General features: G+C 40.6%; 1 protein-coding gene across 3 annotated transcripts; it reads left to right on the top strand.

The window, feature by feature from the left end:
• Nucleotides 1-54,857: 54,857 nt before the first annotated feature.
• On the top strand, nucleotides 54,858-125,022 carry TMEM200A (transmembrane protein 200A). Of its 3 annotated transcripts, none has more exons than XM_032407881.1 (2): nucleotides 54,858-55,027; nucleotides 121,994-125,022. In XM_032407881.1, exon 2 carries the CDS (start codon nucleotides 122,010-122,012, stop codon nucleotides 123,483-123,485), a length of 1,476 nt encoding a protein of 491 aa, XP_032263772.1. In that variant the 5' UTR covers nucleotides 54,858-55,027; nucleotides 121,994-122,009; the 3' UTR covers nucleotides 123,486-125,022. The 3 variants fall into 3 exon arrangements, with proteins under 3 accessions (XP_032263772.1, XP_032263771.1, XP_032263773.1); XM_032407880.1 differs by lacking the exon at nucleotides 54,858-55,027 and adding an exon at nucleotides 103,936-104,632; XM_032407882.1 differs by lacking the exon at nucleotides 54,858-55,027 and adding an exon at nucleotides 107,138-107,994.
• The last annotated feature ends 19,157 nt before the right edge of the window (nucleotides 125,023-144,179 follow it).

Genomic DNA, 144,179 nt, shown 5'->3' with positions numbered 1-144,179 from the left:
GATGAAATGTGAACAAAAGTAACCCAGCGCTTTTGGGCCGAGGCAGTGAAAAGCATGATTGTCTTATTTCACCCTTCTGCCATTGCACCACTTATGGAGGAAGATCTTGAATTGAGGTGGCAAGGCCAAAAGACACTCATTCACTGTATGGAGGGCAACAACTTTGAAGAGTTGGCCAGGAGCAGCAGTGGACTTTGTGTGGAAAAAAATATTCTTGGGCGCCTGGGTGGCTCAGTCGTTAAGCGTCTGCCTTCAGCTCAGGTAATGATCCCAGGGTCCTGGGATCAAGTCCCGCATCAGGCTCCCTGCTTCCATGGGAGGCCTGCTTCTCCCTCTCCCACTCCCCCTGTTTGTGTTCCCTCTCTCGCTTTGTCTCTCTCTGTCAAATAAATAAATAAAATCTTTAAAAAAAATATTCTTGTATTGTGTTAACCTGCTAATATTTAGGGATTGCTTGTTACCATGTTACAAACCAAACTTATGCCACAGCAGAACTGAGGAGGAACATCCAGTCTATACCTGGGACATTCATTAAAAGGTTCTTGAAAGGGATAAAAACTAAGTTATTCCTAAAGATGAACAGAGGTTACATAGGCAACAAGTAGAAAAAATAGAACAGTAATGCCCACTACACACACTGAGCTTGGCATCACTGATTAAAGAGAAGGTGGGAAAATACAGATATAATCACATTTTTTGCAATTCTATTGAATATTCTGCCTTGTTAGGATCAACCTAGCATAGAAGTTGGAAAATGAGTCTAGGAGTCCAGTTAGATCTGATTTCATTCCTAGCCCCACGACTTAACTTGCTGTATGACCATGGTAAGTTACCTTATCATTCTGAGTCTCAGTCTTATATCATAAAATGAGCTTAACAACACCTCTCTAAAAGTATTGTTGTAAAGATTACATTACTTAATGTATATAAAGTTTCTAGCATTCTACTTGGCATATAGTAAGCAGTAAATAAAAAATATCCTTTATTATTATGTGAGTCTTTGACCTACTATCCCTCAGGAACCCTATTTTATTCTCCCTTTCCTTCTCAAATTTAAATCTCTTTTGCCTTTTTTGACTCATCTTTAATTGGGAATCAAAATTATCTCCCCTAAGTTAAAAATAAAACCAAACCAATCGAAACAAACTAGAACATCTGACCCTCAAGCCAATTGGCCCTTTAAGCTATTTTTGCATTTCTTTTTTATTATTATTATGTTATGTTAATCACCATATATTACATCATTAGTTTCTGATGTGGTGTTACATGATTCATTGTTTGCGTATAACACCCAGTGCTCCATTCAGTACGTGCCCTCTTTAATACCCATCACCAGGCTAACCCATCCCCCCCCCCCAGAACCCTCAGTTTGTTTCTCAGAGTCCATAGTCTCTCATGGTTCATCTCCCCCTCCAATTTCCCCCCCTTCATTTTTCCCTTCCTGCTATCTTTTTTTTTTTTTTAACATAAGCTATTTTTGCATTTTTCTTTCTTTTTTTTTTTTTAAAGATTTTATTTATTTATTTGACAGAGAGAGAGATAGCTAGAGCAGGAACACAAGCAGGGGGAGTGGGAGAGGGAGAGGCAGGCTTCCCGCGGAGCAGGGAGCCCGATGTGGGACTCGATCCCAGGACCCCGGGATCGTGACCTGAGCCGAAGGCAGACGCTTAACGACTGAGCCACCCAGGCGCCCGCATTTTTCTCTTTCTTATCACCAGACTCCTCAAATGTTCTGTTTTGTGAGGTAGTGTTTTCCTTCAGTGACTTCTACTTTCCAATTTCCCATTTACTACTCAATCCGCCATCATCTTCCTTTTCTCTTCCTATTTCCTGAAGCCATTCTCTTGCAGATGATAACCAGCCTCATCATGACCAAGTTATGAAACTTCACAAGCATTTTGCATTGCAGGTCTTCCCTCTGGCTTGACATTCTCATTTCCTTTGCCTTTGATGACAGTACACGATCTCACACCTCTTTCCCTTCTCACCATTCCCAAACCTCCCTTCCTGACTGGCTCCTCTTTCTGTCGCTTCTAGGAGCATCTTCCAGAAGGTTCACATCTTGGTTCTCTCCTGCTCTTTCACATGCTTCTCCTTGGCACCCATATTTAATCCCAAAGCTTCAAAATATCACTTCTAGATGGGCAACTTCCAAATCTAACCTTGAACACCAACCTCTCATCTGAGCTCTGTTCCAGCTTCTCAGTTGCCTAATGACATTTTCACATGATTTTTTTTTTCCTGCACCTCAAATTTACGGTGTCATAACTTGGATTCTGTACCCATTTGGCAATTGTTCATGCTCCTATTTTGACATGTATCACACGGCGTTCTGTATTGTAGTTATTTGGAACATTGTATTGCAGATTGCAAACTCCTTGGGACAGTAATTGTAATCTTAAAGTCTTTATCTTCTTGCCTCATCCTTGACTTCTTTCCTTATTATTCTATAAAGATTCAGTAATCATCCATCTCCATGACCATCAAGCATCTATTTGATAATTATAATATGTGTGAGAATATACATGGCTATAATTGTTTGCGCTAAAAATGCGGTATAACATAATTGAGCACAGTAGGAATCCCCACAGTTCTAACTGATGGAAAAAGGGAAAGTCTCTACCTTGTTGATTTTACAGTATAAAATTCTGATTTCTCCTTTATTTATATTTCAGGGCTATCCGGCGTGTACCACTGTGGATATTTGATTAGGGTTAGAGATGCACTGCTGCCAAGATGGGGAAGGCACAGCTTGCATTTCCCAAAAGAACCCAAAAGCTAGATAAAAGCAGTTGCTTCCCTGGAGCAACACTAGTTAGAGCTCATCATCTGGGATAAAGTGGGTTTTGTTTTAAATTTGGAATATCACATCGTCATGTTGTTTCTCTCCTGTTGGAGGAAGAATAGAGTGATAAACACCTGCCAGGCATCTAGAGCTTTGCCAGATTCCTCTGACAGAGAAAATGGGAAATCAAGACAGCCCAGATTGTTTCTTCTGGCAGGAATACTACCATCTCGCCCCATATGATATTTCTATGCCTGTACCCATAGAAATATAGCTATACCTACATTAAAGAGTTATTTCTCCCTAGTCAAAGCAGTGTAATGCATTATTGACATACCATTATGTTTTGTCATGCTTTTTATTGTGGATTATATTTAAGAATGAATATTTAGTGATGCTGATGAATCAGAGACTCCATAAGAAAGATAGTAACATTAAGTAAGAAGCATGTCTGCCTGTTCTATGAACCAGTGAAAAAGGACATCTCTGAAAGCTTCACCATTACTAACCACAACATCCCATAACTAACCGCATCAAATTTGCATCCTCGTTCTCACCATTTCTCTAATTTGGTCTGCATCTTTCTGGCCTAGATTTCTTTGCACATTAACCAAACCTGGATACTGGCCTCTAATCCAGTTTCAGCCACCCTCATGAATCCCCTTCTGACTCTCTTGAATTTCAGACCCTCTTCCCAGACCCCCCAATCATTCCTTTAGCTTTTGCGTCATGGTATCAGGTATCTCTGCCTGGCATCCTTTCTCGGCATTTCCCTGTTCTCCCAACGCCCTGACATCCCCTGGCCCCAGATGACCCTCTGTAGCACAGAGAATCAGACATATGGATTCATGCAAGGATCTGCTCTCTCCCTGCATCATTCTTCATATTGACATTCTTTTTTTTTTTAAGATTTTATTTATTCATTTGTCAGAGAGAGAGAAAGCAAGAGAGTGGCAGGCAGAGGGAGAAGCAGGCTCCCTGTTGAACAGAGAGCCTGACGTGGGGCTTGATCCCAGGACTCTGGGATCATGATCTGAGCCGAAGGCAGCCGTTTAACTGACTGAGCCACCCAGGCGTCCCCCTTCATATTGACATTCTATACAGGAAATCGAATCATGTCACTCTTCTGCCTGAAACCTTCAAAGGCTTTCAGTTGTCTTTAGGATGAAATCTAAGCCTCTTGGCATGGAATTAAAGTGGACTTCTCTCATCCAATCCTACACATTGACCATATGCCTGTGTTCTGTTTATGCTCCTGTTGAACGGACCTTCTTAAAGATTTCCAAATAATCTATGTTCCCTTATGCCTGGAACAGGCTTACCATGCCTCGCTAGCAAACTCCCCTTCTTCCTTCAAGACACAGTTCCTCAGCAAAGTCTTCCCTGACTGAGGCCATTTTTACACACTTAACACATTCACACAAGCCACACTTGTATACACACACACACACACTCAGGCATGACCTTGCTTTTTGCCTTTATGGTGGCTTCTATAACTAGGGAAATGGCCTTGATTTCTAGCCTTACAGAGATTATAGCAATCTTAAAGAGCTATAACAAATGGAGAACAAAGAGAAGGAGAAATTCTCCTACTACCAACACTTAGTAAATATTGGATATATGTTATTTAAAAAAACCTTTATAAATGCACAGTTGAGCATATAAAGAAGAGCAGACTGCTCTGGTGGCAGAAGGACACACGTGAGACCATGAGCTACTGTGGCTGCCCTGCAGTATTCTTGGGCTCTGTAATCCAGAGGCTCGGAGTTTGCCATTCTCATAGGGACAGAAATTGAAGCTTTGTATTCAAAAGAAAAGGGGGATTGAAACTGAGAACTTTGAATAAATACGGGACCCTGAAAGCTCTAAATCTCAGGGAAACTTTCAGAGAAAGTATTCTTAAGACAAAAATCCACCCATTGGTCTAGAAAGAAGACAAGGAAGGTAAATCAAAAGAGCATTTTCTGAGAATCCAACTCCGAATATGTGTTTCACGAAGGGTTAGGGTTCAAAATAATACTTTTTGCAAAGCCTAGAAATTTTGAAAGGAAGAAGTTTGCATAAAGATTGGACCCAGCAGGGTGGTACCTTTGGGGCAAGGGCAAGAAGCAAATGCAAATGCTCTAGAGAGATAACCCTCAACCTAAGCTACAGAGAACAATTCACAGGGAGCAGTAGTTACCAGATTCAACAATGAGGAGGAGTGCAGCCCTAAGAATTTCAGCTCCTGGAACACTCTGGTAGAATCTATAAAATGTTTGTCCAACATGAATAAAACATAAAATGTGAATAAATCCTAAGAAAACAATAGGGCACTATGAAAAAACCATACATTTATAAAAGAATACATAAAATTTCTAGAAATAAAAAGCCAATGGGTACACTAAGTATAAAGTAAGTGTTAATCTAGAATAAATTAGCAAACTGCCATTTGGAAAGGAAGGTTAAACAACACACTTTTAGACAGAATTCAGAGGATTTACCACTCTCAGATAAATGGTGAATAGAAACATTTTAAAAGATGTAAGTAAGGAAAAAGCCAGAAAGAAATACAGATTTCAAGTAACAATGGTAAGCAAAAAATTAGTAAAAATATGGGTCGATAAAACATGCATTTCTTATGTGGAATAATAACAAAGCTGTGTCTCAATGGTTGTTAATTTAAGCAATAAAAAAACCCAAGATATAATAAAACTCCAAATACCTACAACATTAAATAAGGAAAGTGGGTAATTATTGTTTAGGAGAAGGTTAGAATATATGTTAGCAATTTCAACATAATCACTTCAACAACAGAAATCGATTGTATAATATTTAATTAACTAGAGGATAAAAGAGATAAAGATACCTTGGCCAATCTTACGGAAGTCAGACAAAGATAAAGGCATTTTGAATAGAAAGCAAAAAGAGAACAAGAGAAAAGAGAGATAAATCTAAAAATTTTAGTAATTACAAGAAATGTCAAGGGACAAAATTCTACAGTTGAAGAATAGAGGCTATAAATTGTGTTTTAAACATCCAACAAAATTATCTTTATATAGGAACATAAACATAATGACACAAAATAATTCACTGTAAAGGGATGAGAAAAATAGCCCAGGTAAATAAAAATCATAAGTAAGCTAGTGTAGCTCTATTAATATGAAAAATACACTTGGAGGGAAAAGCATTATTAGAGTTATAGATGGTTACTACATGCTGATCTAAGGTTCAAGTCACAATAAGTAATACCATTTCAAATGTCTATGCCTCCAACAACATACAGAGAGAGCATTTTACACAATTAGAAGGAGTAATGAACAAATCAACAATTATATTGGGAAGTAAATGTTCCTTATTCCATAACCATAGATCAAGCAGACATGTAAAAATTCTTTATTTGCAGCTCTGTTTGCAAGAGCAGAAAGTAGAAACTGTCCCAGGTTAAGGAAATAGAGAGCTAAACTGGTTTATTTGCACATTAGGTTAGTCCCCAACAGTTAAAAATGGACTCACTCTCATGGATAACATGGATCATCCTCAAAAACAAGATGCAGAATGACAAAAGGAAATGGAAAAATATTACATATGGTAGGATGGCAAGTGGAGATATGAATCGAATATATGAACATGGTGCTCGGAGGTGAGATTTGGACTGAAATGTAAAGTTGGCAATTGTCTGCATATATCTTTTCAAAGCATGAGAATGTTATAAAGTCACCAAGGAGAGTAAGTAGGAAAGAAAGCCATTAGAGCTCTGGGGATTTTCAACATTTAATAAAGCAAATTGAGAGGAAGAGAATCAAGCAAATGAAATCTAGAAAAGCCGCCTTACTGATAAGGTAGAGAGGACACAAATAAGGAAAGCTTTCTTGTTCCTTGGCATCAATACTTCCTGCTTCAAAAGTGGTCTCGTGAGGACCTATGATACTCAATGTTACAACAGCCACTTTGGAACCATGAGGGAGCAAGCCTGAGGATGAAAAGCCAACACACTGAGGCTGGTGGATTAGAAAGAGAGAAAGAATTTGACCTCATACAGTCGCTTGACAATCTGGAAACTCACTACCTCTAGAATTTTGTTATAGGAGATAAACATCTATTTTGTGAAGTCACTGCTACTTACGTGTTCTGCTACTTGAATCCAAAAGCATCTTACTCTATCCTAGTGCCATCTAACAAGTCCATCTATTTTCCAGATAAAGGAAGGTCTTGTTGAATAAATGAATTAAGCTATTCATCAGGGTTGCAAAGATGACTAAGACAGGTTCTTGGCCCAGGAGATCAGCGTAGGAGAAAGAAATTTGCATTTAAATGTTAAGGAAGAGCAGGCCCTTGAAAGCTTTTGGTCACAGATGTAAAATAATAAAGGCAACATTTTGGGAACATTAGTTTGGTATAATAAAAGTGATTGAGCACCTTGAACACATATAGCTGTCTATATAACAGATTTTATTTCATTCGAACCTTATATCAAAACGATAAAGAAGGTATTGTCTATGTTTTATGGATTAAGAAATTGAGGCCCATGGAATTTAAATAATTTGCTCAAAATCAGACAGCAGTCAGGTTAAAACCAGGTTTGTTCAATTCCAGGCTCTCACGTGTTTTCTTTCATGCTACACTGTCCCTCCTGGGCCGCCCGCTATCTTCTCCTCTTTCATTATTCATAGTGGAGGGCTTGCAGGGAGGGGAAATGGGAGCCAAGGGGACCAATGAAGGTAAGAGAGAGGCAAGCATAGGAAGGGAAAAAGAAATCAAGATGGGAGGCATCTGTAAGAGGAATAGTGAGCCTTGGTGACAGACGGACATGGGAGGGGGAGTAGTGAAGTATCATGGGGATGCCAGACATCCTGCTTAGGTCCCTACTCCTTGAAAGAAGACTTAGTATTCATTGCTTCCAACCCTTCCCCTATTCATTAACGCATGATAATCCGACTTCTGCTCCAACTCTTTTCTTTGAAACTGTTCTCTATATATTGACTGTTGGCCTACCAACTGAAAATATATACACATATATTTCTTCTTTTTTTTTTCTATTCTCCTTGACACCTCTTTGCTTTCTTTAAATTTTCTCCTTCATCAGCCTCTCCACAAAATTAGATTTATGCCCAGAAAAGCTCATTCTCTTTATTTTTTTATTTAAAATCAATTAATTAACATATAGTATATTACTCTTTTCAGGGGTAGAGTTTAGTGATTCATCAGTTGCATATAACACCCAGTTCTCATTACATCATATGCCCTCCTTAATGCCCATCACCCAGCTAACCCGTCTCCCCCACCCACTTCCCCTCATTCTCTCTCTTTAAAAATCTCCCTCTCCCCCACCTTTTGCCTACTTCCAGAATTATTTGTGGTTGCCTCACTTCATATCTATCTTCATAGTTGGCTCTAATTTTTTCCTTCTGTAAGCTAAATGAGCTCTGGGGCTATGTCCTTTACTACAATGATCTTGATCTAAGTTTTACCTCCTCCTAGAAATCTTCTGAAAAATCCCTACACTTTAATGCTTTGTCTCCACACCTCCTTGCTTATAACTATCACGTGGCTATATTATATTATATTATATTATATTATATTATATTATATTATGCCTTGTTTAAGGAATAGTTTTTATATTTTATATTTTTTATAGTCTCCAAGTGCCCAGAATTTTTGTATCCAGAAGACTCTCCATTCATCTACTTCTTCATTCATTGAACAAATATATGAATGACAAGCACAAAAAGGAGAAAAACAGAATAAACAACTATCAAAAGTGTGAAGCAGAAAAGAGAATAAGGTGGTAATTTGAGGATGCTGTGGAAATTCATGTTCTATTTTTTTGGCCTGATAGGTTGGGCTTATTTGAGAGTCAAGAAAATATAGAATGTATAAGGGAGAGAAGTAGAAGATACATTGTAGAAGATAATCTGTTTTTAGTCAAAGTCTACTGATTTAAATGCTAATCACTTCTAAATAAATCACATTCACAGCAGCATAAAGACTGGTATTTGACCCCAAACTGGGTCCCATAGACTAGTGAAGCTGACCTATAAAATTCACCATCACAGGATGGAAGCCAAAGAACCAGGTAAAGGTTTGTTTCTAGAAGAAAGAAGAGAAGGCTCCTCCATTTTAAATGGGAAATGATGATGGGTACCCGTGTGGGTGGTCAGGGAATTCCTATCAGATGGTTTCTATTTCTCTCTGAAGTAGAATGAGATCTTCTGGGATGGAAGGAAAGGATTGAAGTTTGGAAGAGAGTAGATAGGTTTGCAAAATTCACTGAAGTGAGTGGGAGGGTGAGTTGCCAAGTGAAATAGAATCAAATTACTGGGGTACCTGCGTGGCTCAGTGGGTTAAGCTTCTGCTTTTGGTTCAGGTCATGATCTCAGGGTCCTGGGATCGAGCCCCACGTGGGGATCCCTGCTCAGCGGGGAGTCTGGTTCTCCCTTTCCCTCTATCCCTCCCCCCATTCATCTCTCTCGCACTCTCTCTCAAATAAATAAATAAAATCTTTTTTTAAAACAAAGAATCAAATTGCTGAGCAGAGCTAATCACAATCTTATGAGTAGTACAATCTCTTCAATAAACATTCATTGCATAGTCATTTCACTTTGTTTCAGATGACATCTTTATAAGTGTTTACACAGTACTGCTCTTTACTTTCTGCTGGAAAACACCACTCTTCAGTTAAGCACTGTGTACTCTACGTATTCCATCTATTAGATCCAACTAGTGTCAACTGTGATCTGCTTGTTTGACAATCTTACTCTTGTTTGCCTTTAACATTATGCATATAATAAATATTAAAATTTAGAGTGGTGCACAGGTGACATGGTATATCAGCTTAAAGAGGAGGATACAACTGTTGGGACAAATTTAAATGTTAGAAACACTTCTTGGCTTTTAGCATAGACCCCCTGCTCTGTGATTCAATATTAACACACTCCTTTTGCCATCTTCCAAAGGATAAGCTTAAATACTGGGCAATAGTCACTCTGTATGTATTCGAGTAAGTGAATGAAGATGTTGATTTTCTTGATTCTATTTTCTACATTTTTGCCTATTTTGCATACCATGCCCCAGAAAGTGGCTAAGAGCAGAATTTATCTAAAGCTTTTGATTTAGTGTTCTCATCTTCCTTTTTGTTTGAATTATCTGATAAATGTACTTGTGTATTTGAGAGGTGGTGTGAGGTGGAGGAAATATTTTTAGACCATGGAGGCAGGAGACCTAGGTAGGTGGTGGCAAACTCAAATCCCTACAGAAATATAACACATCTGCTAGAGCCAAACATAACACATCTGCTGGCAGATCTTGTCATCTTCAACTTACGTTTTAGTTCAGATTTTATTCCTTACTAGTGCTATGATTTATATAAATAATCTGCTCTCTATTGGCTTATTTTCTTTATCTCTAACATGTGAATAATAACTTGTTTTACCTAAGGCATAAGGTTGTAGTGAAAATTAAATTAAAAAGTGTTATATAAGACAACCTTTGGATTATACCAATACACATGAATTAATCTAGATTCTCCATAGAAACAGAGAATTTCTAGAAGAGAGATTGAGAGAAAGAGAGATTTATTTTAAGGAATGGGTTCATGCAAGTATGAAGGCTGTCACGTCTGAAGTCTGTAGAGTAGGCCAACAGTCTGGAGATTCAAGGAAGGGTTGATGCTGCAGTCTTGAGTCCATACCTGCAGGCTGGAGACTCATGTAGAGTTTTTATGTTGCAGTCTTGAGGTAGACTTCCTTTTTCTTGGGGAAACCTCAGTCTTTGCTCTTGAGGCCTTCAGTGGATTTGATAAGGCCCACCCACATTATGGGGGAGAGTTTGCTTTACTTAAAGTCTACTGGTTTAAATGTTAGGTCACATGTAAAAATTACCTTCAGAGCAACATCTACACTGGTGTTTTAACTAATAACTGGGCACAACAGCCTAGCCAAATTGACACATGAAATTAACCATCACAATACAACATTGTGATTAAACGTGACTCTTGAGTTAGGTTGCCTAGATTTAATTCTAGCTCTGCCCTTTGGGATCTCCCTTGAGCCTCTCTGTAGCCTATATATCCATCCTGTGATTGAATCTCCTCATCTAATAAACCACCTTACAGAGTTGTTCTGAGATTGGATGATACATGTAATGTGTTCAGAATAGAGAGGCACACAGTAAATGTGCAGAAAATTATGACAATTATTATTAAATGTACATTATTATTATCACTGTTCTAAAATCTGGAAATATAACAATATACAAGTTTTAAATGGAAAATAAATTTTTATGTTTATTAGTCCCGTTGTCTTCCTTCCCCTCAGGGTTCAGGCAGTAACCAATCATCCTGGATTTACTACGACAGTCACAATTTCAACATTCTGCCCTAACATCTCCTTTAGCACACTCTATTTTTCAGATCTTTCATTCTGATGATTGATTTACACAATATTCACGCCATTAATATTGAAAACAATTGACCTTTTTAAGATGGTTATTAAGCCTTACTACTCAGGCTCATGGTTTTTTCCATAGTTTAATAGAGAACCAGCAAATTAGTTAACTATCTGTCAGCTAAGAAGTCTCACAGCTTTGTAGGCAGTGTGTTGGTGACAGATCCTTAATCTCAGGCAAAGTTATTCATTAATTTTTTGCCATAATCTCAGAGGGCTATGTTTACTTCCCTGCATCTGTACATACCAGCATTATCTAAAACAATTTGTTGATATGTGATTTTATCTGTTAATACTCATGTGATTTCCCATTCCCAACCCTTATTGGCTTTTCAGAATCATTTAATTAACTGTGGGCTTTCCTTTAGTCACATAAGTGTATATTTAATGAGTTCTCCATCCCATTAAAATAAATATATGTGCACAGATCTACGGGTTCTTAATGTGTTTCTACAACAGTTCTGTTTAGATGAAAAGTAAGTTAGCTTAGGAAAAGAAAATAGAAATTAAGAAAGGAATTACATTTTTAGAAGGTCATTAGGTGACCTTTATTATTAAAGATTTATTATTAAAACAAGTAAGTTTTTAAGACAAAACTTTAAAATGAATTTATTAAATTATAAATAGGATGTTATTTTTTTGCTGCATTTACAGAGATGAGATGAAGGACTGGCCACCAAGGGGGGCTCTCACAGGTTGGTGGTGAGTTGGCAGGGCTACTCTGAACCAGGGCCTAGATCTTGGCCTTTACTTCTTAAAACCTCATTTTCAGGATGTCTGGGTGGCTCAGTTGGTTAAATGTCTGCCTTCGGCTCAGGTCATGATCCCAGGGTCCTGGAATCCAGTCCCGCATCGGGCTCCCTGCTCAGCGGGGAGCCTGCTTCTCCCTCTGCTCCTCCCCCTGCTTGTGCTCTCTCACTCTCTCTCTCTCTCTCTGACAAATAAAATCTTTTAAAAAATAAATAAAACCTCATTTTCATCAGGTCCTGATTCAGCTCCATTCTCAGAAATGACTCTTAAGAATCAAACTCATAAATGATTGTTGTGTAATTCAGAATGTCTGTTTGTTCATTTACACTGCAGGCTGTTTCCATCCAAGGATTAATCTAGAGTACTGTCCTCTCCTGGTATTAAATTCTCGGAAAACCTGAGTTAGTATTTAAAATTATGCTTAGAGTCCACAGTTAGGTCAAAAGGCACCGGACTGTTGTCTCGATGCTAGAGGAACAGTTTCGTTTTATATTATGTCCCCACTTTATTTGCCTGAGGTGCAGGGTTGATGAGTATTTTGAGACAACATTTGAGGCCAGTGCGAAGGAATGTTCTGTGATTGAATACAGCATCTTACATCTGCCCGAGATTTCTGCTGTGAGCTGGGCATCCCGTTTCTGTCATCTTTGATCAAAGCTATTGAGAAAAAGCTCACAAATATCCTTGGCCCAGAATACATTGCATCACTCTAGTCATTAGGACACAGATGTCTCTCAGACACATTGCCCATCTGACAAAGACTGAAAAAAGCTTATTATCCAAACAATTACTCTTTTGCACAGACAACCATAAGACCATGTTTTTCTGGCAAGTAACGATATTCCTAAGTAGGATATGGTTTTCTTAGTCATGTTATGGTCCTAAGAACAACATCAGAATTGTGGTGTTTTCATAAACATTTTTAGAAAGGTCATTCTCTAAAGATAAAGGATTAATATGTGATATTGACATATTATTAATTCAGTGCGGACTATTTTATTGTCAGAAGTGAGTATGCTGTATCTTCAAGTTTAGGAACACTCTATGTCACTTTATAATGAAAATTTGTTTTCAGTGATCCATGCTACAAAAGACTTCAGAATTTGTCTCTTAAGTCTCTAAACTTTTCCAGGTAAGGACTAACTTTGATTTTCATAAGTCTTAGGCTAGATGGGCAAGGAGAGAAACTCACAGCCTGGGCTCTGCATGAAAATTTATAGCAGTGGGAGCCAAGCCTGGTTTAACTTCACGATTGACCAGAAGAGGGCAGACAACCTTTCAGGTTACCTTAATTTAAGTGATCCTTCATGTTCTGTAAGGAATACAGATTTTACTCCCAAGACATTTCTTTTTTCTTTTTTGTTTTTTTAAGATTTATTTATTTGAGAAGGAGGCAGAGAGAGAGAAGGGAAGAGAGAGAGAGAGAACACGGTGTGGGGAAGGGCAGAGGGAGAGAGAAAATCTCAAGTGGACTCTCTGCCCAGCGTGAAGCTGGAAGCAGGGCTGGATCTCTCCATCTCTCCATCTCACGACCCTGAGATCATGACCTGAGTTGAAATCAAGTCTGACTCTCAACCGTCTGAGCCACCCAGGCGCCCGTTCCCAAGACATTTCTTTGGGAGTGTCAGTAGACATTGATGGATATGGATGTGCAGAGCTGGTAAGCAAGAGTAAACTATTCATTTTTAAATTGTAGTTCTATATATATTTTTAAGGAAACTGATTACTTAAGAGAAAAAAATATATATGTAGGATTAGCCTAAGGATGTCATATGATATACAAACTAGACTCCAAAAAGCTTTAAGCATTCTACACGACTCTGAAAATCACTTCAGAAAGTTTTGAATAAGCTTTTCTTCAGGGTATTTCAGACTAATCTAAGAAAATCTTTGCCTGAACAGTTACTGTGTGTACTTTTTAAGAAAGAATTCTACTCAGTCTCCAGCTATTAATGTTTATCTTATTTGTGAAGCTCTTTAAGCACTTCAGAAAGAAGGATTAATGATTAAGTACCAGGGTAAAATGTTATTACTCCTTTTTTTTCTTCCATTGCATTCAACTGAAGAACATATTAATCATTATTATTACATATTTATTAAGACTTCTAATTCCAAGCATTTATTTTAACTTTTCCAATGATTTATTTTTCAATATGACTGTTAGGATGGTCTCAAAATTATATAACTCCCTGACTTTTGGTCCTGCAGAAATCTGTACATTATTGAGTACCCTGAATGTCCCAAACATGCCCAAGTCCTTTATCTAGCATCAGTTTTCTCTTCAATATCCAACGACTACAGTCCAATCATTCATCTTAAATTTCTGCCAGTAGTTCATCTCATTCTTGAATTTCTTTCCTTTAATATTTTTGAGCTCCAGGAGTGTTTAATTTTCCCATAAATCCTCCTGATGATTGTGTACCAACATTTGTATCAGTTAAAATGTTTTCAGCTTCAACTAGCATGAAATCTGACCCAAAAAGAGCTTTAAAAATAAGGAATGTAATTGGCTTGCATCAGAGTAGCTCCAGGGGTAGGGTATGGTTCAGAGTTGGTTGTTGATGAGAAGGACTTGGTTCTTTCCCTCTTTTCCCACTACATCCACTGGATCAGCTTTATCCCACATTTCCCTTGTGGCCACAAGATGGTGGTTCCATAGCAACTGGAACTACAGAGTTCCATTTTCAAGTCAAGGGAGAAGGAGGTTGACTTGTTATAGCTTTCTCTTAAGAGTCAAGACTCCAGCCAAACTCTCGTCACTTCTCATTGGCGTAAACTGGCTTAGGTATGTACACCAACAAGCAAGGGAGATGGGACTAATGTAATTGGCTCATAGTAACCAGTGATTCTTGCCCCCTCCCCCCAACCCCTGCCTCAGCGTAGAAAAGGGATATTGGCTAGTCAGTCATTCCATAGTAAGCTGCTATGAAATGATGTTCTGTGCTCTTCTACGGGTTACCCCTTATTGCATTATACCTAGCTCTCCAGGCTGCAGCTAATTTGTTCCCTTACTTGGTCCTCACTGTGAACATAAGAGCAAGCTTAACTTCTGCCCCCCCATCCCAGGCAAGTGAGTGAAGACATTAGAAGAAAATAACTTAATACTAATTATCATATATTACTGTTCCGCATCTGGAACAGCATGTCTCCTCCAAGTAGGGGTCCTCTTTGTCTATATTCCCCAAAGGCAAAGGTCACAACCTTCTCTGTTTCAGGTGACAGTACCCTCCTACCGTATATGGCCAATGACCTCCAAATTCATCTTTTAAGCTTGATATCTCTATTGAATTCTGAGCTGAAGCAGCCAATGTCTATTTTAATGGAGCCAATATTTCCATGTAGATATCTAATAGGCAACTCAAACTTAACATGGCCCAAAGGGAACTCTTGATTTCTCCTCAACGCTAAACTTTTCCTCCCTCAGGCATCTCCATTAATAGAAATAGATGTATTTATTAATAGAACCCCATGGATCCAGTTGATTGAGATAAAAAATAAATTAGAATTAAATTTGGAATCAAATTAGAATTTTTTTCTTTTTCTTTGAAACACACAATTTGTCAGCAAGTTCTATTGCCCATACATGCAAAAATCCATCCTGAATCGGTCTATATCTCTTTTTCTCCACTGCTACTACCCCAGTCCAAATTTCCATTATCCACAACTAACTGGGCTCTTAAGTGCTCCCCCACATTTCACTTTCGTACCTATACAGTTTATTGAACAATGGCCTGGTGAGCTTTTAAAACCATAAATAAAATCATGTCACTTGTCTCCTGAATACATTCTAGATTTTAATTCTTATTATTTATATGTGCTGCAAGTATAGTCTCCCAGTCTGGTTTTTCATCTTTTAAAAAATGTTTTGATTAACATAAGGCTTTAAATCTAAAGCAGTTGACTTTACCAATCTTCTCCTTTAGAGTGTGTCATCTGTTTTCCCTTAATAAAATCTAACGAGTGTCTAAATGCATTTCCCCAGAACAGTTTAATGTTTTTTCTTTAAAAGTCAATTTTTTAAAACTCCTGGGATTGATTTTTGTGTATCATGTGAGGTACATATCCATTTTCTTTTATTCCCATGTGGTAAAAACAATTGTTCTGTCAACATTCTTGAATACTCCCTCATTTCCCCTCTTATCTGAAATGCCAAATTTGTTTATAAATCAAGTTTCTGAAAAATGTGTGGGTTAGTTTGTGGGGGCTCTATCTTTAGTGTCTTGACCAAATTCTCTAAACTTGTATCTTAATTAGTAGAGCTTTATAACTGTTTACTAAGGTTAAGACAAATCTCCCCAATTTATTATTTTGCTTCAAAAGAAGTTTGGCCCTTCTCAGGACCCTTTGATCTTTGGTATATAAAATCACTTTGCCAAGTTCCACACAAAAAATCACGATGAACTTCTAATTAGAATTCTATCGAAACTTTAAGCTAATGAGATTAAAATTGATATATATTTTTGATTATATTGAATCTTTCCAAGAATATTGTATATGGGTCTATTTACCTAGATATTTAAAAATACCTTTCAATAATATTTTATAAATTTATCTACAAAGTACTTGCACTATGAAAAAGAGTTTATGATATTTTTTGGTTGCTACTATAAATAGTAAAACTGCATTTTCTGTTTGTTGCTGTTGTAAAGAAATGAAATTGATTTATTTACATTGATTTTGTTTCCAGCAACTCTGCTAACCTCTTATTAATCCTAATAAATTTTTTATAGATTCTTTGGGTTTTCTTTCTAGACAATCAACTGTATCATCTATGTCATCTAAGCAATTACAGTATTAATTTTTAATTTTCAACACTCTGTCTTCTTCCTTTTTTTTTTTTTTTGGCCTTATTTCCCTGGATATAATCTCCAAAAAAATGTTAAATTGATATTGTGATAGTGGAATCATTGTGTTTTTTCTTGATTCTAAAGAGAATGTTTATAGCATTTTGGCATTAAGAAAAGTGATAGCTTGAAGTCATTATAGATTTTCTTTTTCAGGTTATAGGATCCCCTTCTATTCCTAGTTATGTAAGAATTTTAATCATAAATGGATACTAAATTCTGTCAAATGTTTTTCCTGAGTCTATGAAGAAGATCATATGGTTTTTCACCTGTCAAATATTATTGGTGGGAAATGTGTTGATTGATCTGCCAAGATTCAAATAACCTTGAAATCTTGGAATAAACACAACTTGGCAATCACATAGTATCTTTTTACATACATCGCTAAATTAATACTTTGTTCAGGATTTTGCACTTACACAAATATATTCAATTCTTTCTCAAAGTATTCTCAGATGGTTTAAGTACTGCATAAGTCAGTATCCAAGAAGGAGAAAAATAAGACCATTCTAGATATTGCAAGAAGAGGACACTTAATATAGAGAATGAAATTAGTTACAAAGTTATTGGATGAGTTAGAGGGGCACAAAAGGAATAGTTACCCAGTGAAGGTAATAAGGGTTAGAGAAACAAAAAGTCACCTAGTACTAATGACTGCCATGATTCTGAGGCTCCTTGCAGTTGGAAGGGAGCTGAAATGAGAAACAAATCATTTCACCATTAGTCTCATTTTCCAGACCCTTGTGCTTCACATTAGCAGAAACTAACAGGAAGCCAGATGGCAAGAAGACTCCGAGATACAGTGTGCAGGCTTCTAACCCCAGAGGTACAGGAAAAAGTACAGAGGACAAATGCGGAGTAGAGGGAATACGTTATCCATCACAGGTATGGAGATTTTGCTAACCTCATAAAATGAGCCAGGGAATGTTCTTTCTTTTTCTATTCTCTGGAAGATTTCATGAACATGAAACTGTTTGCTCAACTGAATATTTGGTAGACACAGCTGATAAACTATCTGGGCCTGGTGTTTTCTAATAAAGATTCTGAACTACCAATTAAAGTTTTAACTGTTGATTCACTACAGAGGTTCCATTTCTATAGTGTGACAAAGGATATGGATGATCGAGTTATGATTCTGACTTACTGTCTATTTCATTCTCTCTCCTAACTTTTTTGAATTATTTTAATCCTTTTTTCCCTTGTGTTTTCTGCATTTCTTAACATACTTTCATGGATCTAAAATATTCTGTAATATTTATTAATTCAGAAAGCTCAACCTTTATGTACAGTGGAAACTTGTGCATACCGTGGGAAAGGAAGTATTTGCTCGATGCGAGAGACCGTATGAAGCTGGATGCAGCTGCGGGCAGGGCTGCCTTTATGCCCATGAGACTATACCGTTAACTAGCTGCTCGGGGCTTCACACCAAGAAGGACTCCATCTTGTTTTACTGCTCTGCTGTCACTGTCTAGAAATTCTCCTTTTTTTTTTTTTTTTTAAGTTTTTTTTTTTTTTTTTGACGGAGAGAGACACAGCTAGAGGGGGAACACAAGCAGGGGGAGTGGGAGAGGGAGAAGCAGGCTTCCCGCGGAGCAGGGAGCCCGATGCGGGGCTGGATCCCAGGACCCTGGGATCATGACCTGAGCCGAAGGCAGACGTTTAACGACTGAGCCACCCAGGCGCCCCATAGAAATTCTTCATAGTTTTTGAAAAGGGGACCCCACATTTTCTTTTTTGCACTGGGCCCTGCAAATTATGTAGCTAGCTGGCTCTGTTGTGAGTATTGGATTGGCTTGGAGTTAAGCTTTCTTTTTCTTTTCTTTTCTTTTTTTTTCGTTAATTGCTAAAAAGTATTCATTAACTGTGAAAATAAGTATTTTTCTAAGGCCTTATTAAAACTATAATTCAAATATTCTTTAAGAGAGGAATTACAGCATTGATTTAGGAAACCCAGGATTACAAGGTAACAAAGGAGAAATGGGTTTAATATTGAGTTGGGTTGTTCCACAAACTGTGGGAGAAACAGAGAATTTGCTATTGAAAATTGAGTAACTGTGATCCTCAGGGCACTTTTATGGGATCTTATTAAGGAATTAACTTGGGTCAATTGGCTGTTAGCGATTATGTCCAAAGTTAGAGTAAGTTTTTAAATAGCTTTGCTTACAAAGAATAGCATGCCAATCACTAGTTTATTTAATTTGATCATTCTAATCATTTCTTTATACGAGTAGATAGATGTTAGCCTGAAAAAGCTTAGCGTCTGTCAAATATGAGATAGTTGTTTTAAAACTAAACATTTATGCAAAGTCAGCTTCTACATTGCCAGTTAAGACCTGTACTTTTATAATGTCTTTTGACATTGATATAAGTGGCTGAGCATGAAGCAGACGAAGAGGTCTATCTCAGATGTAGCCCAGGGGCATCCTATCCAGTATTTAAATTTAAGTTTTTAGAGAACATACACAATTTGATGGGATTATATATGATACATTCCTGGGAGTCTTTTCTCATATTCTGTTCTCTGTTTGGCCTCTCCGATCAAACAAGCTTTTGTTTTGTTTTTACTTTATTTGTTTGGGTATGCTTGGTTTAGCTTGATGCTAATCTTGATCAAACCTGGAACTGGAGTACATGGCCAGAAAATTCCTGAAGGACTCTCTCAGAATGTTAAAATAAAGTCCCAGGAGATTTTTAGATGTTTATAAATCCTGGAGAGGTCAAGAGGCCCTTGTTCCAGCTCAACCTCCTTGATTTGGCAAGTTCAAATATCCATGCTATCTTATTTTCTTTGTTTGTAGGAAAGGTCCAGGAGAGAAACCTCAAACCAACCCCAGGGACTTTGACCAACCTGGAGAGAGTCCCAAACCCTAATTTTGATGGCGTCTCATCAGACCTTGTGAAAGGTGTCAGTGGAATAAATTCTGGGGCTGGTGGGTAGGTTCTAGATTACAAGATTAAGCCTCTGGAACAAGGGAATGCTAAAATCTACCTCAAATCAAGGCAAAAATTCCTTTTCTGAGAAATGAAGTTACTCTGATATAGAAGCAAATCAAGGTGCTAAAAATGCATCCTAGATGCTGATTCACAATTGCCTTTTGACCTAGCTCCAAGTAAAGATGTCCCAAGATTCTCAGGAGGAGATTTATGAGGCCACCTTTCAGGTGAAAAATAACCAATATTAATATTAGGATAGCCAACATTTACTGAGAGAATAATATGAGTACACACTGTTCTTTATATAATTCTTAATTCTCTTGGTAACTCATGAAACACAATTATCTTTATTTTAGTGATAAAGAACGCTAGGCTCAGAGAATTCAAATAACCTTACAAAGTTAGCGAGTAGCAGAATCAAGATTCATACTCTAATCTCTGGCATTAACACGTGGCTTCCTCAGCAGTCTTATGTAATTTTGACCTCTGTGGGAAGAGACCCTTGTCCAAGGTCACTGAAGGAGAGCCAGGGTATTTCAAGCATTGTGTTCCAAATGGGAAAATGCATGTAGCATACTTGATTTCATGTTACAAACTATCAGAAAATATTATTTATGATGCTGGAAACTCGACGGTAAAGGACAAAAGTCTAGGTGTTAGATTCTAAGTTCTGGTTTGTAACCGAGCGCTAGCTTGTTGTGTGATTGTCAGAAAGTTTCCTTTTCCCTGCTTGAAAAATGGGGATACTATTCTTCCTCACTTTGCAGAGTAGTTGTGGTAATCAGACAAGATGATACTGTACTTAGCACTCTACTTGGCACTCAGAAAGTGCTTAAGAAATGGTAGCGATTGTTTTTGAACGTTTTGAATTCCTATTGTGGTCTTTGTTGCTTGTCGTGTGGAGCCCCAGAGTCGATGCTGGTGCTTTGAAAATCCTTGACGTCAGAAGCCACCGCGTTAAATCAATCAGACGGAGAGGGACGGGTGTGGTCCTCGGGCCTAGCAGAGCCTGAGTTCGCACAGCCACCAAGCAGTGGAAATGAAAAAGAGCAGCAAGAAGCGGAAAAGTCACCGAGAAGTGTGAGCCTCCTGGCATCCTGCCGGAAGAAGGAAGGAGACCCGAGAGACCGGGCACCGTTATTGCGCTGAGTGTGGGGCATCAGAATCCAGATCATTTCACTGGCATCAGCTGGGTTAACCAGACTCCTTGACTGTCCTCCTCCAAGCTCCTGTGCCACTGGGAAGTCAAAGCTCTACCCCTTACTCCCCTTAATTGTATTCTTCAGCCTTCCCAGTGTTCTCCTTTCGGCTCAGAAAGCAATCACCTAATAATATCATTCAAAGGGAAAAAAATCTTTCTCCAATTTACAAAATTGCAGGTAAATCTGTTATTCAATTAAAATAATACCCTTTCCTGAGCATAACCTCCTGTCCTAAATTGAAACCCTAAATGCGTTGCAGACACTTAAAAAAAATGACCGAAGAATAGAATACCCATGGTTTCTCTATTCTTATATTAAAGAATGATATTCTCCCAGAATTTTCTGGCATGCTTATCCATTTGAGTCACAGAATCTGTTTCAGTGTGTTTCAATTGCTTCAAAGAATGTAAAACATCATTACCATAATTGCCTCCATATCTTTATAAATATTACAATATTGGTAGAGTAAATGTAATCTTAGCAAAACCTAGATTGTCTTTTGAGAAAATTTCATTTCATATCTAGAGCCTTAAGAGCCTTCGTGGGTAGAATTTGTATTAATAGAAATACTTCATATATTTTATTTCTTCATTGACCAAAGAAATGAGTTGTTTTCCAAGGTTAATTGTCTTCTAAAAATACAGTTTTTGTGGGGCGCCTGGGTGGCTCAGTCGGTTAAGTGTCTGACTCTTGATTTTGGCTCAGGTCAAGATCTCAGGGTCCTGGGATCAAGCCCCACATCAGGTTCCCTGCTCACTGGGGAGTCTGCTTGTCTCTCTCTCCCTCTGCCCCTCCCCCTGTGCTCTCTGTCTCTCCCTCAAATAAATAAATAAATAAATCTTTTAAAGAAATAAAAATATTTTTGGTTAATAAAAATAACTTTAAAAAGCAAGGCACAACATACCACGTTCTAACAAAATTTCAATACACTGTGCATATATACAGTTCTGATTATGAGCTAGGGAACACAGTTTCCTTGAATGTTATAGTTTTTCTATTCTATTTTAGTGCTATAATTTTTCCTGGCAATAAATAATGTACTTCTATTGAATTTAAAATTACAGTAAATGTGCTCCGTGCAGATAATTTAACACCTGTAAATTCCCAAGCCCTAGGATTATAGATTGCATATCTTAGAGAATTAAGGATCTGAATTATATTGCAAAAATAATGAGTTGAAGACTGATTGCAAATGTGTATCTATTAACATAGCCATGAATTTTTTCTATTGCATTGAATAGACAGATCAGAGTGTGAGTCATTCAATAACCATAGCAATATGTTAGATTTAGCAGGTTTAGATCTTTAAAAAATTAACTACAATCATAGCTAATATTCTTCTCCTGGGGATTGAGAAGGGCAAGTCCATTGGTGGTAAACCCAATGCTGCATTTTAGCAAAGTGTACCTTGGATAGATGACCCCACACTGGGTTGCTCTGGAGGAGTGAATATGACTGAAATCGATCCAGGGAGCCCTGAGAAAGAGCCACAGTGCTGTGCACCATCTCACTTCCCCCACCAAATCATGGAGCTACAGAGAGGAGGAACTATATTTAAAAAGGAAAACTGATAAAGTGAGCAAACAGCATCAACCTCCTACCCACTCTTGCATTTTCCATACTTTCAGAAGTGATGTTAGAATTATTTGAATTGAACCTTTTATTATTATTGAGTTTTTTTTTCTACTGTGAATATCAATTTTATTCACCCATCTACCAAAATAGTGTTTTATTTATGTGGCCAGAATTACAACATGGTAGGGCTGGAAGGTTATTTAGAAATCAGTGAAATTCTATTAAAGATGCGTTTTATGAGAGGTGAGGGCACTGGGGCCTGGAGAAGCTATGTGCCCAGCCGAAGGCTGAGGCAAGAGCAGGCTCGCCGGCCCACTTTCCTGCCCTGGATATTGCTGCAGCCACTTGCCTGGGATTATATGCCCATAGAGCAGTATCTAAGCCTTCCTAAAAAAACCCCAAAAACTGAGGGGAGAGTCTTCCAGGGACTGTGCTACACTTTTTTAAATTGGCTGAGATTTGGAAAAAGGGGGGCACCTGAAGTATTAAAAATAAAATTTGTAAAGATGTCCATGGGTCTACTGCTTTCTCTTAGTCTCTTTTTTCTGATTCATCTCTTAGGTTCTGGCCGGGAAACATCCCATTGAAAGGGATCAAATCTTCATCAAAGGAAATGCTTTGCTGAATACAACTTTCTTATCCTAAATTCTGGGTTTGGTCACGGATTGGCTGGGCTAACTCAGCTTTATGGGGCATCCAACCTTAGGTCCTTGTCCCCCCCTAATCATGACTGAGTTTTTATAAGAGTAAACTACTCAGTCTTTAGCCAAGGAAAATGGGGGGAGTTGGAGGTGGGGATTATTTCATTTATTTGGGGAGAGGCTGGTTTACCATATACATCCTTGCTTGAGCTTCCCACTTTCCTCCATCTGTATCATGGCACAAGTAGGATTTATCCTGCATTCGTTTTCAACTGAGGCATCAATACAATAGATGTCAGACATCAAAATGACTGAGGCAAATCCTTATGTGTAGAACTAGCCAAGGAAGTGCTTGAGAACCGATTCCACATTTTTAAACTTCTTCGCCAACTTCAAATGTAAAAGAGTTGAGAGCAGGAAGAAAGATGGGCATCTATGAGAAGTTTTTAAAGAGAGAGAGCTGTTATACTGTGAATCCCCCATCCCTACCCAAACACACAGGGACGAGGGGGAGCTGACCTCCAGTCCCACACTTAGGGAGCCAGGAGACTGCTCAGAGAGCTTGGTTTGGTGCCTGAGTCAACCTGAGAAAGTTTAAGAGGTCTGTGAGCAGAATGGAGCTGAATGCTTTGAGACAGTCCAGTGCACCCGAGTTTATCAGGACAAAGGATCTGTAAGGGTTTTTTGTGTCCAGACGGCAGCCATGTTGGAGAGGGACAGGGTAGAAGAGCCAAAGGGAGCCAGAGAAGTTTAAAGTCCTGTCCTAGAGGAACTTCCAAAGGATAGGACCTCTCTTTGGATAACTGGAAAACCAGGAACCAAGAGTAGTATGGTAATGGCAGAAACAGATTCTATCAGCATTAGGAGAGGGGCCTCTGATGGACACGGGAAAGTACCCATGGAGGAAGGAACCCGCTTAAAACCTCCATCCAGCCCAGGGAGTGTTCCTTCCCCTCCTTCCTCCTCACTTCCCAGACCTGAAGGGCTAAAACCACAGTTAGCAAGGGTGGCAGAAGCAGAGCCAGAAAGAGAAAAGTCATAGCTCGCCAACACCTCTTCCTAATGAGTGGCTGGGGCCGATCCAGTCCTTAGAAGACAATGAAATAATTTTACATTGTAAGCTCTGGGTTCTAGTGTCAAGTTATTCTTGATGCAATTTGGGTCCTAATTTTGAGCCCTTTGTTTTGATTCTGTGCCTTATTTTTAAAACCCACCGTATTTCGTCAGAGATATTAATTATAGGACGTCATTATGAGAATAGGACTTCATATGTATCATTTTTTTATCCCTAATTTTCTTAATAATCTGGTGGTTTATCTAGCTGTTGGTTTTCTTTTTTTAAAGATTTACTTGTTTATTATAGAGAGAGAGAGCGCGCTTGCAGAGCAAGCAAGTGGGGGGGGCGGGGCGGGAGGTGCAAGGGAGAGGGAGAGAGAGTCTTAAGCAGACTCCGTGCTGAGTGCAGAGCTCAACGCGGGACTCGATCCCATGACCCTGAGACCACAACCTAAGCGGAAAGCGAAAGTCAGACGCCCAACCTACGGTGCCACCCAGGGGCCCCGATTGGTTCTTTTTTAAGAGTAAGACACTAACAAGCTGATTGTAATCCCACGGGGCGGGAGCTGGGTTTGCACGTGATGAGAACTTTGAGGCTGTGACAAACTTTTCGCCTTGGAGGATCACCAGCACTCAGCATCTCTAGGACTTTCCCCTCGGGTTGCAGTTTTCTTAGAATGGTTCAGCAGTAGTTCTCACATTATAGCCGCATTAGAATCATCTGGAAGGCCTGTTCAAACAGAGGGCTGAGCCTCATCTCCCCCAGTTTGTGATTCAGTAGGTCTGGAGAGAGACTCAGGAGAATTTGCGTTTTTATCAAGTTCTCAGGTGATGCGGATGCTGTTGCTCTGGGGACCACACCGGAAATCACTGCCAGAAGTGCAGAGTTTCTCAGCCCTGGCAGTCTTGACATTTTGTGCGGGGTAATCCTCTGTGGTGCAGGGCTGCTCTGTATTTGTAGGATCCCTGGCTTCTCCCCGCTAGATGCCAGCACCAAACATGTCTCAAAACATTGCCAAACCACTGATGACCCTAAAGAGTCCTTGTGTCTCCTGCCTGGAAAATCAAAGCCCTGATGTAAGCAATCTGGGAGGCAACGGGGCCCTCGAGAGACCGACCATTCAGTTGGGAGAGTCTATTTAACGCCCTTATTTTTGGCATTGCCTCTCACCAGTCTGACCCAACTCTACATTTGCACCTGTACCTCTCTCTAAAGATAAGTCTCTTCAACAGGGGAGAAGCGAGCCACGGTCCTGGGGAGGGAACCTGGGGGTCTGACCGACCCTCGCATGAACTTTCGACCTACCCTCCAGTGGCAGCTTTGCTCTGAAGTTCTGCTTTCAGAAATGTCTGCTGTCGCTGGGATTGGAGCCTTTCTGAGGTTTGGCCGAGCTAAGCAGCTTCCTCTCCTGCAAGCCCACAGGTCCGTTTTCCCGGATCTGCTGAATCGGTTACCGTTCACCCCGCTGCTTTCCCGAGTCCAGGGTTTTGTTGACATCTTTCATCTGCTGTCATCTCTCCTCCCATTCTCTTTGTTCTTGTGGCTCTGTGCCCTTTTATGCATTTACTTTCAATCTGGAGTATTGCAAAGGAGCAACAATAGCATGTGTGTTTAATCTGCTGTGTATAACCAGAATTCCCAGCTGCTTTTTGGAAATTAGGTTTCGGTAAGAGGGAGAATACAAGGGGCATAAAGGTATGTGAGTTGGGGAGGTGTTATTAATGATTTTGGCTAAAAATGCAGGAAAGAAATTTGAAGGTATAAGATACATTCTATTCATATTTCAATTTATTTTTTTGCCTAAAGCCCTGATTGTTACACTTTGTTATCATCTATTCAATAAAAACAACATTTGCCATGGAAAATATAGCCCTTAAGAGACTCTGAAACATCGAGCAAGACAGTATTTATTAAAACCTTTTATAAGTGTCAAATATATACCTATGTTAGGTTATGATTCCTCACTTAAAAATATAAAGATTATCGGCCTTCATTTTACCCATAAAATCAAAGCAATATATTCTTACAGTAGACTTGCTCTCCACTTTGAAATTAACACTGGCACTAAACCAAATAGCTTAGAAGTGAGAATTAAACCCCTTGAAGCATTTAGAGGTGGGTGGGTTTTTTTGTTTATTGTTGTTATTAATATTCTAGTCAGTGGAACCACTTGGCTGCTTCCCCAAATACTAACAATCTGAAATCGGAACGCAATCCGAAAGTGTGATTTAGGTCTTAAGTCAGACTTGCTCATGTGTAACTTTTCTTATTTTTGAGAGAGGGCCTAGCTCGTGACTTTTGGGGATCAGGTGGGATTTAGCCATAAGTAACCAAAGGGGATATTGAATTTAAATTCAATAATTAACAAAATGACAAGTGAAAATTCTTCACAAATAAATATCTGGCTCTGGGAAAATTACCAGATCCCTCAGGAGTAAATCTCTCTCAGGAGAGGAATTGTAAAAATATCACAGCTGAAATGGACTACCTGTCCTATGAATCAAACTTTGACTTGGCATTTGACTTCTTTTTGAGCTTTCTACGGGTATAGTCATATGTGACAAAATGCCCTCCAGCTACTTCTAGAAATGATCAGTGCTTTTTTTAGACTAGCACTTTGAAAAATTTTGGTTAACACATGTTCATTAAATATTAATTCATATTTCCATTGCATTATGACTTACTTGAATCCCAATATATAGACAGGCCACAAGATTTCTGCTAAAATTGTGTAGTATCTGGTGCTTTCAAGCTAACAAGCTCTAAGAAATAATATGGAGTTCTTGCCCTTGATTTTCACACCTGTTGACTTACAATGGCGTATGGTGCAACCTGAATGTGCTAAGATGCAAAGTCAATGGAAAATGTGGGAGGAGGAAGAAGAGGTCATAGACATACTATAGTATGTCCAAAGTATAGATCCAGATCCAGATCTAGATATATTAGACTATAGGATCTATATTCTCTACAAATATATGATACAATATATGTAAGAATAATACATATTTATCAAAAAGAAGTCAAATGCAAATATGATTTAGAGTGTCTATGAGAACTTGGAAATGAAGAAGGTATACATGAGAATAATTTGTCATAAGAGCCAGTGAAGTATGGGGGCATAATCACTAGATTAGACATTTGGAGAGCCAGTTATGTGACCTCAAATAGAAATCATCTGGCTTCTCTAAAATTACATTTTTTTCATTTGTAAAATGAAGATAATATCTGTCTTAGCTCTCAAGAGTCTATGAAGATTTATTGAGATAATATATGTGAAATCACTTTATAAGTTACATGTATTATAAGAATGTAAATTGTTAACAAAAACAGAATCATAGGAAAATAGAACTAGTGATGTCCACAGGAGGTTGGTTCATTTACCTACCTAAGCCACTCAGGAGAGTAACTTACCTGTATTTGCCTTTGACATATTTTATAGTACTTCAATTTTCTCCAAACATTTAAAATTTATATTTATTAAAATAAGGCATAACCTTTTTTTTAGCATGAAATAGTTTTGAAAATAATTTTAAATTAAGTAAAATGGGATTCTTCTGACACAGATGATAATTACTTAATTCCATAGAGATGAACTCCCCGAAGTAGGGTCCCTTGTTAGACTTTGGGGGGACTTTGTGGCTTCATTGAAAGTACACATGAAAGTGTGTGTGTGTGTGCTAAGGGGAGATTTTCTAGGAAGAATATACATCCCTAGGAAGAATGTGCTATAGGTGGTCTGTGCCCCTCCAGAAGGATGGAGAAAATGTCTTTTTCTGGGAGGGGGGAATGAAGTTCACATTTGGACGTTGTAACTTACATTCACGGAGGGCTCAGTACAGGCATGTGATAACAGCTTCCGTTCGTTGACTACGCCCATGACAACCTCATGAGAGAGGAAAAGATCCACAGTACCTTTTAGGAAGTGCTTGAGTCCAAGTATATGTCATATTAAGGTGCATACGTTGGGGCCAGAATTTTTACGTTTTTAGAAAGGTGAGTTGATGCCTTGACCATACATTAAACAATACATCCAAGTGGTTCTGAGAGATCGCCTCATAATCGTAGAGGCATAAATAAAAGTTTTAAAAAGATTCCCATTAGTTTATTCTGTACAAGTCAGATTTTGATGCCCAAAAAAGCTATGAAAAAGCATTTTCTTTTCCTAGCTTTTAGGATTCTGGAATTGCAGATGAGGGATCGTAAACCTGTATCATTATCATCCCATTTAACCAATGAGAAAATGGCTCCAGGAAGTTGCCCTGGTTTGCACAGACAGCAGGTGACCAAGCTGACTTAAATTCTGGTCTTCTGAGTCCAGGTCTATGATATTTTAAGAATTCAATGCAGATGGATGATGAGAAGTCCTAAGAGACACAATTTGGTCTTAGTTCACAGCTACTACCAACCATCCACGTTATTTTTCTTACTGTTTCTATGGGTTGTCATTTTCCCTAGCAACCATAAGCAGCTAGGTGACAAGTGAGTGGGAAAAGGAAGACAGTGGCAGAGTCCAACCCATTCCTAGAATCCTGAAATGCTGATGGGAAAGCTGACTGCCCAGACTTAGATGAGTTGGCAGCCAGTCCATGAGATCTTCCCAAGAAGAATTAGAAGGAGTCATGGAACATTCGTAAAAGTATTTCCTGAAGATCTACTATGTGTTAGGTACTATTCCAAGCACTGGCGATGCAATGAAGTGTATGAAAATCTCTACTGTGGTAATATACAAGTAACCACATACCTAGGGTACACTTGACACCTTCACATAGAATTTGGAAAAAAAGTCCAGACCGCAAGATGGGTTTTCCTTAGCTAATAATTGTCTCATAGGTCTATGCGGAACTCAATTTAAGGAGAGGGACTTTCACAGGAAACCAGAAGAATGAGAGAATTCCTTAAGCAGCTATGTTCCATTTTTCCTATAATCAGGCAACGGTATTAATTCATCATGCTCTCAAAATATTTGGATAGGAGAAATAAGTAGGGAAGAATACTTCTTTGGTCAAGAGGATCCACGAGGGCAGGATGAGGATCACTGACAGGAGCACATCAGCGAGGATTCCACTGAGTCATCAGCAAGGCAAAGCCAGAGAGAGGGTCCAAGTGGGCCAGGTGAGGGTAGAAGTGGCAGAGATACACAATTGGGGGCAGGGGACAGGGGCCAGGCCCTTCTGAAGCTTAAGTCACAGCATCAGCAATCAAGAGCAGACTGAGAGAAAGAGAGTGACCCCCAGTGGGGTTCTTTTTCTGCCCAAGGCCAGACTGAAGGTTGAGACAGCATGGCTGGAGTGGAAGGCTGGGAACCAGGCATTGGTTCATGGACTCTCAGAACAGTAAAAGCACAAAGAACATATAACATGGTACAAGAAGATTCCATGAAACTGTGAGGACAGATGGGTCAGCTGAACTGGAAAGTGTTCAGAGTACATTATGGGATGAATGATTGTGTGAACAAGCTGGAAACTTAACAACTACTCATAATATCATTTCTATCTTAAAATGAGTTGTGTATTCCAAGCCATCAATGTCAAAACAGAAATTTTAAAGAATTCTGGCCCGGAGATACTTGAATTACGATTTCGGCCAGTCGCGGAGGCGGTGGCCAAGACCCACTAGGTGGCAGTGTGGTAGTGATTTGCCGGTAAACACAGCCCAGAACTGAGCGGAATCTCAAGCTATTAGTTTTTTCTGACATTTAGAAGTTCACAGTAGAAAATGTGCGTGGAATAATGGATGGAAAGTCAAACAATGACTACCATGTGAGCAGCCATTGACCTATAAAATAAAACTGTTTTACAAGTAGTTAACAATGGAGCATTTTATAAAAAGTCAAAACAGCAGTGTCGTCTGCTATGTTCTTAAATGATTCTTCTGATAGGTGGATGTTAGACGTACCTAAAATATAGATAGGTGATAGAAGAAGACAATGGATACCTCTCTCCCGGCGCTTACAAAAGCCGGGCTCCCTAGCTGGACCTAGCGAGCTTCAAGGGTTTTCTGTCTCAGGCTTCACTTCCTCCTTACCAATCCACGGTCCCTGTTGCCTTTGGAGATGCCATTGGGGACCAATCCCTGACAAGTCACCTCATATGACCATCTTACTTTGTACTTTTCATTCGTATTTCCCCAAAATTATGTACAAAGCACACTAATGTTTTGCATTGTAAAATTTCCCTGTTCTTTCTTGTTTCTTGGATCATCACTTAATAGCTGTGTGATGTATGACATATTATATAACCCTTCTGTGCTTCATTTTTTTTTTTTAATCTGTAAAGGGGAATGATGATAGTATTAACCTCTTAAAGTTATTGCAGGACTGACATGAGTTAATATAAGAAGTGCTTAGACTGATGGGTTACACGGTAAACACCATGTAATAATTTGCTCCCAACCGGAAAGTAAGGTAAAAAGGAAGAAACTGCATTCTGGTTCCCTTTTTATTAGTGCCTTTTAAGTGCTGAATATATAGCATAAATGCTCAATAAATATTTAAATCGATGAATGAACAAATGAATGGTTAAAATATGATGGCGCACTGAGATACACAGGGACGACTTAATAAATACAATCCAGCCCTTAACATTTGGAACATCTTTTTTTCTTAAAGATTTTATTTTTAAGTAATCTCTACATCCAACCCGGGGCTCGAACTCACAACCCTGAGATCGAGAGTCGTCGCATGCTCCACCGACTGAGCCAGCCAGACACCCCTGGCACATTTAAAGAACATATTCTTGCATGATTAAAGATAGAACACTTCATAAAGAAGCCTTTAAAATATTTCTCTACATTTTAGATTGACCAAATGTTATTAAATATCAGGATAATAGTTAAGAAAGATTAGCTGAATCCCAAAATATTGATTTTTTAAAAAGATTTTATGTATTTGAGAGAGAGAGAGAGAGCACAAGCAGGGGGAGCGGCAGAGGGAGAGAGAAGCAGACTCCCTACTGAGCAGGGAGCCTGATGCGGGACTCGATCCCAGGACCCTGGGATCATGACCTGAGCCGAAGGCAGCCGCTCAACCGACTGAGCCACCCAGACCCCCCCCCAACCAAAGTATTGATTTAAAATAGTAGACATTTTCAGTTAGAAGTTACCTTTGAGAAAAATAGGCTAACCCTCTTATTTTTGGACTAGAAACCAGGCCTTTAAATTCAGTGTGCTTTTTTTTTTTTTAATATTTTCTTCCCCAGTTTGGCAAAAGCCATTAGTATGAGTATATTAAGTGTGGTTAGATTTTGCTGTTAAAAACGTAGGTGAGGAATACTCTTGACATTCTATATTTTTATATGGTTGTATCCATTTATATAATATTGAAGCATAATTTTTGGAACTGGCTTCTTTACCATCAAAATATAAAAATGTATTCTTAAATCTGTACTTAGCCTTTTTCAAATGATGAAGCACTTTTAGCTGTTTGCACCAATTTACTGTGTGCTTTCTTCCCCTTTGCCACTGCTTCTCTTTCCTTGAAGGAACTAGGTTAAAACTCTACTTATCAGAAAAATTAGGCTCAGAGTAGACAAGTGATCTTTTAAATGTATCGAGTAAAATTTTAAACTCAAAAGATCTGAGCATTATTCTTGAAAACAGCTGCAACTAGAATAACATATATTATATTTTGGAGAAAATTCTTTGGAACAGGAAAATGTTAATTCATGCACAAAACTTGCCCAGACACAATCACCTAGTGTGGTTTAGGAGCAGTCTGCTCACAAAAACGAATCCTTTCCTTTTGCCACACTGGGACCTTCCCATGCAAGTTTGCCAAGGAATCAGGGGGTCTTGTTGGTTTGTTCTTGTTTTAAAGGATAATCTTGCCGATTTTAAATTAAAAATACTCTTATTGCCATAAATACCAGTGTAACCTTAAGTGAAATCGCAGGTACCATTGGGCCACGGAGAACTGTATGCATTCACAAACAAGAGTTGTGCAAGGCTTTTAGTTTGGCAGAAATCTCATTGCTGTTCAAGTTAGGATCTATGTATTTCTTTGCACTTTTGGCGCAGTCCTGCACTGAGATTATTCTTTAAATATCACGGTTTGAGTGGGTTTGACAACATGAGGGACATTTGTGATGTTGGCATGAGTAAATTGAGTGGAGGTTTGGAGCCAAGTGTGCTGCAAAGAAACTGGGGGATAAGAAAATGTAGGCTGGGAGGGTGGACAGGTTTTTATAAAGAAGTTTTGCTGGGAAGGGGGAGGAGCATTAGCCGAGGGGGACCTGAGGTCGTGGAGGGCTGTCCGTGGTTGTTGTAAGTGGAGAGAGGTACTACAGCAAGGCTGTAAACTGATACAAGGGAAACATCTTGGTGTGCTTGAGGGGACTGGCTTCAGACCCAGAGGGACTGCTACAATTTTCCCACTGTAGCAAAAGAGAGGGAAGAAAGTCAAGGTCAGATACAAGCAGCTGGTGGATTTAGTGATTGGAATATAATCATCGTGTTTATTTCCTCAATAAAGTCCAAGACAGCCGCAGTTGATGTACTAGGTTTATAACGTGGATCTTGCTACAGGTTTTCAGCATTTAAACATATTTTAATGCATCTTTGATACATGCAAAAGCGTGTTTGTCACGCATGTGTAAGTTATGAAGTATACATAATAAAAGGAAGTCCTGGGCTCCTCCCACCCACTTAAGAGCTACACTTTAGAACTTGACCACAACCACTCACATGCCTGGGTACTCCTTCCTGATCCTGTTGCTCTGTCTCCTCCCCAAAAGCAACCAAGATTTTGAAATGTGTGTTGTAACATAAGTATAAGCTAGTGATCTAGTGCATCCTAATGCCTTCCTGCATGATTGTCTCATGAGTGACAACTAGCAGTTATATTGTTAAATAGACTTGGATCAATTAGCAATTCCAATGGATGCTGCATGATTTAATACAGAATTTTGAGTAGCTCATATTTAATTCCTTTAAAATTACACCATGAAAAAGGGATCTTATGAGAGATGACAAACAAAAGGAAGATGAGTTTGAATAAAGCTTCCATACGCACTTGACTCTTGTTTGAGTCACATCCAGTGCTGTAGAGCAGGTGTGATTCAGTCTATAAACTCTGCTGGCAGGAAATATCACATTTATTTATTATTTTAAATCCATATAAAATCTGCTCTAAGCTCCTATGCTGTCAGACAGGTGAGAAATTCAGTCTTAGTCATTAAGGCTGCAGAAGAATCGAGAAAGTGTATGTGGTGCTGACAAATTGGGGGAAGACTGTTTCACCTCTAGTTCATCATGGTCATCTTATCCCCATGCTTTATGCCCATGCCCTCTGCAGCCATACCACATGGAGGCTGGGCAGCCTATGCTTGAGACCCAGCCTCGGTGGGGCTAGACGACAGCCAGACCCCTCTGCAGAACTGCTATTTCTCTGGGGCTCTGCTCTGGAGCCATGCTCAGAATCCTGCACATAGAACTCCATTCTTTTCCTTCTCTGTTGGAATCTTTCCACCTCCCTCTGTTGATCTCAAAGTCACTACCTCCTCTCACCTCTACCCCTGCTGCACTTATCCGAATAGTATCAAAGAGGTTAGGCTTTCACAAAAACCAGGAAAATTCTGTTATTTCAAGTGGCTTCTGCTTTTCATTCTGCCATGATTATCCTCTGAGTTGAAGGAGCACAGCTCTGAGCCCTGCTTGAAATTAGCAGTGGGAAGAGAGGGGAGGAGGGAAACACAGTTAAACAATTACTATCTCAGTGAATAATCCTGGAACATTTCTATATAATGCATGGGCTTGTTATTAAAGAATTTTTTTTTAAGAAAGAAAAAAAGGAAAAACTGTGGTCTGCATGGTATTGGATTTTGACCTTGTGTGACTATTGAGAAAATGGGGATGCCCTCCACCTAGGTCATCTCTCTCTTTTTATGGCTAAGGTGACTGAGTTCCAGAGACAACACGGCATAGTAGAGACAGCAAAGGTTTTGCAGTTAGCAGAATGAAGTTAGCTCCCCGGTTCTGTGCCTTATGAGTTCAGTGATCTTGGGCAAGTTATATAGTCTCTCTGAGATTCAATGTCTTCATCTGTGAAGGGGGATCATGACACCTACCTTGCAGGGTTGTCAGGAGATTTAAAGCACTGACATGCATACATAGAACTGGTCCAGAGAAGGCATCCAACAATGCTAGTCTCGTCGCCCTGGCTCACAGCCATACATGCAGGATGTGGCAGGTCCAGAATGAAATCCCCGGTTCTCCTACTTCCCGTGCACTTCCTTTCATAGTGCACCATCACTGTGGTCCTCTGAGAAAGGCAGTGAAACGTGGAGGAGCAGGCCCTATTGACAGGAGACAAACTTGTTACCAGCAGACAGGTGGTATGCACGCTTAGTGGGAAAAGGACATGGCATTTATCAATCAACACTTTTCATTTAAAAGATTCATAATATTTGCAAAAACACTTGGCAGCACCAATCGCCTTTGTTTCTGAGCTGCAGGGGATGGGCCTAAGCCTGACAGTGGCAAAGGGTGAGGCTCCTAGCTGCTATTTTTCTCAAGCTGGCTTTCCCATTCCTAAAGACGAGCCAAGTGGTCAGCAGGCAGTTGATTAGCAGCATTTGTCATGCTTCAGGGTGAATGGAAATGAGGCCAAGTTGTGAATTCTCTTCCCTTAAGGGTGGGTGCACTCCAGAAAGGGAAAACAATGTGTCAAGACTGATGAGTCCAGCCCTGATCCTGACCAAGCAACTCTCCGACATGGATAACCTGTCACCAGGGCAAGGACATCAGAGGAGGTGACGGTTCAGCTCAAGCCAGTCACCATGGAGGAGATAACCCCGTAAGTGAATCTTCCTGACAGAGGACCACCTGTATCCTGCTAAGTGAAGAACAATGTACTTACGCTTACTATGTGTTTTAGACTTAAGCAAATTGGATCCATAATTATTAATTCATTTATTCACTCAACCAACATTATCAAACCGGAGGTTTTCTTTTTTCTTTTCTAAGATTTTATTTATTTATTTTAGAGAAAGAGAGAGAGTGCGAGTGGGGGGAAGGGTAGAGGGAGAGAATCTCAAACAGACTCCACGCTGACCACGGAGTCTGATGCAGGACTTGATCCCATGACCCTGAGATCGAAACCAAGAGTTGGACTCCTAAACGACTGAGCCGCTCAGGTGCCCCAGACCTGAGGTTTTCTAAATCAACATTATCAAACACATACTCTGTGTCAGTGGATTTCCATGCATTAGCTATTAAAATGAAAGCCAACATTTATCAAAACAATGCACTAAGCACTTTACATGAGTTACCTCTTTAATGGTCAAAAAACACCTATGAGATATTTTCTGGTATCCTGCTTTACAGATGAGGAAAAGGAGGTTCAGATTGCTAGGCACATACAATGGTAGACCTGGGATTTGAATCCTGATTTGCCTGTGTTCAGTCAATGTATGATACTGCATTCTAGGGTCCAACCTAGTGCATGCCACCATCTCTGGGAAATCTCCATTCTAGAAAAGGAAGAAGGAATACTAATGACAATTATAGAGGATAGACCTGGTAAGTGGAAGTAACATTTCTGATAACTGATCCTGTTTGTGTATTTACCACAGGTAAAATAGGCATCTCAGAGTGATTTCTATTCAGAAACATTCAGTGGAAAAATTCACCATATTTTCACACTTAAGTAGTAGTCTTAAGTGAGCACTTACTGTAATATAGTCATTTCCTGCGTGAAAATGAAGAAATCAATCATGCTATAGTAGGTAGTGTTCTGTAAGTGCTCTAAAACGCGAGTGGATGGACTCCTAAGCTGGGAAACTCATTATCTAAAATGCTGGTCATTGCCCCTAAAAATTCAGCTATTCACATTAATATCGGGGGAGCACCTGATCACTCTTCTTCACATCTATATATGGTGCCCAAACACCTAACAAAGTCTTTGATGAGTCTTTGGTTCTCTGTGCCAAAAGGAAAAGTTAATTGCTATAAACTGTGACGCTTTGAGGGGGAGATAGCACTTCCTTGTACTTGTCAGAATCTGGACACGTAATATACCCTTTTCCGAATCTCAACCCCTCCAAGCAAGATGCGGTATTTGCACCTTGCTACACAATCCTGTGATGAACTGTGTACAGGACTGGTTTCCAGCCACTTCGCAAGTGCACCTTAGGCAGTGTTTGTACTCACGAGGGTTTATGTGAAGCGTTATGACTCAGTTATAAAGTACTGAATGTAAGTTACAACCAAACCTTCACTAGACCATCAGATGCTTACCACCACCAGCAGACGGTAAGAGCAGCCAGGAGCAAACCGCAAGTTGGGGAGTGTTCGTTTTCAGTGCTACCAGCATTCACCATCTGCCGCTTGCACTCAGTACACTTGGGCTCTTAAATCCACAACCATACTTTCTCCCTTCCAAACTCTTCTTTCAGAAAATAGGACTTCTAAGAATTAATTTCCACTGTTACCTTCTGTAACAAGTGCTTGGATGTAGAAGAAAGACCATCAGTAGTCCAGACATGACTTCTGAGTCAACATAAGATGCTGGTCTTTCCAATTCAAATATCCTATATAAATTTCTAAGTCGATTTCTCTGTTTATATGATCAAGTTTATCCTCCTAATGTAGGCCCTCAAAAGCCAGAGGATTCTTAAGATTGTGAAAATTTTCCCATAGGATTCACTATGATATGCAGAGGAGATATTTTGTACATATAATCTTACCCTCTGCTAAACTTATTAGGGACCGTGACTTCTACTTCAATATGTACCCAATCTATAATGCAGAGGTGGTTACATGATATGTGTTCAGTAATACTGTATTTGTCTTCTATTGCTGTTATATTGGTGGTTTGAACAATACAAAGTTATTCTTAGAATTCTGGAGGTTAGGGGGCACTTGGGTGGCTCAGTCAGTTGAGTGTCTGACTCTTGATTTCAGCTCAGGTCTTGATCTCGGGGTTGTGAGTTTGAGCCCTGCATTGGGCTCCGTGCTGAGCTGAGTGTGAAGCCCACTTAAAAAAAAAAAAAAAAAAAAGGAGGTCAGAAGTCCACAGTGAGTCTCCCTAGGCTGAAGTCAAGGTGTTGTCAGGGCTGCTTTCTTCTGGAGGCTCGAGAGGAAAATCACTTTCCTTTCCTTTTCCAATATATCTTGGCTTTGTCACCCCTTTCCTCCATCTTTTTTTTTTTTATTATGTTATGTTAATCACCATACACTGCATCATTAGCTTTTGATGTCGTGTTCCATGATTCATTGTTTGCGTAGAACACCCAGTGCTCCATGCAGCATAGCATCTTCAAATTCCTCCCTGACTCGACTCTCCTGCCTTTATCTTGCACTTATAAGGACTCTGGTAATCATATTATGCCCACCTGGATAATCCAGGATAATCTCCCCATGTCAAGGTCAGCTGATTAGCAAGCAACCTTAATTCCATCTACAACTTAATTTCTCATTGTTAAGTAACATAATATATTCACCTTCTCTGGATGTTTGGGGCATGGACATCTTTGGGGAGCTGTTACTCTGCCTTCCACAAACACTGATCAGGTAAGTAAACACAAAAAGGGTTAAAGTAAAATCAGAACGGATTCTCAAAAATCTTGTCTTTTAATTCCACAAGAATTTTCTGGAAATTCTAAAGGAAGAAAACACTAGATCTGATCCAATTTAATATTTGGATCATATTTATATTTATGTCATTTTGAGACTTTTTTTCTTTTTTTACAAACACCTTAGTGTAAGGTTTTCTGCTATCGTAGTCAGCCGTCTGGCATTCTTTATGATAAAGTTCAAAGTTACACTGCTTCAAATTGTGTCTCTTCCTGAAACTTTTTTTTTTTTCCTGATGATGTTTAATTTCCCTGATAGAGTCAGACTGCCAGACAAGGTGTGTCATCTTTTTTTTTTTTTTAAAGATTTTATTTATTTATTTGAGAGAGAGAGAATGAGAGAGAGCACATGAGAGGGGTTAGGGTCAGAGGGAGAAGCAGACTCCCCGCTGAGCAGGGAGCCCGATGCGGGACTCGATCCAGGGACTCCAGGATCATGACCTGAGCCGAAGGCAGTCGCTTAACCAACTGAGCCACCCAGGTGCCCAGGTGTGTCATCTTTGAGTGAAATCTGTCTGGAAGCAAAATATGATGTCAGAAGCATTAAAATGTTTCCAATACATTTGGGCCATATAAGGTTTTTAGGTGCCTCTAATAATTGAGCCTTATTGACATTAGATTCCACAAACTCTCAGCACTAATGTTTGTTTATTGTTTGACAATTTGCTGTCAAACAGGCAAGCAGGGAAGCTACATGATAATAACCAATATGGTCTATCACTTTATCTTGCTTTAACACAACACATGACATCAGAATTCTTCAGCTAATTGACAAGTGAGACTATTCTATGGACAATGCAAAATGGTCAAACATTAATGAATTTTAAGTAAGTAAAGATAAGTAGGAAGACCTAGTTTTACTTTTTTTTTTAAGAGAGAGTGGGGGGAGGAACAGAGGGAGAGGGAAAGAATCTCAAGCAGACTCCCCACTGAGCACGGAGCCTGACACAGGCCTCGATCACCAACCCTGAGATCATCACCTGAGCCAAAACCAAGAGTTGGACGCTCAACTGACTGAGCCACCCAGGCAACCCTGCTTTTTGTTTTTAATTCAGGTTTCAGTGGTTGGTGTGTTCGTTGTTTTCTCTCACTTGAGAACCTACAGAGATTTGTTGAATGAGAAATGGAATAGAATCAGGCTTAACTTGCCTCCAAACTAAATGAAGCCCATTCTAGTTGGTTGAACCAACTCTGACTAAACATTCCAATAACATTTCAGTTATATACAGGTGGATGAAGATATTTCAGGGCAGCACATTCCATGGCACACGTGACAGAGGTGTATTATAGTGACAACCCGGTGTCCATGCAGACTGACTTCCATCTGTTGGTGAGCAAGGCCCTGGAGGGCGTCTCGGGATTGGCACACTTCAAGTGGTGTCCACGGCAGCCCTTGCGAGTGAGACATTTGTCATGGTAGCAGGTTGTTAGATGCATCGAAACATGCTCTTTGAAAGCCTTCCAGAAACTAAGTGACCAAAGGATGACATTTCTTTCTCTACTTTCTCTAACCCTAATAACTGGATGAAATACTAAAATGTGTAATTATGATGTGCTTTCCACACCCAAACACACTTGCAAATTCAGTTCAATAAATTTCAGATATTCATGAACTATTCCTGTTATCCTATCAATAGACTAAACTGGGCAGAAAAATAGAGAGTTCCTACAAACCCAAACCACAGACATGTCTCTTGACTTAATATGAAATATTGACCTGGTCTTGGGACAGAAATTCTTAACCTCAGGCTTATGAGTAATTGGATGGTCCAAAAGGATATTGGGCCAACAGTGAATTCTCTACAAGCACAGGGAAATATTATGGATACGAGGGCATTAGGCTTTTCCTGGGATGAGGAGCCATAACTTTCACCAGCTTCTCAAATGACCTTGTATCTAAAATATAATAACAAAGAAAATAAAATGGCTCAGGACCAGAAATTTAGAATCTTTTTTTCCCCCACCAAGATGTTGCTTATAAACCTCAGAAAAGAAATGTTTCAGGTTTATGATGAGATGTTTTTTGGCTACCATGAATAAACTGAGCAGCAGCTTTGGAAAATTAATGTGAAAACATAAAAAATGTAATTGCTAAGCAACCTGTGCATTAAGCACCATTTTCAATTAATTTTGGCTAAGAATTGGGCTATTAATTTTAATATCTTATAATCACATTTATAATTAAAGTTAATCACTTTAAAACTCACTTTAGAGGCTCTCCAAACCATAGCATGTTTTTGTTTATTCAAGGATTTCTCTCCTTTTAAAATTATGAAACATCATATTGTCTTGACAGACTTCCAGAATACCAGAAATGTACACATTCTTTTCTTTAATGAGAGCTCAAAAAGTGAGACTCTATTGTTAAAAGAAAGAAAAAAAGGAAAATTATTTAACCCAATATTCAATATATAGTAAGTTTCATATGAAACACAGTATTTTAATTCATTTTAACTATTTTGGATCTATGGTAAGAAGCTAAATCACTTCCTTGAAAGGTAGCTGTAACAAATATTCTTAAAATTTTACAAAATTATCAAAGGCTTTATCTGTAGTGTATAAAAGAAAATGTTGACCATGTTTTGGTAAGTAAGCACATGGCTGGTGAACCTAGAAAATTCAGACCATCCTGGGGGGCCTTGATTCAAAACTATTAGGAACAAAACTTGACTTTTCTAGAATGGAGTTAAGTCAGTAATTTTAGGAAACTTCTGGAAAAAAAACTTAACTTTTTGGAGATGATGATGGAATTTGATTACTTCTGTGATTATTATTATTGATTTTTTAAATGTACTTTTGGGTTTTTTGGGTAATTTTATTTTATTTTATTCATTTTTTTAAGATTTTATTTATTTGTCAGAGAGAGAGAGAGTGAGAGAGTGGCAAGCAGAGGGAGAGGGAGAAGCAGGCCCCCCACTGAGCAGGGAGCCTGATGCTGGACTCGATCCCAGGACACTGGTATCATGACCTGAGCTGAAGGCAGTCACTTAACCGACTGAGCCACCCAGGCATCCCTTTGGGTAATTTTATATTGAATCAGGTATAGAATGCAATTTCAGGGATGCATTATCAATAGCTCTCAGAATCTTTTTCAAATAGCCTTTTTAACTTAGAAAAGATTTCATTTCACTGAAAGCTCAGGCCTTCTCCCTGAGGTCCCTTAGGTCAGCCCGAAATCTCCACAACTCAAGATCTGAAATGAACTACTGATATTGTAAGTCATCACCCAGAGAATGGAAAGGATGTTTTGTAGTCACATAGGACTTTGTCTGAAACTTCTGGTCAGCACAAAAATAACTTGCCGATGCATGGGGGAAGAAATGACTAAGTAATAAAAGGCATATCTCTGGGGTAGTGTGGCAAAGCTAAAGGTATCCTAAAGCCCCAGTTCTTACATTGCTCACATTTTCCTCTCCTGGGGTCAGACAACGAGTACTTAGTCCCAAGGGCAAAGGAGAGGGGGTGCAGTGTGAGCTGGGCAGATTAGAGACTAGGTGTCCTGAGAAGTGGCTATGAACTGGAAATGACAGGAGAGAAAGTGCTGGTGGAGGATAAATCACCAACACAGAAATAGGGGCACTTCTTCTACCCAAATGGATGCCCTGAGAGAGGGGCCCACTGGACCCTCGAAGGCAGCAGATAACCCTCAGTGAGGAAAATGTTTCTGGGTTTGTTTTCTTCCTCTTATGGATAATTTATTTTTCTTATTGTAGAGTACCCAACATTCATTGTAGAAAATTTGGTAGTACTTAAAAAAGAAAATTCACCCCTAACCACCCCAATCAGTAAGGACAACTGCTGACATTTGGTTATTTTCTTCCTAGTATTTTTCCTACATGTACATCTCTAGCCACCTGTTTGTTTGCACACCGTCAAAATCCTGGAATCTAATTTGTAATCCAACCTTATTCTCTTAATGTTTTATACACTAACGTTTTTTTCCAGAGACACCGGCTTCTCACGTTCCTGGGCCTTGATGGGCAATCCCTCCCTACTGATGCCAACCCCTCCCCATTATACATATTCTCCAAAGACAGAAAGAGGGAAGGAAGAAGGAGGAAAAGAAAGACTTACTTTGGCTTAGGACCTTTTCCTCTGCTATTTCAGGATACTGATCCCCACTACACCTAACTAACCCCCTCCATCTCCCCTATCAAAATTTCTGCACTATTTGTTTATACCCAGAACACAGAATAGTATACAAATGGAGGAAGAAAAGATGCTTCATTGATCTAAACCTGGGCTACGAATAATTTTCCATCAAATTAATCACTCAGTTTGCTCTAAAATTCCTTAAGGGGGGCGATGATCAAGTGGCCCAATAGTTAATAAGGACTTAATAAATAAGTGCCTAATTGAGTTGAATTTTATGGGGTTTTTTTGTTGTTGTTGGGCGGAAGAGGAAAGAAGCCTGAAGAGAACAGGAAGGCATCGGATGCCTGCATGGAGGTGGAGGTAGTGGGCCAGGGATCCACGCTCAAGGGAGAGAAGTGTTAGGACAAAGGGCTTAGGCATGAAGAAGGCAAATCTCAAAAACTCGCAATCTCTTTTTTCTTCAAGCAGACACTTCCATCCAGTGAGACATTTCCTGTGAAACAGTTGTGGAAGCAACTCCTCAGCTTCTCCTGCCCGGGAAGGTGTTCCTCATGCTGAAAGGAATGGGTTGGATTAAACAGATAAAGCTGGGTTAGTCTAGATAGAACCGTATTTGTGTATTTGTGTGGACGAATAAGAATTCCCTGGGCTATGATATGAGGAATTCTTAATCTCAGGAAACAAACTGAGGGTTGCTGGAGTGGTGGGGGGTGGGAGGGATGGGGTGGCTGGGTGATAGACATTGGGGAGGGTTTGTGCTATGGTGAGCACTGTGAACTGTGTAAGACTGATGAATCACAGACCTGTACCTCTGAAACAAATCATACATTATATGTTTAAAAAAAAAAAAAGGAAGAAGATAGTAGGAAAGGAAAATGAAGGGGAGGGAATTGGAGGGGGAGACAAATCATGAGAGACTATGGACTCTGAGAAACAAACTGAGGGTTCTAGAGGGGAGGGGGGTGGGGGAATGGGTTAGCCTGGTGATGGGTATTAAAGAGGGCACGTATTGAATGGAGCACTGGGTGTTATATGCAAACAATGAATCATGGAACACTACATCAAAAACTAATGATGTAATGTATGGTGATTAACATAACATAATAAAATAAAATTAAAAAAAAAATTCCCTAGGCTAGGACAGCCGTAGACAAAACTATGAATGAAATTGGTTTGGGGGAGCTGGGGATAGGGAGAGCATCCACGTGTCCTGAAACCCCCTCAGAGACAGGGGCATTCGGGATGCCATGAGTCCTCCATGCCTGGCCCATGGCAGGCACGGGACACTGTTCACTGAGTGAGTAAACAGAAACTGACCTTCTAAGCCCCTCTTCACAGTAAGGAAGTAAGAATTTGCCAGTTGTCCTCAGGTGGTACAAAAGAAGGCAGGCTGCCTCATTTCACATAAGCACACAGGGAGCACAAGGAGGAAAGACAGAGAACAGATTCAACTAAGGGGAACTTGAAAATTCTCAGTATCTTGTCATGAGTCATGGATTTTGTCCTATTCCCAAGTTGAATGTTAGGACATTCAGATAAAGCAGTTCTATTAGTGCCATGAGAGGGGTTACAGATAAGTCTAGAGGGGTCAAAAACAAATTAGGTTGTTAGGACAAGCTGAATATTTTGCATTTATCTTGTTGCGATAAGCAGTCATTGAAGTTTCTAGGCAAGAAAATGACTTCATTAAAAATTCATATGGTGGTTTTATGAAAGAAAGGGGGGTCAATTCCTGTCTAGGAGCTATTTTTTTAGGGAGCTATATTAATGAATAAAGATATTAAGGCTTTATGAGGAAAAGTCCATTAAAATTATTTTGGCAGATGGTTTTACTTATATCTTAAAACTCAAGTGCGACTCACAGCTTAAGGGGTTTTGAATTGAAACCTCTTCACTTTATGACTTTTCTTACTATATATAAAACTTCACCTTTGCCACTAGTAACAACCAAGTCTCATATTTAGGATTGCAAATTATCTCCAATCAAAAGGACCCTAAATACCCATTCTATCAACACCAATGCTAATACCTAAATACCCATTCTATCAACACCAATGCTAATACCTAAATACCCATTCTATCAACACCAATGCCAATGCCGAGTGAATAGGACAATCTAGCTACACCTGAGTGAAGGTCCTTGAAGACTATGAAATTTTATCTTTCTCAAAACTTATCATTCCAGTGGGGTCTTCATGCTCACTGAGCTAGAAATTAAACATTTTGAGGAGTCAATCCTTATTTTGAATGGAATTCCCGGTTTCTGTAAGCAGCAAAGAAAGCATATGCTACCTGAGGGAGATTTACCTGTAACAAACAAGTCTTCATTCTGAGAGTTTTAGAGCTTTTTTATTAAGGAGCCTCAGCAAAAAGGATTAGTATGATATAGCTTACCTGTTTTTGGTTTATAATTCTTTAAAAACTATAAAGTGGGAAGAAGTTGAAACATTTTTCATTTTCTTGTGTTTCTTTTTTGTTTGCTTTTATCAAAGTGTAACTGACATAGAACATGGTATCAGTTTCAGATGGACAACATAATGATTTGATATTTGTATATATCACAGAATGATCACAGTAAGTCTTGTCAACACCCACCACCACACATAGTTACAATTTTTTTTCTTTTGATGAGAACTTTTAAGATCTACTCTTTTAGTAGCTTTCAAATATGTGATACAGTATTACAAACTTCTATCACCATGCTGTACATTACATCCCAGGCCTTATTTACTCTATAACTGGAAGTTTGTACCTTTTGACCCCCTGTACCCATTTCTTCCAACCGCCATCCCCCACCTCTGCTACCACCAGTCTGTTCTCTGTATCCATGCACTTGTTTCTTTGTTTTTCCTAGCTTCTACATATAAGTGAGATCATGTGTACTCCCATTTCCTACTGTTTCTGTGGGCAAAGAGCAAACAGGAGAGTGTTGGAGTACATACTTCTTGCTTCTCTCCTGACTCCCTTTGGGATCTCTGTGTTAAAGGTTCCTCTGGTCCACATCCCTTTACCTTTGAAATTTTCGACTCCTCAGTTAAAAAGGCCAATGCTGTGCTCTAGCTTAACAGCCTGATACAGAGGGCCCAGTGATGACGAGAGCAGGAGTAGAATGATTTGGACAGTAGCAGTGTTTCCAATTCAGCTTAAATTTGACAGCTCTTCATTTTGGAGTTTGCTTAATGTATCTGCATAGCCTTTGTAAAGCTGCTACTCTGCTCCCTTCCTGGCTACCAGGTTTTTCTGTGTAGGTACAATTGCTCAAACCCAGAGTGGAGGACAAGAGCCTTCTAGAACCTAAGCACCTACACATATGTTTTTGTTTTATTTATTCAGGTTATGAATTTTGACATTTTAATAGTTTGAAATGGGCATCCAGAAATAAAATCTCAATTTCTTTTTTTTTTAATTTTTCTTTTCTTTTTTTTTACTTATTTTTTTAGTAGGCTCCACACCCAGTGTGAGGCTTGAACTCACGACCCTGAGATCAAGAATCACTTGCTCCACCGACTGATCCAGCTAAGTGTCCCTAAAAATTTCAAATTCTATCACTCCACTTGTTATAGGAAATAAGGGTACAACTTCAAATGATGTGATTTGCAACCGAAGCTTGAGTCCTACAAGGCCCTGGATGCTCGGCCCCAGACTCTTCCTCTTTCTCATCTCTCACCACTCACCCTCTTCCTGATCTGCCTGGCCATCCTGGCCTTCGGGTTGGTCCCCAAACATGCCCAGGACATTCCACCTCAGAGGTTTTTTTTGTTGTTTGTTTGTTTGTTTTGCATTTGCTGTTCCCTCAACCTGGTCTGTCCCTGCTGCAGATATTTTTGAAGCTGTATCTTATCCCATTTAGATATTCCCCTCAGACATCCGCCTCCAGAGAAGACTTCGCTGATGCCTCTACGTAAAACTACACTCCTGCTCCGATCACTCTCTAGACTCTTCCCTTGCTTTATGTCTTCAGAGCACTTATCACTTCCTTTTGCTATACTTTGTATGTAATGATTTTCTGCCCCTCTAAGATCCAAGTCATTAATGGTAGAGACAGTCGGGCCAGAACAGGACCTGGTACAAAGTAGTAGGTGCTCATGAGAACTATGTTGAATAAAAGAACAATTGTTATCACAAGATTATACTTTCTGACCTTCCCATAGATGGTAAGAGGCCCTAACAGCCTTCTTGGTTTTCTTTTCTTTTCTTTTTTTCTTTTCCTGAGGGTGAAGTTCATCAAAATGTGCTCTGCTGTCAATCCTTCACCTAGTAGGTTCACTTACCTGTGGAACTGTAGGGAAAAAATAAGAGGACAATCAAATACTTACAGGTTTGCAGTAATTAATTCATATTTCATAAGCTCTCAAACCTGAGTGACTCGTCTCAATGCTGCTTAGCTTCTAATTTTGCAAGGGATTGACAGACAATTTCATCCAAATGTTCTTTTTGCTGAGGAAAGTGGATTTTTACCTTTATATCTGCTGTGCCATGAACTAGGAGCATATGTCAAATCATTAGATGGGAATTCAGAACGTCTTTGCTATATTGTGTTTTGTCTTTCAAGTCCCTGTAATTTAAAAAATTTTCTCATAGGTCATCTTTACATTTCAACAAAAATTCTTTCCTCCATCATCCAGCAAAATCGTGGATCCAGTAAGCTGGCCCTCATTAATCTCTTGATTTGCAAAGGCCTCTGGAAAATCACCTGTATTCTCACTATAACCATTTACCAGAAGACAGTATTTTTGCGTAGGAGGGTATTGAGCAACAAGACAGGAGACCTGTATCCTTGTCCTAGCCCTAATATTTGTTAGTTGTCAGATTCTGAGCAAGTTAAACTCTTTGAGCTCCAGCATTCTAATGTGTACATTTTCTTTCAAGGTTAAAAAAGTAACTTCAAATCCTCTATTGGGTAATTGATCAATCTGGGAAGGAAAATCTACTGGTACACTATACACTTCATAAGACATTGTAAGAGAGAATTGTTCTTGAGTATATTTGGGTAAACATTGTAAAAGCATTATTCTCAGATTTTTTGGTTGGCACACATTAACTTTTGTTTAAATAATTAATGAGGAAGCTGACAGGAAAATAAAAGAGCTGAGTTAACATGCATTTGAGGAATGAGGATTTATTTTGTCACTAGGAAAAGGAAGGCTATGTGAGGCATCAGGCTAGTTAATAGGGTTAGTTTCTCTCATAGCAATAACATGTCACTTTCTGTTTTTTAAATCATTTAAAAGTTGCTAATCAAATACAGTATGGCAAAAAGTTGCGTTCTCATAAAGGCAGAAGAGTATAATTAGATAATGTTCTTGCTAGTAAGATGTCAAAAAATCAAGCAACCATTACCTTGCCTTTTGAAGTAAATTATTCTTTCATACATTGAAAAGATGGAAATAAAATGAAGCTGCAGATTGATTGCATTTGCCAGAAGATCCCCTAGAACTTTCTTTCAGGAAGTTTTTAATTCAGATTGCACATCTCCAGTAAGGATTCCAAAAATTTTGGATTTTATTTGATGAATTAAGGTGAAATCTGGTATTTAAATTTGTTGTTGTGTGTGTATATGCTAGGTTTGAAGAAAAGTCTGAAAATATGAACACAAACTTCCTACATCTGTCATTTATCAGTAAGATCCTTCTGTTGCTAGGTCCACAGTTACAGAGAAGAGAAAAGTCTTAATGATTGTTACTGTTACTTTAAAAATATTATTATAAAATTAATACAAAGTCATTATAAAAAATTAAAGGAACAAAATGGTATAAAATAAAAATTAGAATGAATTTAGTTTGATTCCCCATTGATAGTCTCTGTTAATATTCTGGTGCGTATCCTTCCACGCCTTACACTTTTATACACACACACACACACACACACACACACACACACACTTTAACAAAGATGGGATCCCACTATCCAAGGTGTTCTATGACTTCTTTTCTTAGTTCACAGTATCTCTTTGACATCTACCCATGTCAGTGGATATGGATCTTTTCTGTTTAGGGCTACATGGTATTCCATTGTGTCAACATATCATAACTTGACTAGTCTCCGACTGATGAGCACAGAGGTGCTTTCCCGTTTTCACTGAAAGACAGCTAACAGTCCTTGAGAACCCCAACTCTGGCATCAGCCTGCATGGCTCATAAGCCCAGTTCCTCTACTTACTAACTTGTGTAAGTCACTTAACCTCTGTAGTTCTCAGTTATTTCAGCTGTAAAATGGGGGGAAAATTAGTATTTACTCTAGAAGATTTTCATGAAGAGCTAATGGATATAAAATGCTTAGAATTGTGCCTACCTCATAGTAAGTACTATATGAAGGTTTGCTATGATATTTTGGTTACTATGGACAATACTGCAATCCATTGCTTTTATATATATCTGAATTTTAACTCTTGAATAAATCAGATGTTTTTGAAGACATGGAATTTAGACCATGGTGAAAACAGCCAATGAACTCTTAGTCTTCGTTTCTTATTTAGCAGAAGAGTGAAGAGAAAAGGCAGTGCATGGCATGAATACCAGTGCTAGACACTGTAAATAAAAATATGTGTTTTTTTTAATTTCTCCAACTCATCATTATTCCCAATGTCCTGGTTCAGTCCATAACCTTCCCTTACCTGGGCTATTATAAAAATCTCTAACATTTTTGCCTGCCTGCTTCTGAGTTTCTCACCCCTTCCACAAAACCTCTACCACTTCTGTCAAAAGGACATTCCAATGTTCCCTAATGTCTCCAGGTTAAAATCTAAACTCTTTAACCTGGAGTGCAAAGCCCTCTGTGACCTGGTCCTTGTTTAACTCCCCAGATTCCTTTTTATAGCTCTGGCTTCCTTCCACACTTCCGCCATCCTGGCTTTACCTACACCCTTCTGAAAGGACCACACTGTTTTCTTCTCTGGAAATTGCACACACAGTTCTGTCTCTTTGAATTCTGCACCGCCCCCCACCCCCGCCCCGGCCATCCTCTGAAGCCTCTTCGTCTTTTAAGACCAATATCTTGTATCCCCATGTCTTTGAAATCTCCTTTGAACTATAGCTCCCCAAAGGATTTCTGAGAACACCTACTTTATATCATCATTTTGTACTCCTATTAGGGCACTGTTCATATTGCGATTGTATGCTTATAAAAGGGCCCAAACACACCAAACCACAATAAATATGAGGAAACGGATTCCTGCTCACTCATTTTTATATGGCCCTAACTGAATATAACGTCCAATACATTATGGGAATGCTTTCTGAATTAATGAGTGAACAATCTAAAACTGAATTTCTACTCATGTTTTATTATAAGCCTGTTCCCTTAGGTGGGGAGGTGTGGTAAGGCTGGGGAAATGCATCTACTTCTGGGGATAGGCTAAAATCTCTCAAATAATCACCTGGGGATTTTAAAGCAGCCTAACATGGATCATGTGAGTGAATGTTGAATAAGCCCTGAACGAGGACTAAAAAGACCCAGGTTGTAGTCATGCCCTTACCATTCTCTAGTTATATGATCCTGAGATAGGCACTTAACTTGTCTTCATAAACTAAAAAATGGGGGGTCCGAAAGAAATGATATTTAAAATATTTCAAAGGTTATTTTTCCAATAATTAAAAAAAATGAATGTAGTGCCTAAAAGAAGATGTGGCCTGCTCAAGTTCATTCTAACTCATTCCTTTATGGAAACAGGTGTTTCCAGATCAGCAGTGGCACAGTGAGCAATGATCCCAAGTGTCAAAACTCATTAAATGACTATTGTAATAGAACAGATGATCAGGTTTGACATTTCTGTTGAAAAATGAATGTGTCAACATTTCCTCATGTTTCCAAATAAGTGTGTGAAGAGTATTCCCAGGGCTCCTAAATGGCGCAATTTAAACTGCACTCTATTTTACCAACATTGTGGCTTCATTAGAGACTATACCTAAGTGTAAATGGTACTATTTACAAAGTCAGCTGTACATGTGTATAGTATTTTGTTGGTAGTAGAATTAAGGCATCTAGATATTTATAAACATTTTAGAATTCAAAATACCAAGTCATCTTGCTCTAATTTAATAAAAACAGATCTCATATAATTGTCAAGAAAGAACTTATCCTTCTTTACTCTGGATCATAATTACAGGTGGAGAAACAGAATACTGAAAGAAGGTTTGGTGGGCATTAAAATCTTATTTTATTAACTAATGTAATGTGCATGTACCGTGATTTGATTAAGCAGAAATTATTATTATTTATTTATTTATTAGAAAGAGAGAGAGGGAAGGGGCAGAGGGAGAGAGAGAGAGAATCTTAAGCAGACTCCATGCCCAGTGTGGAGCTCGATGCGGGGCTTGATCTCATGACACTGAGATCATGACCTGAGCTGAAATCAAGAGTTAGATGTTTAACCAACTGAGCTACCCAGGCACCCCAATTGAGCAAAAATTAAAGACTAAATTGTTTTACAATAAATTCTCACCATGCCCAAGAGTGTGATGCCGAGAGGGTACCCCTCTTTGGTAAAGGATGTAGCACTCACAAGGTGATTGAGACACTTGTTGAACATCTGCTATATGCCAGACTAAGTGCTTTACAAATACTACTTTATTATCATTGAATCCTTAAAATGGCATTATAAGGACATACTATAATTACTGACACTTTATGGATGAGGACAACGGAGCTCAGAGTGGTCAGTACAAGTTGAGATTTTAACCCAGTTGTTTGATTCAAAAGCTATGCTCTCTGTATAACACCACACTTCCGTCACCAAATAAAACATAGCTAAAAATGCAGCATTTGGAAGGGATTGAAATGAGGGGTGATAAAAGCAAAGCCCTAGGATAATCACAAGGTAATGTAAACTGCGTCCTAGTGCAGCACTGCTGAAATTTTAACAAGCTGATGAATCATTTGAGGATGTTGTTAACTGTGGAGTATAATCCAGTAGGTTTGGGCTGAAGCCTGAGATCCTGCTATTCTAACAATTTTCAGTGATGCCAGTGTTTCTGATCCTCAGACCACACTTTGAGTAGCTAGGCATTGATGTACGACCAGTTCAGTACCACGGACAGTGGAACAGGTGGGTTGCCATTCCCATCTTCACTATTTCAGCCAAATCTAGTATCTTCTGTGGGTGGATTCTTGTAACGAAATACACAGTCAGAAACTTTCTGAGAAAGTACTTCCTGGATTGCCAGCAGCCATGAAGTGACCCTTCCTCACATATAGGTACAAATCTGTTCACAGGAAAGAATTGGGGCTTTCGGAGAATGACAGTGTGCCCCCCACTTTGTATTTTTAAAGGCATACTGCTAGTGCTCCTCAGGTAAAAATAACCTAATCAGGTTTATCATCAAATAGGGGGGTTAATACAAAATTTATAAAATATTTAAGTAATAGTATCAGCTACAATGTTATAAAACCTCTATTTGAGAGGGGTTAGTACTCTTACTTGTGTGTTTAATGAAGAGAAATTAGCAACATCTTTCTGCTGCTAAATATACTGAACTATTGATCAATTATACAAAATGAGAAAAGAAAAATTAAAAATGTGGCAGAGTGCTATTCAAATTCACAGTGAAATAAAATGACCTCTAAAATTTCTTTGTAAATATATTTCTATTACCTTTTTCTTTCCCCTGTATTTCTTCTACCTCATTCCAAATTTTAAAGATAAAATCAGATGGATCATTTTCTTTAATTGACTTTGTCCTTTTTTACCCTTTATTTTGAAACAGCAACTATGGCTTCCAGCAGAGATACCTTGGGGGCCTTAAGACTATCAATCTATTTCACAGTTGGAGTAAAAAAATTCAGATAAGAATCTAGCAAACAATTGCATTTGTTTTCCATTGAAAATATTTTTTATTTTTTGGTTGAGGACCTCTTCGCAGGTCTGGAGATGCTATGGGCTACATTTATGGCAAAAGAAAATGGGTATAATCACACAAACTTTCTGACAGGCCTTCCCTTAGCCTTGTTACATGATCTCTTTATGATATTCTTTTTATTCCTATGTGTATTTTCAAAATGAATTTACTAAAAATGTGTTGCCATCCATTGGGCTTACATTTATAGTATACCAGGAGTGAAAATTTAAATCTTCATATTTCAAAATTTTTCTCAAGTTAATTCTTGATTCCAAAGAAGAGTCTTCTTTTTAACATTAAAACAAGTTTGGGGTACATGTGTGTATGTGCATGTGTTTCAATATGTATTGACAATCTATGTCACAGGTGAGAAGAGTCTTATATATGTTGTGTCATTCAATTTGCACAGAAACAGTTTGAAATAGGTACTTTGTTCCTACTTAAGGAATGGGAGAAATGAGGTTCAAAGTCCCTCTGTCAGTAGTGTTTGTAGGTAGCTGAGCTTGAATTACAAAGATGAGTGCTCTCTTTCCACTGTGCACTCTTATAAGATGGGCTTGTTCTAGTGGAAATTTACAAATCTCATAAGGACAGGGCAAAAATATGTGTGAAGTGCAGTGCAGCCTGATGGTGAGAGGTCCCATCCATTATTTCAAGAGCAGATATGGAGCTAAATTCAAAATCCATTACCAGTGGTGTTATCCTCACTGGGCTTTTTTCAGATGGACAGACACTGGCCATTAGCAAAGATTAAATAATTTACCTGGGCTTGCCTTGAGCACTCAAAATGCCAGGAAAGAATTTGTAACTTATATCTTGGGAGTTGCTTGGTCTACTGAATTGTAGATAATCACCTATTTATAAAACACCTTACTTCAGTCTTTTCTGAGACAAATAGTAATTATTTTTAAAAGAAATGTAAATAATTCCCTTTTGGTGGTCTCACGTAGTCCATCTCTGCTGCTTCTTCTTTTTGGGTTGAATCACTGAAATCTAACTTCAGAAATGACGGGTCATCAACATCTGTGGCCATAAGAATGGGATTTTTTTTTTCTTTCGTAGTCCTTATCACTTCCTCTTTGAGGAAGGCTCAGTTATTCAATGTGTAGGATGGTTAGATGGGCATTTTAAATGTTTCACCACTTGTATTAGATGCAATGTCATGTTTGATGATCTCTATGGATGCTATGAACCTGTTATTCATTCCCTGGGAACCTAGTGAACATGACCAGGCGATGTTTACTCTCAGGAGCTTTATATAAAAATGTGGCTTTATAAACATATAGGAAAGGCCCAGTGGAATCACACTCCTTTAGTGTGGGTGCCTTGACAAATGTGTAAGAAAACCAAGAGAATTAAGCAAGTGGCTGTGGGCTAAAGAGTACTAGATGCAGGTGGGGTAAAAATAAACCTACAGATGGTTTATTGGTGTGAATTATTTCTTCACCTCCCTCCCTACTCTTTTAGTTTTTTTTTAAACATTTTGATTGTAAAATTTTTACTAAAAATGCCAAATCTCCAAATTCTTGCAGTCAAGACAGGAAGACTGGACCACAAGGAACCCATTTCCACATTCTCTCCTCATTGCCATGTCTGAATTCCAAAATGTGGGGTTCTGCATGGAATCCCTCCCCTCCGCCCCCCGAAACCCTTCTTCCCTGTCTTAAATACACAAATACACTTCACCAGAATGCCATACTTGCTTTCTAGTCCATCACCTAAAATATATTCAGGAGACACACAGGGGCACCCCACTCTAAGTGCTGGCACTGATGTGCTCCGCACAAGCCAGTGTCATGGCTGGAATAGTAATCCAGAATTTTACACGAAACCTTATTTACTGAATTGACCTGCATATAATAAAATCACCACTCTCTCTCTGCCAAATTGGAGGTAATTATCATATCGTTTTACTCTATGAATAGGGCAGTCTCCACTCACTGGATGTTTGGGAGCAAGGAGGAGTAACCTGTACCCCTCATTGACTTTGATGTTTCGAGTTCAACGTCAGCACCGTTTATCGAAGCTCTCAACGGTCCGGTTCGCCCTTATCCCTCCCGCCCATAACCCTCACCCCCAAGCCGTTTCTCCCAGCTCTCTCCCGGCCGACCCGCGACTAATCGGCTGGGCGTTCTATGGCGCTGTAGACAGAGGGGGCGTTCGCAGTGTCGGCTCGGAGCCGGATTTGGCTCCGCTCGCGCAGCGCTCGCGCAGCCCGCCAGGGGGACCCCGACCCGCCCAGGCGGCGTCTGATAAAGAGTCTGAGGGGCGTGGGGCCCAGGCGCCTGCTCCAGGAAAACCGGGAAGCCGCAAGGGCTCCCCTATTGCTCCAGAGGACTGGCGAGGCCCGGACCTCGGCTCTGGGACCTGGGGTTCCACCGCAGAGAGAGGCGCGCCCCACGGGTGGGTGTGTCCGTTTCCACCCGCTGGCCTTCCAGCCCGGAGAAGAGCTCCTGAAAGCGGGTATTTTGTCCCCAAAGATAGGTTTTGTCTGCGGTAATCCCGGATCTAGAAGTGCAACTTTGCGGCCGGGTCACGCGTTAGGGGGCCTTTGGGGGGCCTGGGAAGGGCAGGAGCGGACCTGGTCGGCATCCTCGAGGAGGAGGCGGGCTGCGAGAGCTGGGGCAGCAGGGCCGGGGGAGTTCCCACGGGTGGTGGGCGGCGGCGAGATTGGCTCGGACCCGGGTCCCGACCGTGCGGTGACGCTCTTGGAATCCCGCCCCGCCCCCCGTCCCCTGCCCCCCGCCCGCCTCTTCCGTGCTTAGGGCGTGAGGTTTGGTTGGGATCCGTCTGGAGCAGAGCAGAAAACTTTTCCCCTCCCGGCCCCCGGGTCCCTTTTGTCTTTCTGGGAGGCGGCGACCGCTCCTGAGCGGAGAGTCCCTGTCTCCAGGCCGGCGCGCCGCGCCCGCTGACCGCCGAGGGCAGGAGCGCTCGGGCTCCGTGCGCTCGATGGCGGCGGCCGGCGGCCCCGCGACCCGCGGCGGGCACAGGCGGCAGCACGTCCCCCGCCCCGAGGCCGCCGCCGCACCCCCGGCGCGGGGATAGGGGCGCCCCCCACTCTCCTCCGCCGGTCCTCCGCCCTCGCCGCCCGCCCCCTCGCTTGACTCATCCGCCCGCGGTGGCCGCGCCGCGTCCGCCGCCCGAGCCCCGCCGGGATGGGGAGTGAGCCCGCGGCTGCCCGCGGCTGCCGAGATTCCCGCTGACGCCCCCGAGCCCGCCGCCTTCTTCGTTCGTCTGCCGAGGCGCCTGACGTCCCAACTGCGCCTGCAGTGAGAGTCCGGAGAGGCCACTGGACCCCTGAGGCCCCGCACTCAGGACAGGTGAGGGGGGAGGGAAGGGTGCTGCCGGGGTCGGGGAGGGCGCTTCTTCACCCCCACTCCTCCCTGCTTTAGGCACCAGAGTTAGGGTAAACACTGTCTTCTGAAGTTTGGGAAATAAACCAAGTCCGCCATCAGTTTCGGACTCCCCAGTCCTCGGAGCGCAAGAGAAGCTTTGCGGGGCAGCCTCTGGGAGCCCGGAGCCTTGGAGCGCCTGGCTAGGCTTCTTTGAGCTACACCCTCCTTTGTCTCGGTTCCAAAGAGTCAGCATTTTCTGTGAAGACGTGCACAGCGTCAATTTATAGTAGTGCTTGGCAGGAGCAAAGTGTAGTCAGGGTTTCCTAAAGGCAGTATCTGGTAGTATCTACATGGGCAAAATGGACAGGCGAAGCAATTATTTGCCAAATTCAGCACTACTTTTCTTCCTATATAGTCATATAGTCTGTCCTTCAGAAAAAAAGCTGAAGCTTTGCAAGATTTGCTTCATTAATCATTCTTTTGCTATAATTAATTGTCCACGCAAGCATTTCACACTGTGTAGGTGTAAGCTCTCTGTGTCTATTTACTGCCCTTAGGTTTAGAGGGAGAAGTGTATGTGTGTGATAGATGTAATAAATATAATTCATTATTCAGTACCAGGCATTGGTAATGGCAGAAAGTCAGATGCTTCACATATATGTAATTTACTAATTGGAGTCAATCCCAGTACACCTGAGTCTGGTGTATTTCAGAACTGCATTATGTTGCATTAAAGTGTCTCTTAACCTTGTTTTTTTTCTTCTGAAGACCTTCAGAAGTAGCTGTGGGCAACTGTATGCGTAGAAAACATTTAAGGAATCGTCAACTGTTCTTATTTGTCAGTAAGGATGTTGAACTCTTTTGGTTTTGCAGTCAAACCAAGTTCTGAGCTACACTTTCTGAAGTGCTTTGTGCATAAATATTACCAGCTCCTGTAAAAGCTATTTACTTTGATGGTTTGTCCCGTGTTGCATTATAGAAATACTTATTATCAAATGACCTTCAGTTTGTTATTTGGCTGCTGATACGGGAATATATTACCATTTTGTGAAAAGTTGGCTAAATTTTGAAACTTTTTAAACCCTTGCTTTTCCGCTACTGTTTATCCGGAGAGAAGCATCTGCTTATAGTTTCATGCTTTTCAAACAGCTTAAGTGAAGAATAGGAGTCCCTCTAAACAGAAAATAATGTTTTCATTAAGTGGAAATTATAGTTAAATGTAAATATAGTTAAATATAAATTTAATGTTATGAGACTTTTCTTTACTCTTAAAAATATATACAGAGGTGTTAGGAATGATTTTTGCTAACCAAGTCCTGCTAGAGAGCTCATAATTAATTATGGGATGATTTAGCTGTAATTTGTAACCCTGGTTATAATTAGCTTTGTATCCTAGGCTGGGAAAGCCTTCAGTGAAAGAGGGAGTTCTTGTGTGGGAAGGCTCTGTGTGTGATTTCCAGGTGGTTGGCACAGAAAGGCTTTACCTGTTGCTTCTGAGTCGGGTCCAGGTAAATGCCATGTGGTATCCCAAACGCACCCATAATCAGAAGGGATTCTTCAGGAAGGATCATCGTAAGGAAGGATGGCTGCACTTGTTATTTTAACTTGGAAGAATTTTTAGTGAAGTTTTGGAATGCTCCAACAGCTAGATTACTATAGTCGGACTTGTGTGGTTTCAGAATTTTGACAACAGCTCACTGGGCAGAGGAAGATAACCACTGACACATGGGGGAGCGAATCTGAACTGATTGCTTAACTTCGTTCATCCCCTGAAGATTCTCAGCATAAAGGAAAAGAAATTCATATTTAGCTCAGGAAAATAGATAAGAATAAGGATAAAAGCAGATGTCACCTTTTACATTTCTTAAGCAAAATTAGTTGAAGATAAATAAGTCCTCATAATAATGCCCTTATTAAACAGAATATAGTGTCTAAAGGGAAGGCAGTTTTAAAATAAATTTCATTTACTATTACTCTCCCTAAATAGGAGACATCATGGGAAGTCTTCCTCAAGCAAAATGCATCTGGAAAAACAAAAAAAAGCTTGTGTAGAGACCAAAAAACAAATCGCAGTGAGATGGACCCTTCATTTTATTAAGGGATAGATGATTTGCAGTTTTGGTAAATGTATCTGTTTCAGGACTTAAGATAGGTTTTGTCTGTTCATGTCTGATATGTGCCCAAGCACTCAGAGAACACGGATGAACACATGTTGGGGTGCCCTGCTAGCCGATGGACTGCAAGGTAGCCTCTCCTATGGGAACTTAAAGTTTGGTGGGGAGAAGTCTGGAAAGTGGGCCACAGATCACTGAGCACATGGGATGGTCCTTGAGCATCAGGAGACTGGTGCACACGGGGGAGCTGAGGACTCTGGATGGGGGCTTGGAAAACCTAAGTTGTTGTCCTGACCAAGCCACTGAATGAGTGGCCCTGGATATGTTCCTTGGCCTTAATGGGCTTCTGCGCCCTTCTCCCATCATCCCCTCATTGACAGATTGAGGGCTTTGGACCCATGATCTTTCTGTTCTCTTTTTAAAGTGCTGTATGATGAGTTCTGGTGGAATTGAGAGGGAGAAGTCAGAGTGTAGTGTGGGAAGGGTGCAGTTAATAGAGTTTGGGTCAAGGGAAGATAGGCAGGAGGCCATGCTGGACACAGAGAAAGGGTAATAATGATGCTAATACGAGGTAAAGGAGATCTGACCCATCATTGATTATCTGAGCTTGAAATACACAATAAAATAATAAATACCAACTTTTGCTTAGTACTGGATGGTTTTTGATGAATTTTCACAAATAATGGCAATTGATTTTTCACAACATTCCTAAAAGGTAATGAGAGCAGAAAGGTGACAAAACTGGAACTAATACTATAAAGCACGCATGCACCAGTACGCCCCGTTGCCTTTCTGCAGATTTGTAGAGATAGGAGAAGCTAGAACGTGCTTTGGAAACCCTGTGTTCATGGGACAGAGAGATAAGGTGGGTATCTGATTTTAGTGTAGGTTTAAATTTCTGAGTAAAAATTTAGGTTACATTCTGGAAGATAAGTCTCCAATTATGAGATCAAGACCTCCTGAAATGTCTCGGTTCCTGTTGTTGATGTTTAGTGTGATTATTTCTGTGTGCTTCCTCCCCACCTCACCTCCCTCCCCTTCCGCAGCAGGAATTCTGGGGATTTAACTATTTACAGAGTCATTGATAAGACTCTTCTAAGAGCTTTGAGTGCAGCTGGGAAAAGGAAACTCATATAAAGATGAGGATTTGGGGACCATTTTACTACTAATGGGATATGTTCTAAGAGCAAGTTGCGATTTGGAAACTTTTGTCCCTGGGGGTGAAATTACACAGGAGTCATAGGAACTGAACAAGATGTGAAGATGTGGATCTCTACATTCCCTCCTGCGGTGCCCTCATCTGCCCAAGCATTAAGTGCATCAAGGGTGGACAGGTGACACCCCCCCCCCCACCCTGTGTCCCTGGCCAAGGGAATTGGTCAGGATTCACCTGGTTATATGTGTAAGGAACCTCTATTTAACTATGTTATGAAAAAAAGGACTTACTGGCTCATATGACCGGAAAATCCAAAGATGTACCTTGCTTCAGTCATGGCAAGAACCCAGAGACTCACGTGAGCTTTGTCAGGGCGCTTTCTCTCTCTCTCTCTCTCTCTCTCCCTGTTTCTTAGTTCCTTTTTCTCTGGGTCAGCTTCATTCTGAGGCCCCTTTCTATGTGCTGAGAAAGCTGACTATCAAGTAGTTCCTGGCCTGCATTCTGGGGCTTTTGAGCCATAGAAAAGAGAAGTCTTGTCTCTTCCAAGTTCCATTCGTAGAGATTTCCTTCAAGGGCTCTGACTGGCCCTATATCAGTCCACATCCATCAGAGAGTGCAGTATGATGAGTGCGGTCTTGAACTAGATCGTGTGCCCCACGCTGTGTACAAGGTGCTGGTGGTGGGGTGAGGAGGTAGAGGCTGGTAGGGACACCATGATGGACAGTTGTGTCAAGATCACAGAGAGGTGTGTGTCTCTGAAGCTACGTTTGCTGCCATGCCAATCAAAAACAACATGTCTGTTATCAAGGAGACTTGTCCCCTCCTTTTCTGGGACAGACCCCCTAAACAGTGATGTGGAGTTTGCCCATGGAGGCAGCTCAGGTGCCCAAGACCACTGCAAATTCCAAAAGTGGGACCCTCCTCCCAGCCAAGGCAAAGCCGAGTGATGAAGTAACGCCCTTCGTGTCTAGACTTTGCTGAAAGAGGTGTGGTTGCCAGCATATTTCTGACTGAGGAGCCCACCATTTATCTATATCCACATAAATATACCTGTGCTTTATTTCCAGCCTAGCGATTTCATTATCAGAAGCCCTGGTCATCTAGGAATGCCTGGGTGGCTCACTGGGCTCAGATCATGATCCCAGGATCCTGGGATTGAGTCCCACGTCGGGCTCCCTGCTCAGCGGGGAGCCTGCTTCTCCCTCTGTCCCACCGCCCCCCCCACTCGTGTTCTCTCTCCCTCTCAAATAAATAAATAAAATCTTAAAAAAAAAAAAAAAAGAAGCCCTGGTCATCTAAAGATCATTAAATTGGAGACCCCCTACCTTAGGCACTACCGATCTAGTGAACGTTTGAACAGGAAAGTGAAGTGATGAACACAGCACTATTGTTCATGGAGGTCCCGAGTTTGTGGGGGATGGGCAAAGGGGAGGCAGCAGACATAGATTAGAGTTACCACTTAGGACATAAGTCCTAAGATTATAGGTACCAAAGTAGAATATTGGCACGTGTAAGTGACATCATGAGTCTGGTAAGGGTGTATGTCAGGATAAAGGAGCATCTGCGTTGCCATGGGAGAGAGGAAATGGATCAGGAGGGACCACATAGGAAGATCAGCAGGGCCAGTAGGTGACACGGCTGTGTGCTGTGGGTAAGTACATAGCAGCTGACTGTGTAGAAAGGAGGCCAGTGGTCACTGTGAGTCCAAGGGTACAACCTTTATGCATGTAGCACTGACATTTATTGGGGACCTACCTCGTGTGCCAGGTCCTGTGTTACATGCTTTAAATTCACCATATTATTTAAATCTCATAAAAGCCCTCTGTGGTGAGAACACTGGAAGTTAGGGAGGTAATAACTTGCTCAAGGTTATGTGGTCATGAAACGGCAGCACTGGGATTCAAACCCTGGCCATCCAAAACAAATACCCCTTCTTTAATACACCGTGCAATACTACCTCTCAAGGCCACGGTCAGAATCCCGTAGATGAGGTGAAACTGAAGGTCGGGCCTTCTAATAGGCAACCAAAGTGACGGAAGTTCCAGAGGGGACGGAATAGAGGTTATCGGGGCAAAGGTGCAGAGCACCCATGCTCTGGGGCCAAACGGACAGGATTGCCAAAGCCAGAGGGGGACAGACCTAGATTCTTGGTTTGGGGTTTGGGGTGTAGCAAGGGAAGTGGACGGGAGTGGTATCAGGAAGTTGAACAGGTAGGCAGATCATTACAACAACTGGGGCTTGATTGTTGATCTGAGAACAGGAGCCCTGCCATCTGCTCTGCTTTAAATACCCTTCCTGGTGTAAGGCAGGAAGAACATATACCGGGCAGCTCCTCAGCGGGAAACGGGATTGTATTAGTTGTCAGGCACCGCTAGGAAAAAAAGAGCTAACATTTGTAGAGCATCTGCCGTGTGCCTTAGATACATAATCTCCACCAAATCTTTATTACAGTCCTGGGAGGGTAAATATTATGGCTGGCTTTCTTTTTCTTTTACTTTCTTTCTTTTTTTTTTTTTCTTTTGAGCCAGGAGCTAGAGGCTTAGAAAGGTTAATAAATGATCTGCCTGAGCTCCTGGAGCCAGATTGGAGATGAAGGTGCTGTCATGGAAACCCAGTTCTGTGTGAATCTAGACGTGATTCTGGATCTTCAGGGAGTCATCCCGGCCCTGGCAGGCAAGATCAATGTCAAGTCTGGGGAATAGAAATGGGGAAGTCAGCAGGGCATATGGTTGTGCAGGGAGACTGGGAGCTAACTTATAGTCCTAAGCATGTGAGAGGGGAGCAGGTCATCTGGAGGGGATTGTCCAGCAGGATTATATCCGGCTTTGGCAGAGAACCTAATAATCCAGTAGGTTTTTCCCCTCTGTGCAGGATCTCTGTCATTATGCAGGACAGATACGTTAGCAAGTCAGATGTTTGGAAGGTTTAATTCTAGTCACTGATTTCTGTTGAAGAGAAGGGACCTCTGCCAGCTGCTGTGGCCTGAATGTCCCTTTATATGGACAGGTACTTTGCCCTGAAATATGATAAATAGATACATAGAGGGAGAGGGAGAGGGAGGGCGTCAGGAAGGGAGAGCACTAGCAGATACTGATGTAGTCGGTATGGGGAACACACTCCAGTGATAAAGGTCTATACTTGGAGATACTCTGGATGAAACTGCTTACTAATTGAATAGGAGTGACATCATGTCATTCCCTAACAAATGCAAGATCAAACTTTTATCTGGTCAGGCGTGTGACTGTGGATTTCATTATGTGCCCTGGGCTGTGTGTATGTGTGTGTGTGTGTGTGTGTACACGATAAGTGGAAATGGAATGTGAAGGTATATAAAAATATACATTTTAGGCATATTTGTGGGAACTCAGAGCCTATTTGGGGAGGTAAATATTAACCATGCATGAAACTTTAAAGCAACACAATAAAACAATATGATTTTAGAGTTAGAAGGATTTTTCAGAGTGCAATCAAGATCACAGTGCCTGCTAGCTAGTATTATGAAATACAAACTTAATAGTAGCAGTTGAACTAAATGTTATGGAGACTAAAAAGAATGGAACCATCTAAAACCTAGAAGGCCAATCCAGGGAGGCTTCCAGGAGGAAGTGAGTTCTGATGACTATGTATGAGCAGAGAGATGAGAGGAAGAGCATTGCAGGTAGGATTAAGAATTTATTAATGCTCTCCGGCCAGAGAGCACCGGGAATTACCCATGGTGGAACAGGTTGGGGTTGCTGCTTGTTTCAGCACGGGTGAATGTACACCATAGGGAAACATGGAGTGTCTCAGTAAGAGGGTGTTAGAAACTAGTTATTATAAGATTTTAAGATTTGAGCTTGTGTTATACGATTTGGGGAAGGTTTAAAGAAGCAGGGCTTTGCTCTGTATTGAAGCAGGAATAATCCTGTGATTTTCTATCTTAATAAGTCTTATCTGAAGGAGACAAGACTAGAGAGGCTAACACTGTAATTGACAAAGAAGCAGCAGTTCCGTATGAACCCGATTGGGGAGGATATTGCTCATTGTAGGGCTTGGACAATGTCTGCGTTTCTGTTTGTGTTCAGGTGTGATTATAGAGTGGTCTTATTTCTGTCCTGAGCCATCATGGCCACAGAGTGGCCTTGTCTGGTGTTGACGTTCGTGAAGTCGTTTCCATCTGACAGGAGGCACTCAGGGCCTGGTTGTGAGTGCCAGGCCCGCTCCTGGATATCAGGGATGGCTCTGCTCCTTCCTAACCTGGAAGTGATATCTCAACGTGTTTCTGATTCCAGACACCAACTAAGATTTCCATCGCATGAGGGTCCTATTCGTGAATGTTTCTCTTGGGGGTTATTGAGGTGACTTTCTTCCTAGATCAGAAAAATTTATTTAACAATATTTATTAAATGCCACTGTTTACTAGGTACTCAGCTAGATTCTGCGGATGTCGGGATGACAAGGATCTCAAGAATTTCATAAGCTAAAGGGAGAGCGAGAGGTAAACCAATGATTGCAGTACACTGACATCAGGCTGGTAGAGATATTAGAATAGGTAAAGCATATTAGAGGCTCCTTGGATAAAAGGAATAAGGACAAGGAGCCAGCTTTTTGGCAAATAGGGAGCCAATCACAGAGGTGCTGATAGGTAGACAGCTGCTGAGGAATATTTTCCTTACTGAGAATCAGCATCTTGGGGCTGACGTGCAGGGCGAATCCAGGGAATCTCAGTATTCTTTCTGTGTTGATTTAGGCGTAGGAGAGGCACAAATTTGGGCTCACTTGGCAAACCACGTATCAGATCAGCTCCGTGAACATCCCTGTGTGAATATCTGTAATACAGGAGAGTTACTTAGCATTTCTGAAGAGATGTTCTTCTCATCGTAAAAGCAATACATGCTCCCAATTAAAACTTTGGAAAATAACATTAAGTATAACAAATCAGGGAGAGAATTTGCCTATAATCCCCTGACCCCAAAGCACCCATCAGATTTTGACATTTTCTTCCTTGTTTTTAATGATTTTTTTCCCCATAGTTAATAACATGTTACAACCTTCTGTTTGCTTAACCTTATGTCCTAAATATTTTCCGACTCCTAGGCAAGCTTTATTAATGTCTGTATAATATTTGATTGTGTGGATGCACCACAATTTATTAACTGGTGGTTTCCAGATATCTGTCATTATAAGTGGCATTTTGATGAAATCTTTTTTCAAATTTCAGATTATTTCTCTAAGCAAGATCCGTGGAAGAGGCTAATTCCTGGGTCAAAGGGTATGGATGTCTTAAGACTCTTGATACTTAATGCAAAACTGATTTTCAGAATAGGTGAATTTGTGATTGACAGTGCATGGAAATACCCCTTCATCATGCCTATACTAGGGTTTTATGTATTTATTTTTAAATAAGAAAAGCTACCATTTCAAGATGAGTAACAGTTTTTGTTAACCACGTACTTTGTTTCCTTGTTATAAAAAAACTCTCTTTTAGAATATAGACTGTTGAAACATTGTGATAAACCATTCAAGTTTTAAATATGTATTTACACACATTCCTGATTATGCATCTAGATAGAGGCACAAGACAGAGAGCAGATTAGCTTGTGAGTAATTTTTTTAAATCATAAAATGCGTATCTTGTCATGGTGCTCTTCAGACCAAGTTGTGGAGAACCTTCTGAGCCAGAGCTCCACTTTGCAGAACAAACCCTGGCCTCCTCTGCATCCGTAGCTCGGTGGGGTATTGTAACTCTTGTGCTCATGGTCCTTACACTGTTCAGAGGGGCTGTAAGCCAAGTGACGGCAAGCCTATGCCTGTTTTGTCTCTGGCTGTGTTCTCAGCAGGGGACCCTGGACCAGGTTGAGCCAGGAGGCAGGATATGAGGTCCCAGATAGAATGCGAAAATGCTTGAGGTTTTCCCCCTCTGCTCTCTTAAACCACCGGTTCCCCTCAAGTAAGCCGAAGACCCTGAATTTTGAGCCTTCTGATTTTGCTCTCTTTTCCAGAAAAAAAGCAGTCACATCATAGTATCTAGCTTTCATAGTGAGGAACTTTGACTCATTCCATAAGAAGGCGGAACTTGCATTTTAGTTAAACCTCCGTGGGTTTTTTTCTTGTCCAAAAACATTGCCTGCAACTACAAAGGAACTATTAAACTCCCATAGCAGTCCATTTGACATGAGTTTTGAGTGCCATTTTCAATCTTTTCACAACTGCTATTTTTCTACAAAAATAATACACAACTAAAATAAAAATACTTTTGGTTTTCTTCTAAAAGTTGAGGGAGAATTATAACTCCATTTTCTTTTATGGATCTCCATCAGTAACTTTGAACAGAATTATTTTCATTCATTTATTCACCAAATCATGATTTAGTGAGCTTCATTCAGAAGTTGCTGCTAAATTATACTTATGACCTATCTGGTCAAATGTGAGGCGCATCCCATACAGTGATGATGTAGAAGACCATGTTGGAAAGCAGGACCCATATATTTATGATTCGCTTACTGATAACATGCATAGGAGAGTCAACTCAAGCTCTGTAGGAAGTTCATTAATTAATAATTGATTCAATACATATGTGTTGGCAGCTGGGGATAGGGTAGGGCTCAAAACCAAGGTTGTGAGGGCACATTCTAGATGGGGGGAGACAAACAAGGTGGGTTCAGACATGGAAAGGGCTTGAGGAAGTAAAGGAATCTGATGTAACAGAGTGCCTGGGCTTTTGGAGATCAGATGGTCAGGACAGACTTCTCTGTGTTTGAGGCATCTGGGCTTAGACCAGCAAGATAATAAAGTGGAAGACTTCATTTTTAGTGTGCTTGGAAGCTATGAGAAGGTTTTTCTTTTGGAGCATGATGTTTGAGGCCATTTATTAAAAGTAGGGATGGGAGCAAAAGCGCCATTCACGTTAGAAACTCAAGATGTGCCATACATCATTACGTGGCTGAAGACATTCCATATATAGTATATCCACCTTCAAAGAGTTTCATATAAATAAAACATTAAATACTAATATAAATATAGTCTTCTCAGTAGAGTATAAACAGCTCAGTCAGTCCACTGCACATTTTTCTTGTTATGTGAAGCTTATATTTTCTAGCTATGCCCAGTATAGTGACTTTTATATTGTATCCATTCAGTAAATGTTTGCTGAATTAATTATATTTGATCCTCTATGATGTCAGGGGAAGAAAGTCTCCGTAAGATATAAAACACAGACTTTTTAGGGACTGGAGGAGATTATCCTAAGTGAAATAAGTCAAGCAGAGAAAGTCAATTATCATATGGTTTCACTTATTTGTAGAACATAAGGAATAGCATGGAGGACATTAGGAGAAGGAAGGGAAAAATGGGGGGGGGAATTGGAGGGAGAGATGAACCATGAGAGACTATGGACTCTGAGAAACAAACAGGGTTTTAGAGGGGAGGGGGAAGGGGGGATTGGTTAGCCCAGTGATGGGTATTAAGGAGGGCACGTACTGCGTGGAGCACTGGGTGTTATATGAAAACAATGGATCGTGGATCACCACATCAAAAACCAATGATGTATTGTATGGTGACTAACATAACATAATAAAATTAAAAAAAAAAAAAACACAGACTTTTTAGTAAGGGACTAAATCATTTCTCTGAAAATATTTAAAGTGTTAACATTATTCTGAATGTTAATAATATATATTTTTAAGGATTTATTTATTTGGGGGGGAGGGACAGAGGGAGAAGGAGAGAGAATCTCAAGCCAACTCAGGGCTCGATCCCGTGACCCTGAGATCATGACCTGAGCCAAAATCAAGAGTCAGATGCTTAACTGACTGAGCCAGGATATTAATAATATTTAAAAATGATATTCAAAGTGTTAAAAAATGAAATATTGAAAATAAAAATATAATTCACAGATATAATTACCTTCTTTACATACTCCCCCCCCACCCACCTGTGCCATATGGGCAGAAATCTCTGGGAAGTCCACATGGTGGTCTTATCACACCTTACTGGACACATGTGGAAATCCCTTATTTATTTTGTGAGTCTTCCAATCCTTGAACTAATCTCTATCCAAAACTAACTCTATCCAACACCTGCATAATTGAACAGAAGACAATAATAGCATGTAATTAGTGATGTTTGTTAGTGAATATTTAGCTTGGTGTCTTTGGGGAGATCTCGTTCAAAATATACTTATTGAGTCATCTGGTGTTTATCAAGAGCATGCTCAGTGCCGGCCACTGTGGTCAGTGCTGGGAGCACAGCGGCTTCTCCTGGAGGAACTCACAGTCTAGAGGGCTGTAGTAAGGCTCAGTACTTTAAGCGAGGATAACAGCTTTGAAAGATGATACAGGGGTCTCCCTGAGTCTAAGCTTGGGGAAAGGGGGTGGTAGTGAGTGAAACTGTGGACTAATTCACAGAAGCCTTAAATTCAGAATTTGGTTAAGTGATTTTTAAAAGACAAGTTATAAAAAGAAGACAAAGATGAAAAGATGGCACACTCCATCCATCTCCAGGTAACAAGGCCACCTGCATCCTGATTCTCATTCCTACTGATATTCCCTGGGGAGTTTCTGTTCTCCCGCCCCAACTGTCAGAAGCTCATTGCTCATTTGGCAGGACACCTGCTGACTGGCAGGCCCCTGTGACTCAACCCCACCTGCCAGCCCATGAACCGAGCCCTCTCTGCTTCAGCTGCCTTCGTGGTGGCAGTGGGGGGCAGGGTAGGGAGGGTGGGTGTGCAAATGGGGGGGAGTGTCTCTTGGCTCTCCTGTCTTGGGGTCCAGCAACCTGAGCTCTTCCTTCTAACCCTCGTCAGCACCACTCCTCCCTGACCTTCTCAGACTCCTGTAGCTTTAGATTGGAAGATCCTCAGCCCTGCTGCCTTCTTGATTTCTAGTGGAGCGTCACTCATTCATTCTTTGTTCATTCATTTGATACATATTTTCTGAGCGCCTACCATGTACTGTTTTAGTCCCTGGATATCTAACAGGAAACAGAGCTCCCCTCCTAATGATTCCTACGTTCCAGTTGGAGGAGACAGATGATAACCTATAGTCTATTGTGACAGGTAATAAGAACAATAAAGCAGGACCCACGGACAGAGAGCAGTTGGGAGGGGGAGTAGTGTAGCATAGTTAGGAGAAAGGCCTCTGGCATTTGAGCAGGGGCCTGAATGAAGGGAGGGAAGGAATCCTTAGACTGCCTGCGGGCGGAGAGTGCCTGGCCAGGGGACAGGAGGCTCAAGGGTGATGGAGAGGCGGCCTCTGAGAAGTGGGAGTTGGCTTGGAGTATTTGCACAGCAGAGAGGCCAGTGTGAGTGGAACAAAGCAGGAGGCTCCTGCAGGGTCTTGGGGCCACGAAGGAACTTTGGACTTTCATCTGAGTAACATGGGAAGCATCTGCCCATCCAAACCTGCGGGGCGGCTTTGCTGGGCCCAGTCCTCACCATCGTTACTCGTCTCCGAAGGAAATAGGCAGTAAGCAGAGGCCTAGGTGTCTGCATTCACCATCTGTAGGCTCTGCCTGATGGGTCTGAACTGTGATTCAAGGTTCTCATAAATCATGGGATCAAAAGAAAGTGACATTGATAAAGACCTTGAAGCAAGAATAACCCAGAGAATTCTAAAGCCAATAGGAGATGTTTTATTTTGGGCTTGTACAGAATTTTGTTGTGGATTGAAAACAAATTCACAGATTCAGAGTATGAGAGCCGCGAGGAGTCTTTTTCATACAACAGCGAGAAATGTGAGGTCTGGAAAAGCAGTTCACTTTTTTTAAAGCCTGCTTCCTAAGTACAGGTGCAGATATGGGATTAAAATCTTGGCCCCTGGGTGATACACACATGTTAAAGAAAAGAAAAGCTATGAAATTTGGACTGAAGTTAGCCACCTAATATGAACTAGGGCTATCATGGTCAAAGACTTGGGGCATACCCCAAAAAACCTTCTCTTAAATATTAGCATTGTTTGGTCAACAGATACTCACAGAGCACTACTCTGTTCTAGGCACAGACCGTGCCTCATGCTGGAGAAAATCTGAGTGGGTTGGACAAGGAGCTTATCATCTGGTAGTGGGGCACAAAAAATTACATCATCAGTAATGATGTGATGATAAGTGTGATTAATGCCACAAAAACATAGATGTTGCTAGGAGAGAGGGTCATGAGTCAAAGGATTGGTGGAATGTTTCCCAGGAGCTGTCTTGTAAGATGGGGCCAGAGACAAGAGGAACTTGTCTGGAGAGGCTATGCCAGAGAGAAACACCATGCAGGCAGGTTGAGGAAAGAAAGGGTTCGGTGTTTTTGAGAACAGAGAGAAAGCCATGTCACTGGATCATAGCAGGGGAGAGAAGGTGGAAGGAAAGGTTATATGCTGGGCGAAGGCCATCGTGAAATGCCCTGAGGGAGATGATAAGGGTTGGATACTTGTTCCAAAGAGCAAGTTTTGAAAGAGGAAATACATGAACCGATTTACCCCCACTGGGCAGTTTCGTGGTAAAGGGGTCAGAGGAGGCAAGAATACACGAAGGAAGAAACAGCAGAGCTTAGACGGGATGGCGGAAGTGACGTTGGAGATTTGTGGACAGAGCGAAGACAGGTTTCGAAGGCAGCACCAGCCAACATTGGTAACAGATAGCACGTAGGAGATTAGGGTCCAGGATATGCCTAGATTTTAGCATGACCGAATAGAATGGATGGTGGTATCATTTGAAAGGATGAGGAAGACTTAGTTCCTAAGTTTGGTTTCTGAGTTCAGTTTTGGACTCATTACAGTTGAGATGCCTATGAGGCATCCCAGGAGAAAGCGCAGGGGGACATTTGGACAGATGGGTTTGGAGCTCAGATGTGAAATTTGGAATGGAGACATAAATTTGAGAGTTATGAGCATATAATTGGTAGTAAGTCATGGAGAGAAGAGAGACTGGGCAAAGAAGGTGACTTAGGACCATGCTTTGGGGATTTCCATGTTTAGGGGTGGTTAGAGAACATACCAAGAAGTAGCAGCCCTGAAGGTAGAAGAAAAGCTAGGGGTGTGATGTCAGCGACGAAAGGTACGTGATATTAGCAGTAAAGAGTTGTTGGCACCTGTCACTTACTGAACACTTTCTGAAGATCTGGGTTCAGTTTCTTTCTCCACTTTTTTATTTTTTTATTTTTTTATTTTTTAAAGATTTTATTTATTTATTTGAGAGAGAGAGACTGAGAGAGAGAGCACATGAGAGGGGGAGGGTCAGAGGGAGAAGCAGACTCCCTGCCGAGCAGGGAGCCCGATGCGGGACTCGATCCAGGGACTCCAGGATCATGACCTGAGCCGAAGGCAGTCGCTTAACCAACTGAGCCACCCAGGCGCCCCTCTTTCTCCACTTTAATCTCTCAGGACAACACGTCTGTAGTATTGCCTTCAAACTTTTGAGCGAAATGGGCTTAGAAATTACTGAAGTCTTTTCTTGAATTTCATGTCGTAGTTGTTGATACCAAATTAGAACAGAATAGATGCACGAGTTATTTCTTCACAATAAAATATTGATAGAGTTGCACATCTGAAGGTCAGTTTCATTATCATGCTGATTACCAGGCTATTCTCTTATCAACTCCACTGCTGCCTTCTATTTGACTTGGTCTTTATACTTTTAAATCATTTGCATATACTTCTTAAAGTATTACTAGGTCATGTATTACCTTTGCAATAGAAGTTTTTAAACCCTCAAATAGAGGCTTAAGCTATTTTATGTTCCAGGACATTATAAGAAAAGCATATAATTTAAGAGAGTTGCTTGAACATCTTGCAGAAAACTCAGAGGATTCCGCTGGCTCTTATTACTAATGCATTTTTAGCTCATTAAAATGGAAGAGAAAAGACACCTGTTATTAGAGGTTACTTCTAGCCTCTCGGTTTGGGAGCTTAGCTTACCCCATTCAGTCTGCGGTGGTGGACCCTGAGGGAGCATCACATCCTGTTCCTATTTTCCTGCAGGGAAAAACACAGTGGAGAGTCACTGGTAGTACATGAAATGAATGCGCAAAAATCGAAAATCATCTTTGTCAAACTAGAAGTGATGAACGACATCTGCTTTACTGTTTCTCAAGTCTTCTAATACAGTCTTTCCATTTTTTAAATATTTTTCTTTTTTTTAAAAGATTTTATTTTTATTTATTTTTGTGAGAGAGAGCACAAGGTGGGGGGTGGGTGCAGAGGGAGAAGCAGACTCCACACTGAGCAGGGAGCCCAGTGTGGGACTTGATCCCAGGACCCTGGGATCATGACCTCAGCCGAAGGCAGATACTTAACTGACTGAGCCACCCAGGCGCTCCCCCATTTTTTTTTATATTTTTCATCATATTCAAATATTATTTAAGATTCAGGAGTAAACCTTATTTATAAAATGAAGTTATCAGAGCACTCAGTAATGCTTATTGTGTCCATAGTACTCTCTCAAGTTACGATTGAAAAGTCTACAACAAAACCTCTCCTGGCCTTGGAGTTCTTTGGAAGTTAGCCCCATGCTGCTCCACGTCTCCCGGGACAGCGAGAGCTTCCAGTTCCTGCGTTAGTACCTTTCTTTTCTTATTTGAATGCTTAGAAGGCGAATTTGGCTATGGTTTTATCTGTCCTGGCCCACGTGTCCATCAGTTATGTAAGACCTTCATTAACAGTGTGTCCTAAGGGGCAGCTCCGGATACTGCTTGCTGGATTCGATGATCTCCTTTTCTTGCTTGCCCCCAACCAAAAAAAAAAAAAAAAAAAGAATTGAAAAAAATTGTTGTGCCTTTTGGTGAACCATCTCTGAAGCTAAGCCTTGAGGAAAGGAGCTGGGCTGTCTTCCATTTTCAGAGTGGACTTTTTTATAAGTATCTGTGGAGGTCGGCCTGACCTTGGATCGGTATGGCTGGTTCCTGAGGTGGCCTGCAGAACAGCTAGGTGCCCTGGGTTACCCACCGCGAGGGGGACTCCATGACCTTTTCTCCAAGTACAGTGCTCTCAGGATGTCAGCTGTCTTCCCATGGCAGGTGCAGCTCAGTGAGTGGCCGTCACCCAGCCGCCAGACGGGCATCATCGTGTGATGTTCTACCTAGATAATGGGAGGCGGGCTTTTCTTTCTGTTGAGGTGCACATGTAAAAGGCAGCTCGTGGAAAGAGTCAGGGTGTCATTTTAAAATGTAAGTGTCAGGGGCCACGAAAGTTTATTTGGATTTTATCCTTTAGTTCTCTAGAGTTGATCTAACAGGATTTGGGGAATTGCTAACCAAAGGTTAATGTTTGAAAGGCTGGCTGAGCGACCTGCCTGGAGCTCCTCTGAATGGGATCCCACCTCTGATCTGTGCTCTCTCTTACTTTCATTCTGGAGACCACTGCCATCTGGCTGCCTGGCCCCAGTGAATCTCCTTCAGAGGTACTTTTAAAGTATAGAGTCAACTTTTGATTCTCTGAGCTCTTTATCGTTTAAGTGAGGTTTTGTTTGGAAAAAGAGTCCCATTGCCAGGGATTACTTGGAAATCACTGGAGAGTTTCAGCTTCACCCCTGTAGAGCTAGGTGACCTTGGTCAAATTACGTAACCTTGCTGGACCCCAGGTTGCTGATCTGTAGCATGGGACGTGACCTCCTTGGAAGGGTTACTCGGGTTGTAAAAGGTCGTGTAAATACACGATCCAGCAGAGTGTGACACCAAGTGACACTGCCTAGTGTGGTCCTTTCTCTCCTTTCACTGCCACCTGGATGACCTTGCTTTGCACACATGCTCCGATGAGGCAGCTGTTAGCTCTGCCTGATGTGAAATCCTTGCGGGGGGTGGGGGGGAGGTGGGCAAGGACTCTTCTGTGGACCCTCCCCCTGCCTCTCTTGGGAGAGTTGGATGCATCTTCCAGCACTTTCAGGGTGCCTTGCTCATGCAACAGTCCAGCCTGATGCACGGAGAATGGCTAGTCCCCCTTCTGTCTCCCAAACCGAGGGGTGTCAGTAGTAAAAATGGACCTAATGTCTCTCTCAGGACAACAGAAAGAATCGAGTGGAGAATGGAAAGGGAATGTGCTTTTCTGTTAGTGGTGATACCACTAGCAGTGCCACCAAAATATAGCGCCCACTTCAGCTCTCTTGATGGGGAGCTGCGCACTCGCCTTTTGGAGACTAGTGGATGGAAGGAAGGCTGCAGCCCCACGGGAAGTACCCCCTCCACTTGCTTGGGGCAGACGCCAGGAAGATGCACTAAGAAGCAGGAATGTTTCTGCTCCTCAGTCCGCTGAGTTCGTGCTATTCCGTTTCTTCTGTGAAGTTGGCCACGCTCCTCAAGGCACCTGCTCTGGCCCCCTCGTGACCTCAGACAGGAGGCAAACCCTCTCACCCGATGAACTGTGTGAGCCCCTTAAGGCCGGGTGTGATGCCCTGTTGTGTTTAGGGTTCTTCCCAGAGGTCATGGAACTGTCGACCTAAGTTGAATGAGGACAGCACCTCTGAGGGGCTCATTAGCTGCCCGGAGCATCATGAGGGAGAGTTTCACTTTGATGGAGGGGCGGGTCTTATCAAGCCAGAGGTATTAGCTGATTCAGAGGAGGAGCCACTCTCTACTTAGACATTTTCTTCGTCATGATGCCTAAGAATCCGCAGTGCCATGCCGAAGAGAGTGAGACACTAGGCAGCAAGTTCGGGCAGGCTGGCATGCTAACACACAGCCAGATGGGAGTATTGCCTGACAATAGATAATCCAGCCTTTTCTTGGCCTTATTCATCTTGATGTTTGGAAACATCCATGAAGCCATCTTAATAAAATTGGAAGTTGAACACTTGACCGCCTGACGGTGGCAAAGCGTCTGGCCCCGAAGCCGTGAAGACGCGGCCGTCAGAACTCATCGCAACTGGACGGTGCTTTCTGGTTTCTCTGAGGACCCTAATCAATAAATCATGAGCTGTCGTGCTCGAAACCCAGTAAGTGTCCTCAGTTCTTTCGGTGATTTAGTAAAGCGCATTTGATTGGCATAGAGAGGTCAAAATGAACATCAAAAAGTGGTGAATACTGTCTTTATTACGAGTACAAATGATTCTTTTTCCCTTTTTAAAATTTTCTGAATAATTCTGATAAATAGTAAAACTTTGAGGGCCAATGGACCCAAAGTACTATAGAGGAATAATTTATTCACATAATCTGACAAAAGAAGAAATCACTTCTTAAGTACTTTCTGAACATTATTAGTTGTTTTTATCCATGTTTTATTAAAATAAACTTACCCTTTCAGAATGTATTTCTTTTTTTTATTTTTTTAAAGATTTTATTTATTTATTCATGAGAGACACAGAGAGAGGGAGGCAGAGGGAGAAGCAGGCTCCCTGCTGAGCAGGGAGCCCGATGCGGGACTGGATTCCAGGACCCTGGGATCATGACCTGAGCCGAAGGCAGACGCTTAACCATCTGAGCCACCCAGGCGCCCCAGAATGTATTTCTTTTAGTTTATTAATATTGGTCATGTTACCGAAGTTTTGGTAAACATAGCTGCACGATGTTCTGTTACCTATGTTTATATATATATATATATATATATTTTTTTTTTTTTTTTTAAGGTTTTATTTTTTTAAGTAATCTCGACACCTAATGTGGCGCTTGAACTCATAATCAAGAGTCGCCTGTTCCACTGACTGAGCTAGCCAGGCACCCCTGTTACCTACGTTTTTAAATTATAGTTTGTAATTAATAAAAAAAGGGAATATTAATTCTTGTGACATTTAGAGCTTTCCTTTGCAATTTCCTTGATTCAGGTAAGAAAACAGGTTTCCCAGATATATCATTGAATATTTTGGCATTTTTATCAAGCTTTACACTTGCAGTGATGACCAAATCACACTGAAGAACTTGTCAGGGAGCAGATGACTCCCCCTTGAAGTTTTCTGATGGAATCCTTTTCTGTTCCTCTTGTTAGAAACTTTAGAGTGTCAGACAGTCTAGGATTATTTTTGCTTTTTCTCTCATATCACAAATGTTTATATTTGGAGTATCTTTACTTATTGTCTTTTTGCAAAAAGATTTCTTTCTATCACAACATCTTGTCCAGTGTTAGAAACATGAGAAGACCAGTCATTTTTAATATAATCTTTTGAATATAAATATAGAAGAAAGCAGTGGGAAGAAAAGCAGTCCTTAACTAGAAAGGGGATTTGCATTGTGAACATGGTGCTCCATGCATGTGCTTTTGGGGCATTATAAGTTACAGAGATCACAATAATAAATCTTTAATGTCTCGGTGCCTAGAGCCACCACAAGGAAGGAGGAGGGCCAGGGCTCCCTGCCAGGTGCCTTGTCCTGGAGGTGAGTGGGGAAACAGCCCCGGGGCCCTGGGAGGGCGCATCAGCTTTTTATGGCCATTTTTTTTTTTTTTTCTCAGTTCAAGTTTAATAGAAACAACAAAAGACAAAAAGTGATGCCCTGCTACTGTACATAACAGTTGGCCTGCCGCATAACAGCTCAGGCCCTTCTCTCCAGAGGAAGAAAGGCTGGCCTCCCCAACCCCTGCAGGAAAGGCCTGTCCTGTCCCCATACCACATCTGCACAGAGTCTAAAGTTTTATGTTCTAAGCATGACAATAATACAAAAGAGATTTTGTTTTCATGGCCACCCACTGCAGCCCAGCTCTAAAACGACCCGGTGCTCACTTCTGCTTAGAGAAATATTCTTTGCTCTTCTGGACATCAGGCTTGATGGTATCACTGCCAGGCTTCCAGCCAGCTGGGCACACTTCCCCATGCTTGTCAGTAAACTGGAAGTTTATGGCCATTTTTATCATCTGTTTGTTCTTCCAGTGATCTGACAGAGTTTGTTTACATTCTAAACAGAGTTTATTGTTGGGGATTTGTCAGACCATTTCTCCTGTTAACCTTATTGCATCAGACAGTTTTATTTTGCCAAACCCAAGCTCCTCCAATAAATAATTCTAATGGAAAGTAAAGATAGGTCGCTGCCCTGCTTAAACACTCACTGTAAAAGTAAGTTTATAGATCATTTTGTAGAGGAAGCTGTTTGACAGGATCGCTTCCGATTCCGTCCAGTTCTTTCATCCCCACCAAAATCCCCCGAAGAAGACGCCAATTCGAAGCTCATTGTCTAAAGAGAAAATTAATTTCTTTGCACTTCTTTAGCTTTAAAGTTACATGATGTTCCAGTGGAATAAAAGAAGTTTTATAACCTTGCAACCTGTGAGCTCGCATGCCATTTGCCTTTTTGAAAACACTTTTCTAGGAGTCTAAGCATCAGCCAACTCATAAGCAATCTCCCATGACTATAAACTACAAGAATAATTTTCAGGTAAGTTCCTTGGGGGCTACCTTTGGCCCTCTGGCCATGCTTTGAAATGCAAGATGCACAGTTGAGAAAATGATCCTTCAATTGAGGAAGAAACTCCCCCCCCCCTTTTTTTCCCTGAAATCTTACTGATACTCTGGGGGAAAATTGTTATTTGTGAGGGGAGAGCTCTTAAACTTGAATTAGCTAGAGTTTTCCTGCATTCTTTATTTCCACTTAGGTGTCTCTGGCTTTATGCAACTTATGTGCAGTTGTCAGGAAAAATATCTGAAGTACTGGAAGAACTTTCTGGTTTCCATTCTCTTGGCTGCTCCCAGGCCCCATCCTGGAAAGGGAAATGGTCTCTAAGTAAAACAGGAGCCCCAGCAGGGACCAGTCCTGTGTGCTGAAGCTCCAGGGAAGGCTAAGAAGGACAGGGGAGAGACCTCCATGTAGCAGCACTGGGGGGCTGTGAAGTCTCTGTGGGAAGGAGTAGTAGCTCCGTTTGCTCAAGACAGAGCTGAATGCTGAGCTCCTTTTTGTCAGAGCGACTGTAATTGCCATAATGGTGCTCCTTCTACGGTTTCCTTTTAGCGTTACTAAAGGCAACCGTGTTATTGTCAGCCATAAAGACTGGCACAAGGGAATCGATTGGCTTTTCAGAGCAGTAGAGAGGATCAGGGGGAGTGATTAGGAAGGCTTCTGAACTCTTCACCTGTGTGGCTGCCCCGCCATATCTCCCATGGCTGCTGCACCGCCTGGTCTCTGCCCCTTCCCTGCACCAGCCTTCCGGTGCAGAAAGCAAACCTTGGGTCTTTAAAAAGCTCCTCTAGGTGATTAGCACTGAAATATTTTTTCACCAAAAAAAAAAGGAAAGAAAAAGAAAAGAAACTAGTAAAAATGTAATCTCAACAGATAATGACTTTAGAATATCCTCTGATAAAACAGATTTGCTTTGCATGACAGTGCTGTTATTTTAAAACTGTGTCAGAAGGCAGTATTCCTATTTCTTCCCCCCCCCCCCCCCCCCAGCCTTGGAAAGCCAGGTCCTTTGGTCAACAACCCTGCAGTATTCCCAGGCACTCCCCCTCGGAGAACCAATTTCTAAACCTGATCCCTTTCAGTATGGTGAGGCAGTCTCAGTGCAGCTCATGCGTCAGTAATCCCTTAATGCTATTAAAGCGAGTGGGTGGAAGAGGGCCCTTCTTTAATTATCAATTCTAAGAGGATTTGGCCCCAAAGATTCTCCGGAGCGCTATCATTTGGTGACAGTATGCCTTTCTCACTCAAAGGTGGTAGGTGCAAGACGCTGAGATGCTTGGAAAGAAAGAATGAGGGATCACCTGTCTGTGATGGTCCCCCAGGCCTCTTGTGTTTATAATAAAAGTAATATAGCAATATTAAAGGCCTTTGGGGAAGCTCCCATAATTCCTCCGTAGCAGAAAGAATGTTTTTGTTTGGATAGAGTTTTTGGAAGGGTGGGAACTCTTTGCCTTTTAAGTTTGAGTGCAGTCATGTGAACTTTGGCCACCTGGCTTCTCAGGTTTGTTTGCAATTGGTTGAGTCAAGGGGACTCAAATCTGTAGAGGGAATTCTAGACCGGAATCACGACACAGTTTCCTTACCCGTCAGTATCTTTCCCTGGAATTGTCATACATGAGACAACTGGACTTTAGGTTTAAACTGACTAGGCTGGCTTAGAGCCCTGTCCCATTTCTGTTTTTTTTTTTTTAATTCTCTTTGGGAAGTCCCTTTTTAAGTCTTTTTGTGAAGATAGGAAAGAACACAAAAGTGGGAGATAATCCAATGTCTTAGAGCATTGAAAGTTTACAGTTAGTTTCTGCTTCACAGGTGGAAGTTTTCATACTGAATAGTATGGGAGTGGAAGGGAGAATGGCAAGGACCACTCAGGAAAGAGGAAAGTAAAATTTTAAAATTCAGTAACTTTATTACACTATCCACTAGTGGAGATCCTTTGGAGATTATGTCCACTTCAGTGATCTACATGTCAAGAAGGCAGTGAAGGAGTTGAAGTTTTAGATGAGCAATAAGGCTTGATTAAGAAGTTGGAAAGTGGGAAAGGATTCTGGAGACCAGAGGGCTTATATTAATGGTTTTCGAATGTGTAAGAATCAGATAGCTTCCTCTTTAGGAAGAAAACAATTAAAAAGGAAATGTGCTGAAACTACAACGTTAGGAAATTAAGTATAGATGCTTCCAAACTAAGTTGATAACCCCCAGAATGAATTCTCAAGAGAGGTGATATGTCTGTCTTTGGAGAGAATGGGACCTGTCCTCGGGGTAGAATAACCCATTGCTTAGGTAAGTTCTGTTTCTGTTGATGTGATTGAAATGTATATTCTTGCTTATGTATGTTTTCATTCGTCTATGGGATTATATAGTCAAAATTTATGTATCATTATTGCTTCTGTTTCTTAGAAGATGATTGATTGTTTTAGTGAGTGTCATAATTTGGTAATCATGCTTTCTCAATCTTGTCACCAGAAACAATGACTATTAATTTTTGTGTCTGTAAGTAGATACCTGATTTTTAAAATAATTCTAATACTTAAAAAATACATGCATCCCTCAATTATAAACACTAAAATTACCAAGACTGAAAAAAGAAAGCACTTGAATGTCCTTGCTGAAAACATATGTACTGCAGTTTATGTGAACTACATCAACCACTGTACATAGAGGCGCTTATAAAACCATTTAACTCATGGCATTCAGCGTATCACTACATGGCAATATTTTTTTTTAAAGATTTTATTTTAAGTAATCTCCACACCCAGCATGGGGCTCAGACCCAGAACTCTGAGATCAAGAGTCGCATGCTCCACCAAATGAGCCAGGCAGGCTCCCCTAAATGGCAGTAATTTCAACACTAATCATTATGTTAAGGAGAAGACAAGCAAACCTATTTTTTTGAAAAAAAAAAATCCATGATTCATCTGATAAAGATATACTAATATAAATATAAAATAAAACATGTTTTATATAAAAATAAAATAGATATAATATGAAAATACTACTATATTCCAGCTAGATAATTAGGTAAATCAATGACATTTTCATTGCCTCTCAACAAATTAGGACCTTAGAATAAATTGTAGGTTAGATTATAGATTGTTGGATTTGGATAGTCCTCTGATTTTACAAATGAGGAAACAAAGATTTACAATTGCCACTCAATTATGCAGCAAGGCTTGGAGAAGCAGGAACCAGACTGGGGTGGGGGCCATCTCCTGGTTCTCAGCCCAGGGCATGTTCCACTGTCCAGAATGCCAAGTGTAGATTTGGAGAAGGGAAGTGAAGGCACATGCTGGGAATAATGATGAGGAGGATAGATATTTCAACGTTTGTACCTTTAGGGGGAGAGAGGCATGAGCCTGCAGAAAAGCATTTAGGAGAGCTAGGACCAGGAACTGTACGTCACCAAGCCAACTCCCCTGTCCGGGGCTCCTGTGAAAGGTAGCCATTGCCAATGTAAAGGACTGTGTGACATAAATATTACTTTGGAACTTGAATTTCATCTTTCTGTGAAGGAAATGTCTAACATTTGTTAGTGTGTACTCTGTGTATTTTGCTAGGTACTTTGTTCATGCCTTCTCATTTGATTCTCACTGTACACTGTGAGGTAACAATTCTCCATCTAAGAATATTCTAGAAAAAATGAAGGAACTTACCCTTGATTGCTTACCAGGTAAGGGGGTTGTCACTAGAGCTTTTGCTCTTTGACACTTAACGTCGCTTCCCTCAACCCACAACTCTATCATCATATAAGAAAAAAAAATGAGAGAAAAAAGGTGTTATAAACTTGAAAGTGATACAGTGTTCATATGGATCCCAGGGCCCTCCAACCAAAGATGTTTAACATGATAGGGGAAAGCAATGATATAGCTCTTCAGAGTTTTAAGGAACCATTAATTTTAGATACAGAAGCTCACAAGCCAGATTTTAATACCATCAGTTGATTCTGATGATTTGCTGATTTTCAGATCTCAAAAATTTCTGAGTAAAATTTCCAGGTCAGTTGTACTTAGTAAGGGCCCTAAGTTCAATATTCCATGGGCTGATTTCATTACATGGGCTCCCATTGTTATAATGAAGCTACAGGGTCTCCCCCCAGTTCTTCGTTAATACCCATTATTTGTGTAAAAATTGCCATATAAAAATGGCTCATCCTGACACTTCAGGGTTACTAATAAACGTTATTCTGCTTCCAAGGGCATAAGAATGGCCAGAAATAAGTGTTTCAGTTTTTTGGATGTTCTCGTCAACTCAGAGTTGCTCTAAATGCTTTATCACTTTAAAAAAGTATGACAAATGAAATGTGCAACAAGCCCCCGAACTATTTTTGACTATAATCTTTCTTTGATTAAAGAAATCTCATGTCTTGATTGACATGATTATAAATCATACAGTTTTATTTATTTTATCTCCGTTGTTTGGATCCTGGACAAATGATCTATTATTAAACCTCCCAGTCATCTAATTTTAACCAAGAAGCATTCTGAAGTTCTTAACTGTAGCTGTTGAGCAAATTTGTATGTGTCACATTTTGGTGAAATGACCAGCCCCGATGACCATATCATGTAAAAGTGGCACGCATTATGTAGGGTGCTATCACGCAGAGGGCAGGGGGAGCGTGAGTGAGGCATTCAGAGCAGTTCTGCCACTTTCTCTGTGGGCTGAAGTATGCCTTTAATCTCAATAAGCCGTGTCTGAATTTACAAAGCAAGACAGTACTAACTACTTCATGGGATCACTGAGAGGTTTAAATAGTGAAGTATATGAGAAAGCTTGACAAGAATTAGTATTCTTCATACACTTAAAGGGACAAACTCTATCCTTCTCATGAATATCTCTCCCGCATAGCAGGGGGAATGCATTGCATACAGTAGGTGCTTAATGAACGCTGATAATGGATTGGGACTGTGAAAAAAAAATACTGCCCAGTAAAGGAACCGATGTCCACTAACATCAGATGTTGCCTCACTGGCGGCAAATTCCTTCTTCTGGAGTCAGCTCCAATGTTGGTGGGGTTGCTCTGATCCTCCAAGGCAGCCTTGAGTGTTTGGTCTCCTCTGCCCTGGTCTTTCTGGGCTCTCCTTCATTACAGCAGGATTTCTCAACCTTCACACTAGTGACAATGAGGACCAGATAATTCTTTGTTGTCGGAGATCATCCTGTGTGTGTGTATGGTTTTTTGTTTTTTTTTTTAAGATTTTATTTATTTGAGAGAGAGAGAAAGAGACAGAGCATGAGTGGAGGGGGAGGGGCAGAGGGAGAGGGAGAAGCAGACTCCTCGCTGAGCAGGGAACCCAACTTGGGGCTTGATCCCCAGAACCACAGGATCATGACCTGAGCTAAAGACAGATGCTTAACCAACTGAGCCACCCAGCTGCCCCATCTTGTGCATTTTAAGATGTTTAGCCTCTACTTATTAGGTGCTGGTAACATCCCCTTCCAATTTTTTTTGGAACAATAAAAATATCTCCAGACATTACCTCTTGTCCTCTGGGCACAGAGCTGCCCCTGGTTGAACACCACTGTCTACAGCAGACATACGGCATTCCGTGCTTTGCCGTGTAATCATTGGTTGTCTGTGCCCCTCCCCGCTAGACGGCCGGCCCCCTACAGGCAGCTCTGTGTCTTTCTCTGAGCCACCATCCCCACCCTGGTAGAAGAACAGCCAATAGAGAAGGAGGAAAAGGAAAAAATACCTAAAGAAGGAGAAACAGTTATAATAATTGTATTGGTCCATTATGTGTAATGGATTTTTGTTTTTGGGGGGACCAAAAGGGCAAGGACTCATCATCACCTGAAGTCTCTTTTCCTGAAACCATTAATGTCACCATCTTTTTTTCAAATCCTCCTCTCCCCTATGCCCTGATCATTGATAGAATTATGCAGTGTGTATACTCAAGTAGATGTTAACCTGGGATTGAATGCTTGAGACTTTAGGCTTCAAAGTCCAGGCAGAGATTAAAGGCACCTCTCTCTCCCCTAAACCCTGGAACACCTTCCACAGCTGGGCTCCAACCGCCTATTCCCTGAAGCTCCCCAAATAAGTGTCTCTAGCTTAGAACCTCTCTATTAATCCCAGAATCACGTTTTCTAGCCCTTGGAGAGCTCCTCTTATATATTTCACAAGCTCCAAAACCAGAAACCTGGTGTGAATAGGTGTGAAAAAACTCATCATGTTCCTTCCTTGCTCCTTTTCAGCTTCCTTCAGGATTCTTTATCCCAGGGAACAAAGCCATCCCAGCCCTAGGGCAGGAATCTGGAGTCAGAATCTTCCTTTGCCCCTTGATGACTCAGTGACCTTCTGCAGACGATTTCTCATCCTGTTGCCTCATTTTCTTCATCTGTCAGATGGATATTGATCTCCCAGGGCTGTTGTGAAGATTACATTAGATAATATATGCAAATTGCTTAAATGAAGTAATGCATGTAAATCAGCGAGGGGAAAAAAAATGCCTGTTCTGCTTAATAAATGGTAGATGCTTTTGAAAAACATGCTTGAACCGGCCTTTCTACCTCCAGTTTCACCTTCAGTCTGTCTGTCTGTTGCCTGGTCCCTGGACACACAGATTCCTTAGTGTCTACCATTGCCTTCATAACGAAGGTTAGCCTCCAGCGTGATGTAGATGGCCCTTTGTGACCTGCCTCCTGCTTACCTTTCCATCTCACCATGGATAGCATCCTGACATGCTTGAGCAACCCAGATCCCAGCATGCCAGCCCCTCAGACTTCTGTGCCTCTGTGCTGGCTGTTCCCCCTTCCTTGCTTTCTTTTCTCTTCTTCATTGAACGAACATCTCTTTAAGACAAAGCACCATCATCTCTTCATCTTAGAAGCAATCCTTGGTCACCCTCCATTGAGATCACTGTTGCACCGTGTGCCTGTTACCACGCTCACACTCTGTGCTCGTGTAGCTTCTGGCTCTTACCATGCGTAACTTAGGTTTCTTGATTGTGTCCCCCACTAAGTTGTGAATTTTTAACATCACATTCATTTTGGTTTCCTATTCGTTTTGGTTTTCTGTGATGAGTAGCCCATTTCTTGACACGTAGTGGATGTTTAATAATTATTCATAGTCAAATAAAGCTAGGATTCTGCAAGATTGAATCGGGCGGTATAGACTTAGAAAAATGTAGAACAGTTGAGTCAGAATGAGTTGATGAAATCAACCGGCAAAAATTAGGGACGAAGAAACCATGCAGGTATCTTTATTGGATGGAAACAGGAGATCCATAGATACAGAATCTAAAACAGAATCTTAAAGCTGGGACCAAGTGAGAAGTCCTAGCTGAGTCAGGTATTCTGTAATAGGTAGCAGAAGGAGAAATACCAAGGGGTCTGGGTGTTAAGGCGTGATGCCTCCTTTTATTGCGCCCGACTTCAAGGAACTAGATCTCATGAGGGAGAAACAACAAAAGAAAATAAATAAATAAATGAATCAATTCTTGTAAGAGAGTGCTATTTAAAAAGGTATGTTAGTGTTAGGGCAATAGAGACGAAATAATTTTTCAACAGATGGAGTCATGTCATTGCCTGGAGACCAGAAATGACCAGCTAAAACATCAGAGGCAGACGTGTGGTGGGTAGATATTTTACATCAGTTTCAAGCCTCCAGTGTCAATAACAGCTTCATGGAAAGAGCCTGATCAAAGGTCATGTTCAACAGGCCAGGCTGCCTCAGGATCACGTGGCCTCAACCTGCAAAAGGTGCCAGTATTTTGTCATTTTCTACCCGAGCATTTTTAAACTAGTTTGCTACCAAAAGCAACAGTCTTAAGAGCCTCCCCCCGCCCTTTTTTTTTAATCAGGAAGATTATTTTCCATGCCCATAATGTAAAGCAGGGAAACATGGCGCCCAGTTTTCTCAGCACTAAGGAGATAACCAAAACATCACTTAGTAATGTTACTAACCATTTAACTGACGATTTCTTTGACGGAACCGTATTGTTCAGATTGGACAAGGAACACGTTGGTACATTGCCCAAATATCTACTTTTATAAATTACATTTGAAAAATCTCTGACCATGTTTTATCTTTTGAAATCTCATCTCACCTTCTGAAAAAGGATTTTGCTTTCTTTTCTGATCTTACCGATCGAGCACCACACCTAGCTTTCCAATTAAGATAATGAACGAATTTCTGTTCCCATGATTTGTACAGTGTTTTGTTGTTGAGGGGAAATAGCAATGAATCACAGCCCTGGTTGTATTTAATGATTCAATAAACTGTACTTGTGAGTCAGCTGTTAGGGTTTGAAGTCAATATTTGTCCATTTCTCAAAACCTTACACCAAACCCGGAAGATTTGGCTCTTGACTATTCTGTGTTGAAGGAGCCAGCATCCTACTAAACCCAGCCTTGAGTCTGTAAGATCCGAGACCACCTAAAGGGAAACACTGAACCGATAGGCAGGAAGGAACCTTTATCAAGGCTTGAGACGATTTTTACTTTTCACAACTATCATATTGAAATTCCTTTCTGTTCCTGCAGAAGGGCATATAGTTAATTCTGCCAGCAGGCTCCTGCCAGGAACTGGAATGAATCTCTGTAAATACTCAGAGTAGCAGGGGTGGAAGAGCTTTCTTCTTCCCCCCCTCCCCACGCTGCTTCTGCTTCTGGCAAAGGTTGGGGTGTTGGCAGGGGCGCCCCACCTCTGCGCAGTCTGCTCCAGGAGGCGGGGGATTCCTCTTACTTCCAATTACCAGTTTCTTTACATGTGGGAGGACATTTTTTGGCACATTATCCTCATTTCTTCATGTCTGGCTGACAGTGCCCTTGCTAATTTATTTTTTGGCATCCTGTATGCATTTGTTAAGATGTCAAAAGGTATGTACAAAGTATTGGAGTGAAGGCTGAATTTACATTCTGGATCTTCCAGTGGGTATAAGATGTTAGAAATTGTCTCTTTGGAATAGAGATTACAGTACGAGGTAAATAGAGGACAGCGAGCGTGATTTCCTTGCCTACTTGCAAAGGGCGGAGGACCCTTTAGTGAACGCTGAATCGCAAAATCCTAAACTTGTAAGCAGGTAAGGATCTAGAAGTTAATGTGATCTATTCCTAGCTGAAGAAATTGAGGCAAGGCATACTTAAGTGATTTGCCCAAGGTCACCCAGCTGGCTCATGCTAGATACTATACTAGAATTCTGGTCTCCTCTCTTTGTTCTGTAGTATTTTCACTATATCATAATGTTTTGCAAGTAGTAGGCCCTCAGTGATGTATTAGATACATCAAGTTATCTGTTTTCATAGTTCATTCTGCATATAGGAGGGAACAAAATAAGATCTTCTCCCCGTTTCCCCTCCAAAACAATTCTGACTATGGATTGGCTATAATTCTTGCAGCTAGATAGAGTTGCCTGGAAAAGGGGTCACTTCAGTAGATTTCCCCTCTCCCAAGTGATTGGAACCTTAGTGGAAATGCCAGCCAGCTGAAACATGTCAAAATCAATCTGTAATTTGGGAGGCTTGGAAAAGCAGTTCCAATCGCTGGCCCTGGACAGTCTGTTCTATTCTACTATCTGAAATATTAGTAGCAGATTTGTGAAGGCACACTCAGGAACAGATCTCCCAAATCTTTTCTTCAGACGGAATGATTATATAAACAACTAATTTGAGTAAGAGTAGCTCAGAGAATATTTCAGGTTCTGGTTGAGCATCTTAAATGCCCAATTAAGTAATTTTTAAAAAGCTCTTGTTAAACCTGGTATCAGGAAGTGATTTTTTTTTTTTAAATAAAAGGTTAATGAAACTACATTTCAGTTCGTAACAATTGCTTCTAAATTCATTGGTTGGATGGAGAAGATTTTGCTGGTAATGATGGTAGAATAGGCTCTCCACACACCTTGACTGAGTTGTGTTATGTATTCAAGAAGGTAACTCACGCTGGATCCAACTTTGGATTTAAAGCAAATGCTACACGTAATGGCAGTTAAAATATGGAGGGCATAATAGTGTGGTTATCTAAGGTAATAATTCCTTTTTGATGGCATTTCTGAAAGGGGCAGGGATACCAAGCTTATAATGTTCCATCTTCCTCCTTGGAGTAAATATGAAAATAGTGAGAAGGGACATTTGATGTCAGAATAATTTTCAAAGAAAAGTATCAAACAGACTTTAGTTATGAACCTGTGTGCACTCTTGATTTCAGCTCAGGTCATGATCTCAGGATCCTGGGATCCAGCCCTGCGTTGGGCTCTGTGCTCAGTGGGGAGTCCGCTTGGGATTTCCCCCCCACCGGCCCCGCACACTCTCTCTCTCAAATCAATCAATCTTTTTTTTTAAGTTATATAAAAAAAAGGAAAATGCTTTGGATACCACTGGAAACCCCCTTCTGCCACATCCCATACTCTATTCTCCCTCCTTGGAAGTAACTGGTACATCATAAAGCCTTCACCTCCCTGTTTTTGTACATTTGCTGTATATGCTTGTATCTGATTATTTAGAGCCTTGGATTCTGTATTTTGAAATTTACATCAGTGTTTTCCTGTCCCACATACCAAACTTTGTGGAATAAATGCCTAGAAAGGAAATCATTGGGTCTAAGGGTGTACACATTTTTAAAATTGGATAGTATTATGACATTGTTATCCTCCCAGTTATCTTCCCAGGTCCATTCTTAACTACACACTTCTCCATCACTACGTCTTTTCAATTGTTTTAACTGTGTAAATTTGATAGGTATAAAATGATATGTCATTGCTTTACTTGGCATTTCTTTATTAATAAGTTGGGCATTTTTCTTTGTGTGTTAATAACCTTTTACAATTTTTTGTAAATTGTCTGTTCATGTCCTATTTTTCCAATGGGGTGTTGTTGGGGTTTTTTTAACCATTGATTTCTTTCTTTTTTTTTTTTTTCTTGTCTTCCTTCCTTCCTTCTTTTCAAGTAGGCTCCATGCCCAACCTAGGGCTTGAACTCATGACCCTGAGATTGGGAGTCACATGTTCTACTGACTGAGCCACCCAGGCACCCCTAACCATTGATTTCTAAGAACTCTTTATATAGTAAGGACAGTATTCCATTGCCTGTTGTATATGTTGCAACTTTTCTTTGTTCGCAACATCTCTTCTAAACCTGACTACAGTGGCTTTGCCGTTTAAGAATTTTAGATTTTATATATTCATAGCTTCTCTTTAAAAAAAAACTTAATGGCTTTTGGCTTTCTTACTATGACTAAAATACTTAAAAGAAGGAATTTGTGAAGTGCTTTTATCAGAAAAAAATTCTAACTTGCCATGAGTAATTCATATAATAAGCAAATGGAACATTATGTAAAAATAACATTTCCCAGAATAAATAGGGGGAAAAGTTATACACTTAAACCAATAAAAATAATGCAACTTTAAAGTGAAACACAACAAGCAATTCTCAAGGAATGAAAATCTCGACATTGTGCATCCAGTGGGGAGACTACAACGCTGTTCATGGAAAATAACAGTTGAGTAAAAAATGGAAAAAAATATTGAGACTAAGTAAATCTAAATGAAAGAAATATAAAACTCACAGCCAATTGTTCTTTACATATTACTTGAGATTTATGATTAATTGGATAAGATCTACAAAGGACTTTTTATTACACTTAATGAGTCACTGGGCATATGTTCAACTCTAATAAAACTTAATTTTTGTGTTCGTTATTCAGTCAACATGTATTGATTACCTGCTGCGTTCTAGAAAATAATTTGTGGGTGATAATTTTGGCTTATGAGATCGATCCCTATGAAATTGCATATGCCCAACCTGTTTTTTCCCCTGCAGTATCAGCACTGGCCTCTGGTTCAACCTAATACGAGCTTGGCTCATCCTTCTCTCCTCTTGCCTTCTTTCTACTCCACCTCCAGCTGCTGGGTGGAGCCAGGGCTCACTTAACCACCTCAAGATTCCATAGTTCCTTCTTCTCTTCCAGAATGTGACTACATTAATTATGCCTCTATTTCTCTATTTTCAATATTTCCCCTTTCCCTTTGGTTCTTTTCCTTTAGCATATCACATAACCAAGATTTTTCAAAATGTATCGATTTTATTGTGAAATATGCTGCAGGAGCAAAAGAGAAATCTATGCTATGTGCAGTTTAAACAACTCATCGCAACCTCGAGGAATTTCTATAAATCCTAAGTTTACAATTTGCTTAATTTTATAAGGATTTGCTACACAAGATATATTAAGAATACATGTGTTAGGGAGCACCTGGGTGGCTCACTCCATTAAGTGTCTGCCTTCGGCTCAGGTCAATGATCCCAGGGTCCTGGGATCAAGCCCCGCATTGGGCTCCCTGCTCAGTGGGGAGTCTGCTTCTTCCTCTCCTACTCCCCCTGCTTGTGCTCTCTCTCTCTCTCTCTGTCAAAAAGATAAATAAAATATTTTAAAAAAAGAATATATATGTTAGATGAAGCGAAGTACCCTCTCTTCTACTAGAAATTGTATTTTTATAATCACTTTTTAAGTTATTTTGAAAATGTTGCCTATTCAGCCTACCTAGTTGTATACAAGAGTGCTTCTTCATGTCATTTCTCTATCCTCTCATCGCACGTCTTCCTTAAGTTTTGCATCTTAGTCCTATTTACCATCCCCCATCCTTCAAATCTGCAGTGGCTTCGTTTCATATTATTTTAGTCATGGCCAACACTACTTCTCCTTCTATATCTCGGTGCAACGACACCAAGTAAAAACACTTGGGAAAAGCACATTAGTGGAATGTTCTGTCTTGGGTTCCTCACGTTAATGGTTGTGTCCGTTCTGAGGGATATCTGAAATATGATTGCATTAGTGATCACTCCTTATTAATTCAAACCCTGTTGATAAATGTGACAAAAATTCACAAGAATGTTATATAATTACTTTTGAATGAGAGCAGCGTGCAGATTTCCTTTCCAGTTGTTCAGACAGAATGAATGACTAATTCAGATACCACTTTCATACCAAGGAAATTCTAGATACTGTAATGATTAATTCCTCCTGATTGTTGTGATTATTTCATAACTTGTGTCCAGAAATAGTCCTCTTTTTAACACCAAGGAAATTTTTCCTACTAATTTACATTGGTGATCACTTATATGGTCAGCACGTTATTGGAAGAAGCAAATTATATGTTTAAAATTGCAGAATTTTTAAAAAAGATTTTATTTATTAGGGAGAATGCATGCAAGCAGGGGGGAGAAGCAGAGAGACAGGGACAAGCAGACTCCATGCCGAGTGTGGAGCCCGATGTGGGGTTCAACCTCACGACCCTGAGATCACAACCTGAGTGGAAATCAAGAGTCGGGTGCTTAACCGACAGAGCCACCCAGGCGCCCCTAAAATTACAGAATTTTGAATGAGAAATATATCATCTTTGCTAACTTGTATTTTTAGGTGAGAAGACATGGATCATTCATCCTATGGTTTTTGCATGAAATCCTTATTTCAGAAACTTTTCAGAGTTGCTTTTACTGCTGAAATGAACTACTGCTGCAGGTTTTTGATTTCTTCTTTCAGTTCATTTTCCATTAGTTGACTTTGTGTCATGGTAGGAGAGTCATTCTATCTAAGAGTGCAGAGTTACGTGCACTCACGTCTGTGTGCCCAGCCCCTCACCTCTGACAACCGGATTGCTCCCTGACAGTGGGGAAGATGCCACGGCTTTAGCGGGCTGGTGCCATTGACACGTTATAGTTTCCTTCCCGGGTGCACTTCCCGGGCTATGCAGCTGCCCTCCTGGGCAGCGCTTGTCGCCTCCCTGTGCCTGCTCCCACCGCCCACCGCAGGTCTCCTCACCCACTGCTTCCTAGCCCAGCTGACAGACCTGCGATGGGGAAGCCCTCAGTGGACGTCGCTTCTCCACTGCTTAGATGGACCCGGGTGAAATTGCCAGTGTTTGACAGGTTTTGACTCACAAAGTCAGCAGTTGCTTCTACTTCAAGCTAAGACATGCTTGTCTTCATCCTTTTATGATTCTCTGGCTTCTGGGAAGAGATGACCCTCCTCTCCAAGGGGAATTCATCCATCTCAGGAACCCATAAATTCTTTCTCTCCTGGGATCTGCCTCCATCAGTTATGCTTGTCTTTTCATGGTTTTTATTTCTTACTTTTCACCTTGGCTCCTTTTTATTAACCATATAACATAGCCCACCCAGTCTTTTCTGTCTTTATATTTGATTTTTAAAACTGTATACAACATGCCACACATATAAAGGAGAAATATAAAATATATGTGCAGTTTAAAGAATAGTAGTGTAACAAACATCATCTTAAAACTAGTCCCTTTTCAATATATTTGAAGCCCTTGTGTGCTCTTCTTCCTTCTTCCCCCAAGCAATATCCTGAGTTTTGTATTATTTTATTCTTTTCTTTATAGTTTATTCACATGTGTATATATCTCTTAAGAATCTTTTGTTTAGGGACACCTGGGTGGCTCAGTCGATTAAGTGTCCGGCTCTTGGTTTCAGCTCAAGTCATGATCTCAGGGTCATGAGATCGAGCCCTGCGTGGGGCTCCATGCTCTGCATGGAGTCTGCTTCTACCTCTCCCTCTGCTCCGCCCCCCACTCCTACTCTCTCTTGCTCTCAAATACACAAATAAAATCTTTTTTTATTTAAATTCAATTAGCCAACTTATAGTACCATAAATAAAACCTTTAAAAAATAAAAAAATCTTTTGTCTCACATGTTTTTAAACAAATAGAATAAAAATGTATATAGTCTTCTGAAGCCAGCTTTCTTGCCCACCGTTATGTTTGTGAGGTGAATCTATGTTAACATGCAGTTTTCTCTCACCTGGTTTCCCAGTTTCCATGGTGCACTGTTGTAGACTCTGCACCTGATGCATAAATGTCCTGAATTCCAAATAAAATAACTTTACTTCCCAGTTTTTATTCCCTGGAAATAGCCTATTTTGTTTCACTTTGTCAGCCTTATTGCCAGAAAGAAAACTCTTCTGTCTTAAACAGAAAACCAGTGCCCTCTCCTTAATTATGTGTCCATTTCCAACTACTTCTCTGCCTTTCTCCTTTCCTTCAAGACTGAAAATCTTGGAGTGAGTAGTTCATACTGTATGTCTTAGCCTCCCATCCAGGCTGCATTTGACCTCTTGATGGTTGACCTTCCAAGTTTTTCAAACTTTCTCCTTTGATTTCCTTGATAAAGCTCATGAGACTGTATATCAGGCATGATCTCTGAATTCTCTATCCTCTGTCCTTCTAATTTTTACGTAACAACTCTATTGATGCATTATTAACGTGCCGTCTGTATTCTAACATCTGTGATAAATGCCGTTCATTCGTCCTACTTGTATTGGGTATGTAATATGCTCCGCTACCAAGCGTGGACATACAGAGATTCGTCAGATGTGGTCGGGGAGTTCAGAGCCGTGAGGAGGCAGATATGGACACTGTATTCCCAGTACCGTACAACAGGTGCCCCATTGTGCGCGATACTGTGGTGGCCCCAAAGGAGGGACGTATGAACTCTGATTAGTTGGAGCAGATAGACAGGTTTCAGGACCCAGTGGAGCTCTTTGAAGGATGAATAAAAAGTTACCAGAGGGACACAAGAGGAGCGCGTTCCAGGTTTCTACCCAGGGCGGGGCGCCTTTCAAGGGTTTTTCTTCAACTGCACCTGGAGCTGGAGAAGGTCTATGACAAACCTCTTCCCTGTGATTAGTTCTGTCACTGCTTCTGTCTCCACTCTGCATCCCCTGAGTTTTCTATTTCTTACCTGCTGTCCATGATTCCTGTCTCTAGGCTCTGGTTGGCCCCAGAACCCAGATTGGATTTGGCAGGTGCCGCAGCTTAGACGGGGCTGGGCAATCAGACAGAAGGAAAGAAAGGAGCGTGAGAAAAGTCAGGGATGCAAAAATGGCATAAGGCAGGTGGGGGGCATGAGCACATATGCGTGGCTGGAGCACAGGTAGGGTGCTTATGGAGAAGAGGTGGGAAACAGAATTGACCAGAAAAGCAGTGTCCAGATCATGAAAGAACATCCGTGCTTTGCTGAGGGGTTTGGACGTTATGTGGGCATGAGGAAAACTTGAAAGGCTTTCAAGGAGCAGAGTACATGAAAAGATGTGTGTTGGGTATTCTGTGCGTAACGTTCAGCTGGTTTTCTTGTTTCTCTGTGGAAGCTGTGGATGAGGCACACCACCCCGCTCTCCCTTCGAAGAGGAACTGCGGTGGGCGTCGGCCTGCAGGTGTCACAGCTTTCCCACAGGGCCTCCCTCCCTGGGCTGCCCCCCAGTGACGACTGAGCATGGCGGGATGTTCTGCCCAACGCAGGACTCCTCTAGTGGGTGGCCTTTGCTTGAGGTTGTGCTGGCAGAGACTTTCTCAGAGCCATGTTTGATGCTGCTTCTTTCCCCCTTTCCTTTCGTGGCGGCCAAGGGTTTAGGGTGGTCTGGGCCCTCCCCACTTTCTCTGTCCCCGGGGTTCCCCTGAGTAAGCTCTTAGATTTCTAATTATGTTACGGAACCTGGACTGGCTCGTGCGACAGAAGAACCAAGCGGCACCCGGAGATCTTGGAGGATAGGAGGTTTATTTAATGCCAGCAGGCTCAGAGGAGAGTGGTCTCCAAAGGTCTGAGCCCCGCACACAAAGGAGGCAATTTATACGCTTCTGCTTCCGCATATTGGGCACTCTGGGCGCGTGCGTGAAGCGGGGCAGGGAGAAGAACCCGGAAGAGCCCCGGGGCAGGGGCTGGGACTCCCTTGCTGGCTCCTCGGCCATCTTAGGACACAGATTTTTCCTTATCAATTACATCTTGATATCTGCTTCCCATAGGACGTGAACTGACACATGATGCTTCGAAGTCTTTTTTTTAAATTTCAGTATATGTCTGTAGGTGGTTTACTTATGTTTTTCCCTCTGAGCTAGCATGCTTTCCTTTATATGAAATAAACTGTGGTATGAAGTGAGAAGTAATCTTTACGTTATCTGAGGAGAGACTGGACTCCTGGGAGAGCCAGGCTTCCCTGCACCGGTTTATCATTCCAGTTACCTGGGCTCTGGCGGGCTTCCGGAGGACCCGTGCAAAGCCGCCAGCCTTGCTCGGTTCTACTTGGTCAGGGTTTCCCACACCCCATCATGAGTCAGGATTGGCTCAGTTTCAAAGAGTTGACGGACAGGAAACGCTTCAGACTGTCATTCTTACCATAGAAAGTATTTGGATATCTTATGACTAGCAGGTGGTTAGATCAAAGAGGAAGATAATTCAGCATCTTAAAAAGCCTGTGACCTAGCATTTTGGGGGGACAGGAGTAATTAGAGCAAATGACCAGGTGAATTTTGGGGCAGTGTTTTCTCTGTGGCATATTGTGCCTTACATATGAAAGGCACTTCCTCGCTCTCTCTTTTTAATACATGTTTAAATGTTTCAGTGAATCATGTTCTTGAAGTCAGCTATCAGAAAAGTATGGAAGTTCATTTTTAGTTTTTAGAATGTCTATCGTTTTTATTGCAGTTTATGTAATATGGCTCACAGCAAAATTCTATACTCCATTTATTTAAAATAAAGTGCTAGGTTGACTAAGATGTTTTTTGAAACCAAAATGGATGTGTTTGAGTTAAGTTGTGGAGTTGAGCCGTATCTAATCCCTTGGGCCGGCTCTCAGGTGTTCTTGTGATCATAACTCTTTTGTGAGTTCTCTGTGAATGGGAGTTCTCTGTGTGGTCCAGGATTTAGGGAGGGACTGAGGACCAACTTTATGGTTTTGGCTGCCCTGCTTTGTTCTCATCTTACACGTTAGAGTCTCTTCAGTAGGAGACAGCTAAAAGGCCAACAAAAATTCAAATGGATTCAAAATCTGTGGAGTGAGAAGATGTTAAATGCCTTTAACATGAACTTTTCCATTTAAAAACACATTTTTTAAGTACAAATGATCTAATTATAATTGTGGGCATTTTCTCATAAATTTTCATTTAAAGAGAATACATAGTATATTGCTGAAATGTGAAAGGAACCATGTAAAGAAAAACCTCATATTTCTGTGATATTGTTTAATAGTCCTAGGAAGTCTATTTGGTGAGAGGATTTCATGTGATATCATAATTTTGCGGTACTTAGAACCCGTGCACAAACGAGACATTGTTCCTGTTCAGGGTGGCCGATGATTATCAGTGAACATGACAAAAATGACTACTTCAAAAGCCCAAGTGAAATGTTAATGAACTTGTGTCTTCATTCTGATGAGATTGAATTTAGGGGGGTGCATGACCTTTTTATTTAATAAGTACTACGTTATCAGTGTTGTCGGAGTTGTAGGGAAAGCGCAGTGGCATGTAGAGTGGCTGCTACAGGGAGGCCATCTGTGGCAAGGGGAAGTTTGGGAGAATCAATATGGCATCTCACATTGGCATTTGAGATTTGTTTCAAACCAGTAACTGATTGTGTTTGATGGGAATGAGTGGATGGGGTGCTAAGGCAAATCAATGCTATTTTTTAAAGTGTTTATTTTTCTTAAACCTCATGCTTATGAAAATTTTGCAAATATAGTATAAAGAGCTTTTTCCCCTAAACCACTTGAAAATAACTTGTTGGCATGAGTTAGTGTGCAGGTACTTACAAAGTAAGTGTGCATTTCTTACAAAGACACTCCCTACAATAACTACAATATAACCATCAAATCCAAAACTTTAATACTGATACTTTACTACCGTCTAATCCTCAGACCCCATTCAAGTTTTGCCAGGCATCCCTGATGTCTTTTATAACAAAAGGATCCAGTCCAGAATCACGTGTCAGATTCAGTGGTCATATCTCTTTTTCTCCTTCAATCTGGAATGTTTCTTTAGTCTGTCCTAGAGTTTCATGATCTTGAAAGGCCATTTTTGTAGGATGTTTTTCAATTCAGGTTTGTCTGAAGACCCTTCCTTGTTCTTAGAATCAGGTTGGGCAGGAGTATCATAGAAGTGGTTGTTGAGGAGGAAGATAACTTTTCCTCTAACCTCTTCGGTTCAGTGTATGGAGGCCTGCAAATTAAACTGACCAAGACAGGTTAGTAAGAGGAAAGAAAAACAGATTTAATTAACTACATATGCACGGGAGTTCACAAATGTAACTCAAAGTAGTAGTAAATATTTGAGACTTATATACCATCTTAATAAGGAATGGGGAGGGCCAGACAGGTACTTCTGGGAGAACAAGTGACTTTTTAGAAGGGAAGTGCAGAGAAAGGACACTTAATGGAAAAACAAATGACTCTTTGGAACGATAAATGGGCCCTTCGGAAAATAGATGGGAGAGATGATGGTTTTGCAACAATATCAGTCCAGGTGTGGTGCCAGCTTCTCTTTCTGAAAGAGAAGATTGGAGTTGTTCCCAGAGATGGGATTTATGACAATTGAATTTTTTTAAAACTCTTTCGGGAGTCTCTGCTTTTAGGCAGATAAGGGATTTCAGGAACTCAAAATGCCTTTATCGTAAAATAATTTTTATCCCACAGTGGCTTATTCTGGATCCTTTCATGGTGCTTTTTTCTTATTGTGTCAATTAGTGCACAATTTCAGTTCCTCTCATGATAATGATGTTCACTTTGATCTGGTGTCTGCCACTCCTTAATCAATCAAAGTTTCACAGTGTTTTCTATTTATAATGAATAAGTATTTTGTGAGGGGATACTTTGAATTTATGCAAATATCTTGTTCCTCCCTAAACTTTCAGTTGTTGCATTTACTAGTTTATATTATTATGGTCTCATGGTTTAATGGGTTATAATCTGTGACTGTCATTATTTATTTTGATGCTCAGTTGTTCCATATTTGGCCAGTGGGAGCTCATTCAAGCTGACTTGTATGTCTTTTTGACATATCGCCATCATTGTTTGAGCATTTCCTTGCTTTTGGGGGCACATGTTATTCTGAGATCATCTTACACTTTCCCTACCCTAGTTCTGAAATTAGCCATTTCTCCCAGAAGCTCTTGTTCCTTTTCGTGGAGAATGGTATTTAGAAACCAGAATCTGGGTGATAGGTGTGTTCATTGTGATCAGGGTGTTGCTGTGGCTCACAGATGCTCTCAGTAGATAGTCATCGCTGCTGTCCCCACCCACCCGAGGGGGACTCCCTGCTCATTGTTCATGCTCTGGTTCCCTGTGCTGGGCTACCATGCAATAGTGCTACTCCTCTGTGTTATTCTGGTCTCGACACCCACATCAGGCCCCCTTGCCCACTCCTGCAGGGAGTCCTGTCTCACCTTGCTCAGGTGTGACAATCTGGGTGGGCCACAGCCCCAGTGGGAATGCTTCTTGCTCTGCTTGGCCTCTGAAAATCTGTGGGGCTCCCCTGTGGGGCTATCTTCTTTACTCTGCTCAGAATGTGACACCCAGGTTTGGTGAACGTCTTCCTCATTCTAGCCGGTCTCTGATCCATGGCTTCCCTACTCCCGTGTGGATTTCTGCCTTACTCATCCCCACCAAATGGCTTTAGGAATGAATTGTTCATGAAGGGGAACAGGGCTTAAGGCCATTTGTAAACGTTGATGTGGAACTAACCTAATAATTTGCTGAACTCAGAAGATCTGTGGTCATATTTTTTAACCAGGGTTCTGGAACATACCATTAAAGAGAAGTGATTTCTTAAGTATCCTCAGGTCCATTTATTTCTTTAAGATTTATTTTTTAATGTGAAGGTACATATTTTAATATAACGGAGCTTTGATGTTTAATTTATTCTGCATTCAATGAGAAATGAACACACATTTATAGCATATCTTCTCCAAAATAGACATGTGCATTAATTACTTAGGAGTAAATTGTCTTCAGGGGATTTTGTGTCCAAAGTAATCCATGATGAAAACGTCAGAATCAAGTACCAGTTCCTCATTGACATTTCATCAGATCTGTGCTCTTTGGATTCAGACAAAAGGTCTAAGGTACTGCCCACTCTGCACATGGGATGTATACTGGTGACCCCAAATTTATATTTCCAGCCCAGATCTTGGCCTTGTAGCTGCCTTCAGATCTCTCTACTTTAGACTGTCCTTTTGTCTCAATTGTGCTAAAATTTTGTCATTGACATGCCTGTGAGATACCAAAATGGAGATATCAGGTAGGCATTCTTTGGGTTTTGTGCTCCTTTGCTACTTCACAGGCATCTCAAACTCAGCATGTCCACACTTGAACTCTTGATTACTAGCACCACCCTCCCCAGTGCAGATCTTCTTCCCAGTCTTCCCTATCTCAACAAATGGCACAACCATGCCCCCAGCGAGAGATTTGGAAATGTTCTTGATTCTTCTTTATTCCTATGTGGAATAGGTCAATGCATTCTGTGGTCTGTGGTCTGTTCTGTTCTTTTCAGTACCTCCTGTCTCAACTCTAGTTGGGATGGGAATGGGATAAAGCTGGGAATGGAATGTCTAATTTCATTTAACCTTGACCTTGAAGTGAGGACAGTTCCCTCCCAAAATCTTTGACCCTGCCTACACACAAACACATCCTGCCTGGCACCATCAAATGCCCCAGGCCTCCCCTTGTCAACATAGTTCCCAAAGGCACATTACAAGGGGCCTTGTGGCCCAACTTATGACAGAGTCACAAGATTTCTGCAGACTCCTCAGTTTAAAGCATAGGATATTGCTCTGAAACACTGGCTCTGAATGGCTCCCAGGGAGGCCCTACTTTGGAAAAAAGAGCAAAAAGATAGATAGAAATGGATACACGGAGGGCCAAAGTTCTTCATTACAAATGAAAATGGGATAGAGCTGAGAATGAAGAGCCTAGCACAATCTCCTGGCAAGCTGGCTGTCTTGGGAGTGAGAAACACCTGTGGGCTGGAGAAAAGGAAACACCCCTTGGCTCTATATGGGAGCCCAATGGGCAAGAAGCTGAATTATTCCTTCAAAAAGAAAGGGAAGGAAAAAAAAAACAACACAGTATCTCTCACCTCATCTACTTCTCATCCTCATTCATTATCCTCATAGCTGCCAAAGTGATGTCTGCATATCAGATCATGTCCCTAGCCTGCTTAAACACATTTAACAAACCCCATGATTCTTATGTACAGCTGCATGACCAGTCCCTGTTCCTCTCTCCACTCTTATCTTGTGCTGTTCACCCCCCTACTCTCTAAGCCCTGAACACCTGGTCTTTTTTCTTACTTGGAACATATCAAACTTTTTGCTACCTTAGAGCTTTTGAACATCCTCTGCCTAGAAGATCATTAACTTCCCTATTCCAAGTAGAACCTTTGAATCTTTACACCACAGCCAAATGCTTACTGATAAGTGTGATTTGGGGACTAGTTTCTGTTCTCCTTCAGTATTATTTATTTTGTACTTGAAGGAGAATCTCAGTGTCAGTTAGTATGAAATAATAATTAAACTTAATTTACTATTAAGAAAACAACAAGAAAAAGTCTGCTTCCAACTGCTTCCAAAATAAAAATCTTAATAAAAATCAATGTAATTATGACATTGAAAATATAAAAAAGAAAATAAACTACAATGTCTATAAAATATTCAGCATATGAAACACTTTGAAATTCTGGGAAAAAAAAGGGAATTCAAAGTATATTGTTACCAAATTATGTCTAGTGCAGTTTTCACACAACTCGCTTCAGTAAAAATGATGAATTTTTATTAATGGTGTTTGTAAATACTGTAATAATTTCTTTTTTTTTTAAAGATTTTATTTATTTATTTGAGAGAGAGAATGAGAGACAGAGAGCATGAGAGGGAGGAGGGTCAGAGGGAGAAGCAGACTCCCTGCCGAGCAGGGAGCCCGATGCGGGACTCGATCCCGGGACTCCAGGATCATGACCTGAGCCGAAGGCAGTCGCTTAACCAACTGAGCCACCCAGGCGCCCTATAATAATTTCTTATATGTACATGGCACAGCCCAAAGTACAAGAATGTGTGCATGCATTGTCTCTCTTGAATTTCCAGCCTCATGAGATCAGAGAAGTGACTTGCGTAGCATCACCCAGCCAAGTCCAGTGCCCTGGACTCCCACCTTCATTCAGGAAATATTGTGCATCAAGCACTATGCTAGGAACTGATGAACAAAATGTGCTTATGATCTAGTAGAGAAGAAACATAATAAACAAGTAAACCAGCAAATACATTTATGTACTTGGAGGGATATTTTTTCATTGCTCATATACACTGAATATCTGGAGCCAGGAACATACTGAACTTCCAAACCAACCTTTAGATATGAAATACAGAGGAAAGGAAGAGTCAGAGACTCTTTTTTTTCATATTAACTCGTAGGAGATAAATGATTTGAGGCAGTATAAAATTATATTGCTTTGTAGATAATGTATCCATGAGAACTGAAAGCTCATCCCCACCACCCCTTCCAGAATAGTATTCAGTGGAATGCAAGGATTTGCAGATCTAGCCTCTGAGGAAGCAGGAAGAAAAGGAAGAAAACCAGGGAGTTAGAGGCCAGAGAGGACAGAGGGAACAGAGGTTTGGCCCAAAGGGAAGCATTTTCTTCTACTAAGTGATAAGGTGCCAAGTGACAGAGATGAGCAAAAGGGTAAGGAAACCTCTTTCACCCCCAAATCCCCACACACCCTGTAGAGACTAACAGATAAAAATGGAACGTGGAGAGGTGAACGATTTAGTGCATTCTCCTCAGTTCTGTGTGCTTGGTTTGCCAACAGCAAGCTTCATTATAAATGAATTACATCCTTCCTTGGTGAAGAAATCGGCTCTTTATAATTTCAAGAGAACTACATGTCAGAAAAAAGAGAACCAAAGACTCTGTAAGATGATAGATTTATTTAAGTTTTGAAAGGAATTGGACTCCCCTGACCCCCACTTTCATAGTTTACTAAATTGATGGTAGGGACGCCTGGGTGGCTCAGTCAGTTAAGCATCTGCCTTCGGCTTAGGTCATGATCCCAGGGTCCTGGAATCGAGTCCCACATCGGGCTCCCTGCTCAGTGGGGAGTCTGCTTCTCCCTCTGCCGGTCCTCCCTGCTTGTGCTCTCTCTCTCCCTCTGACAAATAAATAAATAAAATCTTAAAAAAAAAAAAAAATAGATGGTAAATCTGCCCAGCCCTCCTCTGCTCTAGAGATCCCTTTCCTCTACTTTAGTGCCTTCGGAGCTTCCTACGAGATCATTCTTGGAGGGTGTTTGAGGTTGTACCTTTACCTAAAAGAAAACTGTAATCTGATATGCAAATGAATTATTGTGCTATGTATGTGTAAGGAATTATTACAGTATTTATAAGCATCATTAGTGAAGATTCATCGTCTTCACTGAAACAAGTCATTTGGAAATTAAACTAGAGATAATTGGGTAACAATAATACTTTGAAATCCCATCTCTTCCAAGGTTTCAAAGTGTTTCGCATACTGAATATTTTATAGACATTCCTGGTTTTTTTCCTTTTTACAGTTTAAATGTCCTAATTACATTAATTTTTATTAAGACTTTTATTTTGGGAGCAGGCTTTTTAGTTGTTGGTTTTTTTTTTTGTTGTTTTTTTAATGGTAAATTAGGTTTGACAGTTATTCCATACTAATCACTGCTGGGATTCTTCTCCAGGTTAGAAAGTAAATAATACTGTAGGAGAAAGGAAATTAGTTCCAAAATTACATTCATTATTTAGTATTTGACTCTAGTGTGAAGATTCAGAGGATCTGTTTCACTAAGAAAAACAATATTATGATTCATGGTCATTAAGCCTCATGCCTGTTTTATCAGTGGATTAAATTTTCAACTTTTGCTTATAGGATTGCTGTGTGTGTGTGTGTACATATAGTCAGTGAACAGTAAGTCTGTAGGAATATGAGAACCAGTAACATTCAAAACTAAACTTTCCCTCAAACAGCTTCTTTTCATTCGTTCCTTGTTTCCCTAAAAGGTGTCATCTTGACAACTTCCTCTCCCTTACCTCCTACATCTGCTCTAACACCAAGATCTCTTTATCCTGCCTTCTCAGTTCTGTCCACTCTGTTCACCCCAGAGCCACCTCCCTGGTTCAAACTCCTGTCGTCTTTTGCCTGGATTGCTGTAGGACTTCTTAATTGGTCTTCCTAGATCCATTTTTGCCTCCTTTCCCTCTGGTACCAGGACTCTTATAATCATACAGATCTGATCCTGTTCTTTCTCTGCTTGAAGTCCCACTCATTGTGTCTCCCAAGATAAAGTTTAAGGCCCTTAATATGATCTGTGAAATCTCATGTGATCTTGCCCCTACTACCTTTTCCCTCACTCCCTTGCCTGAGTCACATTGCTTTTTGCTCATTTCTTTGAGACATGGTACTCTACCATTTCAGGTTTGACACATGCTGTTCTTCCTTCCCTCCTCTACTTGAGCTTAAAGTCACTTCCTCAAATTCTTAAGACTAAGGTGGGTTACCGTGATATTCACTTCCATGCCATCCTACACTTGCCCTTTTAACCACATGTAACACTCACAATTATTTGTTCAAGGTCTGTCTTCCCCACTCAACAGTTAGATCCAAGGAGGGGAGGATCAGGTCTGAGTTGCTCATCATTTTATCCCCAGCTCCCAGCAGAGTGCTTGGCACATAATGAATGCTCAGTAAATATTTGTTGGATGAATGAAAATGAATAAATGAAATGAGTGAGTGAATGAATGATAGACCGATGTAAATGTCACTCAAATACTTACTTTGGTGTTGAATTATTATGATATTTCAAATTAGAATAAAAAACACAAATAATGAAAATTTGAGCACAAATGGGTAGTACTTTTAAAAAGTTTGTTTGAAAGCATTATCAACAGTCTTGTATACTCAGGTTTAAATTGATTTGGCAATGTGTGGGAACAGAGAGAAAGGATCTTTCAGGTGAAGAAATTTAAGTATATTGGTAAGCCCTGAACAAGTGGAAAGTTTTCTTTATGAGAATGTATATAGAATGTAACATCTAGAAAATATTTGTCTCCTCGTACTCATGCTACAACATATCTAAATAACTCTCTAACATGTAAAGGCTGATCTAACATAAGAACTTCACATTCACTGGAAATTTGCAGACTTCTTAAGAACACAGCAAAACCAGGAAGTAGGCACACATCCAATAGTCAAAAGACAAGTAAAATAGATGTCATAAAGCCCAACGCATATGTATACCCAAAGTCTTCACTCCAACTTTGCTTGCTTTTACTTTGCACATAGCATCAGTAAACTTATTTACTTGGCTCTCTCATTTCTAAGGACAAAGCCCCACCCAAGAACTGGATAGGGACGAGCAGTTGTAGGAACCGTACTCCCAGTGGCAGTGTCATCCAGCAGCATGGTCACCTCGCCATCCTCCAGACTTCTGGGGAACTGTACTTGCGTGACAGCACTGACCATATTCACCTAGTGACACAGTTATGCTTGTAAAATGTTATTTCCCATTCTTGATCATAAACATCTTAGGGAAAGACCTGGGCTTTTCACAAAGCTTTCAGAGTATCACACAAGAGCATGCCATAGCTGATAATCATATTCAAAACAAAGCAAAACAACTCTGAGACATCAAGAGAAAATTAAATTATGTTTAATATTGTTTGAGGAATCTGGAATGAAGTATTATATTTTTTTGAAGTGTTATATTTTAGAAATATTTTTATCCCTAATAATGAAAGTTAAAAAAAGGTGAATACAAAGTTACTACGTCTGTTTTTTAGGGCTACTCATAAACTGGGGAGTGTCCCAAGCATGAAGTTTCAGTATTTCCCAGTTCTGGTTTTATTGATGTATAGTTTGCAAATCCTTTAAACTCAACCTAGCTCGTAGCAACCTATTAAGAATGCGAGGGTAAGTATTATAATTTTAAAAATAAAAACTTGAAGTGGTAACTTAAATTATTATCTTAAGATTACAGTTTATTGGGGCACCTGGGTGGCTCCGTTGGTAAGCGTCTGTCTTCAGCTCAGGTCATGATCTCAGGGTCCTGGGATCGAGCCCTACATCTGGCTCCCTGCTCAGCAGGGGGTCTGCTTTTCTCTCTCCTTCTACCCCTTCCCCCCCGACCCGGCTTGTGCTCTCTCCCTCTCTCTCTCTCAAATAAATAAATAAAATCTTTAAAAAAATAAAAAGATTACAGTTTATTAAGGACTAGAACTTTTAGTCTTTTCAGGATACATTTAGCCATAAAAGCAGTGTAGCAATGTGACAAAATCAAAGGCTTTAGTGTCAGAAAGATCTAGGTTTGGATCCTTCCTTTGGTCACATACTGACTGAGTCACAGTGGGCAATATGCTTAATCTCTGTAGATGAGGGCAATCTCTGAGCAATTATTAGTGATGTGATATTATCATATATATCAGTTTGGTGAAAAATGAACTGGAACTACAAGAGGGAATCGTTGAGAAATCAGCTAATGAATTTCCTTGCTCCTGAAGCTAGAGAGTCAGGTATTAAACAAAAAAACATTTACCTGGTGACAATACCCCTCTCCATTTAAGTCATTTTTTTAGTCTCTCTGGCTCTCAGTTTCTTTATAAAACATTGGAATAATAGCAGAACCTAGCTGTATCAGTCAGGTAAGTTAAGTGCAGTAACAAAACCCCCCACATCTCAGTGATTTAAAATAACAAAGATGTATTTCTTATTCACGTCCACTGTGGGTTGACCAGCAGCTCTTCCACATCATCCTTACACGAGAACCTGAGATGATTGACTTTTTACCATCTGGAGGGTTGTCAACCATCATGGCTAGGGGAAGAGATCATAGCAAATTACACACTGGCTTTTAAAGGGTTTTGCCGGGAAGGGACACACGTCTCTTTCCTCATGTGTCAGTGACCAAGGCAAGCCACTTCTTTTGCCTAGATTCACGGGGTTGAGAAAACGCAATCCAATAATGGGTCTGTGGGCCTAGAAGGAGAATTGGAATGTTGGTGAATAACCCTAATGACCACCCCATGGCCCTATTAGGATTGTCAGGGGATTAAGTTAGTGAACGTAAAACTAGGCACAATGCTTGGTACCTTACAAGAACCAAATAAATGTTAGGGCTTGTTATGACTTAACATTGGTTACAAACTCCATTCATAATGATGACTTGAGGTTTATTTCCGCTTGTTGCCCATAGTGTCCCTTAATAAAAGGAAACTTCAGAAATAAGGCCTGTGTCGAGACAAAATATAGGGCTGCATAACTGCATAAGCTCGCACGATGGAAATGCCTCAGTGTCCTACATGGACACAGTGCAATGACTCAGATGACTTATATTCACAGTGCTTAGTTATTCTTTTCTGTCCAGATGGGAAATTTGTGGCTTATATAAACTGCTAAAGAACAAAGAGGATCGGAATGACACATTTAATTTTATGGAGCCAAGTACATTATTTTCCAGCGCACGGCCCCGTGTCTACACCTTTCCTTGCACTCTGTTAAGCGGCAACCACGCGGCCACCCTGGTTCCAGGTTGAGCGTAAGCAGGTCAGGTTGTAGTCAGAGCGGTGTAGACAAAAATAAGTCCTCTCGGTTTTCAGAGTCCTCTTTCTTCTCCTTTAGTCTTGGGTCCTCAACGCCCCAGCAGCATCTGGAACTTAGCCGTCCCCAAGTGAATGAAGAACAGAATGAATATGCAACAGTTGTCCCCATGGGAAGGAATTTCAGACGCAGGGAGAGCACGAGGGGGCATTTTCTCAGTGCCTGGGATCCTGAAATCCTGTGCTGATTGCCTTTCCCTTTCCACTCATTTCTTCCCTCCTTTGTAGCCAGGCTGTGGTCACTGGGGAAGCAAGGAGGAGTACCTTGACCCCTGCAGCACTGCTGGACACAGCTGCCTTGAGCCCTATTTCTCTAGTAAATAGCATTCCCTTCCCCATCTCCTTCTCACCCCTGAGAAAGAATCCTGTTTTTAAGAAGAAACAGTCAGTCCCCTCCCCAATGTTTGATCCGAGTAGAGGCTGGGTCTCTTGAGGAAATTCTTCCATCTCCGTGGCTCAGACTTCAACAGGCATGGCAATCACCTGGAGAGCTTGTTCAGACAGACTGTTGGGCCCATCCCCAGGATTTCTGATTCGGGAGGTGGCAGTGGGCCCATGAACTTGCATTTCCCACCAGTTCGCAAGTCATACCAATGTGGCGGTAGTTTGAACAGCACTGCTCTGAGCTCCGTCCCTGCTCCTTCCTCCTGGTGCCTCCAGAGTTCCCGGAGCTCGTTTCTTTTCAGGTACTGGGTTTGCTTAATTTTTTCATGTTGCTTTTGAACTGTTGGGATGATCCTAATTATTCCTCTTCTGATATTATAAGACTCGTGTTCTCTTTTATGTGTCTGCCCAAATGTTGTTTTGATTGTTACGGATGATGAATTCCTAAGCATTGGAACCGTCTGGTCCCAGAAGACCTTCTGGAGGGAGGGAAAGCCGAGGGGGTTGCCTGCCCAGCACTTCTGAAGGCTGTATTTGGTCAGAATAGTAAAGGGACGGCTTCCTTGTAGCAAAGACATTTGGACTTTTAATCAGCTATTTCAGAAATTTATGAGTGTTTTTCTTATACTCCTGGTATCTAGCTAGATAGCCAGTTGGTCTTTTTGAAATCATTAGAGGAAGTAAAGAAATTCCTTCAGCTATAGGGGTGGAATATAAAATTAATGCATCTGCAATTTTGCACAAGGACTTTTCTCCTTTAGTTGACTGAGTCAAGTGGTACATTCATAGCTGTAGCTCTTAAATTGCTCTTGATGTAACAACAAAGTAATTTGACTTTTGAGAATAAAGACACACATGAGCCTGAAGAAATGAAAGTCTAGATTTTAAGTGATCTTCTATTTGGGATGTGTATGATTAGATGAACGAACTAGGAATTGTATTGAGTTAGACGGCAGACTGAGCTCTTTTCCAGATGGCTTATCTGGGTATTTTCTCCATGTGTATGTTTTTCCACTGTGCCTCTAGTTACACAGAAGAATTTGTGTGGCTCTGACCAGCGGTGGATTGTAGACAGCGGTGTGCACCTTGGTGCCTGCTCTCCAGCTGTGTACGTGTGTATGTATTCGAAATCTCTTTCTCGGGGCGCCTGGCTGGCTCAGTCGTTAAGCGTCTGCCTTCGGCTCAGCTCATGATCCCAGGGTCCTGGGATCGAGCCCCGCATCGGGCTCCCTGCTCGGCGGGAAGCCTGCTTCTCCCTCTCCCACTCCCCCTGCTTGTGTTCCCTCTCTCGCTGTCTCTGTCTCTGTTAAAAAATAAATAAAATCTTAAAAATCTTAAAAAAAAAAAAAAAAAGAAAGAAATTTATTTCTCAAATAAATGAGATTGCTTATCACATTGAGTTTTTGATATTCAGTTAATATATTTACAGACCATTTCTTCCTGTCATTAAATGTTTTTCTACATTTTTGAAATGACTACTGGTATGCGTTTGTTTGAGTGTACCATGATTGGTTGGTCAAATATTGGTTGTGTTAATATGATCGAGAGGGGGCACAAAAGTACATGTTGCCAAATTCTCCTCTAAAGAGAGAGAAACCACTTTTACATAAACACTGCTAACTAATAAAAAAAAAAAAAACCTTTTGCTGATATTTCCTTAGTTTGTCCATATGACACTTTAGGGGAAAAATAAAATCTTTAAACCTATTGGGTTTAACATATTCTCACATCAGTTCAGGGTGCAAGAGTCATTTTTAAGTATCTTTCCCTTAGTTCTGGTCAAATCTATAGCAGCATACCAATGAGTATTTGATCTTTATTTTATGTATGCGTTGAGTGATGTAGTTTTGGGCGGTTTTTGTGCGTGTGTGTTTTGTGGGGTTTTTTGAGGAATTTGTTTATTTCTCACCTACAGCTTTGATAATTTTTATAGAAGTGGGTTCTTACAAAGGTTGGAAATGGAACTCATTCTGTCATCACCAACAGTTGCAAGTTGTTGAGGACATGGCGCTCTGCTGTGCAAGTCAGGGATGCATATGATTTCTTTCTTTAAATAACATTTTTTCTTTAAATGACATACTTTGTTGTTTCTTTGAATAACATATTTTTCCTCACTGCATTCTAAATTCATAAGCATAAATTCTTCCTTCTTCCCCTCATCTCCTTGTTTTCTCTCAACATTTGCAGTCATGCCTGGTTCTTCCCCTTATCCTAGTTCTGTTAATGTGCAGTATGATGGAAGGAGAAATCACATGTTCTTAGAGCTAAACAGATCTGGATTTGAAAACATGCTCTTCTATTTCCTGGCTGTGTGACATGAAACAAATTACTTACCCTCTCTGAGCCTCAGTGAAATGGTACAGTTTTTCCTCCCTCACAGAATTTTTCTGAAGATTAAATACAATAGTGTATATTAAGTTCCTAACAGAATATCACGGCTCAATAAACACTTGTTCCTTTCCCATTTCTAATTTTTCATTCTTCCTTCGCAATTTTCATACTTTTCTCCCAAAGTCTCCAGATGAATAATTTGAACTTCTTGGCTGTTCTCTTGGAAAAGATTCAGAGTAAAACTTTTTTCTTTCTTTCTGGAATTCATCATTTTTAAAAAGTCCCTGTTTAACTAATATTTACTTTGATCTCAGTAAGGTTGCAGAGCTCAGGTTAGTTAACTTTATTCCTTTTAAATCCGAACGAATCCTAAAATGACCTTTTAAGCAGTACACAGTCCTCAACTATTTTATGAGAGCAGGTGGGGATGGGTTGGGGAGCTATGATGACGATGACTGGTGTCTCCATCAAGTAGGACTCGGAGATTTTACCACTGAATTCTGTCTTCTGCTTGGGGATTGCTGATAGGAAGTTGTGCAAGTCCATTCGTGCTATACTCATGGCTCTCGTGCCTCTGTTTTCTCTCTTGGGAATTTCTCCCTGCCTCTCTGCTTCTCTTCCTCCCTTCTTTGAAGACACCTTCTTTACGAAACCTCTGCTGCTTATTCCCTCCCCTAACCCCCACCCTCCAAGGTCACTGGCTCCTTTTGGCCTTCTCTGCATGCCATAAATACTTCCGTCCCTGTGCCTAGAGTGCGTCTTAGTACTTGCTTGGCGGTCTGCTTCTAGGCTGTCAGCCCGATAAAGGCACAGAGGGGGTCAGATTCACTGCGGAGCTCTGGGGCAGCGTTCGTGTTCCACAAATCCCTGTTGAGTTCAGCAGAAGTAAATGTTCGACATCACAAGCATGGGTCCTCAGATAAAGCAGCATTCAAGGTTGAAATTATTCTAAGTGGTGATCTGAATTAAAAGCAGCCCAAGCAGTGCTAACTAGAGATGAGTGAGATTCTCTGCTTTCCAATGCGAACGAGAAATTTGAATAAATTATCAGCATCGTTCTGGAAGAATTAGGAATGTAATTTGATTTATTTAATTACTTGACTTCATTATCTTATATGGATTTAGGAAGAAAGAAGTCCTCTTCATCATGTCAAAAGTAATAAAAAAGAACCCAGATGCCCTATAAATAAATGGTTTAAAGCAAAGCATACTGAAGCCTGAACAAGGTCAGCAATTATTTCAATCCTCTCCATAATTTTCCTTTGGAAGATCAGCTACAGGAGCGGTATGGTCAGAACTTGCTCTGACAGACCTGGGAAACAGTTACTTCTACGTAAGTTACGATGTATCTTCTTGGACTCTTAGCTCATCTGCTATAAGGGGGTTGTCAGGCACCTTATGTTATGGGCATGAAGCTACAGCCTACATTTCAGAGTTGTGAGGATGTAATGAGCCAATATATGAATAAGCCAACAAATGTTTGATTAATCTCCAAAAGGCTACAGATAAAATCTGTGGTTCAGCATGTAACTATAGCAAATCTAAAAAATACTTTGATTATTAAAGCAAGTTATGTTTGTCCATGGGTTGCATATCACTGAGGATCAAAAATGTAAACTAATGCTAAGTATTTGTTTAAAAAGCATACAGGTCAAAAACTCATCATTATAACCCTATTAGTCTGATTTTGATGAAAATCATGAAGATTGAAGGCATTTTTAAAACTCAGATTGAAGCCATGTGAATTTATAGGATGGCTCAACCTTGGCATAAACTCATCTTAGATAAGCCCCCCGGGATGTCGACGCTTGAAGAAAAGTTCCACGTAAATATACTTTCTCTGTGTTCAGATTAAGCAGGGACAGGGCAGGCACAGGGTAACCCTTGAGTACAAGGGACCATCTCCTTACCACCACCCCACCCGACTCCGGCCACAAGCTCCTGCCAAAACAGATCCTCACCCTCTAGGACGACTCTTGGGTCTCTGTAGACAACAGAGCCGTGCTGCATGCAAAAGATGAAACAGGGTCAACGGATGGGGCAGAACAGGGATGTAATTTCAGGGCATGAAAATTAAATAAAATTCAGCCTTGCTTCTTCATCTCTTTGAGGAGATGAATGCAAATCAGGTTAAGTGGAAGAACCCTTTCCGGAGCCCCGGAGCCGGTTTCCCTCATAATGAAGGCTGAAGATCTCTGTCTAGCCTCTGTGGCTGCATGCTTGATGAGAATAATAATTCTGAAGTTGCAGGCTAATCTCCAACAGAAGCCCATTTTCATAAGTGAATCAAAGTTGTAAGGTTAGATTAACTGAAGATCGTCAGTGAGGACTAAGCTTTGGGGAAAGAAAAAAAGCCCCTTGCCCCTCTGCGGGCCAGAAGGGAGCCGTGTGAATAAGTCAGGATGACCCGGACACAGGTGAGCCAGTCAGCCCTGAGAAAGGATTTGCTTTACAATGCACAGCATTATCCATGAGCATATCCCAGATTACAGATTTCTTGAAGACAGATGCCAGTTCATAATTCATCCTTTATGTTAACTTGCCCCCGGTAAATGCAGGTGTTGATCTTTGTTTCCTGTCCTTCACCGTTACGATGTATCGTAAGTAAATCTTTCATTCCTAAATTTCTGATTTAGTCTGGTTAGTGATTTTAGCCATTTTCTATTTTCTCTACTTTTGCGTTTTTTGCCTCAAAGGCAAAATTTTAAATCAGGAAGCCCACCAAATTATCCAAACGTATACCAGGTTGCTCTGCCTTTTACTCTTATTTCGTAAGCTTAAGCATCCTTTTTTTGTTGTTGTTCTGTACTTAATTAGAGTTCCAAAATGGAAATGAAATAAAAGCAGTGTGTGCTCCTTGCAAAAAGGTGAATAATTTGGTTATACCTAAAGCGAGCGTCCCGCTCTTGACGCGTAAGCCCTGTTAGCAGTGGCCCTCCACGTCCCTTCAGTGCATATCCAAACACATGTTCTGTATGGTTGACATAAACAGAATCTTCTTTATTTCTGTTCTAAAATCTCAAAAATATGATGTAAATAGGGGCCCCTGGGTGGCTCGGTCGGTTGAGAGTCAGACTCTCGGTTCTGGCTCAGGGCGTGATCTCAGGGTCGTGAGATCGAGCCCTGCGTCGGGCTCCACACTCAGCAGGGAGTCCACGAGATTCTCTCTCTCTCTCTCTCCCTCGGCCCCTCCCCCACCTCTAAAATAAATAATCTTTAAAAAATATGATGTAAATATTTTTCCTCATTGGTACATACTCATTGTTTTAAAAAGCTGTATAATATTCTGTTGTATAGATGCAGCATAATTGACTTAGCCAATCTTCTCCTGATGAACACGTACGTGATTTCCAAGCTGTTACCATTCCCGGAGCACTGAACGCACGCTTTGTGGGCACTTCCGGAACTCTTTCTAAAGGATGTAGTCATGGAAGTGAAATGGTGGAGGGGGGAGGCGGGGACAAATGGAGTGGGCACTTAACCTTTTGAAAGTCATTCCCAAACTAACCTCAGAAAAGTACCCGTGTGTCTTCTCATTGACAGCTTTTTAGGGTTTATTTTCTTTACATCCCACCAGTAATGGACATAATCAATCCCTCTTTTTCTTTTTTGTCAATTAGTGAGTGAAGGTCTGTCTTTACTGTTGACATTGCTTTAGCCGGCATTTCTTTCCTTCCTGTTGAGTTGCTCTTCTCCTTTGCTACCTGGACATTTGTACTTTTCTTTCTGTGACTGGACTATGAATGTCTTTTGTCCATTTTTCTTTTGGATTGCCATCTCTCACAGGAAATTTCCAGTGAAGCAACCATTATAAGCTATAACAGATATTTGAAGCTAAAAATATCTCAGACGTGACCCCCACATACTCTGCCCTTGTAGAAAGGGCACGTATGGTGTTTTTAGGAACATGGTTCCATCCTTTGCTGCTGTTAGGTTAAACCTCCCTTGAAATCATTCTCTGCCATGCACTCTTTCCAGTTTTTTTTTTTTTTTTCCTATTCCTGACATCGTATGCAGTTTATCATTCTGCTTGATTTTCCCCTCTTAGCTAATATAATCAGTCAGGATTTCTAGATGATCTGGTAATCCCAGCATCCCCAGCTGGACAATTCCTGACCTTATATAATTTTTTTTTTTAAGAAGATAAGGAAAGAAGTAAGGATTTTTAAGAAAATTATAGAACTGATTTATGGTTTCAGATAGTTAACATTGCATTAATAATCCGTAATTCCCCCCACACACCGAACATGGTTCTCCTTCTCTTCCTCCATTGTACCCACCTTTCCTTCTTCCTTCTTTTCTATCCTTTGCCCTTCCCCTCCTCTTTCCTTCTACTTCCTCCATATCCCTATCCAGCAGCAGCTCTGACATAATTTTGTCCCCTGGAATCTAGGTAAAAACTCTGCATAACACAGTCATTGACTGGTACTTCTTCAGTGGTGAAACAATAGGCGCTCCCATTAAATCCAGGAGCCAGGCAAGAATGGCCACACCTCCCTATTGTTTACTTGTTTACCTTTGCTCTAGGTCCTAGGTGGTACAGTTAGAAAATACCAATTATAGGGGCACCTGGGTGGCTCAGTCAGTTAAGCATCTGCCTTGGGCTCAGGTCATGATCTCCAGGTCCTGGGATCGAGTCCCGCATCAGGCTTCTTGCTCAGCCGGGAGTCTGCTTCTCTCTCTCTCTCCCCTGCCCCTCCCCACTGCTCGTTATCTCTCTCTCTCTCTCAAATAAATAAAATCTTTAAAAAAAAATACGAATTGTAGGTTTAAAATTGGGAAAGAAGAGGCAAAAATATATCTGGATGATGTAATTGTCCTTCTAGGACACTTAAGAGAATGAACTAAAAACTTTTTTTTTTTTTAAACAGTCAACAAGTTCAGTAAGACATCTTAGTAAATTAAATGCACAAAAATCAGTAGCCTTCCTACATCTAAATGACAACCACTTGAAGACAGAAATGATAGTGACAGAAAAACGTACTGCTATATAGTAGAAACCCAGTGACAAAATACCCAAGAAACAAAAAGCAACAAGAAATGGGAAAGATCTATGTTTAAAAAAAAAAAAAACAACTCTGACATAAAAGAAAACTTTTAGATAAAATGCTGCTGTGGTATAACAGTGTCCGTTCTCCCTGTATTTATGTAGAGATCTAGCGGGATCTCAGTAAAAATGCCAGATTTGTAAAAGTCAAATTCTGAAGTTCACTGGCAGCATAAAATGTGTAAGAATAGACAAGAAACTTTTGACACAGGAGAATGAGAATAATCTTATCAGGTATCCAAATATGTATTATAAGTAGTAATCAAATCAGTTTGGTTCAGGCAAATTAATAGATTAATGGAATAGAAGGGTCAACCTTAATATCGACCAAAATGCATATGAGATTTGGTACATAGTACAACTATAAGAAATTAATATGCAATGGAAGTTGCATTTTGAAGCAAGGGAGGAGAGATTTATTTCCTGTAAACAAGTTAGATCCCTACCTGTATTCTTACACACACACAGAAATCCAGATACATGAGAAAATTAAAATGTAACAGAATTAGAACATAAAATTACTGGAAGAAAACATGGGAGAATTTTTTTTAAAGATTTATTTATTTATCTGAGAGAGAGAGCACTCATGCACACACACGCACACAAGTGTACAGGGGGGAGGGGCAGAGGGAGTGAGACTCCTAAGCAGACTCTGCATTGAGCATGAAGCCCACTGCAGTGCCCAGTCCCACGACTCCAAGACCACGACCTGAGCTAAAATCAGGAGTTGGATGACACAACCAACTGTGCCACCCAGGCGCCCCAACATGGGAGAATTTTTAACATAATCTTCTATTGAAGAAGATCTTTCTAATGGTTCTCTGAAGCCATCAATCAACATACTGATAAGGCTGACCACTTATAATTAAAATTTTCTGTTTGATAAAGGATACAATAAAAAAAGAACCAAAAATATAAATTAAATGTGTTTGCCAGACTTATCACTACCAGAGAGCTGGTTTCTTCAATATGTAAAGAGTTCGCATAAATCAATTCTAAGAAACAAAATGAGAAAACATTCTTCCCACTTCTTAAAGAGCTACAAGAAATCCGACACTCTGCTGACCTCTAGGATGGGGAAATGAGGGAAACCAGGGGTGTAGGTACTTACTCTTTGTATTGCTGGATACCTTGAGCACAAGTAGCTTCCACATAAAGGGGAGGGAAGGGGAGAGGAGGGGAGGGGAGGGGAAAGAAAGGGAGAAGGACAAACTGACTAACAAATACTGTTTTTAAAGTGGAACTCTAAAAATCTGTTTTCTTCGATTCACCTTGCTGCTGCTAACCTGTACAAGTAGGAGAAAAGATGAAGAAAACGAAAATAGAAATAGTCACGTGCACCCCCGCTGTCTCCTTTACTGGAGTTTCTCTAAAGAATATGTTCCTTAATGCTAAAAGACTTTTGTATTACCGAGCTGAAGAGATTCATTCTTTTTGTGACCGGCAAGGAGTTTGGTCTTGCCCTCTCTCATGAGGCCGCCTCTCATACCTTTTTCTCCCTTGCCTGAAGGGCGATCCTACTCAGGTTGCACTTAGGGGGAAAAAGAAATTCTATAGTGGAAATGATGAGGTTCGAATTATTTCGTAATGTGTTCCTAGGGTTTTACAAATGTTTCATGGCCACCTTGAGCTACCATGGTTTGGAAAATTTTATAAGAAACTTAATGTACGGTATGTTACTATGGATTAAAAGATGACACAGCTGATGGCTAATTTCGATGGTGTTTTCCTCTGATGAGAAATGGTTCCTCATTTGCAGTAGAGAAGAAAGGAAGATGTTTGGCATCCTTAACAGTATTAGCCCAGCTGCATTACATACAGAGCTGGTGGACTTAGAGAAGACATTTTACAGAAAGTAGAGCAAGTAGAATTGAAACTTACTACCAAGCTTCAGCCCTTTCCCCCCTTTGTCCTATAGAAATGTCAACAGTGTGTTTGGGACTTTCTAGACATTTAAAGTCCCTAGAAAGGTTATTAATATGTTGGAGTCTCCCTTACCAGCGTTGTCTCCAAACCACTGTCACCATACCTCTAAGCGAAGTTACCGTAGACGTTCTGCAGAAGAGAAATCCGTATACAAAGTCCATCCTGGGGTTTTAAGTGTTTCAGCTCTTTATCCAGGAATATCTCCGCTAATTTTCTGCATTTTAGTAAATCTGTGACTTATTTAACAATAGCTTCTGTGCGTCCACTTCAAGCCGACTTCCTGCCCGGACGCGCCGTGAACAGGGAGTGTCAGTAAGTGCTTGTGAGGGCTTGTCCGGGTTTGAAGAATTGGGGTACAAGGCAGGGAGCATATTTCCACTTTGGGGGAAATAAGCTTCTAAATTTCTTCTGTTCCCGTGGAAAATGTCTCCCTCTGGGGCTCAGCAGGACTTTGTCTAACAGCTCATTATGGATCTGTTACTTGGCCTCCTGAAGACTTTTGTGTTCCTGAGCTTCGTGGCTTTTAGTCCTGGGAGAGCAGTTCCATGTCATTGTTACACAGTCTGTAATTGGTTTGGGCCCATATTTTACACTTTGTCAGGCTGGCTTTGGTAACAAAGAACATGTATAGATTTCCAAGCACTTTCTGGGTTCTAGCATTTTCTGCATGTGTAGGATGTACTCGACCATAAAGTGGTATTTTATATTTAAGGACTTGAGTCTCATTCTGCTAATTATAAAAAATTCTGTATCTCCTTTTGGTTCCAGCACTCATGCAGCTATGGAATTATACTGAATAGTAAGATACCCTTCTCTCCAAGGCAGACCAGCAAAGGTCTTCATGGTGTACACAAAATCATAGCGTAAACCTCTTGTCACAAAATTAACATTTTGCAATTTTCCCTTTATATCACCCTTATGGCAAATTCTCTAGTCCCCATATCCCCAAGCCCCATATCACTTTCAGTCTGTTTTATGCCCAAGGGTCCCAATGGAAGCAGAACGGTGCTTGCAGGATTGATCAGATACTCATGTGTTTGGTTCAGCTGCATCATTAAGATAAGTAAAAACATCAGATGAACTGGTTTGGGTTTTCCTACTTCATTTTTATTATTGCTTTTATTTTTTTTGTCTCAAAACAGGTCTCCAAATCTGAAGAAATACAATTAAAAAGAAAGGCATGCTTTATATAATCCCCCACCTGCCTCTCTCTTATATAAACGCAGCTCTTCTCTTCGTAACTACCAAATTATTAATGCTTCTGCCACTAAAATACGCAGTCTCCATTTGGATTGTTTTGACTCTAAGTCCCAGTACAGACTTGCAACCATAATTTCCTCTCCATGTACAGTGAGCCGTCATTAATTATTTCACTTAGTATATTGAAATATATTTTGGTTTGCCTAGCAGATCAATGAAAAAGTTAATGGTACTGAGCAATGAAGAATTAATAAAAATAGCTATTGTTTATTGAGAATTTATTACAATTAACACTATAGTAAACACTTCATAGATATTGCTTCATTTTATCCTTAACATGACCTTACAATAGGCACAGCTGACGTCACTAATGTAGACCTTAGTTCCCAGATACTGAGTTGTGCTTCACGTTCATTATTTCCTTTGCTCTACAAGAACCTTACAGGTATTGTTACTATCCCCATTTTACAGATGAGGACACTGAGGATCCCGGAAGTTGAGTCAATTTCTCAATTGTGGCTATTAAGCGGTGTGGAGGAATTCAAGCCTTTCCTGCCTGGTCTTCTGCCTCCAGTACACCATATACTATGTATTAAAGAAGGTTTTTGCCATTTTACAGATAGAGGAACTGAGATAATAATTTAAAACAACTTGTCTAAGGGGTGCCTGGGTGTCTCTGTCGATTAAGCATCTGACTCTTCATTTCAGCTCAGGACATGATCTCAGGGTCATGAGATGGAGCCCTGCGTCGGGCTCTGGGCTCAGTGCGTAGTCTGCTAGAGATTCTCTCCCTCTCCCTCTGCCCTTCCCCCTGCTTGCGTACTCACACACACTCTCTCTCTCTTTCTCTAAGATAAATAAATCTCTTTTTTTTAAGATTTTATTTATTTATTTTTGAGAGAGAAAGAGCACATGAGCTGGGGGGAGGGGCAGAGGGAGAAGCAGACTTCCTGCTGAGCAGGGAGCCCAATGTGGGGCTTGATCCCAGGACCCTGGGATCATGACCTGAGCCAAAGGCAGACACTTAACCAACTGAGCCACCCAGGTGCCCAATGAATAAATCTTAAAAACAAACAAACAAACAAAAAAAACTGTCCAACGTTGCCTGGCTATCAGGTTTCTGTGATTCCAGTGTCCATGTGCAAAACCATTTTGCTACACATTAAAAAATGAATTCTACTCTATTCTTATTTTTTAAACTTTAATATGATTGAAATATTAGTCACCCATAGAAATTTTCTCTTCCAACCCTGGTAAGGATATAGAATAAAAATCCCAGTCTGAAAGTTTAAAATGTCTCTATTGGGAAGAAAGTCCTAAAACTATTCTAGCTTGAACAGAAAATATTTCCATCTGTTACATTTGTGGATACCACATGGGGTTTTTACATAATGTTTTTGTTTGGTCCTGAAGGCATAGATTAATTTTCACTTCCTTTTGGCAGATAGCCTCATATTCTGGTGAATTTTTAAACGTTGAGATAAGAATAAAAATTCAAACATAGAAGTAAGACAATATCAAATATATTTAGGACAATAAGCATCCTTCAGCTGAGAAGATGAAGAAAAACCCTGGTGTGAGGACCGTTGTGAAACAGTGAAGAACACAAATGAGTTCGAATCTGTTTGCATGGCGAACTCCTACTGATAAACCAAGTCTCCACTCCTGCCACTTCTTGGAAGCCTCCCCCTGCTTCCTCCAGATAGTGTAGAAGAGCATTCTCCAGGATAAGTCCATCATCATAGCCATTAGTTCATTTCATTTTAAATATGTACTTTACTGCTCTTTGACTGGACTCCATACTCCTTGAAATCAAGGACCAGATGTTATTAACTCAGTGTCCCTGGTCTCTAGCACATTTCAGTCATAGACTGGCATTCCTCAAGTCGATTTATAGTCAACAGAGAAACTTGCTGAGCATTTATCACATTCCCGGCATTCTGTGAGGCATTGGGATAGCATGTAAAACAATAAGAAGAGGAATATTTAACCTAAAGAATGAACATTGGCCCGGGGGTCTGAAAACTTGAATTCCAGTCCTATTCTTTGTGCTACTTCCTTGTTGGATCTTAGACAGCATTCCTGTCTCTTAGCTGGTTAAAAGGAATGTCTGATTCAAAGACTTCTAACGTCTCTCAACTCTGCAAGTATACTTACTTATTATCTCAGATGGAAGTGTGCGGATGCATCTGGAACCACATCTGATGTGTGGGAGGCTCACACTGTGGTCAGAACAGTAGGTCAGTGTGGTCAGAAGAGGATATAAGAGTACAGGAATAAGCTTCCGTGAGGATGTGAATCCTAAGTGTGGAAGAACGCCCTGAAGAGCCAGTTCCACAATGTGCTTAAGCTTGTGACGTGGGTGAAGGACAACAACACGGCTTTTAAAATGATTAGCAGAGCAAGAGTAGGAGAGGTTAAGCGTGACAGAGAGACGTGATGGTGTGGGTTTAACATTTGATATGCAAAGCAGAGATCTGCTCAGTCAAGGAGAAAGAGCTTTTGGCTGAGGGGGTAGAATAAGCATGGTCCAGAGGGAAGATGAGCCCCAGGTAGGCGAGTAGATAAGAACGGGGTGCACGAGTGAGTGCAAGAGTCTACATCTGCAGGGAGAAAGGTAGCCACTGAGATTGAATCCTTACTGATGATTTCTGAGATCTACAATGAATGGGTAAGATGGTGAAGGCCCAGAGACAGCCCCGCAGGAAGCTGGTTTGCCCAGTGAGGAAGAAGGTGCATGTGTAAATGATAAGCTGGTCATCTTGTTAGCTGTGGCAGGCAACGTTGTGGTGACTCACAAGCCCTGGGAATGGAAAATAGGCTGATGAATGTGTAGCTAAAAGTTAACCCAAACTAATTTTTTTTTTTTTTTTTGGTTGTCAACAGATGATTATATTCATACCTGTTTTTTAGTTTGACTTCTGACAAAATCATGATACCTTTTGGAGAACATGGAAAGTGAGTGTGGCTGACCCTCTAGTTAGGTTTGTTTATAACTAGTCAAATGGCCTCCTCAAAAAGGTAGCTGCTGATCATTATATTCTTGAGGCCAGAAAACCTTTTTTGAGTCTTCTGCTATAACTGCAATACCAGATGTTGGTGTTTACTAATTATATGAGAGAATAGCTACACAAACTAACAGCACCCTCTTAGGAGAAGGTCTCTATTGGAATACCACAGGGCTTCCTTCAAGTTCCAAAAATTTAGGTAAAGCTTTGGATCCAGAGAGATTGGAAAACACAAACTCTGTGCCCAAGTTAACAGAATGTAATTCAGTTAGTAAAATTCTTCACTTGGATCTTTAAGGAAATAAGTCCCAACCCTGCCCTGGGATGGTAGAGAGCACACACACAGTCATAAAAGTGTAGGATGGAAGGGATGTAGCTTTGCAGCATAAATTAAAAAAAAAAAAAAAAAAAAAAAAAGATTTAAGCCGCTTTCGCATAGACTGAACACTGTAAACCAAGTTGACATTGTGGTTTGGGGGTGCAGAGGCCTGTGCATGTACTCTCTCCACGTTTACAGTTCCATGGGCTTCTTATCGCAAAACTGCCATTAGCATCTTTATGTTGTTCCCAGGGTCAGTCCCTTGTTACTGCTTCAGTCTACAAGTTGAGATTAATTTTCCTAAGATTATAATAACACCAGTATTTGTGTCTTACTCCAACCCCGGTGCATGTGAATGGAATATTCAGGTACTTGGGAGTGACCCTTGCTACCTTCCAAGACCTGGCCTTCCCTTTCCTCTCGAGCCTTACCTGGTTTCCTCCCTCAGTGCTGAGCCGGGTGCTAGAGGCAGACCAGGGCTCTGTGCTCCAGCCTTGCTTTCTCTTGACCTTACCTGAAATACTATTCATTTGACTTTTCACTGTGATGCAAGTTAGAAAGCTTTCACCTGCGGGAAGCTGCTGTAAAGCTCCGCCATAATAGAAACTTTCATTCTAGGGATATTAATTCTGTTTTAGGGAGATAAACCAGCTCCTGCACTGGGGTTCAAGTTCTTTGAAGCAGTGACTGCGTTTAAGCACCTTTGCTTTCCCCTCCGGGTCACTTTGGGCCCAGTCATAACAACAGCTCACTAAAGAAGGGTATGGCACCTACCTTGAGCTTGCTGATCCTTGAGAGTCAGGTGCCCCTGTCTCGGCCTGGCCAGGGCAGCCTGGTTGAAGAAGCCATGGCATCCTTTCATCCCCCCTACCCTGTTCTTGATTTCTAAACTCTGCCCAGACTCTTTTCTCCTTCCTTTTGCTGTGAGTTTTTGCACTTAGACTACCCTTGCTTTTCCTTCCTGTCTAGTCTAACCAGCTTGCTTACGCACAAAGCCCACTCACTGTTGTTCTTTTCTGCCTTCTTATCCTCATCCATCTTTCTCAAACACAATTCTCTCTTCCAGCCCCCTCTCCTCTGTCAGCCTCAGGAATGGAGAATGGTGATGCTAGCAGAAATGGTTTAATAAATGGAGGTGGACGTGGACTCTGTATGGAAGGGTAATTCACAGTGGTGTCTTTCAAAGCAGATGAAAGCCTTTGCCTTGTTTTCATTCTGTTCAGAAGGATCGCAAACTGAATCCTCATCCTGCTACAGGGAAGTAACTGAGTTAGATGGCTTCTATCTAATCGAATTATTTTATTCAAACATTTGAAACTGTTTTGGGGTCAAGAAAACATAGGTTGACACTAAGCTCCGTGGTAGCCAAGGTTGGGGAGAAATTCTGAACTGCAGTATGTCTGCTTTGATAAATTTCATAGACTTATGCTATGGGTTACAGTATAGCTTGTTCTTTCAGTATTAAACTATTTTAATCCTAGTTACAATTCCAAAGAAGGCTGGATTTACTCACCAGCTTGTTCAGCTAGCTTAAAGTGTAGATACCATCCACAATCCTGGTTATTTAAACACAATTCAGAAATCATAAATAGGAATTCAAAAGGAGAGCTCAATTTCACAAGATGAGATTTGATGCCATGAAGAAACCCTCTCAAAAATTTGCCAGAGACCTGTGAGTCCTAAAATATCCTCTGTTTCCTACCAGCCAGATCTGGCAGTTTGAGAGCTATTCTTACAAATAATGACAAATATTTTACCAACTCACAACATGTTGCTTTTTGTTTTGGTATTAATTTTGTTTGTTCATATTTTTAACTAGGAAAGTTAGTATAGTAATGTGATGGTCATCCAACAAATAATCAGGAAAAGAATTATTCTCTTACTGAACGTTTTAGCGTATGTTTCTTGAACACTGGCTATGTGCAAGTTATTATATTGAATGTTTTTGGTAATGAAAATATGAATTGAACTTGATGTTGGACCACAAGAATTGAAAGAACTGAGACATTATAATGCAGCAAGTGCCATAGAATACTTGCTAAAATGCACTGAGAAATGAGGGCTCGGGTGGGATTTGCTGAGTGAGACAAAGAAGGCTTTCTAAAGGAAATGGGGGATATGAGCTTTGATGACTAGCCAGATGTTAATATGTGCAATGTGGTGTGGAGGGTAAGGGGAATTTAGATGAATGAAACATTATTAACAAAGCCTCAGAAATAGTACAGTTACGAAATACAGGGAACATTGTTAGGTTTTAGTTTTATGTAAATGGAAGGGAGCAGTTACTGATAAAGCTAAATTCCCTGGGTCTGAAATCCCAGATTTAACTCTGCTAGGTAATAGGGAATGTTTATCCATTATTCCACTCTTTAAACAATTTCAGAGCTGTGTTTGAGGATAATTAATCAGATAATTAATCTGTCCTCAGCGTAAAAGCTTGACTGGAGGAAGAGAAATTGGAGTTTGGAAGGCCAGCTGGGAGGTTATTATAACGGTCTAGTAAGAGGTACTACGAGCTGCCCTGGGCTGGGAGGGGTAGGATTGGAATGGAGGGTCGAATTGAGAGACATCAGGTAGTGAACATTTCTAGGATTTAGAACCTGATGAGAAGATGAGAGGAAGAAGAAAGGGAGGAGTTAAAGATAATTATGAAGAGTCAAACCTAAGAAGTGACACCATTAAGGAAGTCAGACAAGTCAAGCAGGACTGGGGGAAGGTGGGTTCAGCTTTGCTAGTGGTGCATGAATGTACATGTGCTCCCCAGTGGTGAGGCGGAGATATGAAATGGGAACTCGGGCTATAGTCTGAAAGACAGGCTTGGGATTCATTAGCACAGAGGTAATGGTGGCTGGTGTAGGAGTGGATGTGAACTCCAGGGGAGGATATAAAGAGAAGACGGCCAAAGATAGGCCTCTCGGGAAGGTGGTCTACATGTAGGTGAGGGAAGATGAGCCAAAACTGAAGTAGTCAGTGAGGTCAGGGAAGAGCCAGACTTAGGATCATAAAAGACTGGAGAAGAGAGATTTTCAAGGAAGGAGGGGTCAGCAGTGTTCATGGACACAGAGAAATAGGGAGGTTGAGAATGGAGCGGGAGAAATGAAATGTGGGAGTTAAGAGTTCACTGGTGACTTTCACAAGAATGGGTTTTAAACTGTGAGTTGCTGGAATGTATTTTCTTCGTAAGTCTAGGGTTTGATGGTTTGGGCCTATTATCCCATTTCTTTAAAACAACACAGATAATTTAAGATGGTGTGCTTGTGTGCACCTACGCGCACGTGTGCACGTGTGTGTGTGTGTGTGTGTGTGTGTGTGTGAGAAAGAGAGAGAGCCCTGTGACCAGGGACTTTTTTTTTTTTTTTAAGATTTTATTTATTTATTTGACAGAGAGACAGAGAGAGAGCACAAGTAGGCAGAGTGACAGGCAGATGGAGAGGGAGAAACAGGCTCTCCGCTGAGCAGGGAGCCAGATGTGGGGCTCGATCCCAAGACCCCAGGATCATGACCTGAGCCGAAAGCAGCCGCTTAACGGACTGAGCCACCCAGGCGCCCCCAGGGACTGTTTTATATAAGTGAAAAATTATTTAAGTAAAATATACCTTGAGCTCACGTTTCATTAATACTAGAGATACCAGTTCAGCCAATAAAGGAAATCTCCAGGATTTTACATTATTCAATAAATAAAACTTCTACTTAAGCTATGTCAGTTAAAAAGATATTCCTCTGCCCCTTTTCATTATATGAAACAACAACAGCAAAAACATATAAATAGTTGTTGAACTGGTGAGCGTCTCCCGGAACATATTAGATTATCATCTCTTTTCCTTCTTTTCAGAGCAAAAGGCTGAGCTATGATAGCAACCGGTGGAGTGATAACTGGCCTGGCCGCCTTGAAAAGGCAAGACTCTGCCAGGTCGCAGCATCATGTCAGCCTCAGCCCATCGCCTACTGCCCAAGTGAAGAAACCCGTCAGGCGGCGGCCTCAGGCCGATGTCGTGGTGGTTCGAGGCAAAATCCGGCTTTACTCCCCATCTGGTTTTTTCCTCATTTTAGGAGTGCTCATCTCCATTGTAGGAATTGCAATGGCAGTCCTGGGATATTGGCCCCAAAAAGAACATTTTACTGATGCTGAGACAACACTGTCAACCAACGAGACTCAGGTCGTTCGGAACCAAGGTGGCGTGGTGGTCCGTTTCTTTGAGCAACATCTGCATTCTGATAAAATGAAGATGCTTGGCCCTTTCACCATGGGGATTGGCATTTTCATTTTCATTTGCGCTAATGCCATTCTTCATGAGAACCGTGACAAAGAAACCAAGATCATACACATGAGGGATATCTATTCCACAGTCATCGACATCCACACGCTGAGGATCAAGGAGCAGAAGCATATGAATGGCATCTACACTGGTTTGATGGGAGACACAGAAGTAAAGCAGAATGGGAGCTCCTGTGCCTCGAGACTGGCAGCAAATACCATTGCCTCTTTCTCGGGTTTTAGGAGCAGTTTTTGGATGGACAGCTCTGTCGAGGAGGATGAACTTGCGCTAAACGAAAATAAGAGTTTGGGGCATCTCGTGCCACCTTTGCTTTCGGACAGCTCCGTCTCTGTCTTTGGCCTCTATCCACCTCCCTCCAAGACAACAGATGATAAGACCAGTGGCCCTAAGAAATGTGAAACCAAATCAATTGTGTCATCGTCCATCAGTGCTTTTACATTGCCTGTGATCAAACTTAATAACTGTGTTATTGATGAGCCCAGTATAGATAACATCACTGAAGATGCTGAGAACCTCAAAAGTAGGTCAAGGAATTTGTCAATGGATTCCCTCATGGTCCCTTTGCCCAATGCCGGTGAGTCCTTCCAGCCAGTCAGCATGGTGTTCCCAAGGAATAATTCCATTGGGGAGTCATTGTCGAGCCAGTACAAGTCTTCCGTGGCCCTCGGACCCGGGGCTGGACAGCTCTTGTCTCCTGGGGCTGCCAGAAGACAGTTTGGGTCCAACACATCTTTACATTTGCTCTCGTCACATTCAAAATCCTTAGACTTGGACAGGGGTCCCTCCACCCTAACTGTTCAGGCAGAACAACGGAAACACCCAAGTTGGCCTCGGTTGGATCGAAGCAACAGCAAAGGATACATGAAACTAGAGAATAAAGAGGACCCCATGGAGAGGCTGCTTGTGCCCCAAGCTGCGATCAAAAAAGACTTTACCAATAAGGAGAAGCTTCTCATGATTTCAAGATCTCATAACAATTTGAGTTTTGAACATGATGAGTTTTTGAGTAACAACCTAAAGCGGGGAACTTCTGAAACGAGGTTTTAATGTTCAAAAATGTATCATTTTACAAGGCTATATATTTTAAAACTATTTTCACCAGTGTTTCCATGTTAAAGTATGGGTTATAAGCCTTTTTAATCAAATAGTCTGTAGTGGGTTAGACCTGGTTGCTTAATTCTGTGGTGGAGACGGCTGTATGTTTGGGTACTTATGATTGCAAGACTTTCTATGATCACACATGATTTTATATTCTCCCTTCCTTTGAAAGCAGTATCTCTTCTATCAATATGAACACAGAACACTTTCATCTCTACTAAAATTCCCTTTCTTTACTTTCAAGTTCTTTCATTGGTGGTCATCTGCAAGAATCAAGTGTCCAGTTAGGAAAAGGTAGGGTACCAAAGTGTGGACTCAAAGTACCAAATTTAGGCCCAAGACTCAATATAAACTTATAAATGAGCATGAGTACAAATCTAAGGTGTGATTTTCTAAACAACTGCTTTTTTTTTTTTTTTTTTTTTACAAAATTGGTTAAATTATTTAAAAGGAGAAAGATCTAGTTTCTGGGTGTGCTAAATAATGTGAATTGGTGAAATTGGTTTAGTTCTATGTGAACTAATTGATAGGAATTATTTAGGTTGGTTGTGACTAGTACCCTGAGCTCTGGGTAGGTATATCTTTTTTTATTATTAGTTCTATTTTAGTGATATTTTATCAAGAAACCATGTATTCAAGAGCCATGGCTGAGAATGCTAGTTATTCTTAGGGGTAAATATCAAAATGCTATTAGCTATAACTTTAGATATTCAGAATCAAAATTTTTTTGCAACTAACTTGAAAAAGGAATGAACCAATTTAGTTTGTAGGAATGCTATCTTGAAATAATTATATACATGAAGAAGATGTTGATTAGTCACAAAAATACACTATGGGTTAGTTAATGCTAACTAATCTCAGTATCTTTCTGAGCCATCTCTTTTATCATCCAGCATCCATTCATTCCCACATCCTTCTTTCCCCTCAAGATTCTTTAGATCCTGTTCTTTGGAAAACAATCAGCTAACCTTGACATTTCTTTTTATCTTTGTTTATCACTAGCTTGGTGACTCAAGAAAATTTAGTCCTTGACAAATTGCCTTGAAATTTACCTTGTGCTGGAAAGCCTTATGAAGACCCCAAAGACTTTCTTATGGTGTAATACATTTTTGGGATTGTGGCTCTCAATTATTGAAGATAACAAATGTGAAAATGAATGTTTCCATCAGAAAATGTTCATGTTTTCCATTAAGGTAACATTTAATTGTAAGAGATGTTTAATGGAATACTCAGGAAATTTTACAGGTTCTTTCCAATGCCTAAATGTTTCTGAGCATCTGTATTATTGCAGCTATTGTGGAAAAGGAGAAGGAAGATATATTTCTGTTCGTAGCTCCCCACAGTTCCCCGTGTTGGCATCACGAGCTTCCCTGAATTGAGTCAATGTTACTTGTTAGAACACCAAGCTTGTGTATTTTAATAGAGTGGACTCAATATTTTACTATAAAACATTTAATAAACTTCTGTTCTTAATAGAAATTTGTGTTCTGCCTACATTTGCTATTATTTTTTAAATAAAATATGCAATTCTGTTTAAAGTATTGTTTTTCAAACTTCCAAGATATATTCTACTGAAGGCGCCTGATACTCTAGTATATGTATTGGGTTCTGTGGCTTTCTTACTTTGCTTCTATTAAAGAGCTAGGTCTAGCCACCTATTTAATTAGGCTATTTTCATATTTGTTCTCCTTGTGTGATGATTAATTTTATGTGTCAACTTGACTGGACTAAGGGATGCCCAGATTTCTAGGTGTGTTTGTAAGGGTATTTACAGAAGAGATTCACATTTTAATCTATCAACTGATCACCAGTGCAGATGGACATCATCTAATCTGTTGAGGGATTGAATAGAACAAAAAGACAGAAGAAGGGCCAATCTGTTCTTTGTGCATGAGCTGAGACATCTGTCTTCCTGCCCTCAGACATTGGTACTCCTGCTTCTTGGGCCTCTGGATTTGGACTGAGGTTTATTCCATTGGCTTCCCTTGTTCTTAGGCCTTCAGGTTGGGAGTGGAGCTACACTGCTACCTCTCCTGGGCCTCTCTAGTTTGCAGATGGCAGATCATGGGATTTCTTGGCCTCCACAATTATGTGAGTTAATGCTTCATAATAAATCTCTCTATATCTATCTATCTATCTATCATCTATCTATCTATCTATCTATCTATCATCTATCTATCTATCTATCATCTATCTATCATCTATCTATCTCTGTCCTATTGGTTCAGTTTTTCTGGAGAACCCTAATACACTTGAGATCATTTTCACTTAAAATTTCATCGGCTTTCAGGAATACAACCAGGTATACAGCACCTAGCAAATGTCAGTGATACTCCCAAGTTTGAAAACAGTGACTCTAAACACCCCTGGTGTGACAAATGACTAAAGCCATATAATTTGCTCAGTTCACCCCTGAAAAAGCTGTAACAATTTGAAGAGTAATTAAACAGCATGGGTCTTAGAGGATTCAAATAAAGGAATTGGGGCTCAAAGCAGTGATTGCTGCTCATCCTTCTCTTCATCAAAAAGTCTGAGCTTTTTATTTCCCAAACAAGTCAGCTTTGTGAAATGATTAACTTTACTTTAAATTAATCAGACACATGTTGCTAATTAAAGCTTCAGATGAATATGAGACAGTGGATGTTACCATGTTGATTCGATGCAATTCTGCGCAAAAACAATGAAACTTGGAATTTTAGTTAGAGTGCATTTTGTACATTTCCCTTAAGCTTTTTATAAATTTTGAAAATTATTTAGGAACTCCCATTTCTTCCTTTGGGAAACTTCAGCTATCTGAACCGTGGGCTAGTTTTGCCTCTAGTCCAAAGAGTTTGTAAGGCCTGTGGTCTACCTGGGATGTATTAGTTTGCTGGGGTTGCCATAACAGAATACCACAAGCTGGATGACTTAAACAAGAGAAATTTATTTTCTCATAGATCTAAAGGATAGAAGTCCAAGATCAAGGTGTTTGGTTTCTCCTGAGGCCTGTCTTCTTGGCTTACAGAAGGCCATCTTTTCCCTATGTTCTCAAGTGACCTTTCTTCGGCTGGCACATCTCTGGGTCTCTCTTCTTTTATGAGCACAGCAGTCCTATTGGATTAGGGCCTCATTTCACCTTTATCACCTTTTTCAAGGTCCTACCTATCTACAAATATGATAACATTCTGAAGTACAGGAGGTTAGGACTTCAACGTATGAATTTGGAGGGGAACACAAGCCTGCCTATACCACGAGGTATGCCTTTGAGAAGTGGGAGAGCTAAGTGAATGTTCTTAGCCTAGAGCAGGTAAGAAAAACACAGGATGCCCCCAGTGGCTTCACTACCGCAGCTCTGTAGCTTTCAGTAAATCAAAATCTCAGTTTCACTTCAATTTAAATTAATTTCTTAATTTCAAGCCTTAGATTCCTCAACTGTGAAGTGAAATGAGTATGAATATCAACAATAAAGCCCAAACTCTAAAGGCTCGGGATTCTTGATGCCCTGGGATGAAGACCCACTGCCTGTCGCTATCTCTGCAGCAGTTTACTTCTCAAATAATGAGGAGAAAGTACCACAGTAGAGCAGAGGGTTTAGACTCGTGGATGTTGGAGCCAGAGTACCAGGATTTGCACTTGGCTCTGCCACTTTCTGGCTTCTGCCACTGTTGAGGCAAGACCACCAGTGAATACCATCTGAGTACCAGCTCCACTCCCTGGCTAGTACAGATTAAATCAGTTGATGCTCATAGAGGATCCACAATGGTTCCTAGCTGGGCACACAGTGAGCATTCAGCATTTCTATTACTATCTGAAAGTGTCATCTGAGAGCTTTCCCACCTTCTTCACCCTAACCACATCCCACCCACAGATATACCGCAGTGGCACTATGAATAAAGGCCTCCTAAAAATGTTCATGTGCCATTCCCCATAACCTGTGAATGTTACCTTATATGGCAAAAAATCACTTGTAACTCTAACTAAATGAAAGATGTTGAGATGGGGGAGATTATCCTGTATTATTCAGATGGGTCCATCGTGATCACAAGAGTACTCACGAGAAGGAGGCTAAGAAAGAGTTGACTACAGAGGAGATGATGTGATCAAACCAGAGAGAAAATAGAAGATGCTAAGATCCTGGCTTTGAAGATGGAGGGAGGAGCCAGAAGCCAAGAAATGGAAGGGACAAAGCTCTAGAACTGGAAAAAGCAGGGAAATGGATTCTCTCAGAGCCTCTGCAGGAACCGGTCCTGCTGACACCTTGACCTTAGCCTAGTGAAACTGACTTTGGACTTCCCACCTCCAGAACTGTAAGTGAATAAGTATATGTTATGTTAACCCACTAAATCCGTATTTTTTGTTACAGCAGCCATAGGGAACTAATACATTCCCCCAAACCAAAGGAGCTTTTTCAGAGAAGTGAGCCAGTTGTCAGCAGACTAATAAGCAGGGTGAAAGGCATCTATCCCAGGTGATGGCAGGTGGCCCAAAGTTGATGTATGGTCAACATTAAATTTACTTTAACATTGATAATGCAAGTATAATAATTTAGACAAAAGAGGTACAGCATCTTCGAAGCAGGAACTATTGACTTTGATAGATAATAAAAAATAAATGGCCAACAGACATATGAAAAAATGCTCAACATGACTAGTTATCAGGGAATTGTGAAGCAAAACCACAATGAGATAGCAGGATGATGGCATAAGGGGGGAAAACCAACTTCATTGAAGTGCCTTTTACTCATTGATGCCATCTTGAGATAGAATTTAAAAATCAGGCTTGCCCAAGAACAGGGTTCATTAAAGTGACAGAATTAGGTCCCTCAACCTTTATTTTTTTTAGTTTTTTTAAATTTAATTTTATTATGTTATGTTAATCACCATACATTACATCATTAGTTTTTGATGTGGTGATCCATATTCATTGTTTGTGTATAACATCCAGTGCTCCATTCAATACGTGCCCTCTTTAATACCCATCACCAGGCTAATCCATCCCCACGCCCCCTCCCCTCTAGAACCCTCCGTTTGTTTCTCAGAGTCCATAGTCTCTCATGGTTCCTCTCCCCCTCCGATACCCCCCCTTCATTTTTCCCTTCCTACTATCTTCTTTTTTTTTAACATACAATGTATTATTTGTTTCAGAGGTACAGGTCTGTGATTCAACAGTCTTACACAATTCACAGCGCACACCATAGCACATACCCCCCCCATGTCTATCACCCAGCCACCCCATCCCTCCCACCCCCCACCACTCCAGCAACACTCAATTTGTTTCCTAAGGTCCCTCAACCTTTAAATGTTGGCAGGTCAGTCCCTATTCTGGAAACACATCTCTGGTAAACTGATTTTCATGTATATTTCTTCTTTTGTTGACTGTAAGAAAAGAGAAAGTAAGTAATAAAGAGTATACAGGAATCTCTACACATAGGATCTTGTCATTGTCACACATCAAGTTGGTCTTCACTATAATCTTAAACTTTGAGTATTCTGTTCTTATTGCTTCCCTTTACTACTGGTTGGTTCAGTAGTTATTTTATTACAGAAATTACTGAGAAATTTATTTTCATTCCTCCTTATTAATTCACCATCTAATACTTTGAGATTTCTAATGATTTCCTAGTTCCTTCTCATCACCAAAGAGTATGGATTGTGTCTCCAGGAGCATGTGTACTCTGTAAATTAAATTTAGAGATTTTGTTTGCAGTGCAATTATTTATAATCTAGATCATAATGCCATGATATTTGTGGTACAGAGGTTGAATACTTGCTATGGAAACATAAAAGCCTGGAATTTAGAAGCAATAAGACATTAGAACTGACACCCAGTGGGACCACAAGTTAGTGGCAAAACTAGGACTTGAATCCAAGACTGTTGATTCCCATGATCTACATCAATTAAAATCAAGCCAAGTTGGTTTTTTTTTTTTTAAGGTTTTTTAAAAAACATATGTTCAAATTCTGATGAATAGATTTTGAGTTGATTAGGACTGGCAAAGAGAAAAGTATCTAAAATTTCAGGCAGGAGATATAGTGTTGAGACTTTCATCACATCTTAGAAGTATGTGCGGGGTGCACAGGGGGTGATATACTTGGGACAGACATTAGATAAGGCACAGAGTTTGGAATGGGAATTTTTAGTATTTATCTTATACATTGATTTTCTGCATTTTAATATATTAACTATGAAGCTCTGCCATGAAAATTATGCCATTATGCCTGCCTGAGCCATTATATTGTCTTTGAACAAGATTTATGGAACTAAAATGACTCATTTGCATCCATATTCAATAAACCACATGTACAAGAAGGAAGGCAGGAAGACAAGGAGGAGGGAAGGAAGAAGTGTGGGATTTGAGGGAGAGGAGACAATACCATATGTTTTTAATGCTTATTGAAAACCCATGCATAACAAATGGCATTCCATTTACACTTTATTTTGGAATAAAACCAGGCTTATAAGTTTTTAAACATGGAAGCAGTGAGAAAATATTCTTAGTTGATTTAAAAATACATTTTAATAGATATTATCAGTGTTTATTTCCCAGCTTATTTCCGTCAGTCACCCTAAGGGTTAGTGAATTAATCACTAATTTGAGGTTGTCAACTAATGAGTCATCAATAGCTCAAAGCTCTTCAGAGATTATTATTTTAAAAAATGAAATCACTTTTTTTCTACACTCAGATATTTTCTGTGTTCATTAGGTATATATTTTTTTTCTCTAAAGCACTTCCAATTCCAAATGTGTTACCATTTACAATGTTAATAACCTGAGAAGTCAAATGAACTTTCCAGCCAGTTAATTGAAGAGTTAAGGAAATATCTTTCAAAGGCTCTTGCATTTTATGTTTGTTACTATAGTCTATTACTGTTTCAGGACCTTAAGAGGGTCAAATAAAATACAGATGAGCAAAAATATGAAGACATTTAGAACCTGGTTCATATTTAATATAGGTTATAGTTAATTATCTCTTACAGTGCAGTATGCTCATTACCAACTCACAGGGGGAAAAACTCTCTTACAAAGTAATCTAAGTGAAATACACTCTGGTGTGTGAACGCTGCATTGTGTTTTATATTGATTTGCAAGATATTTAGCAATTTACAAAGTAAATTTAATAGAAGCCATTCTTTTCTTATGCTAGAGTTCTGGCAATGATATACATTAAAAAATTCTGATGCAAATTATTGTATGTTTATAAACTTATACCAAAAAAGTCTAGTCCTAAAAGTATAGCCTGCTATCCAATATTTAAATGTGTAGTATTTCGTCTGTGTCTCCTTCAAGCTCTTCTAATTCTTTTTATTTATATATTTCATTATTTACTTTATTGACGCAATTTTATGGCTTTGTTCTCCGGCTAAAGAAGAGAAATTGAGTATTGTCCATCCGCAGCATAATGGTAACAGACTGCCATGGGCTCATAATGGAAGGAAAGGGAGAATATCTGAGAAGGTGTGATGTTGGGTATTTCTAGGTATACTTATATGTGTTATTTCTGATGTCTTGCTTCTGTTGCCACAGTCAACCAAGAGTTGACTTTTGGTCAGAATGGAGATTATTGCCAATTTGGTATGTCATTGAATAAATTGTATACTGGAAAGTCCAGGAAATTTAGGAATTGATTTTAATATATTCATCGTAGGGGCGCCTGGGTGGCTCAGTCGTTAAGCGTCTGCCTTTGGCTCCGGTCACGATCCCAGGGTCCTGGGATTGAGCCCCGCATTGGGCTCGCTGCTCCGCGGGAAGCCTGCTTCTCCCTCTCCCACTCCCCCTGCTTGTGTTCCCTCTTTCGCTGTGTCTCTCTCAAATAAATAAATAAAATTAAAAAATATATATATATATATATTCATCGTAGACTCTCTTCTCAATATTTCTATTCTTCTAGACTTCAGACTCTACTCATCAAGATGCCTCAGAGTCTTGCACAATGTTGGTATATATTGGGCTCCTAATGGATATTGGTAGAATTTACTTTTCAGTTCATGGTGAAAAATAGAGACTGTATTTCATTGTCCTATATTTATGGGTCAATTTACAAAAATCTCTATGATAAGAAAGGGAACCTATGTGGCTGGTTATAAAAGTGGAATGCATGGACTGGTCTATAAACCAACTGCAGGAAGGTAAAGGAAGAATTAATCCAGTGGTACTCTTGGTCATCTGGTCCTAGAAAGAATAAGAAAGTATTTCAAAAGCTGTGTGTATCTTTTTAAAAGCATAGAAACTGAACTGCAAAAGGAATTCAGTGCTTGGAGAGTTGGTCAGTGGCCTTTTTGAAACATTAACTTTGTATTATCTTTTTGTCCCATATATTTGCTTTTACTCTTTAAGGCCCAAGCCCTATTTGAAATTCATCTCATCAATGAAACAATTATCCAGGTGTACATAATATTTCAATTGCATGAATTTGTAAGTCAAAATGATCATTTTCAGTTAGCGTTTCTTTAGAGTTGCAGGGTACAGTTCATTACCAAGGTCTTGTGATTGGTATAGCACATCTTCCCCATGCTCATGTCTCCCAGGAATCCCAACGGTACCTGAGCATGCAAATTACTTTCATTTCCTAGATGTAAACCTGAAATAGAAACTTGCTCTTAATGAAATTTTATACCTATGTGCTAACAGCAGATACCAGGAGAGTGGGAAAATAGAAATTTAAGATGCAAACATTCACTCTTCCAAGTTAAGTAAGAAAAAAATCCTGCCATTATTTAAGGTAAAAAAATAGATTCTTTAAAAGACTCTTAAGTGTCTCATGCACACCCATGTGACTTCTGTTTGTGGCATTGGGAAACCTCAAGGAGACCTGCATCATCCTTGACACACTGAAGAATATCAAAAAGTAAGTAATGCTCTCTGAAGTGAAACAACTTGAACTAGATTTTGAAGGATTTGTATGAATCAAGGAAATATTTCAAGGACAGTCTTTTGGAGAGAAATTGCAGCTCAGGTTAAAACCTGGAATCAGGGAGAAGTAAAGCCTGCAGGACACATGGCCTGCCTAGAGTATTGAGTCTGACCTAGAGAGGAACAGAAGATAAATTGGAAATTAGCAGGAACTTAAAAAGTCAGGCCAAGGAGCTAGGTCCTAGGGTAGTGGTGAGACTCCCTAAGCATAAGAGAACTACCCGGAGAGATGTTGATGGTTCACCCTTTTCTCATAGTCGTTCCCTCCCTCAGTTCCCCAAAGCATAGCTTGAACCTACACCTGAATCTTGCCTCTTTTGGGCAATGGATGCTGGCTCATACCAAACTATGTCTTTCACAACTTCCTCTCTTGCTCTTCCTGCCATTCGCTGTCCCCAGTCTCTTTAGTCTCTCAACCATGTCTAGGTTTTTCCTTTTGCTTTGACACCCCAAGCTATTATTTCTCTTTTGCTTTCAGGACTTTCTTCAACTATTATTCATATGTTTAGAACTATTTACATGATATTACCAGTTATGGAAATAATGTGGGGTCACTATTAAAAAAAATCCACATCCCAACAAAATGGAACTGCATCATTTAGAAAATGAAATGTTCCCCAAGTTCCCACACTTAGATGGCCAATGTGACAATCACTTTTTGAAAGCCCATTGTGTACCAGGCATTGTGTGAAGTGCCGTGAAAACAAAACCAAATTAGACATTGTTTGTCCTTCAAGGAGCTTGCAAAGTTCAAACAGCGAAGTCCTCCTTCATAGCGTGGACATAGACACTGTGCTATTGCTGTTGGCTCGCACCTTGCTCTTGGCACTAACCATCTACACTGGCCCAGGTCACCCTCCTGCCTCTCTGGCTGGCCCTAGCCGCACTGAACCCCTGCTGACAGTAGGAGGGAAGAGGAGGTGGAGCCCGTGGACTGAGAATGAAGAGGCTGAATCAGAAAGACTAAGGACAAACAGTTTTGAAAAGACTTTCTCAGATGATCTAGACACTCAAAAATTACTAAGTCATTTCACCTATCACTGAATGGATTTGTGCATATTCTAAGCTTCTTGCTTTCTCAGTGACAGATCTTCTGAGAACTAAAATTATTATTTAAAAAAGAAGAAAAAAATTCCCCTAGGCTCAGACAGTCTTCTCAAACCCTGAGAAACAGATTGGCCTAAATTCTTAGCTACACTTGAAAAAGCACCCAGGTGAAGAGGTGTACTGGACCCAGGCCAGAGGAGACCCTAGGAAATTTTCAATATACATCTATTGACAATTCAGTCTTCACTACTGTCTCTACCTATTCCTATCTCTGTGCATGGCTCTTTGGGAGCAACTTCCTCCATCCCCTGAGCTCCCAAGAGGTAAAGATGTAAAATGATCATTCACACTTGTCAGTTGATTGATTGATTACACTTTGATGTTTAGCCTTTTTTCTCTGTGGAGCAAACATCTTTGTTCTCCAATAAATCATCCTAGTCTTGGCAAGCAGGTAGGGCAGGAAGAAATTCTACCTCTGCAGGCTTTTGGAAAACCAGAGCTGGCTAGCTGCCAGGGAACTATTACAGGAACTGCTGGGAATGGAGGAGCCTAAGACCCATATCACATGCTTTTTCTAGGACTTAGAACCTCTCCACCTAGAACTTCTACATTCCCTCCCTATGGGCTGCTCCCCCAACTCCTTCTACTCTCTTCTCTACCTGAATTTAGCTTCCATTCCATCTGCTCATCCCTTAGCCTTATTCTTTCTCCAACTTCCCAACCATCTACTCTAAGTCTCCTGAGCATATGCTTTGTGGCTTTCATTACTGGTCAAATTGACCTAAGACAATGAGGGCACAAATCACCATTAAGTTCTTTTTGGTTGATTATACTACTCGCCAATAGTTACAGACAGGTGTAGCTGATCTCTTAACTTGCTACTGGGTGATAATGAAGACAAGACTCTCACCATGTACTGTGACAACATAGACATTTATTAGCAAGTAGGAGTAAAGCAGTTTGTTCTGCAAGCTTGATAAAGTCTTAATTCTCCAAAAATGTATATGCTTCTACTACACTGAAGAGGAGGAAAAAGTTTTCCTTGACTCTCTTACAGTCCTGGTTGGGTCTGAAAATGAAACTGACAAAGGAAGATTAACAGGAGAAAAGAATACAAATTTTATTAAAATTTTACATGTACATGGGAGCCTTCATAAGAGAATAAAGACCTGACAAAGTGGCCAGAGCAAGAAACTTTTATACCTTTTTGACAAAGAAACAATAAATTTGCTAAAAACTGACGAGACAAAGGGGTTTGAACTATGGGTAGTAAATGGTGAAAAAATAACAAGATTTGTTTATACAGCTTTTTAGGCCTAACTCTCCTCTGGTGATAAGAATGTCTTCCTCCTTTCTTTCAGGGAAGAAAAGCAAATGTGGAGGGGAGATCAGAGTGACCTTCCTGCTTCTGGTGTTTTCTCAGACTCCTTCAGTTTAAAATATTCAATATGCCAAGGTGCCATATTTTGGGGTCGTGTGTCCTGAACCCCATCAACTCCTTGCATGACAGTTTTACTCAAGACAGACTTGATAACAATCTAAAGTAGGGGTTCCCAAACTTTGGGGCTCAGGAAACCTTTATGCTCTTAAAATTTATTGAAGACTCCAAAGAGATTTTGTTTCTGTGTTTTATATATATATAGGTATTTATTGTATTGTATTGGAAAATAAGACCGAGAACTTTAAAAAATGAAAACACACATCACATTAGCTTTCAGGGCAATGATGTTTTCACATATCATGTAGTCTCTGGGAAACTCCACTGTACATTCCTAAGAGAATCAGCGTGAGAAAAGCAAATGTAACCTTATTATTAGGAAAATAATTTGACCTTGCAGGCCTGTTTCAAGTCTTGAGGGCCCCTGGAGGTCCCAGCAACATACTTTCAGAATCACTGATCTAGAGTCAGGATTCAGTTATTCAAGAATGAACAGATGCAACTAGAACCCTCTGAGCCAATATCTGGATATAGAGCAATTTAGGAATAAAACCTCAGGCACCATCCTTGAGGATGAAAGACTTTTGAAGAAGGAAATAAAAGGGATAAATAAAAGGGATCCTAGGACTTTTCAATTAAATCTGTTTATACGCATGCAGGGATAACCCCAAAATACTGGAGCAAATCTTCTTGTCTTAAACACTGCAGACATCACTAGTGGAAGCCCATCTCTCACATCCATTTTGCTTTTAGAAAGCCACGAAGTTTAACAATGGAAGCTCCTTTCTAATATCGTTACACTAAAGAACAAAATCTCTTGTTGTTGCTGAGAGATTAAAAAAAAACACAAAAAGGTAAATGTCTCACCTCTACCATCACTTCCCACTGAATTATTTTGGAGCAGATCCCAGACATACCATTTCATCTGTAAATGTTTCAGCATTTATCCCTAAAGGAGTCTTCTTTCATCTTAATTTAATTACAATATCATTATCACAGCAAAAAAAATGACATTAATTCCTTAATATTATCAAATATTCACTTGGTATTAAAACTTCCCTAATCATTCCATATTTTCTTCTGTTGGTTTCTTCATATTAGGATCCAAATAAGGTCCACACATTACAATTGGTTAAAATCTCTTAAGTCTCTCTTAATCTTTAGATTCCTCTTCCTCCCTGCCCCTAATCGTTGTGATTTCTTTATTGAAGAAACCAGACCATTTGTCATCTATCATTCTCCATATTCTGGATTTAGCTGATTGCATGCCTCTGGTGTTATTTGACAGTTTCTCTGCCCCATATGTCCTGTGTATGGATCGTTGGATTAGTGAGGTTTTTTGGCAAGAGCATTTTATAGATGGTATTGTGTATTTCTCATTGGATCCTCTTAGGAGGTACATGAGATCCGTGACCCCTTTTTGTGATAAATGGGTTGTTAAATTTACATTGTGTCGGGATTGAGAAATAATCTTTATTGAATTAAACCTCTGAGATTTCTGGGATTTTCTGCCACAGAAGCCATGTTACTCATCATTACTAAGACATCGATAGTAACATCACTTCGTCCATGAGGAAGTATTATAAACTAATTACAGGCATCAAGATCATCATTTTTGACCTGATCAATTTTCAATAATATTTTTATAATGTAACCTCTTTACCTGAAAAAAACAACAACTATTTCTACTCTTATTTCTGCCTCTGATGCTAAAATTTCTGAGAGAAATATGTGACTGGAACAGCTTCTTTGTTGATAACGATTGTATTGTCTTTGGAAACTAGAACAGCCTAATCAGCAACCAACCATGCCAGGTAACAAAAGTTTTTTGTTGTCTCTACATTCCATTACAAACCCTTTTGTTGGGGGAGAGGAAAGATGGTGGAGGAGTAGGGGACCCTATTTCAGCTGGTCCCCGGAATTGAGCTGGATACCTACCAGACCACTCTGAGCACCCACGAAACCAGCCTGAGATGTAAGAAGATCTGGATTTCTTGATCTCGGTTGGTTTCCAGGTATGAAGCGGGGAGCCCTGATTCCGAGGGCAGATATCGGAGGATAAACGGCAGCGAGAGGGTGCCTGGCCGTGGGGATCCTGCACCGCCGGTGAGTGACAGCCTCGCGCGCTGCGGACGGGCACAGACTCGCAGACTGGTAGCGGCGGGGAAAGGACTCTAGGGCAGGACCGGGGTGGAAACCCGGAGCGGCGGGGTCGCGCGGGCGAACTGCAGCCCCCGGGATAGAAACCCAGAGCGGTGGAGTCGCGAGCATGAACTGGGAGCGGCTGGAGGTTTTAGAAGCACAAAGGGCAGAGACGTGCCCCGACCTGGAGGCAGGACTGGGGGCACTGCGGAGGGGCGCACAACCCAGGCCGCTGCAGTTTATACCAGCATGGACAGAAATGGAGACCGTGTGGCCTGGAGAGCTCACTGAAGAACAGACTGCGGTCTCTCTGCTCTGAGGCAGAGGGTTGGAAACGGTCTCTTCTGCTCTGACTCGCGGAAGAGACGCGGAAAGCTGCCAGGGAAGGCCGCCAGAGAACAAAAACCCCAAAGACTGATTCTCGCTGAGCCCATCCCCCGCCACAGGGGGGCAGGGCAACTCTGACCAAACAGGGTTGCCTGAGTAACAGCGCAGCAGGCCCCTCCCGCAGAAGACAGGCTGGGAAAACAAGAGGCCAGCAACCCTAAGGTCCCAAGAAAACAGGTGCATCTTGCTTGGGTTCTGGTCAATAATTTCAACTCTATACATTCCCTCAAACACCCATCAACAGAATGACTAGGAGGAGGAGCCCCCAAAACAGAAAAGACTCAGAGATTATGACTTATGCTGCAGATTTACAAATGGATGCAGATATAACCAAGATGTCGGAGATGGAATTCAGGCTAGCAATTGTGAAGACAATGGCTAGAATGGAGAAATCAATTAATGGCAACATAGAGTCTCTAAGGGCAGAAATGAAAGCTGAATTGGCAGAACTTAAAAATGTTATCAATGAGATCCAATCCAATCTAGATAATCTAACAGCTAGGGTAACTGAGGCAGAAGAACAAATAAGTGACCTGGAAGACAATATAATAGATAAAAAGGGAAAAGAGGAGGCCAGGGAAAAACAACTCAGAATCCATGAAAATAGAATCAGAGAAAGAAGTGACATCATGAAGCATTCTAATGTCAGAATAACTGGAATCCCGGAGGGAGTGGAGAGAGAGAGAGGACTAGAAGATGTATTTGAGCAAATCGTGGCTGAAAACTTCCCTAATCTGGGGAATGAAACAAACATTCGCATCCTAGAGGCAGAGAGGACCCCTCCCAAGATCAAGGAAAACAGGCCAACATCCCGGCATGTAATAGTAAAACTTGCAAATCTTAGAACCAAGGAAACCATCTTAAGGGCAGTTAGGGGGAAGAGATTTCTTACGTACAGAGGGAGGAACATCAGAATAACGTCAGACCTATCCACAGAGACCTGGCAAGCCAGAAGGGCCTGGCAAGACATATTCAGGGTACTAAATGAGAAGAACATGCAACCAAGAATACTTTATCTGGCAAGGGTTTCATTTAGAATGGATGGAGAGATGCAGAGCTTCCACGACCTGCAGAAACTGAAAGAATATGTGACCACTAAGCCGGCCCTGCAAGAAATATTAAGGGGGGGTTCTATAAAAGGAGAAAGACCCCAAGAGTGATCTACAACAGAAATTTACAGGGACAATCTATAAAAACAACATCTTCACAGACAACATGATGACAATTAATTCATATCTTTCAATAATCACTCTCAACGTGAATGGCCTAAATGCTCCCATAAAACAGCACAGGATTGCAGATTGGATAAAAAGACAGGACCCATCCATATGCTGCCTACAAGAGACTCATTTTGAACCTAAAGATACATCCAGACTGAAAGTGAAGGGTTGGAGATCCATCTTCCATGCCAGCGGACCTCAAAAGAAAGCTGGGGTAGCAATTCTTGTATCAGACAAATTAGATTTTAAACTAAAGTCTGTAATAAGAGACACAGAAGGACACTATATCATTCTTAAAGGGTCTACCCAACAAGAAGATCTAACAATTGTAAATGTCTATGCCCCCAACATGGGAGCAGCCATCTACATAAGCCAACTGTTAACCAAAATAAAGAGTCATATTGATAACAATACGTTAATTGTAGGAGACCTCAATACTCCACTTTCAGCAATGGACAGATCATCTAAGCAGAAAATCAACAAGGAAACAAGAGCTTTGAATGATACATTGGACCAGATGGACCTCATAGATATTTACAGAACATTCCACCCTAAAACAACAGAATACTCATTCTTCTTGAGTGCACATGGAACTTTCTCCAGAATAGACCATATACTGGGTCACAAATCAGGTCTCAACCGATACCAAAAGATTGAGATTATTCCCTGCATATTCTCAGACCACAATGCTCTAAAACTGGAACTCAATCACAAGAAAAAATTTGGCAGAAATTCAAACACTTGGAAGCTAAAGACCACTCTGCTCAAGAATGTTTGGGTCAACCAGGAAATCAAAGAAGAACTTAAACAATTCATGGAAATCAATGAGAACGAAAACACATCGGTCCAAAACCTATGGGATACTGCAAAGGCGGTCCTAAGGGGGAAATACATAGCCATCCAAGCCTCACTCAAAAAAATAGAAAAATCCCGAATTCACCAACTAACTCTACACCTTAAAGAACTAGAGAAAAAGCAACAAATGATGCCTAAGCCACGCATTAGAAGAGAAATAATTAAAATTAAAGCAGAGATCAATGAATTAGAAACCAGAAACACAGTAGATCAGATTAACGAAACTAGAAGTTGGTTCTTTGAAAGAATTAATAAGATCGATAAACCACTGGCCAGACTTATCCAAAAGAGAAAGGACCCAAATTAATCAAATTATGAATGAAAAGGGAGAGATCATGACTAACATCAAGGAAATAGAAACAATTATTAGAAATTATTATCAACAACTATATGCCAATAAATGGAGCAATCTGCATGATATGGAGGCCTTCCTGGAAACCTATAAGCTGCCAAGACTGAAACAGGAAGAAATTGACAACCTGAATAGGCCAATAACCAGTAATGAGATTGAAGCAGTGATCAAAAACCTCCCAAAAAACAAGAGTCCAGGGCTTGATGGATTCCCTGGGGAATTCTACCAAACATTCAAAGAAGAAATAATACCTATTCTACTGAAGTTGTTTCAAAAAATAGAAACAGAAGGAAAACTTCCAAACTCATTCTATGAGGCCAGCATTACCTTAATCCCCAAACCAGGCAAAGACCCCAACAAAAAGAAGAATTTCAGACCAATATCCCTGATGAATATGGATTCCAAAATCCTCAACAAAATCCTAGCTAATAGGATCCAACAATACATTAAAAGGATCATCCACCACGACCAAGTGGGATTTATCCCCGGGATGCAAGGGTGGTTCAACATTCGCAAATCAATCAATGTGATAGAACACATTAATAAGAGGAGGGAGAAGAACCATATGGTCCTCTCAATTAATGCAGAAAAAGCATTTGAAAAATACAACATCCTTTCCTGATTAAAACTCTTCAGAGTATAGCGATAGAGGGAACATTCCTCAAGTTCATAAAATCCATCTATGAAAAACCCACAGCGAATATCATCCTCAATGGGGATAAGCTGAGAGCCTTTCCCTTAAGATCAGGAACACGTCAAGGATGCCCACTCTCGCCACTATTGTTCAACATAGTACTAGAAGTCCTAGCAACAGCAATCAGACAGCAAAAAGAAGTATTCAAAGTGGCAAAGAAGAAGTCAAACTCTCTCTTTTCGCAGACGACATGATACTTTATGTGGAAAACCCAAAAGACTCCACCCCCAAATTACTAGAACTCATACAGCAATTCAGTAATGTGGCAGGATACAAAATCAATGCACAGAAATCAGTTGCTTTCTTATACACTAACAACGCAACTGTAGAAAGAGAAATTAGAGAAATGATTCCATTTACAATAGCACCAAAAACCATAAGATACCTTGGAATAAACCTAACCAAAGAGATAAAGGATCTATACTCTAGGAACTACAGAACACTCATGAAAGAAATTGAAGAAGACACAAAAAGATGGAAAAATATTCCATGCTCATGGATCGGAAGAATAAACATTTTTAAAATATCTATGCTACCCAGAGCAATCTATACCTTCAATGCTGTCCCGATCAAAATTCCAATGACATTTTTCAAAGTGCTGGAACGAACAATCCTAAAATTTGTATGGAATCAAAAGACCCCAAATCGCCAAGGAAATGTTGAAAAAGAAAAACAAAGCTGGGGGCATCACGTTGCCCGATTTCAAACTATATTACAAAGCTGTGATCACCAAGACAGCATGGTACTGGCACAAAAACAGACATACAGACCAATGGAACAGAATAGAGAACCCAGATATGGACCCTCAACTCTATGGTCAAATAATCTTTGACAAAGCAGGAAAAAACATGCATTGGAAAAAAGACAGTCTCTTCAATAAATGGTGCTAGGAAAATTGGACAGCCACATGCAGAAGAATGAAACTCGACCATTCTCTAACACCATTCACAAAGATAAACTCAAAGTGGATGAAAGACCTCAATGTGAGACGGGAATCCATCAAAATCCTAGAGGAGAACATAGGCAGTAACCTCTTTGACATCGCCCACAGCAACTTCTTTCAAGATACGTCTCCAAAAGCTAGTGAAAGAAAAGCAAAAATGAACTTTTGGGACTTCATCAAGATAAAAAGATTCTGCACAGCAAAGGGAACAGTCAACAAAACAAAGAGGCAACCCACAGAATGGGAGAAGATATTTGCAAATGACACTACAGATAAAGGGCTGGTATCCAAGATCTATAAAGAACTTCTCAAACTCAACACCCAAAAAACAAATAATCAAGTCAAAAAGTGGGCAGAAGAGATGAACAGACACTTCTCTGAAGAAGACATACAAATGGCTAACAGACACATGAAAAAATGTTCATCATCATTAGCCATCAGGGAAATCCAAATCAAAACCACATTGAGATACCACCTTACACCAGTTAGAATGGCAAAAATGGACAGGGAAAGAAACAACAGATGTTGGAGAGGTTGTGGAGAAAGGGGAACCCTCTTACACTGTTGGTGGGAATGCTAGTTGGTACAGCCACTTTGGAAAACAGTGTGGAGATTCCTCAAAAAGTTAAAAATAGAGCTACCCTATGACCTAGCAATTGCACTCCTGGGTATTTACCCCAAAGACACAGATGTAGTGAAAAGAAGGGCCATATGCACCCCAATGTTCATAGCAGCAATGTCCGCAATAGCCAAACTGTGGAAAGAGCCGAGATGCCATTCAACAGATGAATGGATAAAGAAGATGTGGTCCATATATACAATGGAATATTACTCAGCCATCAGAAAGGATGAATACCCAACTTTTACATCAACATGGATAGGACTGGAGGAGATTATGCTAAGTGAAATAAGTCAAGCAGAGAAAGTCAATTATCATATGGTTTCACTTAGTTGTGGAACATAAGGAATAGCATGGAGGACATTAGGAGAAGGAAGGGAAAAATGAGGGGGGGGGGCAATTGGAGGGAGAGATGAACCATGAGAGACTATGGACTCTGAGAAACAAACAGGGTTTTAGAGGGGAGGGGGAAGGGGGGATTGGTTAGCCCAGTGATGGGTATTAAGGAGGGCATGTACTGCATGGAGCACTGGGTGTTATATGAAAACAATGGATCATGGATCACCACATCAAAAACTAATGATGTATTGTATGGTGACTAACATAACATAATAAAATTAAAAACAAACAAACAAACAAAAAAACAAACCCTTTTGTTTAAACAATAACAATTTTGTTCTGTTCAATAATAGGCTTTTTGATAACATCCTCATGTATTGATGGTTTGGGAAAGCTCTCCTAAGCAAAGCAATTTTTGTAAAAACCACAATCAAAACTTCAGTGATTATAATAATCTAGAGTCACCAGATTCTCAAAAGATGAGGATTCACAGCAAAGGGGGGAAATAAATAGAAAAAAGGGTGGAGAGCTTTCCTTTACAAGGTGGACTTTCATCATGAAACCTTCCTTCCCTCACGGTAAGAGGCATTCAACACCCCCTATAGCTGAGCTAGTAAAAAGTTGCTCAGTAAGTGAAAATGTCACAATTTACTAGGAAACTTCCTGACACACAGAGAACAAAGCTTGATAGTAATTCTTTTTTTTTTTTTTAAGATTGATTGATTTATGTTAGAGAGAGAGATTGGGAGTGTGAGTGGGGGGTGGTGGAGGGAGAGAATCTCAAGAAGACTCCCCACTCAGCTTGGAGCCTGACACGGGGCTCGATATCATGACTCTGAGATCACAACCTGAGCTGAAATCAAGAGTTGGACGCTCAATCGACTGAGCCACCCAGGTGCCCCCAAAACTTAATAATAAATCTTAAATGGTCTAGAAAAAAAGGGTTTTGGCTCATATGCCTTTATAAAAGTTTTTGCTGCTCTTTGTTTGATCATGATTAATTTGGCCAGAAATGATGAGACTGCAACCTCTACTGTTAGCCCTCCTGGTATTAATCATCTCCAAGGTGATTCAGTTTCCATGGCAACTGTAATATTTATTTTTGCACTACAGCACTGGCTGGTCTCTAATGGTTGGAGGGCAGAGTAATCCTGAAATGTTAAGTCTCAGTCATAAATTTCTCAGTGCTGATGTTAGAGAACCGGTTCATCACTTCCAGGTATTAATACTAATCTGTATTCAGGCAATTGAATTACAAGGGTGTTCTGAACCCATCTTGTCCTTTTGTTCCAGGTTACCAGACTTTAAGGTCCAAAGGGTTTTTGCTGACTAAAGAAGCTCCTGGTATTTGCATCCAAATTTTCATAATAATTTTAAACACACATCATGTATTATTACTATATTTATATGGAAATAGACTGAGGAGGTCTCACTATAAATCCTTCAAGGAAAAAGAAAATAAATATTGAGTATGACTTTATGTATTCTCCAAAACAGAGATATCAATCAAGACCAACTGACAATGAATTAAAGTTCCTGCATTTCATTAAAATTAACCATATTCAAGGGTGAATTGCAAATGAGGAGAAGTCTCAAATCTTTCCCGTCTTCATCAGAAGTAATAAATATTGTACCAGGTATAAGATTTTCCTAGAAAATCTCCCGAACAATGGAAGTGAGCAGGCTTACACACCTTAGTAGATTCAAATGTGGAAGA

This window comes from Phoca vitulina, unplaced genomic scaffold (assembly GCF_004348235.1).
Source record: "Phoca vitulina isolate PV1807 unplaced genomic scaffold, GSC_HSeal_1.0 scaffold9, whole genome shotgun sequence".
In the NCBI taxonomy this organism is placed as follows: domain Eukaryota; kingdom Metazoa; phylum Chordata; class Mammalia; order Carnivora; family Phocidae; genus Phoca; species Phoca vitulina.
The sequence above is the reverse complement of the archived record's forward strand: the minus strand, read 5'-3'. Positions and strand labels throughout refer to the sequence as shown.

Coding starts and splice junctions, on each gene's coding strand:
- TMEM200A (XM_032407881.1), top strand. CDS start 122,010: ATGATAGCAACCGGTGGAGTGATAACTGGCCTGGCCGCCTTGAAAAGG.